This window comes from Felis catus, chromosome D1, assembly GCF_018350175.1.
Source record: "Felis catus isolate Fca126 chromosome D1, F.catus_Fca126_mat1.0, whole genome shotgun sequence".
Taxonomy (NCBI): domain Eukaryota; kingdom Metazoa; phylum Chordata; class Mammalia; order Carnivora; family Felidae; genus Felis; species Felis catus.
Window position 1 is genome coordinate 57566906 of NC_058377.1, and position 120084 is coordinate 57686989.

Genomic DNA, 120084 nt, shown 5'->3' on the forward strand with positions numbered 1-120084 from the left:
ACCACTGGGAATAGGGAGACTTCGTCTTCACTGTATGTACTGTGTATACATACTTACTAGATTGAAACATTTTTTTCACCATAATAAAAGTGTATGCTCAAGCAAGCCTGGAGGGAGGCAGGACAGGGATAATAAATAGTCTTTTGTTGTTGTTTTTAATCATGGTTTAAAAAATACATGAAATTTACTATTTTAACTATTTTTAAGTATACAGCTCAGTATCATTAACTGTATTCACATCGTTGTGCAACAGATCTCTAGAACTTTTTCATCTTGCAAAATTGAAACTCAACCCATTGAATAACTCCCGATGATAATCATTTCGACAGATGAGAAAACTAAAGCCAGAACATGGCAAGAAGCCCATTTCTTTCAAAGTGGGATCCTCCAGGCACTCCATCTATCTGTTATCTGCCTGTAAAACTGCCCAAGGCCCCTTCTTCCCTAAGCCATTCCCCACATACCTCTCACAAATCACATCTGTGAGATCTTAACTCCTGCCCCCACCTTGTCATCCCCATGGTCCCAGCTCAGGACTCAGTGTCTTCTGCCTGAACTATTTCAGGACCCTTGTCATTAGGCTCCCTGCCTCAATTCTTGCCTCCTCCAGTCCATATGGCAGCCCGACTGTCCTTTCAAAGCATAGATCTCATCACTGTATTCCCTTTTAAAATACTGTTCCATGGCTCTTCCCCAACTACAGGATAAAGTTCCAGCTCTGCAGCCTGGCACTCAAGGCTCTCCATGATCTACTTCAGAGAAGTCTCTCTCTATTCCACGGTCTACGTTGTTGTTTTTTTTTTTAATTTAAATTTTAATGTTTGTTTTTGAGAGAAAGAGACAGAAAACGAGCAGGGGAGGGGCAGAGAGAGAGGGAGACACAGAATCCAAAGCAGGCTCCAGGCTCTAAGCTGTCAGCACAGAGCTCAACGTGGGGCTTGAGCTCATGAACCATGAGACTGTGACCTGAGCTGGAGTCAGCTGCTTAACCGACCGAGCCACCCAGGTGCCCCTCTTCTAAACATTCTTGTTGTCATGCTTGTTTACCTCTTTGCTTTTCTTGCCTTCTCTACTTCCTAAAAGCCCTTCAAGGTCCAATTCAAATGCCTCCGTCACTGAATACTCTCTGAGCCTTGATCAGAATTCGTCCCTTCTTTCTCTAAGCCCCAGTAGCCCTTGGCTTGTTGCCTTCATAATATATCAGCTGGCAATGTCCCTAAGTTCAGGGACTGTGTTTCATCCTCCCCAAGCTCCCAGCATGAGGCCCTGACTGGCTGAATGATGAGTTGAGCCATTAATTTCATTGTGCTGCTCCTGCTTTCCATTGGTCCATACAAGGGAAGAAGAAGGCACAAATTTCTTACCTGACAATTGAGGTCGTAGATGAGAATCTCTGCCTTCTGGATCTTAACTCCACGAGCCCTTGTTCTCTTTCCCTCCTCCATCCAGACAAGGTAGTTCAAGTACTACTTACCAGGGAGCCCCAAAGGCCTTGCACGAAATGTAGGTCAGTCCTGGGTGATTGCTGTACTATTTAAATTCTTCCCCCTAACTTCTTCATTCATAGAGTTGTTCATGAATATTGATCATGATCATAACAGTCATCTTTTGTTTGGAAGAGACCATATGTAATATTCAAGTTTGTTAGTTTCAGTTAGGTTGACAGATCTACCTAGATAAAGGAGGGCTTTGGAACCAGTTAGTGAACTCTGAGTGATTGGCCTGTGGAAAAGTCCCTAAAATAGCCATTTTTACTGGAGACTATTGAAGGAAGAACAGCCAGCCAGTTACTAGGTAGAACCCTGGGGAAACACAACACCCAGCCAGTCTCAGGGTAATCCCCTAGACTTGAGGGAGAGATACAGTCCTGCTGACCAGGAGCATGTGGTCTGCTAATACCCTTATCAATAACAAGAGAATAGCCACACAGTGCCTTACATGTAAGTGCTGGTCAAAAGGGAGGGCTGCAACAATAAAGCTTGTGGAATATGGTTAAAGTATAGAGAGGACTCAATGAAGTCTTCCTGAAAGAAGTGAGTGTGGATGGAGCCTTGCTTAAAGAGAATGACATGATTTTTCAGAGATTAGGATACAAAGTTGTCTTTGGATGTTTTTCTATATTATGGACTAAGGATCTCTAAGAAGAAGGGGAAGGAACATTTATTATATACCAGGTACACAGTGACTTTGTGTCAGAAGGCAGGAGAGTTGAGGTGCCTGTCTCTTCCCTCTCTGGGGTAGGAAAACTCCAAACCAGACTGAGTGTTCCTTTCACACCCCTGCCCTCAGGTTCAACCCTGTCCTTCTTTTCCCTGGTGTCTGCAGTGGTTATCAGCCTCTCCCTGTTTCCCCCACCGCCTCTTTTCCAACAGAATTTCCCCTAAATAGCTAGCAATACCTAGAGCATTTGGGACATAATGTGCTTAAGAGATCAAATGACCCAGCCTCTGGCCTCCAGGTAGGGTGAAATTTAAGCCATCCCCAAACTTCTTGTAAATGCTGTCCATGGAATATAAAAAAAACTGTGCTGAAGGAGGGCTCTGGGTAATGTCTTCTGATGGTGCCACACAGTCCTGCCGAGAGCTGGCCCAGGAGCCAAAGGAGCTGTAAGCCGGCCATCACAGAGAGGGACTCTGTCTTGGCTCTACTTCCAATATTCTCTGTGATCATGGACAGGCCACTTAATTCTCTCTGGGCCTCAGCTTCCCTTTGTATAAAAATGGAAGGAATTAGAGTAAATAATCCCTAAAGCCCTTGTAGCCTAAAGCTCGGTGATTTATAGAATCAAAAAAAAAAAAAAAAGATTAATATGGGTTACAATGGTTGAGGAAGGCTTTATTTCACAAGTATTTATTGAGCACCTACTGGGTGCTGTCTTAAGTGCTTGCATATAGCAGTTAGTAAAACAGACATAGTCCCTGCCTTCATTGACCTGGCAGTCTAGTGGAGAAGACAGACAAGTAAACAAATAGGTAGAATAAACTGTGATGTTGGGATTTTCGCTGGGGTTTGAGGGAGTCGGGATGGAATTCAAGCTGCAGATGACAGAAGCTATCCCCTTTCTCTTTTCTGTCACCAACAGAGCGTCCTCCAGTTCTTTGCCCACTGCAATCCCTATTGCTATGGAGACCACCAACGGGACTGAGACTTGGTACAAAAGCCTGCACGCTGTGCTGAAGGCTCTAAATGCCACTATTCACAGCAACCTGCTCTGCCGGCCAGGGCCAGACAACCTGACAGAGAAGCGGCGGGCCAGCCTACCTGGCCGTGATGACAACTCCTACATGTACATTCTCTTTGTCATGTTTCTATTTGCTGTCACTGTGGGCAGCCTCATCCTGGGATATACCCGCTCCCGTAAAGTGGACAAGCGCAGTGACCCCTATCACGTGTACATCAAGAACCGTGTGTCTATGATCTGATGCTAGGGGGCCAGGAATGGCAGAATATCAAGACACCAGAACTCAGTGCTGAACCACATCAGGCCTCAGTGTCCCCATCTATAAGATCAACAAGAGAAAGGGCTAGAAGAAATCGTTAGGGTGGGAGGAGAGGGGCTGGGAGACCTGGGCCTTGCGGATAAAGATTTTTTTTTCCAGCAAAAGCAGACTTTTGGGAGCCCCATGAACAAATATATAGAAGTAGCAAAAGATAGTAACCACTACTGGTCCAGTGGCTGGAGTACTGGGAGCTAGGAGCTGGAGGCTGGAGGAAGGAGAAAAGGAAGTTGTAGCAGAAGCAAATAAAACGGGAAGATGCACGGAGGACATGTTTTTTGATGTGTTATCTTCAATGACCATGAAAAGCAGCAGTGATTACCATATCACAGATAAGAAATGAGTAACGTTACTTATTTATATTTGTTCACATTTTATATTTTTCCAGACATTTAACATTTGTGATTTTACCCCCTGTGAGGGAAGCAAATTAAGTACCATTCTGCCCATCTGGGCCAGAGTAGTGCCATAGCTGGAATGTAGGAGCTCTGGTTTCCTTGACTAGTGCTTTTTAAACACGGGACAGGATCCAGGCCTGAAACTTACACGATTCTGGGGGTCCCCTTAAGAAAAAGAATTCAAAATAATTTTGCTTTTGCAAATATTACAAAAACATATTGCCATGTCAATACATTACTAGGACCCCTCCCAAGACCCTAAGGAGCCATGCAAGTGCAGGGCCCTGAATGTTAAGGCTCTTTAGTTCCATGATTCGTGCACTTCTCCAGCCAGGTCACAGTGCCCTTCCGAGCCACATCTCCAGTCACTACCTCTAACACAGCCTCTTCTGATTTGATTAAACTCTGGGAAGAATTTTCTGACACCAAATTGAAATCTGCTTCTAGAAGGTTATTATCACACCTAGAAGATTACCATATTAAAAGAAGGAGAGCATGCAAGGCAGGTACCTGGTTCAGTGGAAGGATTCTGGTACATGAACTGAGTGGTCATGCCTTTCTCTGATCCTTTTCCCACCTCCTCACAATGAAACAGTTCAACTGGAAAGTCTCTAAGAGCTCTACTAATTCTGACATTCTGGTCTTCACATACATTAGATTAAAACCATAAAATTGTGTTTGTAGGTCAAAAGCAGCTGAATATCAGTAGTTTTCATATGGTTCAGCCTAATATGTGCAATGTGACGAGTGAATACCTTACAAGCTACAAATCCCCAGCTGGAACCTCGCACTGTTCTGTTTGATTACTGTTTAAGGGATGTACAAAGGGTCTCCAGAAAGCCCTACTGAAACATACATATTTGTATATAGCAAAAACCCGAAAGAATATTTTGATAGTAATTATCTCTGAAAAATAAGGATTGTGATTTTCCCTTTTTTACTTAAAAAAGTATGTAATATTTGATTTATCTGACCATAAGTATGCTACTTGTATAATCGGGGGGGGGGGGAGCTACTTCCACCTTGAAAAAATAAAAATAAATGCTTGTGTGTTTCTTGAATGGAAGATACAGAACACATTCATTCCCATGAGCAGTCAGTTGTGTTAACTCCCTGCAAATCTGTGCTGAGCCCCATATATGCTCAAGCCTTTCCTTAGTTTTTCTTTTTTTTTTTTTAATGTTTATTTATTTATTTTGAGAGAGTGAGCATGAGCAGGGGAGGGGCAGAGAGAGGGAGAGAAAATCCCAAGCAGGCTCCAAGCTGTCAGCGCAGAGCCCGACGTGGGACTCAGTCCCACACCCTGAGATCATACCTGAGCTGAAATCAAGAGTCAGATGCTTAACTGACTAAGCCACCCAGGCATAGCTTTCCTTAGCTCTTCTTGAAGGAGAAGGTAGAGACCTATTTAAGAAGATTTGACATATGGGAAGAAAACGATTCAGAAGTCTACAGTTGAATGAGACTTTAGAGAGCACCCAGTCCAAAGTCCCAAATAGGAAATGGAATCAAGAATAGGAATGAATGGTCAGGCTAGAAGGGTTTTAAGAAATGAGATTGGGTAGATTTTGAGGAGTCAGACAAAGGTAGAATTTGAACTGGGTTTTGAAAAGATAGGACTGATCTAAGTGGGCACAGCAAAAGAAGAAAACAAACCAAGGGAAGCTTGAGGGTAGAAATGTGGTGAAACCACACGCCTAAAGAGAGTGGTTGGCTGGGAAATTGGGCAGGAAGCAGACCCAGTGTGGCAACTCTGGGACTTCAGTGTCCCTAACCATGGTAGTGGCTCTCCTTCACAGAGTCCTTATGCTTACAGGATTAAATAATAGAATAATATGAATTCTTTTGCTTGCAAGTTGCAGAAACCCAGTGTATATTAGCATTAACAGGAAAGAGGATTTGTTGAAGGGAGCATGGAGCAGTCAGTCACAAGTTCAAAAGAAGAGCTACTCCTGAGTAGCACCAGGGCAACTCCTGAGCACCAGGGCAGCTCCTGAGCCTAGAACTACTTATTTGCCTGAATTCACAAAGTAAGGGCTCTATATACCTCGTTACTACCCTCCCCACCCTCCAGCTCTACCCCACCCCAAATGTTTGCGAGTTAAGTGGCAATACCCTCTCAGCACATAGGATTTTTTATCGGCACCGGTTCTGCCCTCTGCTGACCAGATCCCAGAACATCACCTTGAGCCCTCAAAGCAAAACTTCAACAATCCCTCATTCGCCAGACATTTACTGAGGGCCCACTACGTGCCAAGCACTCATCTAGGCACTCTTGGAATACATAAGTAAAAAAGATCAAAGAAACCCCTGTTCTAACACTTAAGAGCATTTATTATATGTCAGGTAGTGGTCTAAGCATTGTATATACATTAACTCATTCAGCTTGTAATACCCATATAACAACGCTTATTAGTAGGTGTTCCTTATAATTACTTCAGTAGAGCCCACTAGTTCTTCATCTGACTGCTGTACCACATTCAATCCAACTTTGGCACCATGGTACACCCAACCCAGGGTGTGGATCTGAATTGTCCCTTGAAATGAATGGGAAAGTGATCTGGGGAAATGGTAGCAGGGCACTGACACTGATAGGTTGAGGTTGGGTTCCCTAGAAGCAGAATTTGAGACAGGCATTTATTGATGGGGCACTTTTCAGGAAAAACCTTCAAGGGAGAGAAGGAAGTAGATAGGAAAGGGAAAGAACCAAAATGTGTTCTCATGTCCCTAGCATAATCCTCAGGGAACTGTTCTACATGGCAGGGGCACAAACCACACAGCAGGATTACACCCCCTTGAGGCAAGGGGGATGGCTCTTTATGCCCCTATATAGTCAGTCATTGGTTGTGGACCACCCTGGTTGGGAGGGGGGACAAGAGGAAGGTTGTAAGGAGGATCTCATCAACGGAGGGCAATTCTCTGGAGACAGGTGATGGCTGCTAGAGGGGGTACTTAATCTCGGAGGGGCACTTGACAAGAGCTTAGTAACATGACCACCACTGGCTCCAAGGCAAGTAGGCAAATGAGGTTCCTGCCTGGGCAGCGATGTCCTAACCAAATCTCTATTACTGTGGAAGGGAAGAATGGATTTCAGTGGACAGCTAGTGGTCTTCACCCTACCCTCCTCACTCTTTCCCCCAGGACTGGCCATGAAAGAAAAATGTACAGCCTTGTCAAGAAGAAAGAAGTGCTGTTACTCTGATTTGGTCTTGTTTTTGGGGGTGTGTGGGGGTTGGAACCTTGTAGGTATAACTAAGCCTGTCCTGGCAGTGTGACTTTTACTCATTTTTTTCCCCTGGTATTGGTGAATCTTGTCTCATCTCTCTTTGTAATGGCAATATCCGAGATGTTGGTTTAAGCATAAGGGAAATAGACAAAGCAAGGCTTTCAGCCTGTTTCAGGTGCCACTAAGAAACCAAGAATATGATCTGCCTAGATGAAATCAGAGGACCCATCCGTGGCAGTGGTTAAACACTGACAGAGAATGAGCTCCTGGGGAGCAGGAGAGTCAGAAATTAGTGACCAGGAAAAAGTGAAGAAAAACTAGTTTTTGATGTGCAGCCAATCTCTGCTAAGCACTGTGCTGAGAATTTGCATGTTACCTATTTCACCTTCCCAAAATCTCTTAACTTTTTTAAATCCTCATTTAATAGATGAGGAAACAGAAGCTCAGAGGTGAAATAGCTTCTTTAACATTCACTTAATGCGTGAGGCTGTCTAGATTTTAACACTGACTTGCCTGCATTCAAAGCCCATGTTGTCTCTGATGTGGGAAACAATGGCAGAAGAAAAAAAAAATTAAATTTCCTGACAACTTAACAGCCCATTGACAAGTCCTTGGGACAGGCAGAGTGACCTTCCTCTAGGAGCTCAGCTGCCTCGATGATGACACTTTGCTAAGGGCAAAGGCAATCAACATTATCCCAAGCTCCAGGATCCTGTAAGTCTACTTAAACAAATAAAAATTGCTTTGGAGGGGCACCTGAGTGGCTCAGTCGGTTAAGCGTCCAGCTTCAGCTCAGGTCATGAACTCATGGTTTTTGAGTTCGAGCCCCTCGTCAGACTCTGTGCTGACAGCTCAGAGCCTGGAGCCTGCTTTGGGTTCTGTGTCTGCCTCTCTCTCTGCCCCTCCCCCGCTCATGCTCTGTCTCTCTCTCTCTCTGTCTCAAAAATAAATAAACATTAAACATTTTTTATTAAAAATAAATAAATAAATAAAAATTGCTTTGGAAACTTCCTTTATCTCTACCCCGCAAGATATATGTTGACAATCATACTCCAAGCTTACAGCCCCCTGATATACATGTGAAGGGTCTCATGACTGAGTTTTTACTAAACAATAACAAATGATCTCTTCTTAACAGCAGCTAGCCCTTCAAGGTCCTGGAAACCTTGTTTCCAAAATTCCTTAGAGGCTTACTCTATCCCTAAAACCCTCTCCCAACTTGAAAGTATATAATCAGCCACCCATCACAACCCCAGTGCAGCTCTTTCTGCCCAGGGGTCCTGTCCCCATGCTTTAATAAAACCACCTTTTTGCACCAAAGATGTCTCAAGAATTCTTTCTTGGCCATTGGCTCTAACTCCAACACCTCAAACCACATCATCCCCACCATAGCTGGCTCCTTTGAGAGTCACATTAGATCCTTTCTTGAATGTAAACCCTTCTAATCTCCCAGCAGACTGTGGCCGGCCTCTCTGTTCCACCTTCAGGGATCAAAGAGAGCAATCACAATCTCATCCCTGCCCAGCTTCTTCCATCCTCAATCAAGATGCCTTAAAGAGAAGAGAGGACATTGTCATGATTCTATGGGAATAACAAGCCAATTGGGACGGCTCTCGAGTGAGGGTCCCTGAGTCCCCACAACATTGACTCCAGACACTGGGGACAAGGGGAACAGAGACACCAGCCACAGAATCCGCTGGGAGATTAGAAGGAGTTAATCTCAAGAAAGCATCTAATGTGAATCATTGCTGCATCTCCCTTAGTCAGAGACAGGATGGGATTATTTAAGTACATCTGAAAAGAGCTCTGTGGGACAAATGCAGGCTGACAGTTCTGCTTTTGGTTTATTATGTATTCATTCATTCAACAAATATTTATTAGGTACTTAGTTGTAGGTAAAGTGTTTGGGACTAAGAGAACAGCAACAAATAAGGTAGGCATGGTCCCTGCCTTCATGGGGGCAAAGATTAGCTCACCACTTCAGGTTTTCTACCTATAAAAACATTCTATTTCTATGAAGTTTTACTTTGAACCCATCTCTGCCCCTCCCTAACATAGACTGAGGCTACTTTCACCCATCTTACTGCCCGGTTTATGATTCTCTGATCATTTTTACCACGTTGTACTCTTTTGGCACGTCTTTTTCCCTCCAAGAAACAATGCAAAGGTGCAGACAGGGACCATGTCTAATGTATCTCTATGCCCCATCAACTAGGATAAAGCCTGGCACAAAGTAGATGCTTAATAAATATTAGAATGGATTAACATTATTATGAGTATTGTGCTACATAACCTCTCACATGTATATGTACTACCAATCTTTCAAACTATTTCTCTCTCCATTATCTCATTTGGTTTAGAGAATTTTGTTCAGTGGTTTCAATTGAAAGTGAATATGAGAGCACTTTGTAAAATGCTCTCATAAAGGGTGAAGCAGGGCATCTGGGTGACTCAGTCAGCTGAGTGTCTGACTCTTGATTTGGGCTCAGGGTATGGTCTTACGGTTCGTGGGTTCGAGCCCTGCATCAGGCTCTGACAGTGCAGAGCCTGCTTGGGATTCTCTCTCTGCCCCTCCCCCAACCCTCTCGCACGAGCACGCGGGCACGCTCTCTCAAAAATAAATAAACATTAAAAAAAAAACTTTAGCGGTGAAGCATTGTTGTTGAGCTCTCTTGCTAGCCCTTAGGCTGGGATAATTTAGGTGACGTACTTAAGGTCATGTAGGAGTGTATGCTAGAATCTGTCTCCTGATTTTCATTTCTGGACTTTTCCTTCCTGCATCAAGGGGAAACTGACAAAAAGAGAGGAACAAAGTACTCAGGAAGCCCATGAATGTGAATGCAAACTCCCACGAGTGGATTCAGGGTTCTGTGCCCAGATCTTTCACATCACCCAGCTGCTGGGAATGTGAGCTGCTCCCGGCTCCCAGCCGCATCTCTGTGTGTTGTCCTGGACCACAGATGACTATTTCACCACCCCTCCTGGAGGTGACTCACAACCAATGACAGACTGATGCAGGGATATATAAAGTTCTGGTTCCGTGGCATCAGTTTGGGACAATTCAGCTGCCACCTCAACTCCAGACCTCCTCGTTAGGATCAGATGAGGCTTCAGTTGCAACCACTGTGTGAGTTAGCTTCTCCCTCTGTCTACTCCTGTGTCCTCACTTACTGAGGTACCTGCCCCCCAAAACCTGCATGCCACTCTCTATCTCAGTCTGGTTCTAAGGGAATCTTTCCCTGGAGATAGAAATGACAGAGGAATGAGAGGACAGAATATAGATGGGGGCAGTTAGTGGTTCTAACAAAACCAAAAAGAAGATGGGACAGTGATCAGTTCTTTGAATAAGAACTAGAGAACTTGAGAAAAGAGCGTTATGGTCATTGAATAAGAACTAGCCACTAGAGGGCCCAGCACTACAGGTCTAGAGCTCTGCTGCTAAGTTAGAAGCAAAATTCTCATTTTGCCCTTCACTTGGCAGATGCCCACCATAATTATGTGCACTATGTGCACTAAGTGGCCGAACAGTTCCTGTCCTTTTACCTCGTCCATGAACATCAGTGCCCTAGCCTGTTCTAATACCGTTACCAAGCCCTCTGTTCCATTACATATAAACGTACTCCTATAAATCAAGGCTTCGAAAGCCTGTGTTTTTTCCACCCACTGCTCATTGGTTCTCAAGGGGTTCAGAAGATCTGAAATGTAGAATTCCAAATGGTTGGTTTGGAAAATTCTCACCCACAAATTGGGAGAATCAGCAACATATTCTCTCTAGTATTGTCCTTTCCCTACCTCCTCTGCTTCCCCAGTTTGGAGTAAAGATAAGACCTGCAAGGTTAGATGTGAAATATAGTGGCCAAGGGAGAAACAGGTTACAAGAGACTTCACAGAAGACGAAAAAGTTTGAGGCACCTGGGCGGCTCAGGAGGTCAAGCGTCCGATTCTTGATTTCGACTCAGGTCATGACATCACGATTCATGAGATGGAGCTCTGCATTGGGCTCTGCGCTGACAACATGGAGCCTACTTGGGATTCTCTCTCTCCCTTTCTCTCTGCCCCTCCCCTGCTTGTGCACGCATACTCTCTCTCTCCCAAAATAAATAGATAAAAAATTTTTAAAAAAAGAAAAAAGAAAAAGAGGGGCACCTGGGTGGCTCAGTTGGTTAAGAATCCCACTTCAGCTCAGGTCATGATCTCGTGGTTCGTGGGTTCAAGCTCTGTCTGGAGCCTGCTTCAGATTTTGTGTCTCCCTCTTTCTCTGCCCCTTCCCTGCTCATGCTCTGTCTCTCTCTCTCTCTCTCAAAAATAAACATTAAAAAAATGGTTTTTAACTTAAAAAAAAAGAAAAAGCTTGAGAATATGGTGTAATTGAATGAATTAAATCAATTAATTTTTTTTTTCTGCTTAGTAAAAAGACAGAACATTTTCATCTGTACCCTTTTTGGAAGGACAGTTAGTCCTTTGTAGGTTGGGAGGCTTTCTTTACCTCAGGGGAAAAACATTTAGAGGTCCTTTTCCAACATATATATTCTTGAAGGGAAAAAGCTGGATTATTTGGGAGGGTGACTCAAAGCCAAGAGGATGAAGGGGTGGTGGGGACCTGCACTTGGCTCTCTCCCAATATTTTTGGCAGTGGTAACTATAAGGATGCCATGGCTTTGGGAGTCATACAGGAACTCTTGGCGGCCAAGTTTAGATTAGAAAGAGTAGATGCCTTGACCAATTGGGCCAGATACATCAGACTACAACACACCTCCCTGAACAGTGAGCTACAACTATGATGGGCTAAAGACACTTCCCCGGGTTTTCTAGGTTGGGGAAGCCCTGAGATTTTGGCATCCCCATAAAAGCTCTGAAATTTTATGTCCCACTAACCTGGTAGGTGAGAGTGAAGCTAAATTTAATTAGATTTGAATTAGAGAAATTAAAATTTGACTTGATTTGATTTAGAAAAAAATAAAGAAATCTAATGTTCTTGCACTCATTATCGATAAATCAAATGAGTTCCAATAGTTGGTCCTCTGATATCACAATAGCAAATCTAGTGTGGTCAGGTTTAATAAAAGGATAGTAATAATCCTTTGAGAGATTACCATGTGTTAAGCAATGCATTATTTCATTTAATCTTCACAATGACCTATGAGGTAGACTGAGACAGAGGAGCACAGTGGGTCACCCTAGGTCACATGGCTAGTAAATGGCAGAACCAGGTTTGTTGGATTCCATGTCTGTCTGACTTCTACAGCCACTCATTCCCTGCCATCTAGCCATGTTTTCACTGACATCTAATCCATCACTCCCTAACTCTTTTAGCCAGATAGTCACTTAGACAACAAATGATATTAATGCAGTGCTTCTGTTACTGGAACAGTGAGATAGATCTACCAGCAGTTCGAAGAACAAAAGAATCTTAGAATTATAGAGTGTTTGCACTGGCAGCTGGTCTAGTGGGAAGAGCAAGAGCTTTAGAGCCCTGTGGGCTCGCTTGGAATCCTGGCTATTCACTCCCTATGTGACCTTGAGTAATTTATTTGACCTCTTTCATTCTCATCTTCTGTATTTGTATATCACATATAATAGTACACATATATTTTCACTAGACTGATGTGAGGATGAGAAATAATATTAGAGACAACCTTTCTCTTTCTGTCTCTAGATACACAAACACGCACAGGATCAGCTACATAATGTATGGGGCCCAGCGCAAAATGAAAATGCAGAGCTCCTTGTTTAAATATTACTAAGAATCAAGATGAGTCAAGAATCAAGATGGTGACAGCAGATGGTAGCCATTGATTAAGTCAAGCATGGGGCCCTTCTCAAGTCAGGACCCTGATGGCATGTCAGCGCATGACACAGAGTAAGTGTGCAATAAATGGTAGTCCTTTTTTCTCTCTAGATCATTGATTTCAAACCTCTCCTTTTGCAGATGAAGAAACTGAAGTCCAAAAATGATGAAAAAGGCAAATTAGTGGCAAAGATGTGACCACAACCCAGACCTCTTCTGTTCCCAGTCAGTAGTCTTTACCTCAGCATTTCCTAAGTGTGTTCTGTGTGGTAATAGATATTCCGTGAATAAAAGTTTCCATTTGTAAGCAAGTTTGAAAAACATTGGACTAAGGGTAAACAGATATCTTTTGCAGAGCTCTTCAGAGACTTTTCTATGAGCAACATGAATCTTCAAGACAAGGATATAATATGGAACATTCCCTCATAGTATCAATACGGAATCCTTTCTCAAGAGCATATTGGAACTCTTTGGGAAATGCTGTTCAACCAGTGCTGCAGAACAGTGGAAGTTTCCATGGATTTTGATCTGTGGGGTGTGGTTGTTCTTAGTCTAAATTAGGAACAAATATATTCCTTCCATTAGGCCTTTCTGTCGGCATCTCTGCCCTGGCTGATTTGTAAGCCTGAGGTTATAAAAATAATGAAAACCAGACTCCAGGAAGAGCATACTTGTTTAGAGTCACCCAGCTGCATTCGAAGGGACATCACATCCACTCTGCCCTTCCTCCAGGAGCAGGAATATACAGACAAAACATACACATGACCCCCAAATTCCTTCCATTATAAGTAATTTGCTCACAGCCACCACATTTTAAAAGTAACAGCTAAAGGCCCACGTGATGGTACCCAAGAAGCCGGGAAATCATGCTTCTTGTCTTAGCCCCTCCACTTATTATTAGCCATTTGACCTACATGGTTAATTCATCTTCTCATCCTCTTATTTTTATTGAAAACCTTCTTGCGTCAAATTAATTTCTCCTTTCTTTGAACTACCACACATTTGTATTTCGTCTGTGACACTCCTTCCTTCTCCCCAGGCCTTTGAGAATCTCTATGAAACACAGTTTGAGAATCAGCACACTAGATGATCTCTATAGTTCCTTTCAGCTCTGATACTCTGTTATTCACATTTTTATATAGTTTTGCAAGCTCTTGCCTCTACCTCTTAACAAAGGACACTAGCTCCTTGAGAAATATTCCTCTTAATTCCTGGGAGACCCAGAGAGTGATTCTCACAAGCTGTGTTGTTGGGATGCCAGGTGACACTGACCCTTCTGGGGTCCCCAGTGCCCAGAACCTATTATACGGATTGTGCAGTGGAGAGAACACCTTTCTCCCCGTATCATGTTATACTTTGTCACATGGGCTTCCAATAGGTATTATTTATGCCCTTTGACTCAGACTTTTATTAAAGCATCTCTTCTATATTTTGCTGATTCCTCCTCACCCCCATTCCCCTCCACAAATTACTAAGCATGTGCCAATGGTAGGGGTAAGGCTGCATCGAGGCTAGGAAACCAATCCGTGATAAACCTAATGTTGAACTTAGACTCCTCTTTGATTCTGAAGATTCTGTGACTGGATCCACATTGCCTATAATCCTCACTTTCCTTAGGATAAGTTCCCTCCCAGGAGACACCTAAAGCCCTCATGAAAAATAGACCTTTGGTGAGTTGGCCCAACTAGGTTGGAAGTGCTTGTTTGGGACCTCCAGGAAGCAGATGGCAAGACAGAGTAAGCAGTCCAAGAGGGGCGCCTGGGTGGCTCAGTCGGTTAAGCGTCCAACTCTTGACTTCCACTCAGGTCAGGATCTCACGGTTCATGAGATCAAGCCCCGCATCAAGCTGTGCACTGGCAGTGCAGAGCCTGCTTGGGATTCTCTCTCCCCCTCTCTCTCTCTCTGTCCTCCCCTTGCTCTCTCTCCCTCTCTCTCTCAAAATAAATAAACTTTAAAAATTAAAAAATAAATAAAATAAAAAAGTGCAATAGAGTTACTGAGAGAAACACCTTATAAAAGATAAAGGGGAAAGGAAAGAGGAAAGCCTCAGACTGCAATGCAGTTCTGACACCGGTGAATGGAGGAGGAAGGAAGCAAGATTGGCCGAGAGCATAATAATAATAATAAATAATGCAGCTCTGAGAAAGCTGCAGGGCAGACTGCCCATTAGAGGAACCCCACGTTGGGCAGGAAAGGCTTGGCTCTAGCACATCTGCAGTGCCCTGTCACTGACAGGGAGAAGGACAGGGAAAGCATGACTGGTGTATTAACACTGGTAGATCCCAAAGATGCTACAGCTAGAGGCTGTCAGCTAACTACACTCATCCCAGGAGGCTCTCTGTATGGGAAATCTGAGCAGTGCACTCCCTATGCCTGCCACACTGGACATGCACACACCTGTGTGAATTCAAAAATGGGCATAATTTAAGCTCAAACTGAGGCCTATTTTACATATTTATGACAAATATTTATTGGACCTATACAAGATATTGCACTCAACACTGTAATACCCCTGCCCTCTCCAGTGGAATGACTGAATCTGGGAAGATCTCAAATAATTGGGTGGGTTTTTATTACCTTTATTGTCAACAATAGGCATGTATTAATAGCCTCTATTATATATTAATACTGTGTCAAGCGTAGTGCAAAAGAGAACAATCCTTACAGAGCTCAAGGTAGGTTAGCAATCAAATATCCCTCACCCCTGGGGAGCTCAGAGGAGACTTTTGAAGACTTTCCTCGTGCTAATGACTGGATGCTCCAAGGACAAAGGATCCTTTTAGTAGAACTGGCCTTGGCGGTTACCAGAGAGACCTTGAAACTGATCTGGCAGCCTACCAGGTGGCACAAGGGCATGCTCCACCCTCAGGACCCTGCCAGCCAAGATTCAGGATTTGCTGAAAGGCAGGCCCAACACCTGTTGTGGCTCCTGGATTAGAGTCAAAATTTGAGAGACACAAGGTAGGGAAGAGGAAAGAACTGGGAAAGAGGAAATTATAGCTAGAAAGATAAGATGCGGGGGGGGGGGGGGGGGTGCTTTTCAGAACCATGCCAAAACTCATCCCAAACTAATCCCCTGGCAAAACAGATAGTGTCGGGGTGGAAAGAGTACTGGGCCTGACATCTAAGCTCAGTTTCTAACTCCCTGGCTGACCTTTGTCATTCAATGCTCCTCTGGGCCTGTGCTCCTTAGCTGTAATCTGCAGAACTAGGCCAGGCATTCTTTAATGTTCTTCCATTTGAACAGTCTAAGATTCCAACAGCTTCCCTAAATTAATCTTGGAAGAGTCTGCAGAAAGGCATGAAAGAGAAGGGGTACAGAGTGAAAAGAATTTCCAGCGAAGCCAAGAATAATATGATATGATATGATATGATATGGTATGATATGATATAATAATTATTATAACAACACAACATAACAAGCATTATGATAGGCAGTAGAGTGTAGGAAAGAGGACCAGTAACATCTCTAAAGTGGAGCTAAATTCATGATCGAGACATCCAGGGCATCGAAATGTGACTCTGTTCTATCTTTATATAGAGGTGCAGATGATCTGGGAAGGAAAATAGTTCTCCAGTCAGCTGGCTCTAAAAGATCTAATATTCCCGTACATTTCAACAATACACAAACCCCCAATGCTGCCAAAGCCAGGGAGATGGAACTGTCCCTGTCCTTTACTGAACCTTCGGTTTTCTCTTATAAAAACAAGCCATTCTACTCCCCTTGAAGTCTGCATTTGCTGTTTATTTCCACCTAGATAAGAATGCTGGGAGAGGAAAGCATAGTGTGGGATTTCTTTCAGGTCCGGTATTTTAGGATTCTAAGAGCAACAGGGTTCCAGGCGCCCTTCTCATTTATTTCTCCTACTGAGCTAAGTATCACAGTTTAAAATAAAAAACAAAAAATTGCAGGCAAGGGAATGGCATAATTAGCAGCCAATCAGGAGAAGGCTCCATAATCCGCAGGCCTTCAGATATAGTACCTTCCAGACTAGCTCCTCCCGGAGAGGATCGGGTTTTCTCTTGGGGTTTCTTCCTTTTTGAATTAAGCACCACTGAGGGCTACAGTCCAGAAACACAAACTCTTAACCTAGTCTCCAGCAAGATAAACAGGTCTAGGGAGATTGTATGACCTGCAGGGAGAGAGTGCTCTAGGTTCCCTGAGAGACCAGGCTAAAGTGAAGGGAAAGGGTATATTGTCCACGAGGATACAAGAGCAGCCACAGGAGGGCCGTGCAGCCTAAATAAATAATGGCCTGTTTGGCAGCAGACCCAATTCTAGGACATGCTGGGGCCTACAGGTAGGGAGTCTGCTAACTCACTTTTGCCCTTTAGATCTCAGCTTAAACATTATTTCTTCTGGGAAGCAGGGTGCCACACACAGTTGTGCAGGTTGCAAACTGCACATACTTAGGGTATGCCAATTACAGCATAGCTATTACAGATTTATATATTTTTATTACAATTTTCTGGCAGTTGGCAGCTAAGTATTTTGAGGAAAGGGCACCTTTTTTTTCTGATTCCCAAACAGGTAACCATATAAGCTGTCAGTGACCCCTCTGTGGAGCTTTTACTAACTCAGATCGGGTTTAATGCCACTCTTACCTGCTTCAGAAGGACCCTGTACTCCCTCTGTGTTCACATTTACCACACTTTATTCTAATTACCTGTTTACTGGTCTATCACACTGTTTTATCAGCTTCATGAGAGAAGAGACTATGTCTTGTTCAGCACTGTACCCTGGGCCTAAGAATGGTGCTTGGCTCTAGCACAGGCTCAGTGGTATTTGTTTGTCTTATATTTATTGATTCTGGGGAGAGTGCAAACAAGGGAGGGGCAAAGAGAGGGGGAAGAGGATCTGAAGCGGGCTCTGTGCTGACAGGTTGACAGCAGTAAGCCCAATATGGGGCTTGAACTCACGACCTGTAAGATCATGACCTGAGCTGAAGTTGGACACTCAACTGACTGAGCCACCCAGGTGCCTCTCAGTGGTATTTATTGAACTAATGAGCAACATATTCTGAGCCAGTCCGGTGCTCTTGCCCCAGTGGACAGAAAGTGTGGCATAACAGAAACCGTACTAGCCACATCCTGGATTCAAGACCTTGCTCTACCTCTTACACACCATGTGACTTTCAGCAGGTCACTGCACCCCGGTAGCCTTAATGCAAAACAGGGATAACCCTATCCTCTCCACCATGGAGGATTATTGTGAGAAGCAATTTGAAAGTACCACCTGGTAAATTGTAAAAATACTAAGCAGGAGAAGTAAGGGGCTGTTTCAGGAAAGCTGGATCTATGAGGGGCCCAGGACCAGGAGTAGCCATATCTCTGAACACAGTAAGGAGTCACCTTCAACAGAAAACAAGAGTTTCTGGGTCAAGCAATACTTTTTTGGTTGCTGGGGACAGAAACCCAAAAATGTCAAAAGGCAAATTTATTCCCTCATACAAGGGAAAAGTCGTAACTGGGTTTTCAGGACAAATGGAAACAGGTACAATAATGCCACAAAGTGCTCTGCATTCTCATTCTCCTCCCGCTTCTGCCCATCCTACCCTCCTACTCTCCCAGCCCTCTGCCTTCCTTTCTTGTCAGCCTTAGGGGTACAGCAAAGGACATGGCTACCACTAGCTCCTGACTCCATCTCACAGCTTTGCCATCTGAGAAGGATAAACCCCTCCTCTTCATCCCAATTTGCAAAATCTCCCTTTGCCCTGGCTTGAGGGACACATTGCCTCTGTGCCAAGGGTGAGGGGTACTATGATTTCCACACCCATGGGAACCACATGATTAGAGTGGGGGAATCAGTGTTCAAGCAGAAGGGAGGCTACCGTTCCAAGAAGAGAAGGTGGGTGCCAGCCAGACAAAACAATAGATGTCCACTGCAGTTTTCTAAAGATCATTCCCATCCTGAGACCCGAAATGTGACCATTTGCAATCACTTAGCTTCGGTTTGGGTTCTGCTCCTCTAGGCTTATTTTTTCATATACCTTCTCCAAGTTCCTTACAACAGAAGGAGACCAGAAGGGTGACAAGAGCAGGGAGACAGGCAACTAAGTGAAAAGTTAGAGTCCACTCTCCTCACAAACATTCAATAAATAATCAGAGGAGCAAGCTTAGTTCCCTTTATAGAACTGATCCTACTCAGTTCACCTGCTCAACATCAGATCCTAAAATCCTCTGTGCTTTGGTCAGGTTGGGGCTCAAATGACAATGTTACTGAAATGGAATACTATTCAGCCACACAGACCACTTTCACTTTCTGTTCTGTAGCATTCCTTTCTTGTTTCTTTTCAAATACAGTTGACCCTTGAACAACACAGGAGTTAGGGGCACTGACATTCTCTACACAAAGATCTGAGTATAACTTTGACTCCCCCCAAATCTCTAACTACTAAAAGCCTACTGTTGACCAGAAGCCTTACTGATAACATAAACAATTAATTAACACATTTTTTGTACATTATATGTATTATATACTCTATTCTTACAATAAGCTACAGAAAATATATATATATATATTTTTTTAATGTTTATTTTTGAGACAGAGGGAGACAGAGCACGAGTGGGGGAGGGGCAGAGAGAGAGGGAGACACAGAATCTGAAACAGGCTCCAGGCTCTGAGCTGTCAGCACAGAGCCCGATGTGGGGCTTGAACCCACGAACTGTGAGATCATGACCTGAGCTGAAGTCGGACGCTTAACCGACTGAGCCACCCAGGCGCCCCCAAAAATATATATTATTAAGAAAATTGGAAGGAAGAAAAATTACATTTGCAGTACTGTACTGTATTTACTGAAAAAAATCTGCACATAAGTTGTACCCTTGCTGTTCAAACCTGTGCTGTTCAAGTCAGCTGTAGTCTAACACACACAGGCTGGAGATGGAGAAATCATCTCAGAGAGGGGATATTTCTTACCAAACACCATATACCAAGGCAGTTAATGGCCAAACCAAGATCAGACTCCATGTCATCTGACACTTGCTTTTCACATAAAATATTTATTTAATTAATTAATTAATTTGAAAGAGAGAGAGAGAGAGCATACACAAGCCAGAAAGAGGGGCAGAGGGAGAGACAGAGAATCCCAAGCAGCCTCCACACTCAGCACGGAACCCAACACAGGGCTTGATCTCATGACTGCAAGATGATGACCTGAGCCAAAATCAAGAGTCAGAGACGTTCAACCGAATGAGCCACCCAGGAGCCTTTGTTTTTCCCAATATACCACCTTTTGTTTTTCTGAACATTTATGACTTGAAATCTGAGCTATCCCTTAATCTCACCCTTTTTCCATTCTTTTGTCTCTCTGGGTCACCTATTCAATGCTTTCTCTAGGTCAGTTTTACTATATTACTATTCAGTCACCTCTAGGTCCCAGTCAACTGCTGTTGTCTTATCCTTAACTGTCAGGAAGGAAATTCCAATAGCAGAGGGAACCCTTCACCCCCCTAATTATGCAGTATTCTCTACACTATTCCTCAATGTGAACCCACCATTTAAACAAACTAGTCTTGCCTTGTGGCAAATTTTCAGGCATCATCTTGGCAAACTCTTAGTTATCTCTCAGATATCCATTTAGATCACTTTGTTTCAGGAAGTGAAATATATCTTATTTGGTCTGTCTCCTCAGTCTGGATCAGAAGTACCTCCTATAAGCACCCATTGTATCCCAAACTTCCCTCAACAAAACATTCATCTCCCTGGACAGTAACTTCCTGCTTACTTTGTCTCTAATTCCCCACTCCATTGTAATTCTATGAGAACAGAAACCATTCTAGTTTCCCTATACTATTATTTTCCCCAGGACCCATCGAAGGGCCTAGCACATGAAAATGCTGCATAAATATTTACTGAATGAATGACTAGAACTCTGACTCCATGGTTCCTAATTATTTGCATAGTAGTGATCAAATGACAAAAAGATGTGAATACTTCATAGTTGAACACATTATGTGTATGTCAAGGACTTATGTTAAAAGAACCCTTTGTACCAGCTATCACTATAATAAAAATTTTCTGTTTATAACATGGAAATGAAAAAAAAAATCAGCAGTCCATGCACAAAACTTCCCAAGATTCTTAAAATGTTTGCTATTGCTACAGGCAAACATCATCACCAGAGTCAAAAACCACCTTTTTGACATTACCCTCACCTCAAGAGTAGTCAGGACTTCCTGCCTCTGGTGTCTTCCTTAGTCTACTTGGTGTCCACAAATGGAGTGCTTGCTAGGAGTCAGTCCCTGTTCTAACTTTTTACATGTATCATCTCATTTAATTCTTTTTTTTTTTAATTTTTTTTTTTCAACGTTTATTTATTTTTGGGACAGAGAGAGACAGAGCATGAACGGGGGAGGGGCAGAGAGAGAGGGAGACACAGAATCGGAAACAGGCTCCAGGCTCCGAGCCATCAGCCCAGAGCCCGACGCGGGGCTCGAACTCCCGGACCGCGAGATCGTGACCTGGCTGAAGTCGGACGGTTAACCGACTGCGCCACCCAGGCGCCCCATCTCATTTAATTCTTATAACAACCCTAGGAGGAAGGTTCTATTTTCATCACCTTTTAACAATGGGAATTTCAAGACACAGGAAGGTTCTGTGACTTGCCCAAAGCTATAAAGTGGTCTAAGATTCAAACCCAGCTTTTGCTCTTAATCACTATGCTATAAGATTTTCTTTGTACTGTTTACCCCCTTGACAACAACCTAATTTACACTGGCCTGTTCCTGTTATCCAAACACACATTGGACTTTCCAACTCCATGCATCTAGAAGATCCTTCTATTAAGAATTCAAGATAGATTATCTTATCAAATACTCCTATGTTATCAATAGCAAAGTCGTAGTATGTGTCATAGAAAGATTACCAGCATTGGAACAAGGAGGACCTAAAGCCAAAGCCTGGCTGTCTCAGTCATCTGTGGCTATATAATAAATCACTTCATAATAGCAATTTACTACTTCTCACAGTTATGTGAGTCAGCTGGGCAGTTCCTCTGCTGGGTGCACCTGAGCTCACTCATGGGCCTGCGTTCAGCAGGAGTGTCTGTGGGGTTAGAAGGCTTGTCATGATCTCACTTACATGTCTGGGTTTGCTTGGGCACCTTCCACATGGCCTCTCGCACTCCAGATGTATGGTGGTCTTGGTGACAGGAGCTGAAAATAATTTGTGGCCTTATTTAATTTACCTCACTTCCTAGTTGGTTGACCTTGGGCAATTTACTTTTTCTCTCCTGAGATCAATTTCCTTATCTGTGAAACTGTGAAAGTTAACCCCAGGTGTCTCAGGTTCTCCTAAGTATTAAATGAAATAATACATGTCAAGTACCTAACAAACTCCTTGCCATATAACAACTATTTATTCAATGTTAGTTTCCCTTGCTCTAAATCATTAGTTATTTGACATTTCTAGGGCATGGAGTGAACCCATGCCTTCCTCCCGTTCCCCATAATCTCTTTCCAGTCTGCTTAAATCCTATAGTTCAACCAAAATTAAATGCTACTCAAACTTTCTTTAGAAAAATTTATAAAATTAGTAGCCTTCAATAACTGTCTGTATTAGTAAATTCCGAAGTTCTGTGCATAAATTAACGGTTCTCAGCCTTTTTTTCATATCCCCATAGAAACAATAAAGTTATATGTGAAATGATTTATTGTTATGCACAATGTATCATTTCTGGCTAGCTGGATATAATTCTACCCTTTTTTCCCCAACTTAAGGAAGCATACCGAAATGTGATATCTTTATTGTCCTTATAATCTGCTCTAATTTATTTTATAAAGGCAAATAATTTATAAAATTTGCTTCATTATTAGAAACAAATTACTTGCAATGGTTCACTGGTCTAAATCACTCATTTGACCCTAAGCACATGACCCTTTGTTTTTAAATCTTTTAAAGGATATATCCTGTTTTCCTGACTAGATTTAAAACACTAATAAAACCAAAGACTTTGATTTATATACATTCACACACATAAATAGATGCATTTATACTTAATTTATCTTGTAGTTCTATCATAGTGCATTAAACATAATAGAAGGGCAATGCATATTTGTCATATACTCGCTGTTGAGGTTTGTGTCAACAATGAGCAGGAAGAGGCTTAGAACAGTGGGGAAAAAAACTGGATGTACAAGCACAGGTTCCAAAGTTTATGTGCCAGCTCTCGGGCTCTGGACCAAGAAGTTACTCCCTTATCCCTTGAACTTCTCTGGTATAATGGCAGAAAACACTGGATGAAGAGAGTGAGGGGCCCTTGGGTACTCAAAACTCATTATCTTAGGCCAGTGAGTCCTAAGTGTGTGTGGAGGTTACTTTTTATCAAACTGAACAGGCCTGATCCTTCTCTTCTCTTACTCACTGATATACCCTAGAATGGGAAGGCAAGAGAGAAAGATAAATTTGGACTACATTCTCTTGGTGAGAACTGCAACAGTACCAGACTTTGAGTTTATTCAGTGTAGTTAAATCTTAATAGCTTTGTGCAGTTGCAGGGAGACAGAGCCTTTCTCTATATCTCCACAATTATTCTGATTACCGAGAGCTATTTTTATTAAATTGAACCAAGTTACTGTTTTCACAAAGTAGATTTCTCATCTCCAGGGGACTGGAGAGGGAAATATAGACATTCATAGGGATTATAAGCTCTCTACAGTCTATTTGAAAAACCCACCTTGCCAAATTCCTAACCGTGTAATCATTTCCTTCAATGCTTTTCTTCCTTATCACCATCAACTCATAAAAGTCCTTACGATGATAGGAGTTTGCAGAATGCCTAGAAGATAGCAAAACGTTTGCTGCTTAACTAATCTCCAAGTGCATAAAGGACTGCTCTCTCTGTGATAATTCACACTAACAGTTTGTTATGGTTATATTTATATCTACCACAGTAGGAGACACCAGAAGGTGCTTAATAAGTGCTTTTGGATTGTCTAGAATGACCTGTACATCTTGGTTCTTTTCCGAAGCAGTGGAGAAAACCTGAGAATTTAATCCAACTGTGGCTCTTAGGTGCCCAGAGGGAAGTCTCTTATGAAAAAGAAAGAGGATTAAACCTTAGGGAAGTTGTTAGCAATTTAGCATTTCTGAGTCAGGTGGGAGCATCTAATTTGCTCAGTAAAGAGAGCAACTTCAGCTCCAGGGCGTGGCAACAACAAAGCTATACTAATACATAGCCCTCACATTTATTTAGCCCTTTATTGGTTACAAGATGTTTTCATATCTCTCGTCTCACTTGAGCCCCCGGCAACCTTATCAGGCAGATGTTATTTATCTTAATTTTACAGAAGCAGATGCTAGGGCATAGGTGGCTTATATGACACGCCCAAAGTCACACAGCTAGGAAATGGCACAGCTAGAACAGGTACCAAGATATTCCTAGTTGAATTAATCAGGGCCTTTTCAAGACAGGAAAGAAACTTGACATAAAACAGCTTAAGAAGGAAATAAACTTTTGTCTTATAATAGTTAGGAAGGCATAGAAGATATTTCGATGATCTCCCCCCAAGATCTGTTCCCTTTTCTCTCGGTATCTCCCCTATTTGTTTTCATTATCCATGCTCCCCCTCCATCCCTACTGTGGCACCCATGTGCTTTGGGGGAAACTGACCTACTCTTGATTGGAAGAGAAAATTTTATGCTCAGGTTTACACTCAGCACAATCCCACTTCCCGGCCATAGTTATTGGTTCAAGGATGGGCCTGTGATATTGTGTGGACCAATGAGAAGCAAGGAGAGGTTTGTTGAGAGTTTTCAGAAAAAGAATTTCCTGAATTTTCTAAGAAAGTATTTGGAAGCAAATGCCTCCCACCAGATGTGAGGGGAATGGATACAAGCCTTTTTACAACTATGTAGATATTCAGACCCTAGAATATGGATGGCACTGTGGGTGGCAAACAAGGTCTATGGTACATTGTTAAACTACTAGATCAACTGATTCCAGGGGCACCTGGGTGGCTCAGTTGGTTGAGTGTCTGACTTTAGCTCAGGTCATGATCTCACTGCTCGTGAGTTTGAGCCCTGCATCAGGCTCTGTGCTGGCAGCTCACAGCCTGGAGCCTGCTTCACATTCTCTGTCCTCCTTTCTCTCTGCCCCTTTCACACTCATGCTCTGTCTCTGTCTCCCTCAAAAATAGATAGTAAAACATTAAAAAAAAAAAACACTAATTCTGAAGCACAACCTATCTCTGGACTTTGCAGTTTCATAAGCCATGAGCTACCTTAGTATACTTCATGGCAAGTAACAGAAAACTCAACTCAAATTGGTCTAGACACGAATGGGCTTCCTGATACTTGCCTGTTTGCCATACAGTACATTAATGGAACTGAAGGAATGGAAGGAGGGGTTTGAGAAATGAGGGCTTTGGGGACTGGAATTGATATCTCCATGGCACCAGGACTTTTCCTTTTTCTCCTTCTCTCTCATTCTCCTCTACTGCAGACATGCCTCTTCCACTCTGTGGCAAGTAAATCTGTCACCTCAGCATATGAGTGTGTGTGCTGACAGGAAAGAGAGGCCTTTCAGATTGAATACTCTGAGCAGAGTCTATTGAAGAGATTATACACAAAGATATGGATAGAAATACCACAAAGGATAACGTAGGGCCCCAGAGTTAGAAATTGCTTGATGAGGAGATGTCACTTCTGCAAAACCTATAGGGATGAGGGGAGGTAGCAGTTTCTGGAATCAGAAACAAGAGGTGCCTGGGTGGCTTAGTCCGTTAAGCATCCGACTCTCGGTTTCAGCTCAGGTCATGATCCTATGTTTCGTGAGTTTAAGCCCCGCATTGGGCTTCAAGCTGACAGTGAGAAGCTTGCTTGGGATTCTCTCTCCTGCTCTCTCTGCCCCTCCCCCACACCCTCTCTCTGTCTTTCTCAAAATGAATAAACTTTTTTAAAAAATTAAAAAAAAAAAAAGAAATCAAAAGGGCTTGTGGAGAGAATCACCTGACATCAATTATATCAAAGGATAAGTCAGATTGCATTCCAATTTCAGTCTCCTCCTTCTTTCAGTTACCTGCTGGTGTTCCCCATTGGCCAACCAGACTAGAAGCAGAAGAAAAGAAGCCTGTGGAGGCACTCCATATAGGTCAGCCTCCTGAAGCACAGTGGGCTGTAGAAGGGTGGAAGGCAGACTTAGAGGGGCATATGGAAGACATCCGGTACAATAAAGTTAGCAACCTGTACAGAATGACAGCATTTTTAAAAATTAAGTAATCTCTATGCCGAATGTGGGGCTCAAATTCATGATCCCAAGTCCCATGCCCTACTAACTAAGCCAACCAGGTGTCCTCAGAGCAGTTATTTACGTTATCTAAATGTCAATACCAGTAAAAGGAGTCTGGCCCTACTTGGGAGAGTGGCTCCCTTCTTGAATTAATTGTGTAAACATATAAATAATTCCTTACCCCCAACAAACACTCTGTGGAAGAGTGTATCAGGGAGAGGTTTATTATAAAACATAAATATCACCATGAATGAGCAGAATATTCAGGTCTTACATGGTTTTCCACTGACCTTTTTAATTGATGCAAGTTAAATACAAGCCTAGGACTAACATAAGCATCTCGGATCAGTGTAGCAGTGTCATGGTGGGCAATCACATTATTATTGTTATTGCTATTATTATTATTAGGTTATGGCAGTATTTTTATTACTGCTAAAACAAAGTATTCTTATAATTGTTATTACTAACTGTAGCTTAATGGTTAGAAGAAGGACTTTTGGTCATAACAGTAAAAACTAAAAACAACTTAAATTTTCTTACATTCTCACAATGGAATATTAACCAGGAATGAAAATAGTGCCAACAAAATTTTGGTAACACAGAAAATCCCACAAGATAATATAGATATTAAAATCTGTTTATAAAAATAAAAAGTAAATAAAACCATATAAGTGATAAAACACCTCCTCCCCAAAAGCAAACATAAAAACAAAATTTGAGAGGGTGGGTGTCTTTGAGGGGGAGGCAAGGGGATGGGATAGGGATGGAGAACTTAGGAAATGTAAGTTATCTGTTTTTAATTTAGGTGGTAGGTTCATAATCTTCATTTTATTAGTACAGAAAAATAAATGAATACAACTAAGGTTCTTCACTGGACCAATGATGACAGTGTATCTATCATAAACTGATGATTATATTTAATCCAATACTCTCTACTTAGGAAAAACAACGTTCTTCACCAAGAATAATGTTCATAACATTATTAAAATTTTTCATTTGTAAAAGCAAAAAACTGAAAATAATGCAAATGTCTAACCCCAAAACACCAACTGAAGTTGGGGAATGATTAAACAAAATTGGCACATCAATATAGTGGAATACTAGTCAGCAATGAAAAGAAACAAACTCACATTAAGCACAATAATCTGGAGCACCTGGGTGGCTCAGTCAGTTAAGTGTCCGACTCTTGATTTTGGCTCAGGTCATGATCTATCTCAGGATTCATGGGCTTGAGCCCCATGTGGGACTCTGAACTGACAGCACAGAGGCTGCTCAAGATTCTCTCTCTCTGCCCCTCCCCTCCTCGTGTGCATGTGCTCTCTCTCTCTCAAAATAAATAAATAAACAAAACAAAAATCCCACAATAATCTGGATGAATATCAAGGACATTTTGCTTAGTGAAAAAAAGCTAATTTTAAAAGGCTACTCACTGCATGACTCCATTTAATAATATTCTCAAGATGACAAAACTATAAGATGTGGATGCCAAAAGGGTAGCAGGTGGGCACAGAAATATAAAGGAGTAACATTAGGGAGTTCCTTTGTGGTTATGGAACAGTTTTGTATGTTGAATGTGGTGGTGGTTACACAAATATACACATAAAACTGCATAGAACTACACACACACACACACACACACACACACCCCAAAAAACCCAGCATATTATAAAGATACAGTATTCTAAGCATGTTGGCACAGACACACGAATGGACAAAAAGATCAATGAAATGGAAATATATACAGAAATTAAGTATCTGATAAAATGACATTTCAAGTAGTAACAAAAAGATGGTTTATTTAATAAAAATTATTTGACCTAAATAGATCAAAGATACTACAAATAAAAAAAAAAAAAAAAAAAGCAAAATGGTTAAAGTGCTAGGAGAAAACATGAGATAACTCTTCTTAAATAACCAAGGAGAAACTCAGAAAAACATAAAATATTTATGTAGATGACCACATAAATATTAAAATAACACACATGAAATCATACAATAAACAATGTAAAAAGCTAAATGACAAGCTTGAAAAAAAATGTTTGCAAGACATACAACAGACAAAAAAACTGATTTCCTTTAGCTATAATGACCTTTGATAAGAGACAACCAATATACAAATGGGAAAAGACACAAAGGAAAGTTAGTAATAATAACAAACTAAAACACAGCTGCAAAATATATGAAATTTCATTCACAGAGAAAAATTTCTTAAGGTTTATTTATTTTTGAAAGATAGAGAGAGACAGAGCACATGCAGGGGAGGGGCAGACAGTGAAAGAGTCACAGAATCTGAAGCAGGCTCCAGGCTCTGAGCTGTCAGGACAGAGCCTGACGTGGGGCTTGAACTCACAAACCGTGAGTTCATGACCCGAGCCGAAGTTGGACTCTCAACTGACTGAGCCACTCAGGCACCCCTCATTCACAATTTTAAATATATAAATTTAAAAACTTTTTTAAAAGCTTTATAATAAATTGGAGCACCTGGTGGCTCAGTCGGTTAAGTGTCCAACTTTAGCTTGGGTCATGATCTCCTGCTTCGTGAGTTCGAGCCCCACATCGGGCTCTCTGCTGTCTACACAGAGCCTGCTTCTGATCCTCTATCTCCCTCTCTCTCTGCCCCTCCCCCCTCTCTCTCAAAAATAAAATAAACATTTTAAAAAAAAATTTAAAAAGCTTTATAATAAATTGTATTGGCCAAGGTTTATGGAGAAAAAAAGGAACTAATTAACATCTTAGAAGGCCAGAGATCCTAAACCTTACAGGTAATTATCATTTCATTCCTATGTTTATTCATTTAAAAACTCAATACTTAGCATCTGTACGTGCCAGGCATTATTGGTGCTGAACATGCAGCAGTGAACAAAACAGATAAAAAAAAAAAAAAAAAAAAACCCGTGCTCATGAAGCTCACATTCATTCAGGTAAGGAATAGAGAGGCATGCTGAGAGCTAGCTTTGGATGAAGACAGGAGTAAGATAAGAGACAAAGGTAAAATTTACCTATTTCACAGCTTTACATACGAATCTCTTCCCTCTCAACTGCCTGGCAATATCCTGTCCATCTACTTCTGAGCTCATTTCTAATGAATCCTACCTCCTCCCTGACTTCATCCTACCCACCCTACATCATAAAAAATATTTTTACAAATTATAAAACAGTATATAATATAGTGTTATATTTCCATTTCCTGTAATGTGCACAATTGTGCCATGAACATTTTAGATGCTCGGTAAATGAATAAAAGAATTTTTGTCAAAGGCAGCATGTGGAATATGTAAGCAGTAGAGCTGTTATAAGAGAAAGCAGATGGCTTACAGGGAGGGGGCAGGAGAACAGATGACCACGTTGCTGTTCCAAGATGCAAAATATACCTCTTATTAACTGTGCAATAAATGTGAATCATCAGTACTGTGTCAGCAAATACGAAATCATTTTCAATAGGCCAGAATGTAGCTAAAAGAAATAATGAAATACAGTAAAGGCAGTTCAACATGCATATCCATCTTTGTTTGACTATTTGAAAAAAAAAGTATTAATAGGTAAGGCTGTAAGTACAATGGAAATATATTCAATTAATACTAAATAAAAATACTGTATGGTCTAAGGATTGCTTTTTAAGCTTTTTACCACCTTAACTTTAATTAACTAAAGCTCTTTTGAAGTAGAACTTACTTAGTCTTTTTGAAATAAAGTATTTTCCCCAATGCTATTATTATAAAGCTTGAACACAACATCCTTGCCTTGGCATGTCATAAAAGCCACTTCTTTGTGTATGCTTGTAATTCAAGCATGCAGTAAAGAGAGACTGCAGAACATTCGGGAATAAAAACTGAGAACAAGAGGAAAAGAAACATAATAAAAAGCCAGGGTTATAATGTTCAAATACATGTTGCTGACAGCCTTAATGAATGTACTTTTCAAAGGTTACATATCACTAAAATCCCTTTTCACCAACAGGAGGCCAGGAAAACAGAGGAAGTAACACAAAAGGCAGATTTAGAATAAAGATGTGGCATTAATTCAAGTCAGCGATAAGTTAGAAAATAGTTCTTGAGCGTTAAATGACTCATAATCAATTTTAGGTGGTAAAATTTTCCAATTCTTATTTTGGGGAACACGTATCGCTCTACCCCTACTTGGAATCACTATTGCAACAGATAAAAAGTCACAAATAAAAATATAAAAATGAAATTTTAAAATAAAAAAATGTTTTAAAAATTGTTTTCAATTTAAAAAAATGGAGTGGTTCTGCATCTGTGATGGGTAAAAACAGAATAAATTCTGAAACTGTCCCTGTGACAGCCAGAATCCAAGAGATGGCTGTGCCAGGGTGTAATTGGACACAATGAACTGCCAAGAAAGGCATCCTGGGCGAGAACCATTCTTTAACAGTGTGTACCTGTACCAAATTAGGTTAGTTCCGCATTAGGCAAAGTCCAACTTGGGCACAACAGAACCTCTTCTAAGTTAGTCTCAGCTTGCCAGTCACCAGGGTCACCTTAGGAGACAATGTTCCTCAACATCCCTTGGCTGTTCCATGAGTTGGGGAAGTGATAGCTTCTGCTCTGTGGAGAGGTCCTGCCAAAGAAAGCTGCGACTCTGTCACCAAATCCCTTCCCCTGAGGTCACCTCAGCAGGACAGGATCAAGATGGCTGTGTTCTTCTACTCAAGACACCCTGAGAAGGGACAGGGGACATTGTGGCTACATAAAACTTTTCTGCCCCACTGGCCTTTAAGTTCTCCATGTCTTCCTCTGGTACTCTGCATTGTCATAGTCCTCAGCATTACGCTTGTCTTCCTTACAAAATAACATAAAATGCTCAGCACGTACACATCCACCTAGCTCCCAGCTCTCATTGTTTCCTGACCTGAATCTATTTTCTACACCTATCCCCACTCTTCCTCCTAATCTCAGTCCAGCAGTCAAAACAATCTTTCCTCCCGTGAGCTCTTTGGTTGTCATGGTAACCAAAAGACAAGTGCAAAGAAAGCATCATATAACAAGGCTGGATACAAAATTTGAGCTATCCCCAGGGGACTTGCTGAGACTACCTCATTCCTTTTCATCTTGAATGCACATAATAAATAAACTGCAATCTGTGTGGCTAGTTTTAACCATTTAACCTGATTAATTAAAGAAAGGTGTTGGGGTGGGGGACTGGCTCAACCTGTTTTAAAGAGGCTTATTGCCAACCTTTAAGACAACTTGCTTTAATTGCCACAGGTTTTTTAACACATCATGAAAAAACTTCAAAATGACTCAAAAAGGAATGTAATCAAATCCCACTCACTTCAAACAAAAAATATCCCATTTCTTGATGATAAAGAATGCTTTAAGTAAAAGGTTGTCTGTAGAGCTCCATCTTTGCTTATTTTGCCTTGCTTGAGATCAAGCATAGAAACAGGGGTGCCTGGGTAGCTCGGTTGGTTAAGCTCTTGACTCTTGGTTTCAGCTCAGGTCATGATCTCAGGGTTCCTGGTTTTGAGCCCCTGTCAGGCTCTACATTGGCAGCTCAGAGCCTGCTTAGGATTCTCTATCTTTATGCCCCTCCCCTACTCATGTCTGTGCTTTCTCTCTCTCTCTCTCCCTCTTTCTGTCTCTCTCCTTCCCAAAATAAATAAATAAACTTATATATATATATATATATATAAGAAAAACTTTTCCAAGGAATAAATTCTGGCCTTCCTTACTTATCAGTATGTCCATGAGCACATATTACAGGGAAAGCAGACTGCTCTTGGGATAGACTTTATACCAAATACTTGAAAAAGTACTTTATGAGACCAATTACTATTTCCTCTGATATAAAAGTCCATTCTTTCAAAAATAAGAAGTGAGCAACTAAGGTGCCTGGGTGGCTCGACTGGTTGAACATCCAATGGATCAAGTCATGATCTCATGGTTCATGGGTTCAGCCCCAAATTGGGCTCAGGCTCTGCACTGGCTGCTGGGGATTCTCTCTGTCTCTGCCCCTCCCCAACTTGTGCCCACATGCACGCACATGCACACACACGCACCCTCTCCCTCTCTCTCAAAATAAATAAACATTAAAAACAATTGAGCAACTACTAATTGTCGTATTAACTCATCTCTTTCAACATTGATATGTAATGTTTTGATGCTCTCCCCCCGGAAATTTTGATGCCACAGTGCAGCATTCAAGAGCCTAAGATAGTATGGCCTCTCTGTCTCTTGCACTCTCCTTTGGTGTATAACACACACACATTCTCTCCCTTTCTCTGTCTCTCTCTCTCTCTCTTTTTTTCCATCACTCCCTGTCTTTAGCAGATATTGTTGTAGCGTCTCCATATGCCAATTCTTCCTATTCTCATGCTGGCAGAGCTCCACTTTTGATTAGATCCCATCTTCCTGCCCAACGCTCTCTAGCTCCAGCTCACCGCAGGAAGGAATTAGGACTGATCTAAGGCACTCGTGTGGTCTCATTCTCCTTGCCCGGGATTGGTTAGGTATGTATCTCATTTGGACAATTAGTTATGAGCAGAAAGCTGCCCAAAACCTCTGTGTTTTTAACTTCAAATTCCATTTATTCATTGCAGGTATATAGGAAAATGATTGAGTTTTGTATAGTAGCCTTATATCCTGGAGCCTTGCTATAATTGCTTATTCATTGTAGGAGGTTTTTTTCTCAATTCTCTTGGATTTTCTACATAGACATTCATGTCATCTGCAATCAAAGACAGTTTTATTTCTTCCTAACTTATCAGTATGTCTTTTATTTTATTTTCTTATGTTATTGCATTAGCTATGATTTCCAGTATGATGTTGAAAAAGAGTTGTGAAAAGAGACATCCTTGCCTTGTTCCTCATGTTAGGTGGTAAGATTCAAGTTTCTCACCATTAAGTATGATGTTAGCTATAGGTTTCTGTAGATATTACCAAACTGAGAAGTTCACTCCTATTGCTAGTTTACTGAGTTTTTATTATAAATTGGTGTTGGGTTTTGTGCAATGTTCTTCCTTCATCTATTGATATAATCATGTGATCTTTCTTCTTTTTCCTGTTTGATGAGATGGATTACATTAAATGAACTTTGAACCAGCTTTGCATACCTGGGATAAATCTCATTTGGTTATGGTGGCATGATATGTAATTTTTTTACACATTGTTAGATGTGATTTGCTAATATTTTGTTGAAGATTTTCATATCTATGTTCATGAGAGATATTGGTCTACAGTTTTCTTCTCTTAATGTCTTTGTCTGGTTTTGGTAATAGGGTAATGCTGGCCTCACAGAATGAGTTAGGAAATAGTCCCACTTCTATCTTCTGAAAGAGATTGTAGAGAATTGGTATAATTTCTTCCTCAAATGTCTGAGAGAACTCACCAGTGAACCCATTTGGGCCTGGTGCTTTCTGTATTAGAAAGTTATATATTTTTAGGGGCGCCTGGGTGGCTCAGTCAGTTAAACGTCCAAATTCAGCTCAGGTCACGATCTCACAGTTTGTGAGTTTGAGCCCTGCATCAGGCCCTGTGCTGATAGCTCAGAGCCTGGAGGCTGCTTCAGATTCTGTGTCTCCCTCTCTCTCTGCCCCTCCTCTGCTCGTGCTCTGTCTCTGTCTCTCTCTCTCAAAAATAAACATTAAAAAAAATTTTTAAGTTAATTTTTTAACTATTTATTTATTTATTTATTTATTTATTTATTTATTTATTTATTATTTTAGAGAGAGAGAGAGAGAGCACACAGGGGAGAGGGGTAGAGGGAGAGAGAGAGAATCTTAGGCAGGCTCCATGGTCAGCATGGAGCCCAACGTGGGGGCTCGATCCCACAACCCTGGGATCATCTGAGCCAAAATCAAGAGTCAGATGCTCAACTGACAGCTACCCAGGCACCCCTATTTTAGAAAGTTATTAATTACTGTTGTAATTTTAATTTCCTTAACAGACACAGATTGTGTATACCTTCTTGTGTGAATTTCAGCAGATCTTATCTTTCAAGGAATTGGTCCATTTCATCTAAGTTATCAAATTTATGGGCTTAGAATTGTTCATAGTACTATTATCCTTTAAATTTTTTTAATGTTTTTATTTATTTTTGAGAGAGAGAGAGACAAAGTGCAAGCAGGGAGGAGCAGAGAGAGAGGGAGACACAGAATCTGAAGCAGACTGCAGGCTCTGAGCTGTCAGCACAGAGTCCAACAGGGGCTCAAACTCGTGAACCGCAAGATCATGACCTGAGCTGAAGTCGGATACTCAACCGACTGAGCCACCCAGGCGTGCCACCCTGTTATCCTTGTTTTAAAAAGTAAACTCTACCCCCAATGTAGGGCTTAAACTCATGACCCCAAGATTAAGAGTCACGTGTTCTACTGACTGAGCCAGTCAGGTACCCCTATTTATTATCCTTTTAATGTCCATAGAATCTATAGTGATATCCTCTCTTTCATTTCTGATATTAGCAATTTCTGTCCTGTCTCTCTCTCCCTTCTTCTTACTTAGCCTGGCTAGCAGTTTTTAAATTCTATTGATCTTTTCAAAGAGCCAGCTTTTGGATTTGTTGATTTTTCTCTGTTGATTTCCTGTTTTAAATATTCTTGATTCCTGTTCTAATTTTTTAATTTATTTTCTTCTGTTTACTTTAGATTTAATTTGCTCTTCTTTTTCTAGTTTCCTAAAATTAAAGTTTAGATTACTGATTTTAGATTTTGTTCTTTTCTAATATATGCATTCAATCCTATAAAATTCTTTCTAAGGGCTGCTTTCACTGTATCCCACAAATTTTGATAACTTGTATTTTCATTTAGTTCAAAACATTTAAAAAAATTTTTAATGTTTATTTATTTTTGAAAGAGAGAGACAGAGCACAAGCAGGAAAGGAGCAGAGAGAAAGGAAGACACAGAATTGGAAGCAGGCTCCAGGCTCTGAGCTGCCAGCACAGAGCCTGATTCAGGGCTCGAACTCACAAGCTGTGAGATCATGACCTGAGCTGAAGTCAGGGGCTTAACTGACTGAGCCACCCAGACACCCCACGGTTCAAGACATTTTTACACTTACCTTGAGATTTCTTCTTTGACCCATGTGCTATAAGGAAGAATGTTGTTTAATCTCCAAATATTTGGGGGTTTTCCAATTGTCTTTCTGTTGTTGATATCTAGTTTAATTCCATTATGGTCTGAGAGCAGACATTCCTTCAAATGTGTTAAAGTGTGTTTCATGGCCAGAATGTGGTCTATCTTGGTGAATGTTCCATATGTGCTTGAGAAGAATGTGTATTCTGCTGTTGGATGAAGAAGTCTGTGAGAGTCCATTATATCCAGTTGACTGATGGTACTGTTGAGTTCAATTATGTCTTTACTGATTTTCTGCCCACTGAATATATCCAGTTCTGATAGAAGGGCGCTGAAATCTCCAAATATAATAGTGAATTCATTGATTTTTCCTTGCAGTTCTATCAGTTTTTGCCTTACATATTTTGGCAGTCCGTTGTTAGATGTATACACATTAAGAATTGTTATGTCTTTTTGAAGAATTAATCCCTTGATCATTATGTAATGTACTTCTTCAATCTGATAACTTTCCTTGTTCTGAAGTCTGTTCTGTCTGAAAGTAATATCGTTATTCCTTTCTTTTAATTAGGGTTAGCATGGTATAGCTTTCTCCATCCATTTACTCACTTACTTTTAATCTACATGTGTCTTTATATTTAAAGTGGGCTTCTTGTAAATATCATATAGTTGGGTATTGTTTTTTGATCCACTCTGAAAATCTCAATCGTTTAAGTGTTGTATTGGACCATTGACATTTAAAGTCATTATATTTATCGTTGGATTAATTTCTAACATATTTGTTACTGTTTTCTATTTGTTGCCCTTGTTCTTGTCCACTCTTTTTCTGCCTTCTGTCATTTTAATTGAGCATATTACACAATTCCATTTTCTCTGTCTCATCATGTCATTCATATATATATATATATATATATATACACATACGTATGTATATGTATATATACATACGTATGTGTATATATATACATACGTACGTATATATACGTATATACGTACGTATGTATATATATACACATACGTATGTATATATACGTATATACGTATATACGTATGTATATACGTATATACGTATGTGTGTATATATATATATATATATATATATATATATATATATACAGGTTTTTTTTTACTTTTTCTAGTATTTGCCCTATAATTTTCAATTAACCTAAGTCCACTTTCAAATAATCCTCCACTGCTTCACGGGTAGTGTGAATACCTTATAACAAAATAATTCCTCCCTCCCTTTCATTGTATCATTGCTATTATTTATTTCATTTATATACATAAATATATATAGTCAAATACTTTGCTGCTGTTACTGTTTTGAACAAACTGTTTTCTGTTAGATCAATTAATATGAAAATTAGGGGTGTCTGGATAGCTCAGTTGGTTAAGTGTCGGACTTTGACTCAGGTCATGATCTCACGGCTTGTGAGTTCAAGCCCCAAGTTGGGCTTTGTGCTAACAGCTCAGAGCCTGAAGCCTGCTTTGGATTCTGTGTCTCCCTCTCTCTCTCTATCCCCGCCCCCCCCCACACCTGTGCTCTGTTTCTCTTTCTCTCAAAAATAAATAAACACTTAAAAATATATATGAAAATTAAACCTTTTTTTGAAAAGTAAATGTTTTCATTTTACTTTCACTTTTACTTTCACCAATGCTTTTTTTTTTCTTTTTTGTACGACTTTCTGACCTGTATCATTTTCCTTCTCTCTAAAGAACGTTTAACATTTCCTGCAAGGCAGGTCTACTGGCAACAATTCCTTTAGTTTTTGCTTGTCTGAGAAAGTCTTTATTTCTTCTTCACTTTTTAAAGATTAGCCTGCAAAGAACATAATTCTAGGGGTTTTTTTCCTGTCAACACTTTAAATATTTTACTCCACTCTCTTCTTCTGCATGGTTTTTTGAGAAGAAGCTGATGTTATTTGTATCTGTGCTCATATATAGGTAAGCTGTTTTTATAATTCTGGGTTCCTTCAGGATTTTTTCTTCATCTTATATTTTCAACAATCTGAATATGATGTCCCTAAATATAGTGTTTTTTGGACATTCATCCTGCTTGGTGTTCTCTGAGCTTCCTGGATCTGTGATTTGGTGTCTCACATTAATTTGGGGGAATTCTCCTTCTTTATCGCTTTAAATATTTCTCCTGTTTCTTTCTCTTTCTTCTCTTTCTAATATTCCCATTATGAATAGTATGTCATACCTTTTGTAGTTGCCCCATAGTTCTTGGATATTCTGTTTTTGTCAGCCTCTTTTCTCTTTGCTTTTCATTTTGGGGAGTTTCTATTGAGATATCCTCAAGCTCAGAAATTCTTTCCTCCGCTGTGTCCAGTTGAGGAAAGAAGTCCATCAAAGGCACTCTTCATTTCTGCTACATGTTTTTGATCTCTAGCATTTTTCTGATTTTTTCTTACAATTACCACCTCTATGCTTATATTACCCATCTGTTCTTGCATGCTGTCTCCTTTATTCATTAGAGCCCTTAGCATATTAACAACAGTTGTTTTAAATGTCTCATCTGATGATTCCAATAGCCCTGCTGCATCTGAGTCTGGTTCTGATGATTTCTCTCTCTAAGCTGTTTTTTGCCACTTAATATGTCTAATAATTTTTACTGATATCTGCATATGATGTACTGGGTAAAAAAACTGCTTATAAATGGGTCTTTTGTAACATGGTAAGGTGAAGGGAGAGTAGAAGTATTCTGTAGTCCGATGATTAGTATCAGTCTCTTAAGGAGCCTGTGACTGGGTTGTAAACTTCACAAGTACCTTTCGGTCTTCCCCCAACCCTTAGGGGACAGGATAGTTCGAGTGCGCTTGGGCTGGGTATTTCCCTCCCCCCAGGTCAGTTAAGCTCTGATAAAAATCCAGCAGGCTAGCCTCTGGTTAAACAGTTTCTCCTGAGGCAGGTCTTGTTAAGAGCAGATTCTCTGGTGTATTCAAAATGGTTTCTTCCTCTCTTGGCCTGCCAGAAGTATGAGGGATTTTTCTCCAATATTCACTATGAAAACCTGGTCAACCTCCTGGAGGTAAAACTGACAAAAGTATATACCCCCATATGACTGGTCTCCTTGGAGTTTTTGATTCTCAGACTTGGCCACATTGAGCCTCCCGTAATTCATCAATTGTAGTTTAGGTTTTCCAACCCTTGCACTGGTTCCTGAGGTTTCTGCTTGGGGATTTCCATTACAGTAAATTGTGATTCTTCATATAGGCCTGTGTCTCCAGTTTGGGGGCAGCAGCTTGCACTGTGACATCACTTCTCTGATGGATCCAGGAAAGCTATTGATTTTTCAGTTTGTTCAGCTGTTTACTTATGGTTAGGATGCAATGGCATCTTCCAAATTCCTTACATGCCTGACTAGAAACCAGAAGTCAGTAGTCATCTTTTGACTGTGAGGCTGAGCACCACACATTTAGGATGACAGAGCAGGAAGATAAAAAGGAGACTGGTCATTAATAATGTCTTCGACTTGCTGCACTTGGATTGCCTTCCTTGGGACTTCTTGTTATTTGGAAAACAAAAATACCTCTCTTTGGTTAAGTCACTCTAGTTTGGTTTTCAATACATGTAGCTGAATGCAATCATAACTGATACATACTTTTAGCCATTTCACTCTTCACTGATATCCCTAACTAAAGGGTGGGCAGGAAAACATGAGTGTGTGTATGTATTACTTGTTCCAGCTTGTGATTTATATAGACTTTTTTAAACAATGAAATCCACAAAAATAATACCTTTTAGTCCTCCCTTTGCCACATAGTATGGGGTTATGTTTTCCTGTTGCTTTGAGTCTGGAATGTTTAATTTTCTTCAATTCCTAGAAATTTCCAGGATATATCAGGCTGAGGACATCACACCATCATAAAATCATAATTTCTCTCCTGGAGCCCAGAGCTAACCTCAATAGATTCAATACCCCTTCATCCATAATATACTATACTATCTGCATATTATAATAGAAGATGGATCTTGTATTTCATCAGGAAATGAAACACTGTTAGAAAACTGACTACAGTCTACCAGTTCTTTCACTAAATAAAGAGAAGATCTCTATAGAGAACAGGAAACCATAAAAAGTGCTATAGCACTTTTGTAAAATTTGTAAAAGAATCTAAAAGAATTTAATACATATATAAAATATAATAACTGAAATCAAAACTTCAAAGATGGAACTTCTGGGTTGGTGAACACATCCAGATACTAGGAGGGTGGCATGACCTGAGGACATGAAAACTCCATGCCACCCCATGCCCCCACACTTCGCCCTATGCATCTGTTCATGTCCTGTTCTTTTTTTAATTTTTTTTTAATGTTTATCTTTATTTTTGAGACATTAAGAGACAGAGCATGAGCGGGGGAGAGGGAGAGAGAGAGGGAGACACAGAATCCAAAACAGGCTCTAGGCTCTGAGCTCTCAGCACAGAGCCTGACACAGGGCTCAAACTCACAGACTGCAAGATCATGACCTGAGCCCAAGTTGGATGCTCAACCAACTCAGCCACCCAGGAGCCCCTCATTTGCTGTTCTTGAGTTGGAGGAGGAGAGGCCGTGTGAAGACAGAGGCAGAGATTGGAGTTATGTAGCCACAAACTAAGGAACAATTACAGCCATCAGAAGCTGAAAGTGGCAAGGAAGGATTCTCCATTAGAGCCTTCAGAGGGAGCAAGGCCCTACTGACACTTCAGCTTGGTCTTTTGGCCTCAAACTCTGAGATATTAAATTTCTGTTGTTTTAAGCCAAGAACAAACAAACAAAAAACCCAAGGTCAAATCACTGCTCTGAAAAGAGGGCTCTCAGCCTTGGCTGCACATGGGAAACACCTGAGAAAGCTTAAAAAACAAACAAGCAAAGAAAAAAACACCCTATGCTCCAATCCAGATCAGTTGAGTCATAATCTCAAGGAGTGAGGTCCAGGAATCAGTTCCATAAAATGGTATGCATCCAAGGTTGGGAACCATTACTCTAGATCATGGATGGGCAAACTGTGGCCCACAGGTCAAACATGGCCTGCCACCTGCTTTTGTAAAATAAAGTTTTATTGGAATACATGAACACACAAAAAACCTAAGGCTCAGTTTAGTAAATTAGATTCTGATAAAAAGAAAATTAGGAAACCGGAAGAAGAGAAATAATATAGATTAGAGTGCAAATTAATAAAATAAAGAATAGAAAAGCAATAGAGAAAATCAATGACCCTAAAAGTTAGTTCTTTGAAAAGAGAAACTAAAATTGACCTATAGCTAGACTAACCACCCCCCCCCAAGAGTCAAATTACTAGAATCAAATAAAGGAGGAGACATTATTACTGACCTTATGGGGAAAAAAAGGATTAAAAAGAAATACCATAAACAACTGTATGCCAACAAATTAGAAAACCTCGATGAAAGGGACAAATTCCTACAAAGAAACAGACTAATGAAACTCAAGAAGAAAGACGAGTGAATAGACCTACAAAATGTGAAGAGATTGCATTAATAATCAGAAAACTACCCAAAACTACCCAAAAGCCAAGACCCAAATGATTTTACCACTGAATTCTCTATTAAAAATTAAAGGAAATTTTATGCCAATTCTATACAAACTTTTCCAAAAGTTAGAAGGGAGCACTCATTTTATGAGGCCAGTATTACTCTGATACTAAAACCAGAAAAATATATCACAAGAAAAATACAGACTGTATCTATTATGAATATGGACAGATTAATCCTCAGCAAAATACTAGCAAAACAAATGCAGCAACATATAAAGACAATGATATACCATGAACAAGTAGAAGGCAAGTTTGGTCTAACTTCTAAAAAATCAATTAATGTAACAATTGTAATAATGTAATCAACATAATAAAAAACACAATTTTCATGTACATCTTAATAGATACAGAAAAGCATTTGGGGGCACCTGGGTGGCTCAGTCAGTTAAGCATCTTACTCTTGATTTTGGCTCAGGTCATGATCTCAAGGTTCATGAGTTCGAGCCCTGTGTTGGGCTCTGCGCGCTGACAGTGCAGAGCCTTCTTGGGATTCTCTCTCTCCCTCTTTCTCTGCCCTTCCCCCACTTGCTCTAAATAAATAAATAAATAGACAAACTTTTTTTTTAAGAAAAGCAAGTGACAAAATTCAACCCTCTCTCATGATAAAAACACTCAACAAACTAGAAACAGAAGAGAATTTCACCAACATGATTAAAAGCATCTACTAAAAACCCACAGATAACAATACACGTAGTAGTGAAAGACTAAATGCTTTCCTCTAAGGTCAGGAACGAGACAAGGATGCCCACTCTTGCCACTTCAATTCAACATTGTACTGGAGGGTCTAGCCAGGGCAAACAGGCAAGGAAAAGAAACAAAAGGCATCCAGATTATAAAGGAAAAAGTAAAACTATTCACAGATGACATGATCTTGCATACAGAAAATTCTAAGAAATTGCATAAAAAACTATCAGAACTAATAAATGAATTCAATGATGTTTCAGGATGTAATCAATGTACAAAAACCAATTGTATTTATATATACTTGCAATGAACTATCCAAAAATGAAATTAAGAAAACAATTCCATTTACAATGACATCAAAAAGAATAAAATACTTAGGAATAAATTTAACAAAAAAGTGCAAAACTTACATTCTGTAAACCATAAAATATTGTTGAAAGACATTAAAGAAGATCTACAATAGAAAACATCCCATGTTCATGGATTGGAAGACTTAACATTGTTAAGACAGTGATACTCCCCAATCTGCTCTATAGATTCAATGTAACCAATCAGAATCCCCAGCTGAATTCTTTGTAGAAACTAACAAGCTGACTGTAATATTTACTTAGAATTGTGAGGGAGTTAGAATAGTAAAAACAACCTTGAAAAAGAAGAACAAAGTAGGACTCACACTTCCTGATTTCAAAACTTACTACAAAGTAACAGTAATGTAGACATTGTGGTACTAGCACAAGGATAGACATATAGACCAATGGAATATATTGAGAGTCAAGAAATAAATCCATATGTCCATAGTCAACTAATCTTCTACAAGAATGCCAAGGCCATCCAGTAGGCAAAGAGTAGTCTTTTCAACAAATGGAGCTCAGATGGCCACTTACAGATAAGTTTAGATCCCTTCCTCACACCATATAAAAAAGCAATTCAAAATAGATCAAGAATCTAACATAAGAGCTAGAAACATAAAAGTCTTAGTAGACAACAAAGGGTAAGTCTCCATGACTTTAGAATTTGCAAAGAATTCTTAGATATAAACAACAGAAAAAAAAAAAAGATAAATCAGACTTCCTCAAAACTAAAAACTTTTGTGCTTCAGATAACACCATCAAGATTGTGAAAAGACAGAGGATGGGAGGGATGGGTGAAATAGGCAAAGGGGGATTAAGAGGTTCAAACTTTCAGTTATAAAATAAGTTATAAAGACAAAAATCACAGCATAGGGAATACTGTCAATAATATTGTATGGTGACAGGTGGTGACTACATTTGTTGTGGTGAGCACTGAGTAATGTATAAAACTGTCAAATCACTATGTTGTACACTTGAAACTAACATAACACTGTATGTCATCCATACTTCAGTAATATAAAAGAATGTGAAAAGACAACCCACAGAATGAAAGGAAATATTTGCAAATCATTTATCTGATTTGTATCAGGAACTTATATCCAGAAATATAAATAAATCTTACAACTCAATAAAAAAAAAACAATTTAAAAAAAGGGCAAAAGATGTGAATAAATAATTCTCCAAGGACGATATACAAATGGCCTTAAGCATATGAAAAGATGTTCAACATCACTAGTCATCAGGGAAATACAAATAAAAACCACAATGAAATACAACTTCGGTCACTAAAATGGCTAGAATCAAAAAGTGGGATAATAAGAAGTGTTGGAAAAATCTGTGGTAAAACCCTCATACACTGCTGTTGGGAATGTAAATGGTGTAGCCGCTTTGGAAAACAGCCTGGCTGTTCCTCAAATGATTAAACATAAGTTACCACATGATCCAGCCAATCCACTCATAGGTATATACCAAAGAGAAATGAAAACATAGTCTACACATAACTGTACATGAATTTTGTAGCAGCATTACTCATAACAGCCAAAAGACAGAAACAACCCAAATGTCATCAATGGACAAATAGGTCAACAAAATGTAGTATACCCATACACTGGAATACTATTCAACTGTAAAAAGAAATTAAATACTCATACATGTTGCAACATGTATGAACTTTCAAAACATTATGCTAAGTGAAAAAAGTCAGTCACAAAGACCACACATTATATGATTCCTTTTGCATGAAATGTTCAGGACAGGGAAATCTACAAATATATAAAGCAGATTAGTGGTTGCTTAGGCCTGGAGTGGGAGATTAGGCAATAGCAGGCTGATAGCTAAAGGGCATGAGGTTTCTTTCCGAGATAATGAGAATGTTCTAAAATTGACTGTGGTAATGTTTGTGCATATCAGTGAACATAACAAAAAACATGTAATTGTACACTTTAGATGAATTATATCTCAATATATGAATTATATCTCAATAAAGCTGTTTAAAAAAATATACTAAGGCACTCACTCTCGGGCACCAATCCTGCACTTCCACAAACCTGAAAAAGGAGCACCTCCTTAGATTTTGCCCCCCAGGTTCTTTGCCTTGCTTAAACCGAATCTCAGGCGTGCTCTGCATCCTTCCCCTCACACAAAGATAATCACTTTTTGTTAGTATTGTATTCCCTTGGAGTTTTATGCAACAGGGCTAAAAGTTGAAAATTGCTTGACTTTTTTTTTTTAATACAGATTTCAGTAGAGTTTATATCAACTATCTTTGTGAGCAGCAATACTTCTCTTTTCAGAGAAATCACACAGCAGAATGATAGATTTCCTCAAGATTTAAAGTCTTAAGATAAGAGAGTGAGGCGAGAGAGTCCCTGAGGTCTAAGGAACTGGCAAGATTTTAGAGGTGATGGCTATATGGTATACCTAGATAGAGGCTTTTGGGTTCATAGTCTTAACCAAGTTTCCTGGCCACAGCTTATGAATGCTTTGCAAGGAGAAAGCTGTCAGACTTCCAGAAGACCATTAAGACCCTGGGCAATACAGACTGATGTCATGGCGCTTCGGGGAAAGAAGCTGGTGTTTTTTTGGGCCCTGGTTCTGAAGACACCGTCCGGGGGACCGTGGCCCCTTTCTACCCACCCCTCCTTCTGCTTTTTTTCCTTCCCTACTCTGGCAGGATGAGGCGTGCAGGCCTGGGTGAAGGAGTACCTCCAGGCAAATATGGGAACTATGGCTATGCTAACAGTGGGTATAGTGCCTGTGAAGAAAATGAGAGACTCACTGAAAGTCTGAGAAGCAAAGTAACTGCTATAAAGTCTCTTTCCATCGAAATAGGCCATGAGGTTAAACATCAAAATAAATTATTAGCTGAAATGGATTCACAGTTTGATTCTATAACTGGATTTCTAGGTAAAACTATGGGAAAACTGAAGATTTTATCTAGAGGGAGCCAAACAAGCTGCTGTGCTATATGATGTTGTTTTCATTGTTTGTCTTGTCATTTATTGGATTATTAAACTGAGGTGATGCAAGTAAGTGTGAGTTTGGAATTTGTTCCAACTTAACTGTTTGGAGTACCATTTTGGTAAAAAATCAGCATCAAAACATTCCTAATTTTCAAATATTATGACTTTTTCCATTGACAATTACTGAATTGTGCTTGTTTTATAAATCACATTAGGTAATACGGTACTCTTTGAATACTGTTTCTTAATGATTCATTTTTTGCCCCTATTTTCAGGGGTATTGAGATGGCCTGAAGTCAGTCTGGCCCTAACAATTTTTTTTTCCTATTGTTTGCCATCAGATTAAATACCGTATAATACTCTGTTGTTAGCATAAATGTACGTTTATGTTCACGTGAAGAAACCCAGCGGGAGAATAACAGAATGCCTGGAGAGCCTGATGCTGAGCTCTTGAGGTAGTGAACAAGTTTGTGATGGAATGCTATATGTCTTTTCCCAAGTTGTCATCAACCCTGATAATGTACTCCCCTTTCTCCCTTCATTTGGTTAAAACTATAGGCTGGTTTCCTTTTACCTAACTTTTCCTCAAAATTTTTGATGATATGACTTCCCCTTCTCCTCTGCCCAAGGACCTCATCTTTTACTAAAGCTTGTTATTTTGGCATATTTCTTGTAGGACCCAAAACAAATGTATACTAGTCTAGTTGTTGTTTCACGTTAACTTTATACATACCATTGACTTGGCTTATAATAATTTTATGATTTTAGCTGCTTTGGTAGGCCATTTGGTTATAATTTGTGATACAATAATGTGAAACTAAAGTAATTGCTGAGCTCCGAATGGAAATAAAATCAACTGCCTCTGCTTTATTATGTGTTCACAATAGATATTGAAAGTACTCAGGCATTGAACTTGGGGTTAAGAGTATTGTTGAGTTAATCCAGTATGTTTGTTTGTGGAAAGGAAAACAAAGATGGATAGAAAGAAGTATTAAAATGTTCTTAAATACTCTGTATTGCTACTGTTTGGGATTTTTCCATTGATGGGCTCTAAAAATAAAATTTTTAATGAAATTAAAAAAAAAAAAAAGACCTGGACAATACAGATGTTAGCAAAAACTTTGATGAACTAGAGCTATTGACTCTGTTTCCCCAGTACCATACAATAAAGCCTGAGTGAGAGGAGGGGCCCCTGAAACTGATGAAAACTTAATTTCTTGCTACCCTGACAGAATGAGAGATTTGAATCTCTTAATTAGAATTTTAAAAACAATAAATAAATGGCTATTTCTTATACACTTGAGGTTTCTCTTTTTTTTTTTTTTAATTTTTTTAATGTTTATTTATTTTTGAGAGAGAGAGACAGAGTGCAAGCCGGGGAGGGGCACAGAGAGAGGAAAACAAAGAATCTGAAGCAGGCTCCAGGCTCTGAGCTGTCAGCACAGAGCCCGACGCAGGACTTGAACTCATGAGCCACAAGATCATGACCTGAGTTGAAGTTGGGTGCTTAACCAACTAAGCCACCCAGGTGCCCTGAGGTTTTTCTTCTAAATTTTTTAATTTAGAAATAATTTCAAATGAAGCTGCAAAAATTAAAATAGTACAAAGATTATCCATCTATCCTTTACCCAAATTCACCCGTTGTTAAAATGTCCCCCCATTTGATCTATTATTTGGTATTTATCTAACTATATGTTTACATGTATATTTATATAATACATATGTGTGTGTATATACAACATATATTTGTGTGTGTATATACACACACACACAGTATTTTTTTCTGAACCACTTGAGGGTAAGTTATATACATCATGACCTTAAAATATTAGGTCATATATATATTAGGACCAAGAGAGATATGCTCTTTCATGACCACAGTTGGTGTTGCCAGATTTAGCAAATAAAAATACAGAACCCTGGGCAAATTCCCATAAAAAAGAACAAAATGTTGCCATTTGTAACAACATGGATGGAGCTGCAGAGTATTATGCTAAGCAAAGTAAGTCAGTCAGAGAAAGACAAATACCATATGATTTCACTCATACCTGGGATTTAAGAAACCAAACGAGCAAGGGGGGAAAAAAGAGAGAGAGAGAGAGAAAGAGATTCTTAATTATAAAGAATAAACCCATGGTTACCAGAAGGGAAGTGGGTGCAGGGGTGGGTTAAATGTGACAGGGATTAAGGAGTGCACTTGTGATGAGCCCTGGGTGATGTATGGAAGTGTTGAATCACTATGTTGTATACCTGAAACTAATATTACACTGTACATTAGCTGAAATTTAAATAAGGACTTGAAAAAAAAAAAGAACCCTGGGCAAATTCCAACAGAAATTAAAGCTTCTGAACTTTCTCTGACTAGGAAAACTGTTATACTCCCTCTTCTGGACACACTTACACTATTCTTTGATTTGATAAGTTGCAGGTCTCTTTGGGTACCCCTCAATTCCTAAGCAATAAGCCAAAGATGCTGGGCAAGGTTTCTGGTAACCAGCGTATGTCATAATCTTGCTGATAAAATTGAGGGCTGGTTGATTCTGGTGTTGAATTAAAACTTGTATTTCTCCAGTCTTTTATACTTGTGTTATAGAATTCCATCTCTTAGAAGGTCTGTTTATTTAGTAGTGTTTCTCAGAATTGAATTAAATTTAAGAACTGTCTTATAAAAACCACTGCTTATCAAATTTAATATGCATATAAATCATCATTGGCTCCTGTTAAAATACAGATTTTGATTCAGCACAATTGGGATGGGGCCTGAAATTTTGTATTTCTTAATGAGATTCCAGAGAACACCAATTCACTGGTCCTCCTATCAAACTCTGTAGTCAGATCATGGCCACCTATGTCACAATCAATAGATATTTGTTAAATATGTGGGCACTTAGGCCCTATTCCAAAGCACTGAATCAGAATCTCTAGGGCAGTGACCAGGAATACACTTTTTTTTTTTTTTTTTTTTAAGAGAGAGAGAGCATTAGGGGGAGAGGGGAAGAAGGAGAGAGGAAGAGTAGGAGAGAGAGGAGAGAGAGAGAGAGGGAGGGAGGGAGTGGGAGAGAATCCAAGTTCAGCATGGAGACTGACAACATAGAGCCTGACACGGGGCTCAATCCCACGATTCTGGGATCATGATCTGAGCCACAATCAAGACATGGATGTCCAGGGGCGCCTGGGTGGCGCAGTCGGTTAAGCGTCCGACTTCAGCCAGGTCACGATCTCGCGGTCCGGGAGTTCGAGCCCCGCGTCAGGCTCTGGGCTGATGGCTCAGAGCCTGGAGCCTGTTTCCGATTCTGTGTCTCCCTCTCTCTCTGCCCCTCCCCCGTTCATGCTCGGTCTCTCTCTGTCCCCCAAAAAAATAAATGGGGCGCCTGGGTGGCGCAGTCGGTTAAGCGTCCGACTTCAGCCAGGTCACGATCTCGCGGTCCCTGAGTTCGAGCCCCGCGTCGGGCTCTGGGCTGATGGCTCAGAGCCTGGAGCCTGTTTCAGATTCTGTGTCTCCCTCTCTCTGCCCCTCCCCCGTTCATGCTCTGTCTCTCTCTGTCCCAAAAATAAATAAACGTTGAAAAAAAAATTAAAAAAAAAAAAAAAAGACATGGATGTCCAACCAACTGAGCCACCCAGGTGCCCCAGAAATACACATTTTAAGTGAATTCCTAGGGAGATTTGAGAACCAGTGATGTATGGGTTTGAAATGCCCTCTACCTTTTTCTCTACTTCTTAATTTTTTGACCTTTAAAGCCCAGTGCTTCTCCCTCCTGCTGCTTGTTGCTTTTATTGACTACCTCAGACTCTGAATTCTTTAACAGTTGTCTGAAGGAAGCATTTTCTCACATACATCTGTCTTCCCAGACACATTTTATTTTTTGAAATAAAGTTTTGTTATATACTTTCTTGTGGCCTCAGCTCCTAGCATAATGCTTAGCATAAATACTTAACATTTGTCATGGACAATAATGGTGACGATAGTGAACTATTAATTTCTTTTCAGGACACGTGGTTGTTTCCCAGGCCTTGTGTGATTAAAAGAACCTGCTAATTCCATAAAAGAAACACCCAACTGCTTAGCAAAGACTGTAAATCCCAACCACGGCACGTTATTTTTCAGGAATTGGCACTATGCTCTTTCTGTACCTTGGTAGCTTGGATTTTATTATGGTAAATGGCTTGTTAAAGGGAAGAAAGGAGTATTTTGAATTTATTAGGTCTTTTATCTGTGAACCTTCAAGCACTCTAAAGCTATTTATTAAGTTACTGTAGAGCCAGTAACTGTAAAATATTATTACACCCTCCTTACAAAAAAGCTGACTAGGGAAAGAGCTGTAAGATACTCAGCCAAAATCATAGAGCCATTGTAAGAAGGTCAAACCAAGAAACTGAGCGTCTGACAGGTAAGCCCTGCTCAGCATCTCTCAGTTCTCAAGTTGTGTGACTCTGCAAGGTGAGCGTTCCATAGCAGAGAGGCAAAATAAAAAAATTGAAGATTATTTCAAAAATCTCATTTCCTCCTCCGTATGCCTATCGTCATTGCTCTTTACCTCTCTTTTGACACCTGGACATCGTTGCTTGTGTTATGGTTAAATGCTGACCCATCCTCCCTCCTTAACTTCTTTGTCTATTTTTTCAGTCATCTTGTTCTCCCTCCTACCCCACTGCAGCAACAGAACTACCAGCTGAAATGTGAGGTTGGCACCCTGGTTCCATCACGAATTTTGCCTTTGAGAAACTCCCTTCACAGGCACAGGCAGTTTCCTCTTTGTTTGTAAATTAGGGCTAGATCACGCCCACCTACCTCACAAGATGGTTGAAGCGATAGAACATGACTGATAAACTGTAAAGCATTAAATGGATAACAGTGGTCCCCTTACTGCATTAGTCCTGACTTAAAATAACTTAATTCTAAGGCCACAATGCGCAGCAGGGTAAGGGCAAGGCGCGTCCGTAAGGAATAGCTTCGAGGCGGATCTTTTTCCTTTGAGGAAAGGGAGAGCGCGCAGCCGCTGGGAGTTGTAGTCTTTGCGGCGGTCTCTACAGATCTCCGGGGAAGAAGAGTACTACAACTCCCATGAGGTCGTGCGGAAACAGGCCCGTGCATCCTCCCGCCAAGCGCGTACCCCAAGCTGAAGCTGGAGGGAGCAGGGGTCCTGCACGCGCGCCCGGGTCCCCGGAGCGAGCTCTGAAGCAGCGTGCTGGTAGCGGCCTTGGCAGCTGAGCGAGAAAAGGAGACGCGTGGGAGTGTGTGAGGACTGTTAACAAGGATAAGACGCGTGGCAAGAAGCAAATTAAAAAAAAAAAAAAAAAAAGCCGCGCCACAACCCATCACACCCCAGCGGATCCTAACTTATGTTACTGCGAAGGCACCGGGATCGTACTCTCCCGCTGGTGCCTCACGCCCCAGGGACTTAAATCAGCTGGGGCGGGAAAGGGTGGGGCCAGTGGCGCGGGAGGCGGGGCGTACAGCGGCGAGGGCGGCGGCGGCGGCCGAGACCCAGACATCTGGGACTGTTGTTGTTCTCTCGCCGCCGGACCGCCACAGTCCGTTCGCCCAGAAAGAGACCCGGAGCTAGTCTAGTGGGGAGCGGGTGGCCGAATCCCCCGTCTTTCCTGCTTCCGCAAAGCTGCGGCAGGAGCTGGTTCAGACACCTTGCGGTTGGTCTCCGATGCCCTTCAGTGAGGAGGGGGCGTCAGAACCCTGGTGAGCGCATCTCAGCCCCCACCCCCAACTCAGTGTCTTCGCCGGCCCCCAGGCCGTCACACCCCAGTCTGGCTGCCATGGCTGAAAACGCGGAGGGAGACCTGAACTCCAACCTGCTCCACGCCCCCTACCATACCGGTGATCCTCAGCTAGACACGGCCATCGGGCAGTGGCTCCGTTGGGATAAGGTGGGTACCTGTTCAGCCTTGCATCCTCCTGTCCTCCCGCACGCCCGCCCGCCCATGCACAGTCCGCCCTTTCCCGTCCGCACCCGGTGGTCAGCAGGCTGCTGAGAAGATGGTTCAGGCCACGGGGTGGGGGACAGTGGAGCCGGGCGTTGCCACCCACGTATGCCTGGGCCGCCTCCCCGGGACCATCTGAGCGGGGATACCTGTGGTCACTTCCTTTTGCAGTGCGCGGAATTGCAGCCTCCCTTTCTCACCCACAGCCCCGCCCTTCAAGTGCATGTCGTCTCTTTAAAAAAAATTATTATTATCGATTATTTATTATTACTTTATCATCATCATGTCGTAAGTTCTACCCTTCGTAGAACTATTTTCTTTCCTCTTTCTTCTCCTTTGACTTCCTTCTCTGCAAACCTGAAAGTGGTTTTCGGTACCCTTTTTAGGTGTCTCTAACCGCTCTCTGCTTTACTTCTGGTCTGGTGTGTTTCCACTTTCCGTCGCTAGGTAGTCGCTGGTGGTTTTCTCTATCACCTTTAGCTCTTGAAAAGGTAAGAGTTCTCTTACCTCTTTATTCCCCTTGCCGGGAGTTATTTTCTGGAGTATCCTGTTCAAAGAATCATGTTTTCCAGGTTTCATATGATGCTCCTGATACGCAATTGTTTCTGCTTTACCCATTCCTTTTCCTCCTCTACTCCCCCCACCCCCTCCAAGTTGTTGGGGTGATTTCATCTTGTGCAGACATATGGGATGGATCTGTGAGAGCCAGAGTTAAAATGCAGCTCTCTCACTTGTAAAAGACGCCACTGGTGACTCCAGCAGAGGAAGATGATCCAAGCTTTTGCTTTGTCAAATGCATTAAATGCATTTGTTGAAGTAGCGAAGGCAGTGTATTTAAAATGGAATTCATAATACTGAATTAAGGAATTAGTATGGTAGTACATGAAATTGTGTTGTACAAAAGAATTTCCTAAAGGATTCACTTTATGAAAAAGTTTTATTTTTACTTTGCTCAGTCATTCATGCATTTAGCAAAAATATGTATTGTGTATTGGGTAATGTTTTCAGAGCCTGTTGGGGCCAGGGAATGAATACTAGTGGTGAGGAAATAGAAAAGGTTCTGCCCTCAACACGACTTCATTTAGCAGAAAAGACCAACAAATAAGCAATTACAATGAGTTAGTAACTGTTTCTTGGTCATGTGCATCTTAGACATTCTGTTCTTCCTATAGAGTCTAAACCAGTGCTTCTCAAACCTTAAAGTGCTTACAGATCACCTGGGAATCTAAAATGCAAATTTCCGTTTGGTAGGCCTGGGGTAGGGTCTGAGATTCGGCCTCAAGAATGAGCTTCCAGGTGATACCATTGCTGCTAGTCTGTGGACCATACTTGGAGCGGGAAGAATCTCTAGTGTTCTGATTCAAATATCAAATTAAAGAAATAAGTCCCTTATTACAGAATTTGACCATAAAGATATATTTTTTAAATCAAGTGTGCAGAATTTGTGACATCCCATTAATTACCGTAAGGATGTGTAAAATGCAAATAACTTTAAAGCATAGCATAAGAGCTAAGGAATAGCATACAATAAAATCAAATGTACTACAAACCAACTATATAATGTCTTCAGCAGGGAAACCTACCCAAATTACAAATGAATGATAACTGTATATGTTTAATATAGTTAATTGTTTTTGTTTAAAGCCATCTGCTTTCATTGGTATTTTCAGGAAATGAATGTGGTTGGGCACTTATGTGTCCCTAAAGAGAAAGGAAGACTCATGAAATTTGAAAACACTTGTAGAATTACAACACAATTTAATTTACTAGTAACTACTAAGTATGTCAAGGTTGTTTGACTCCAACAATAGGAATTTGTTTTTCATTGCCATGGATGAGATCTTTTGTTCTCTTTAGGTGCCAGTTTTGACTATACTTTTCCTAATGAGTCTCTTGATTGATTTCTTTTTAAAGATTGGCTGAATGAATCAATATGTATTAATTGTCTATGCCTGGATATTATTGGAATATACTGAAATATAAAAAGACTATAAAATGCATATACACCAAAAAAAGATAACATTAGGGTTGTATTGCTGGCAATTAAATGTTTTATAGGCAGTCCTTATTGGAACAAAAGTAAGAGTGACCTGTGGACTGGGATGATCAAAGGAGACTTTATAAAACCAGGATAAATATAAAAAGACTGAGGTGAGCCTTCACTGAAAATGGAAGAGAGGTTCTTAAATTATATTTAAAATGCCCTCTCTATGTAAGATACTAGCTAAAAACTTGTGGGAGATACAAACATGAAATAGATGTGGATCATATCTTCAAGCAACATAGAAGGGAAAATAAAACTAAAGCTCGCAAAGGGAACAAGTAGTAAGTGCCTTTAACTGAGGAATAGATCCAAATAATTTAAATAATTATTTAATAAAAATAATAATTACTTAACTGACTCCCCCCATAATGGGAAAGAATGCTTATAATTGGTAAACAAATGTGTATTTACTATAGACTGTGGGTAACCTAGGCTATATCCCAGGGCACTGAAATTTAGAGTGCAGAAATGTAAAATAATAGATCAAACTTATAGTTTTTATTACATTACACACTGACAGCATAAAGTCTTTTAGAAGAGAAACTGAGTTTCATACCTGATTAATACCTGTTTAGTGAAAAAAAAGGAACCTATCAAATATGGCTGATTCTCAATGACTCTGCTTGCCTAGATCAACAAAATTGCTAGTTTTATCTTCATGAAAAAAAGTGTTATTTGTGCTGAACTTTCAGAATTAGTTAGAATTTAGATTTCCCAACATAGGAAGACTATTCCAAGCAGAGACAGAAACTTTGTGTATGTAGAACATTTGTTTCAGCTGTAGTTTAGGGTACATAGAAATTATCAGAAAGGTATGTAGGGGTCATAGAAAAGCTTCAGTATGTGTTTATTGGCCTTGAATAAGAGTGTGGGTAAGTGTTAAAAGGAAAATAATTCCACAAGACAGGGTTTTTACTGGAGCAGTTTGGGGTACTATGGGATGGCATTCTGTTGGTAAATTTACCATAGTCCAGGATCTGACCCTCAGTTTCTATGCTGTCAGACTAATTTGTTAGGCTGTGTTGTCTTAGGATGGATTCGCTATACTCGAAACTGAACCTGATGTCTGAATTCAGAATGAAGTTGTATTAATTTATGGTACAGATGTAAAATAAGTAGATTTGTCTGTAGTCAAGGTATTTTCTAGATGCACCATAAGGAAGTCAAAGATCATGAAATAAAATCATAAGGATTCAGATATATGCCTAAATGTTTAACAGCATTGGCCTGTAGTAAGTAAATGCATCCGTTTCTATGATGGGACTATCTTACCACTGGAACCCAAGTCCATGGATCAAGGTGTTCCTCTTCCAAGTAGTGCCCAGATGACTCTTCTATAGTGCTCACTCCCTTCTATGTGCTAGGGGTAACCAAAGCTCCCACTTTCTTCCTACTTCTTTTGGTGTTTTTTTACATCCTATCAAATTACACACAAGTCTTGGCTGGCCTAGAAGCCAGGTTCTCTTAAACATGACAACTATCACCTGTTTCTAATTTACTTCAAACTTTAACTTTTTGAAAGTAGATATAGCCAAAGTATTGAGTACTGCTCAAGTTTGGGTGTTTTAATGTGTGGGTGGGGAGTGGAACAGGACACAGGGCAGTGCTATTCAGCCAGTTGGAGCAGCAACGGTTGTATATTGACAAAATGTGCAGGCACAGCTTGGCCAAGGCATTTTGAGAAATAGTGAGTAGAGTACTCTGGTCTCAAAATGTAGGTCTGTGTTGAGAAAGAATAGAATGTAAAGATGGGTTAGGTTAGGTTAGGTTAGGTTAGGGTTATGAAATGCCTGAAAATAGAAATAAAAGACTTCAGTCTAAGCCAGTGATTTTCGGATACCTAGCAGTGAAACATTTGCAAGCAAAATATAGCCCAGTACAGTGGAGGTGAACGAATTCCCTTTTAATCATCATTGTGTGATGGAAAAGACACCCAAGAAGCACCTCTACAAAGGTGGTCTAGTCTAATTTCATGGTATAGAGATCTAAAGAAGTTGTGGAAGTTATCCAGTTTGGGTAGAGCCTGGACCAGAGGTTGGATCTGCCACTTAGTTCAATCCAGTTTTTATAGTAGTAGTTTAGGTTACTTTTTTTGGTTCACATTTTCCTAATACTTAATTTGGTCCTTAAGCAATGAAGAGTACAGAATACATGTGGCTTTATTAATTTTGGGAAATATTAACACTACTACTTGAATTTATTTGTAATGTTTCAAACGTTGTAAAATGATCTAAATCTCATTTGATACAGCAACCTTGCATGGCAGGCAAGCTAGATAGTAGTTTTTCCCATTTTTACAAGTAAAGAAAGTTTCAGAAAAGGTAAATGACTTACTCAAGGATGTATGGCTTTTAAGCAGTGGAGTTGAGACTAGAATTTAGATCATTTGACTTTTACTCTAATTTTCTTATCACTGCACTAGATTCTATAACCTGAATATTTAGTAAATGTTAGTGACATCATACACCAGGTTTCAAGGACTTCATTAAAACCGTTTTATTGGCCTTTGTAAAACCTGAGTAGGATGTAATTGCAGAATAAATGTCATGGAATTTTTTTAAAGAGCTGAATTTGCGGCTCAACAGTTGCTTTGGTCTCCTTGGCAACAACATTCTCCCTCCGTCTGAGAAATTTAGTACAGATAAATGAAGGTTTGAATTTATTTTCCTTCTTAGAAATGAAATTCATTTTTTCTTTTTCTTTTCAAATTTCTTACATTTTCCTCTCAGTTTCTACCATTTCATATTCACTTCATTTGTATTTATTTCAAAGAAATACATGCTTATGATAAAAAAAAAATACAAAAGGGAATATAATAAAAAACAATGTTCCTAACTGCTTCTTCTCATTTTCAATTTGCTCCTTAGAAACCATTTTTAGCTACTTGTTTTTATTCTCGTGGTTACCATCAAACGACTAAATAATATACTAGTATCACTAGTCCTTGGTTTATTTTATATGTTACTTGGCAAATATATGCTGTAAAAAATCAGAGCTAACTTACATTATTCTCTACCTCTCCTAAATTTCAATAATTATGTTGTAGTTATTCTTGTAAGTTTAAATAATGTAATTAGTGCTAACAGTCTGCAGAACAATAAGCCCAACTCACAAATCCAGAGCTCCTAATTGCCCATTTTATTTAAGAGGAGATTGGTAGGGGTGCCTGAGTGGCTCAGTCCATTAAGCTTCTGACTTCGGCTCAGTGCTCAGGTCATGATCTCACCCTGGGTTTGAGCTCCTGAGATCCAGCCGAGCGTTGGGCTCTCTGCTGTCAGTGCAGAGCCCACTTCAGATCTTCTGTCTCCCTCTCTCTCTGCCCCACCCTTTCAAAAATAAATAAACGACAACAACAAGGGAGACTGGCAGATAACATACAGTTACAAAAATGGAGAAAACCCATACCATTTTCACAGAATAATTTATGGATATCAATGAGTGACCAAGGATCAAGTTACATAAAACAAGCAGCATTAAAAGCAAGAAAAACAAAGCAGTGGCTCCAGAGGGGGGAAAAAAACGAGGTTAATGAGGTACATAGAATTTTAAATTTTTTTAAGTTAAATTTAAAAAGAGAATTCCATCAAATGAGGAAAGCTGCTATGAGAAAGGCATCGAAAATAGGAACGAGCTCTTAGAAGTTAAGAGAAAAATAAATGACTATCCCTCTACCTTTTGCCAAATGCAATAGAAAATATAAAAGCTTAAGTTGAGGAAACCTACAGCAAAAGGAAGTAGGAAATATAAGGGAAGTTGACATGGAGGAACTACCCCAACGTAAAGAAATCTCAGATGACCGTAGTGCCCTAGATCCACATTGGGCTTCAAGAAATGTGTCTTTAAAAAGAGTGCAACATCTATGCATAAATAGTAAAAATCTGAAGATATTAATGATATGGTGAAGATGATATGTTTTTCTGACAACATTTTAAAAAATTGTTTTTAATGTTTATTTATTATTGAGAGACAGAGACGGAGCAAGAGCAGGGGAGGCCGAGAGACGGGGACACACAAAATCTGAAGCAGGCTTCAGGCTCCGAGCTGTTAGCACAGAGCCCATTGTAGGGCTTGAACTCACGTGCCATGAGATCATGACCTGAGCCAAAGTCAGATGCGCTTAACTGGCTGAGCCACCCAGGCACCACCACCCTGGCAACAACATTTAAAAAAGAAAAGCAATTATCCAGGGTTTGGTAGAGAGGAAGGGAGGGGAGGAGGAAGGAAGGAAGACCTGAGTAAGCAAGTTATGGTTTCAACAGGAAGCCAAAACAGGGCATGATTTTGAACAACTAATTGATAGAGCTTAAGAAAAAAAATCGTTTTGATCTCAATACCTTCAGGAGGTATAGGTAGGTCTGAACAGAAGCAAATTTTATCCACACCCACTACATAGATCCACAATGAACAATATTTAGATGATCTTAACCTTGTGCTTACATATTTTCAATTTTGAGGATCAACAAGACGAAACACAAGATTTAATTATTTATTGTGAAAAAGTACATAACATAAAATTTACAGTCTTACGCATTTTTAAGTGTACAGTTCAGTAGTGTTAATTATATTCACATCGTTGTGAAATGGATCTCTAGAACTTTTTCATCTTGCAAATGTGAAACTGCACCATTACATAAGTCCTCTTTGACTCTCCTCCCAGCCCCTGCTAATAACTAGTGTTCTATCCTGTTTCTATGAATTTGACTACTTTGGATGTCTCATATAAAGAGAATCATACAGTATTTGTCTTTTTATGGCTGGTTTATTTCACTTAGCATAATATCTTTAAGGTTCATCATGTTGTAGCACGTGACAGGATTTCCTTCTTTAAGGCTGAGTAATATGATACACCACATTTTGTTTATCCATTCATCCATCCATGGACATTTGGGTTGCATCCACCCTTGGCTGTTGTGAATAGTGCTGCTGTGAGCACGGATATGCAAATATCTCATCAAGACCCTGCTTTCAATTCTTTTGTCCTCATACCCAAAAGTGGGATTGCTGGAACAAAATGTAGATGTTATCAGCGTAAATAGGGTTTTGGCTTATTGTATTTCATTTCATGCTTCTTTCTGTCTTTCAGAAATATGTTGAAATCTCATCTACTCCTCAGTACCCATTGACCCCTTCTCCAGTTCTTTTTGCATTATGGATTTAGTTATTTTATACCTTTATTGTCATGTAAAAAATTCTCAGGAGGAAGAAGAGACAAGTGCTTGAGGCTTCCATCTTCAACTAAAACTCTCTTTTATTTTTTCAAATTAAAAATGTACTTAAAACTGGAAGCAACCCAGATGTCTTCGGTAGGTGATGAGTAAACAAATTTTGGTATATCCAATTTATTTATTTATTTTGGGAGAGAGAGTGCTCGTGTGTGCATACACATGCATGTGGGGAAAGGGCAGAGAGAGAGAGAAAGAGAGAGATAGAGAGAGAGAGAGAGAGAGAGAGAGAGAGAGAGAGAGAATCCCAAGCAGGCTCCACGTGTTAGTGTAGAGCCTGATTCAGGGCTCAACTTCATGAACTATGAGATTATGAGCTGAGCTGAAATCAAGAGTGGGATGCTTAACCGACTGAGCCACCCAGGCACTCCAATTAATCGATGTTTTAAAAATGAGTTATCAAGCCACAAAAGAAATGAGCCATCAAGAGACAAAAACACAGTTAAGAAACTTTAAATACATACTACCCAGTGAAAGAAGCCATTCTGAAAAAGTTACATACTGTCTGATGCCCACTATATGTCATTTTGAAAACAGGTAATTTTTGAAAAATGACTGGTTATCAAGGGAAAGGAAGGAGTATATGGAGCACAAGGGATTTTTAGATCAGTGAAGCTATTCTATATGATACTATAATGGTGGATATATGGCATTATGTATTTGTCAAAAGCCGTATGTAAACTGTGGGCTTTAGTTCATAATATTGGATCAAGGGCACCTGGCTGGCTCAGTCAGTGGAGCATGGAACTCTTGATCTTGGGGTTGTGAGCTCGAGCCCTATGTTAGGTGTAGAGATTACTTAAAAATATTAAAAATTCTTTGAAAAAAAAATGGATCAGTATTGGATCAACTACAGCAAATGTACTGCACTAATACAAGATGTTAACAGCATGGAAAACTGGGCTAGGGCATTTATGGGAACTCCCTGTACTATCTGCTCAATTTTCTGTAAACCTTAAACTGTTCTAAAAAGTAAAGTCTAGGGGCACCTGGCTGGCTCAGTGAGTAGCATGTGACTCTTGATCTCAGGATCATAAGTTCGAGCCCCATGTTGAGAGTAGAGTTTAAATAATTTTTAAGTTGAAAAAAAAGTAAAGTCTATGCATTAAAAAAAATATATATATATTGGGGCACCTGGGTGGCGCAGTCGGTGAAGCGTCCGACTTCAGCCAGGTCATGATCTCTCGGTCCGGGAGTTCGAGCCCCGCGTCAGGCTCTGGGCTGATGGCTCGGAGCCTGGAGCCTGTTTCCGATTCTGTGTCTCCCTCTCTCTCTGCCCCTCCCCCGTTCATGCTCTGTCTCTCTCTGTCTCTCTCTGTCCCAAAAATAAATAAATGTTGAAAAAAAAATTAAAAAAAAAATATATATGTATATATTTGAAAGAAAGGATTTATATTTGAAAGCACCTCCTTCTTTCCCATCTGAAAATTTTAAAATAGGCAGACTGGCTTTTTCTGCCTTTTATTTGGGGGTCTTCTTTGCCCTATTTTTTCTTTCATAAAGGATTTTTGTTTAGTTCCTTCAAGTTTTCCACAAGGCCATTAGAAAGCCTATGTGGATATATCTTTGATCTAGAATTATTTCCTTATCTCTTTCTTTCCTCCTATTTGAAAAATCTGAGAGAGCCTGGAGAACCTAATGAAAAGGAATTTGTCTTCATTTGGTTCTTCCAGATTTTACTTGTAAGATACACTGAACTAGCCAAAGAATGTAAGTATTATATTTCATCATCTTAGATTTTCATGGTTACTCCCTGGATTATCTAAATCAGGGTTCTTTCATCCTCTTAGACAGCTTATTTAATTGTTTTTACATATTTTATATGTCCTGTTTTTTAGAAATATTTTCCCCCAAAACAAAAGGTTTAGTAATTTAGTGCAGATTTTACTAAAATATTTTTTCATGAGTCACTTTATCTATACGTGACTGCTAATTAGCACTAAGGCTACTGCCCTCTGGTGTTGGGAGTGAATGGAGAAAATAATGCTGGTGGAAAATAGACAGGTAGGTACTATATCTAATCCTGCATGAGATATTTTATACCAGATAATTTAATGAGCACTGAACCTTACCCAAAAAAACTATGGCATAGCCCTATCAAATGCCCAAAAGAATATGAAAATTGAAAAAAAATAATATTAAAATTATAATATAAATGAAAAATCCTCTGCTTCTCAGATACATAGACCTTTTAGCTTTCAACTCATTAGAAAATCTCTTTAATGTAAATAGTGACTTTATTTTGTGGTTTCTGCTTCAGAATTTTTCTCATCTTATTTGCCCTCTGAAATACTTCATTATTTATACAGGTAAATATTAGAAAAAACCTAAATGCACACCAAAGGGGAAAGGGTAAACAAATTGGAACACTGCAACAGCTGAATAGAATAGGTCTGGGATGAATGGATAAAAAAGTTATGGTTTATATTCACCATGGAATATTATTCAGCCATAAAAAACAAGAAAATCGTACTATTTGTGATAAAATGAATGGAACTCGAAGACATTATGCTAAGGGAAATAAGTTGGACAAGAAAGGCAGACACTATGTTCTCACTTACATGTTGAATTTAAAAAGACCCAAAAAACCAAAAGACACACGAAACTCACAGATCAGATTTGTGGTTACCTTATTGGGGGGAGGGTATAGAATTGGAGGAAGGTGGTCAAAGGGTACAAATTTCTGGTTATAAGGTAAGTAAGTACAGAGATGCAATGGACGATTTTATTATAGTTCACACTGCTGTATGATATATAGGAAAAGTTGTTAAGAAAGTAGATCCTAGGAGTTTTCATCACAGAGAAATTTTTCCTTTTATTGTATCTATATAAGATGATGGATGTTAACTAAACCTATCATGTAATGTTTTCACAATACCTTCAACCACATGAAGGTTTGGGGCACCAACACGCCATGTAGTCAAAAATCTGCATATAACTTTTGATTCCCCAAAAACGTCATAACCTACTGTTAACAGAAGCCTTACTGATAACATAGTCAATTAACACAGATTTGTATGTTATATGTGTTATAGACTGTATCCATACAATAAAGTAAGCTAGACATTTTCTTTTGAAAATGTTAAAATCATAAGAAAGAGAAAATACATTTACATTATTGTACTGACTTTATCAAAAAAATCTGCATCTAAGTAGACCTGCTCACTTCAAACTCGTGTTCTTACAGGGTCAATTGTATGTGTAAATTAAACCATCATGCTATACACCTTAAACTTAGTGATGTCAATTATTTCTCAGTAAAAGAGGAACAAAACAAAACAAAAGTAGATCTGTGTGTATTGAAAGATACATTAAGTGAGATAAGCAAGTTATAGAACATCATATGCAATTTGATACCATCTATATAAAATAAAGAGAGAAAGCTAAACTACATTTCTGTGCATATATAGATGCCAGTAAAGGTCTAGAAGGATACATAACAATAGTACTTGCTCCCCCACAGGAGTGGTCTGGGACTAAAGGTAATAGTCAAAATGTCTGTAGCTTTATCTGTATTATTATTATTTTAAACTAGGAAAATATATAGTTACAATTAATAATATTTAAAATACAAATAAAGAACAATTAATGGTCAACTTCTGGGGCTGCTTTTTTTTTTTTTTTAATTTTTTTTTCAATGTTTTTATTTATTTTTGGGACAGAGAGAGACAGAGCATGAATGGGGGAGGGGCAGAGAGAGAGGGAGACACAGAATCGGAAACAGGCTCCAGGCTCCGAACCATCAGCCCAGAGCCCGACGCGGGGCTCGAACTCACAGACCGCGAGATCGTGACCTGGCTGAAGTCGGACGCTTAACCGACTGCGCCACCCAGGCGCCCCTGGGGCTGCTTTTTAAGAGCGATAGGAATTCAAAGTCAGGAAGACTATGTAAGAAGTAGAATTTGACCTGGGCCTGAAAGGAAAAATAGGATAGGAATAGATGATGAATAGGGGGGCAGAAAATTTAAGGTGGGAGAAATAGAAGAATAAAATGGAAAATGAAACTGATCAGGAAAGTGAAACTGCACAGCGTCCAAGAACAATGAAGATTCTTTTTTTTTAAACTCAAGTATAGTGTATGTGTTAGACTGCTGTGGCAATTTAGGCTACACAAAGGAAAAAGGATATCTAGTGTTTATTGAATGATCATGTGCCAGCTGTGTTAATTAATAGATGCTTTCATGTAAAAAAAAATCTCTTTTAATCCTTCAAGGATTGTTTGAGGTAGTTGTTATTCTCATTTTTAACTTATATACAAACTTGGGCTCAGAGAAATGAAGAGAGTATTTGAATCCAAAAAGGTTTTGAATTCCTCTGCCCTTTGGGATCTGATTCCCACCCTTCCTGACCTTTATTTATATTTGAGGTAATTGGAATTGGACTCTATTGTTGGTTCTTGGGTGATTAATCTGGCAGTATGTAATTAGGATCAGATGGGTTGGAGATGGAGACTCTGAGAATTATGGATAACAAAGTTTTACATTTGGATGATTACAGAGCCTTCCAAGAAAACTAAAGAAGTAATGAGCCCTTTTAACAATTGTCCTATCCTTTTTAAAAACACAGAGACTGAGAGGCGCCTGGGTGGCTCAGTTGGTTAAGCATCCAACTTCAGCTCAGGTCATGATCTCATGGTTTGTGGGTTTGAGCCCTGTGTCGGGCTCTGTGCTGACAGCTCAGAGCCTGGAGCCTGCTTCAGATTCTGTGTCTCCCTCTCTCTCTGCCCCTCCCCTGATCATGCTCTGTCTCTCTCTGTCTCAAAAATAAATAAAACACTAAAAAAATTTTTTTAACACAGAAAATGATAAACAGCTTCTATTTGGTTACAATATTTTGCCAAGTTTGAATCAGAACTCCTTTTTAAAAAATTAAGTTACAGGTTCAGTTTAAATTCCCATATCTACTTTACATTCTCCTCCATCCTTTCCTCCAAGTAACCAAGGCATATCTAGGAATACTAGAGTTTTGTCTAAATTTCCTGTTTGTTTGAAAAATAGTTTTGTTTTTCATTTAGTCAAGTAAAGATAACCCTGAAAGTTAAACAACTCCTTTAAAAAAAAATCACATAGTGAAAAATATTTCAATGTCTGAAAACACTCGAATCAAAATTGAAGTATTATATTTTTTATAATATATACTTAATATATAACTTTTGAAAATGTGGACCCTGTTAACTTATCCCTAAATAGTAGCAGAAGCTATAGGGCAAGTCAACAATAAAATAACATCAAATACAGCCTAAGATGTTCTTTCTCTAAGTAGAAATGTCATATTTTACAAAGATAGTAAGTTTCATGTGTGGTTTCTGTAAAGTTAGATTCGTAACAACATAGAATTAGTGACTTAAATGTTCTCCCCAACATCAAGGAACTTTTACATAGTTATCAGGAAAAACTTAACAGTAAGAGAGCTGATATTATGCAACACTACAATTCACACCCATGAATTTGTTTTTGTAATTTGTATGTCTTAAAAAAAAAAAAACTCTGCTTCATAAAGAGAATTCAAGTATCTTTCAAGTGTAATTTTTTTAACATTAAACTATATTTCTCAAATGTTTTATAAAGGGAATTGAAAAAAGCACCTAATATTGTTATTAATTCATGCATTATAAGGTAAAACCCTGTGTGCATCTGGATTTATGCGTATTTCTTCTACTTTAGTCTCAGCTTTAGAGTTTTTCTATATGGTTTGTTTTTTAGGTGTAATTTACATTTACAAAATTGACAGTAAATTTAATTCTTTTAAGTGTTCCACTTAATGAATTTTGAAAAGTGTATACAGTTGGAAAACCAGCATCACAATCAAAGAGCATTTTGATCACTGCAGAAAGTTCCCTTGTGCCCTTTTGTAGTGAATCCCCTTGCTCCAGCCCCTGTCAACCACTCATCTAATTTGTCCTGTAGTTGTTGTTAATTGAGATATAATTCACATAATGTGAAATAACATTCACCATTTTAGAATGCATATAATTCAGTGGGTTTTAGTATGTTCAAAAGATTGTGCAGTTGTCACCAGTATCTATTTTTTTTAAATGTTTATTTATTTTTGAGAGAGAGAGTGGGGCAGGGGGAGGAGCGAGGAGCAGAGGGAGAGGGAGACACAGAATCCAAAGCAAGCTCCAGGCTCCGAGCTGTCAGCACGGAACCCAATGCGAGGCTCAAGCCCACAAACCATGAGATCATGACCTGAGCTGAAGTTGAATGCTTAACTGTCTGAGCCACCCAGGTGCCCCACCACTATCTAATTCCCAAACATTTTAATTATCCCAGAAAGAAACCCCGTATCCATTAGTGGTCATTGCCCATTCCCCAGCTCCTGACAACCATTCATCTGTCTAGATTTTCCTATTCTGGACCTTTCATATAAATGGAACCATACTATTGTTTGTGGCCTTTTTTGTCTGCCTTCTTTTACTTAGCACATTTCAGATTTCATCCATGTTGTATCATGAATCAATTGGCTATTTATATATTTTCTTTAGTGAATCCTTTGTCCCTCTTTAAATTGGGTTGTCTTTTTGTTGACTTGTAATAGTTCTTTATTGTTCCTGTAGTTTGCTTTTATAAAAATCATACAATACGTAGGCTTTTTGTGTCTAGCTTCCTTCAGTTAACATAATACTTGTGAGATTTATCCATTTTGTTTTCTATACCAGCAGTTTGTTCCTTTTTATTGCTGAATATTATTCTATTTTATGGATGTACAATAATTTGTTTATTCATTCACCTGTTGATGGACAACAGGCTTTAACTCTTCAGAGTAAATCTACCTTTGAAATTCATTTATAGGTCTTTGTGTGAACATGTTTCATTTCTCTTGGGTAGATTCCTAGTGGAATTACTATTCAGCATTTACTGAGAAATTTTAAAATAGCTATTGGGTGTTGAGTTTTTTCAAATGCTTCCTTTGCATCTACCAAGATGATATTTTTTCTGTTTTTTTTTAAACTGAGACTTTATTTTTTAAGATCAGTTTCAGTCAAGAAAAGTATGTGTCAGAATACCTAGAGAAAAATAGCAAACATTTGAAATGTTTTATTTTGACTGTCTTTATGAGAAATATTTTTTGTTTAAAGCATAACAGAGACTTAAGTATGACTATATTATTGAACACATGTGTGTGTTTTGTTAGAAAAACAATCCAAAAGTTAAAAAAAAGACTATATATATATATATATATATATATATATATAAAACTATATATATATATATAAAACACTATGTATATAAAACTATATATATATATATACATGTTTTGAAATGAATTAATCAACATTTTTATCTTTCACACGAATTTTGGCATGTTTAGTATTATACTTAAATGATAATATGTTATATTTAATGTCTTATTTTCTGCTTTTTGAGTAGTTAGAATCTTTATTTCCTGGATATGATTTTTATATTCATTAAATGGTCTCAAGCTTTATTAAGCCAATTACTATTAATGAAATCTCATTTTATATGACAAGAATAGTCATTCAAATTTGTTATCTAAGCCAACTTATGCTAATTTCTACAATGTTTTTAAAGATGGAGAAATTATTTTACTTATATGTGGAATCTGAAAGATAAAACAAATGAACAAACGAAACTCAGGAATAGACTTATAAATACAGAGAACAAACCAGATGGTTGCCAGAGGGTAGAGAGGTGGGAACATGTACAAAACAGGTAAAAGGGATTAAGAAATACAAACTTCCAGTTATAAAATACATAAGTCACAGAGATGAAGAGTACAACATAGGGAATATAGTCAATAATATTGTATTAACATTGTATAGTGACAGATGGTATAACTACACTTATTGTGGTGAGTGAGCATTGTGTAATCTATAGAATTATCAAATCACTATGTTTTAAAACAAATACAACTTTATATGTCAACTATACTTAAATACAAAAAAAAATTTAAGATGGAGAAATTAAATTTAGAATTACACAAAGACTCTTAGATGGGAAAAAATTATTGGTTAGCAAGAGTATATTTTGGACTCTGAGGAAGCATCTGGTTTGGAAAACATGTTCTGCTTCAGGTCTCTAGATTTGGATCTTCAAGCTGGTTGACCCTTAGAAGTAAATGTCAGTTACATTTACCCTTCAGGTTTTCAGATGGCAGTTTCCTATTTTAACTTCTGTTGAGAAATAAACTTAAATATTTTTTTTCTGTAGTTCTATAAAACTGGTATTTGTTGTTTAGGCACTAGCTTCTGTCAGTAACATTTTAAAATGTTATTTACAAGCTTTGCAATTTTAGATATATTTGAGCCACTAAGAAGTCAATTTTGTATGTTACCGCACCTTTAGATATATAACAATATTAGGATTTTGATTGCAAAATATATATATATAATATATATATATTAATAGAGTAGATTCAAGTTGTATAAAAATTATACAATTATTAGGTTTATAAAAGAAGGAGGAAAGAAGATTTATAGGTGAATTCTTCATTGACAAACTTGATTTGTTTTATATGATGATTAATCAGTTTTTTATGTACTTTTATATACATTTATATTTATTACACATAGATAATACAGAAGCCCCCTAATTATGAACAGAATAGGTTCAGAAAAGCTTGGGTGAATCCAGAGTAATCCTTCATAAATGAATACTAATACTTTCGTTTCATGGCAGGTAGAGTTGGAATGATTTTGGTCTGGTATATACCTTTATTCACATCTATGAAAGTTTGTAAGAGGTTTGTTAAAGGAGGTACTTCTCTTTATATATATAAAGTGCTGCTTTTTTTTTTTTTTAAATCAGTTCTTTCATGTTTTCTTTGAATTTGGGCCTTAAGGACCTACGCTATGGAAAAAACACAACTCCACAGAGTATTATGTAAGAAGACACTTTCTTTTCTTCATTTCAGCCATATAAAGTTGCAGCACTCCATAGGATTAGAACCTAAAGGAAAATTTTGGGTAAACAGGTAACCTTTGAAAATAATGCATGGCTTTAATTCTGTATTCTTTAGCTTACTGATTTCCTACTAAACAATCAGCTTCCTTCCTGATGAAGTATAGAAAATGCTAGTAGTCACTAAAATCTTTTTGGATTTTCTGCAGGATTACTTTTTTGGGGCACTAAAATTATTAGGATTCTAAAATACACTAGTTAAAAGCAACTTTAGTTCAGACTGAATGCATTTACTTTCCAAAAGGAATGTACATTTCCAGAAGGTATGTAAATCAAATAACTTTTCTGCAGACTTACAGTATAATTTTTAGAGCTTTCTTTACCGTTGGCATCACTTGAACCACTTTTTTCTTTCTTTGCTGATTAGCCTGCTCCTATCCTCAAGTAATGAATGCATTGTAAATAAGAGAGCACATTTAGAAAGCAAACAATAATTTGTATTTGAGAAAGCTCCAACATTTGTTTTATTAATAACCTTCTGTGAGTGACAAAAAAACAATTTGTGAGGTAACAAGTATCCGTGTAGACCCACAATAGTAGTTTTTCTCAGCCATCAGAGAGAGAGATTTATTTAGTTTTTACCATAAAATAAGTAAAATATAAAATATCCAAACAGTACTAAGGCTGTACAATAAAGTCGCTTTTCTGCCTCAGACCTTATGCCTGGTTTCCCCATCAGAGATAATCACTAGTTTTAGTGTCTTATATTAGCATGGAGTATTTCTGGAATGATGTAAGTATACATATACTTCTTTTTATACAAATTAAAACACATTATGTATGCTTCTGCTTTTCATTTAATGTATCTGAGTTCTATGTGGAAAGAGTTTTAAAAATAATTTGTAGTTCTTTAGAATCTTCATAATATGATAGCTTATAAAAATCATAGTTGTTTGAATATTTTAACAACAAAATAGAAATGTAATTTCATCCTCATGGAAAATGTATGATAATCATGGCTACATAGATTGCCCTTTAGGTGTATTTTTAAACATTTTAACATCAACATGTAATTTAATGTAGTTATGAAATAGTGGAGAAATCTGCATTTAAAGTAGATTTCATTTGCCTGTCACCATAATCACTTAGCACTTTTTACCATAAAAATATACATCTGTCCAATGCATCGTGATTATCCATTTTTATTTTTCTCTAATTTACAGTCTTTTTCAGAAACAGGAATTAGGTTAGGACTGGTTGTAATGTTTATAACAGAATGAAATTTTTAGGCCCTACTCTAGTAGCTGTGCAGTTAAACATTAGGAAGTACTCAGTAACCTAATAATATTCATGTCTGGTGGGTCATTTTTGTATCTTATGTAGCTATAATTAAAAGGAATCATATTTGGCTTTATAGTTGGAGTTCATTATTATTAGGAACATTATTAACCTGCTCTGCATAATTATTTTGTTGTTGTGAGGTGGTATAGGATTTAGAACCAGACCAACCTGGATTCAAATCCTGTCTAGACCTCCAATGTTAGCTCCATGTTAATAGGCTCTCTAAATCTTATTTTCTTTATTAATACAGTGGTAATAATAGGCTCCCTAAATCTTAATTTCTTTATTAACACAGAGGTAATAATACTACCAGTAAGATGCTGCAATTGACATTCTTGTATGAATAAATCTTATTTGAGTAAAGACATTGCTATGGACAGAGATATTTATGGGCCAAAAGGCATATGCAGTTTAAATTTTGGTAGTTGCTGTGATATCATTCTAAAAGGACAATCCTAATTTCTTTTTAAAAGAATTTTAAATCCTAATTTATTTTTTTTTAATAAATAAACATTTATTTTTAGTAATCTCTACACCAAACGTGGGGCTCAAACTCATGACCCCAAGGTCAAGAGTCACATGCTCTTCCGACTGAGCCAGCCAGGTGCCCTAGGACTATCTCAATTTCTATGGCACTAACTGTATGACACTGCCATATACCCTCTACAGAACTGAAACTTTTTAGTCTTCAATTTGCCATTCTTATACCTATTTTTAAATGTTAGCCATCTTCAAGTCTCTTTGACCTTTGTATCAAATCTGGTAACATCTTAAACATTGGGAGAATATAGAGTAGCCCAGTTAGTCTTATTGTTTAGATTCTCCTCTTAATAGCTATTCATAGTTTTATGTAGGCTGTGTATTTGTTAGTGTGTGCCATTTATAAAATGGAGATTTCGTGAGCTAAGGTCATTATATGTGTATATACATACATACGCACATATATATACATAAATTTATATCCATTTTTAGCTGATTATAATTTCAGTTAATCAGAATTTCCATGGCTTCTCATTGGTTTGTGGCATGTACTCTATTTACTTTAATTCCACTATAACCAGAAAAGCTTTTTGTTTAATTTTTTTTTTTAATGTTTATTTATTTTTGAGAGAGACAGAGACAGAATGCGAGTGGGTTAGGGGCAGAGAGAGAGAGAGAGACACAGAATCCAAAGCACGCTTCAGGCTCCGAGCTGTCAGCACAGAGCCCAATGCAGGTCTCGAACTCATGAGCTATGAGATCATGACCTGAGCTGAAGTCGGACGCTCAACCAACTGAGCCACCCAGGTGCCCCCAGAAAACCTTTTTGTTTAAATTACATATTAATATGTTTTTATTTCTTTGCAAGTACAAATCTGTTCTAATATTTAGCACCTTATAGGTGCCTTGGTTTATCATTCTGAATATTCGTTATCATTGTATAGGCCATAGACATAGAAGATCTAAGCTGTTAGTATGGACTAAATCCATACTATATATAGTATGGAAGGGAGAAGTTGTGGTTCACCTTATTTTCACAATATTTGACTCTTTCTCTTATAAGGAAAATACTAGAAAATTCCATTCAAATTTTATTCTTATTATAATTGCACTTCCATTTGAAACTTGCTTGTAAAGTAATATTTCAGTCAAGAGTATCCATGAGCTTTATGAAAATAAGTTAATGGATGTGATAATGAAATACATAATCCTAAAGTATAGATGTTGGCATGTCCTGCCTCACAAGCCAAGCTTGGACTGAATTTTCATTCTTATTCTTAACCAAGTCCACATTTAACATCTAAGACCTTTTTATGATCACCTTTACTGTAGATACATTGAATGGTTTTCTGTGACTTTAAAGAGCAGAAGGCTTACCTGGTCATTTTGAATCACAGAGGTTTAGGAAGTAATTGGTAGGCATGTGTTGATGGCTTTTATCCAATAGGTTCCTTATTTCTTTTAAAACTTAAGACAGACTCTAACTTACTTAATGTTGTTTTTGACTAGGAGGTTTATTTGGGTTCCATAGCTCTTAAGTTTATCAATTTGTTAAAAAATTCTTGAGCAGTATTACCAAAAATGCTATGACAATTAGAGATATGTGCATTACCTTCGGTAACGGTCTGGTTCTTTGGGGGGCTCCGTAGATGACAGGTATTGTTTTATTATACATACTAATATTGATAAGTGGAACTTATATTTAGCACTGTGGAACTTATATTTAGAACCTTGTGAAATATGCATAATATTTACTGGCTCCTCAGAAGGGCTTCATATCAGGACTCTGCTTGTGATCCTGATTAAGTCTTAATACTTTTTTATAGAATCCCAAAACAAAAGAGCAAATTGAAAATCTGTTACGGAATGGGATGAACAAGGAGCTACGAGATCGTCTTTGTTGCCGGATGACTTTTGGGACAGCGGGACTTCGTTCTGCTATGGGGGCAGGATTTTGCTATATTAATGACCTTACAGTAATACAGTCAACACAGGTAGGTATTATAAAGTATTATGTATACTTTTTATCACTCTATTTTTTTGCTTTATAAATTAGGTAGGCTTTCTAAAACAAAAACAAACTTTATGTCTAGGAAGGTACCTTCTTGTAAGTTAAAAAACCTTGGAACAAATGCTAACCTTTGCTCTTGCACAGAATTTATCTTATAAGTCATTTGTGTATCTTCAAGGTCACAAACTAACTTTCTGATTAAGAGTTCTTATGATTACCGTTGTCAACTTCTTGACATTTACTTTGCATTTGAAATCTTGACAGTTACTTTGCATTTGAAATCAGGACACAGATATTGAGATTTCCAATTAACATAAAGAAACAAATTTAGGAAAAAGATAATTACTCATTTTGGCATATGGCCATTGATAAAGGTTAACCAGAATATTTGGAAAATTTATTTGAAAATATTTCCCTTAAACATGGTTTTCTATATCCATTTGAGAGTTCTTTAAGACAGTGTATGATGTGATACAATTTATGTCTCCCCATTTTATACAACTTACCCTAGAAACAAATTGCTTCTTTTTCTAGTGAAACATTCTCACTGCTTCAAGGAACTATACTTTTGAAGCCAAAATGCATTTAGAATATACTAAAAATAGTTCTGGACTAGAGAATTGCTCAGTAGGCATAATTCTAATCAATACTGTCAAACAGTAAATCATCCTTAGCTTTGTTCTGAGGGAATTCTCCAAAGGCAAAGGCTAGTGCAGAGGATGGAGTAGAAGGGATGATAAGATGACTAGACTACATGGGTAGGATATGTGCCACTTCCCCCATCCCAGACCCCTTTCTTCTCCTCACCCCAAAATTCATCAGTTCACTCTTTTTAATATATTGGTTTCCTCATAAGCTTTCATTTTAAATGAAGATTCCTTGACTTTATAAAAAGGGGTGGAGGAGGTGTTTGAAAATAAATTTCTATGGAAGTGTAAATTTTTACTGGAGTTGAGATTCCATTGTGTGAAAGGGAAGAGCCAAATGGAATCTAATACTTAAGCCCTAGCCCTTTTCAGAGTCTAGATAAAGGGGGATAAGACAGATATTTATACAAGAGAATAATAGGATGTTCTCTGAGGTTTTAGGATAGCATCGTTATTATATATAAATTGGGGAAACTAGTCAACGTGGGCTATATTAAGCATGCACATGTGTGCACTTACACACACACACACACACACACACACACACACATTCATAGGGAATGTAACCCGTGGACGGGGGGCAAGAGCACCTGGCTCTTGGGGTCCCAAACAAACCAGATTTGACCACTTGCCAATGAGAAAATCCAAAGAGAGTGGGGTGGTGGTGAAACAAGACAGGAATTTATATCAGTGATACCAACACCAGGAAGACAGCAGACTAGCATCTCAAAGACTGCCTCCAAAGTGCTGAAAATAATTCCAGGTTTGTATAAGGAAAATGTGGGACAAAGGTAGGGAGGTACTTGCAGGTGGGCAGTGAAGGTCAAGTCTTGTAGTCAATCATGTGGGTCTTGCTGGCTCAGGGTAGTCACAGTTACAGTTTCCATAAGGAGATGCTTTGCCAGCATCTTTGCTGAGTTAAGAGATTAGCTGGGAAAAAGAACTTAATCAATTAGGAAATTAGAGCCTAAGGTCAAAATGGAGGTAATTGAAATCCTCTTTGAGGAGCAGGTTGAAAAGAATAATTACACTTGAAAGAGCCATGAAAAAAGGGTCCAGAGGTCCCTGGGGCTTCATTTGGTGCTGCCACATAGTTACTTAGCAGTGCCTGCCATCCAGTACTTCAATAAATTAGTATAACTTAGTTTTAGTTGAATAAATCGCCTTGGGCAATTCATTAAATGGAGCTTCAGTCTTACTCTGTCACCTCTTTTTTTGAAGAGATATTGAAAGACAAAAATAGAAAAGGTATCTGCATTCTTTCTTTTTGGGGTCATGAGGATTAAATGTGGCAACACTTTTGATAATGGTTTTAAAGGACTATAAAATATGAAGTGTTATTTTCAGAGATGAAAGCATTTATTGAAGTTATCAAACCATAAGTTAGTTAAATGGTTTTAGTTTATCGTTGTGATATTTTCAGTATTCAGTGCTTCGCTTCTTTTTTTGTCACCAGTGACTGCATATTTTCCTACTTGATGAGATTTTCTTTCCGTGAGATTTTAAAACTAAGGAATTAAGAACGGGATCAGCCATCTTAAGAAATGTTCTGATGAAGGTTTATGTTGCTGATTTAAAATGTTTGTGTCATAAATAGGTCAAATATTTTGGTTGGCTTCAGTCTTATGATTTAGCAAGGCCAAATATGGTCAAAATTCTATTCTCTAGAGCCTTAAGACAAGAAACAATTTCTTTTGGGTCTTCTGACAGTATTTTTTTCTTAGCATACTGACTCTCTTGTCCCCTCGTTTTCCCCTAATGTTTTATGTATCATATTGGATTTAATAGTTACCTAATTGATATTTCTGTGGTATTAAATGAGTCTGAAATTCCAGGAAATAAATGTTTGTCATCTCACATTTGAGGCTTGAACAGTATTGTTCCCAAATCGGTAAACATGAGTATGAAGGCGGAAGCCGGTTCCCTATGAGCCGATAAACTGACCACTACACATAAAAATAATAGATTTTAAGTTGTGAAAAATGCAGGTATTAATCAGGAACTAATCTTTTGTGTTTATCTGCTCCAGGGAATGTACAAATACCTTGAGAGATGCTTCTCAGACTTCAAGCAGAGAGGTTTTGTCGTCGGGTATGACACCCGGGGTCAAGTAACTAGCAGCTGCAGCAGCCAGAGGTACAGCGTTAATTGTTTCAGAGATTAAGTTGGATTGCGATAGCCTTAAAAAAAAAATTAACAGTAGGATTTCTGAAACAGGAAACTGTCAAATAGAAATGTGATCACATGCTGATGTTTATTTTAGAGATGAAATAGAAGCATTTTAAAAAGAACCCTTAGGTTTTACAGGCAGGATTAAAATTTTTAAATATTTAGTTAGTATTTAGAATGGTATCATAGTTTATGTTATGATTTTAATACTTTGGCAAAAGCACCAGGTAGGAGTGATTAAATAAATTGTATTCTCTCATTATAATCCCATTTAATTAGTTTTAGGTGATTTTCACACATAGTCATGAGATAGTGATACTTTTTTTCAGGGGTTACTTATGCAATTGTGTTTATCAGAGTCTCTTATTTCACTTTCCTGCATTCTTTTTGCCCTTTTCAGGTTTTATTTCTTAGTAAAGGAGCCATCAAAAGATGATTAAGGAAAAAGGAGGAAATTAAAAGATCAGTTCTGTTTCTTATTAACTTCCTTTTTAAAAAACCTTATTTGTTTAACATTTTTAAGGTGGAGCATGAAGTTTAACTGCTGATTATAAGAATTGGTTATATTAGGCTACTATATGTTCAGAATAATTCCAATATGAAACATTTATCTTGTAGAAGGTTAGGTTTTAAAATCTATGATAAGCTAAGGACTGAGTGAAATCTCCCTCAATTTTTTTTTAGACTTGCTAAACTCACTGCTGCAGTCTTATTGGCCAAAGATGTTCCTGTGTACCTTTTTTCAAGATATGTTCCTACGCCTTTTGTAGTAAGTGTTTTATATTATTGATTGTACAGTTTGTTGCCGCAAATTAAAAAAATTTCTTAAATCAACCAGGATTCAAATATTTGTCATGCTTACAGTTCTATATTAAGTGACATGAAAAACCAAAGGAAGGGAAACAAAGTTTACACTGAGTTTATTTTCATTCAACAAGCATGTGTTGAACCACCAAAGAATTTGATCTATAACAAGATAACAAGTTTTAGCCTATTTCTGTCTTAATGTCTTCTCCTGTTACTCAAAGTTATTCCTATGTCAAATGTGTAAGTAGGTGGAAAGCAAAATGGAATTATGGTGTGACTGTTTTTTCAGCCATATGCGGTCCAGGAGCTCAAAGCAGTTGCAGGTGTGATGATTACTGCTTCTCACAACCGCAAAGAAGACAACGGGTACAAGGTAAACTTTGGACTCTTGATCTTTGCTTATTGTATAGTTCTTATTTTATTTAAATAATATGTGCTGAGTTATACTTTCGCCACTGAGGACCAGGGTTAGATGTTGGGGACAGGAATATAAAAACATGAGGGCCAGCCCTTGAAGGATGTGTTTTCCTAATGGCCCTATTACTTCTCAACGTGTACTACTACAAAAATCTCTTCAGTGGTCTTTTTACTTCTAGTATTCTACTGCCTTTGATTTCCCCATCCTATCTCAAACCCACCCTGTCTACATTTTAGAAACAAAGTCATACTGAGAACTGAGAACTTAAAGAATGAATGGGACCTTGCAGGAGGAAAGCCAGAGGAACAGTACCTTTATCTCACTCTCCTTTTCCTCCAACCTTCTACTGGGACTCCCCGTTGGCTGTAGGATCCATTTGATGTGTCAGCCTCCATGGCAGAAAGCAGGGCAGAGAGGGGTGAAGAGCAGCAAACAGTATTGAGCCAGTGTTCGGGGCTCCTGGATGATGAATGCATGATCTTATATTTGTTTTTCTTCTTGTATGGGAGGTCTTCAGGTACACTGAACTCTGTTTTATTAGGGAAAAGAAGATTTAGTACTGATCTATGATTTTGGCCCTGGCCAGCTAAATGGGTAGTGTTACTATGCACAGAGGCAGAGAAGAAGCATGATTAATTCAGTTTGGGACATATTAAGTTTGAGGTCTTTGTGGGCCAACCAGGTAGCAACATCCGGTAGGTGACTGGATATATATAGATCTTCTCTGGGGAGAAATCTAAGATTAAAGTTACAGATTTGGGGGTTATCATACATATTAGAACATGTAAGAATATTTGGAAGTCTTTTAGTTGGGTGAGTGGCCCAGAGACAGTATATAGTAAAAAATAGGTACAAAAGGGATCCCCAGGGAACATCAACTTTAAGGAAGGCAGAAAGAAGAAGAGCTGGAGATAGAGGATAGACCAGGGGAGATTAGTGCCATAAAAACCAAAGGGATAAGAAGAGAGTTGCAAGGAAGGAGAAGTCAACTGTCAAAGAGAGCTGAGAACCCAGATCTCTCCTCTGAGCATCAGATCAGATTTCTAAATCCAGCTATGTACCTGATATCCATTGGGATGTCTAATAGACATTTCAGAATTAGTGTCTCTCAAATAGAGGTCTTAATTCCCCCACAACCTGTCACATGCACACCCAAATTTGTTCCTCCCTGAATCTTCCCCACCTCTGTAAATTGACATTATCACCCACCCAAACAAAGACCAAAAATTATTTATTTATTTATTTATTTATTTATTTATTTATTTATTTACTGAGAGAGAGAGAGTGCATGCCATGTGCTCATGAGCAGGAGAAGGGCTGAGAGAGAAGGAGGGAATCCCAACCAGGCTCCACACTTAGCATGGAGCTGATCCTACCCCCCACCCAGGTGCCCAACCAGCACCCCCCAAAATTATTCTTGATTATTCCTTTTCCTTCACTCCTAACATTTAACCCACTAAAAGATTCTACAGATTCTACATTTAAAATGTATGTTGAGGGGTGCCTGGGTGGCTCAGTTGGTTGAGCGTCCGACTCTTGGTTTTGGCTCAGGTTGTGATCTCACAGTCAGGAAAGGGTCTGCTCTGAGCTGAGCATGGAGCCTGCTTGGGATTCTCTCTCTCCCTATCTCTCTACCCGTCCGCCACTCTCTCTAAATAAGTAAAAAATAAACACACTTTAAAAAATTATAATAAAATAAAATGTATGTTGAATATATTTGCTCTGCTCACTTCTACCTCCACCGTCGTCAAGCACTTTTATCTTATGTCAGAACTATGGCATCCTATCTGGTCTCGTTCTGGTCGCGTTGTTCTCCCTGAAATCCATTTTCCACCAAACAAGCAGATGATTTTTTTTAAATATGAAAAGGTCATGTTACTTTCCTTCTTAAAATTCTCCAGTGGCTTCTCACTCTTCAAATAAAATCCACACTCCTTACCTTGGGGTTTCCAGGACTCTGTCTCCTGCCTACCTCTTCAACCTCATTTCATTCATTCCTCTCCTGTGTTCACTACATTCCACTCACACTACTGTTTCTTTCTGTTTCTTTGGTCCTCCAGTATACCAAAGCCTTTCCCACCTCTGAGCCTTTGTAATTATTTTTTCCTCTGCTTGGATTGCTCTTCCTTAATCTTGCAGATTTGCTTATTTTCATCCTTCAGATTCCTGCCCACATGTTATTTCCTTGAAGAGACCTTCCCAAGCCATCTTATCTGAAGTGACTTCCCTCAGTGACTTTCTCATCATCTTGTTTATTTCCTTTACAGAACTTATCACTGTCTCTGATTATCTGCTTTCTTTAGGATGAATTGCTTCTTTATTGACTTGTTTGACCTTCCCCAACCCTCTTCCCCAATATAAGCTTATAAGCTCAGGGGTGGAAGGACTTCACCTGTTATGGTAGTCATTCCTGGTGAACGTATTTGTCACATAGTAGAGCCTCAAAGATTTTTTTCCTTAAAATATAAGCACGATATAAAAAGGATAAAAGTTAAACAGTGTAAAAAGTTAAACAGCCAAAAGTACCTCTCCCATTTCTTTCCCCCAGTACCTCTATTCAGAAGCAAATATTGTTTCTGGTTTTGTTTCCTCCCAGAGATTGTCTATGCGTGTATAATTATATATGTATTTGTCACTCCCATGTTTTTTTCCATAAATGGGAGAGTGTCACTCCCACATTTTTTTCCATAAATGGGAGAGTACTATATAGTGTTCTACACCTTGCTGTTTTTCACACAACAGCATGAAACAGTCTTAGAGATCATTCTCTCAGTTGATCAATTGATAGGTAGATAGGTCTGCCTCATTCCTCTTTAAAAATCTGTATAAACGAATCCTGGTTTATTTGACCAGTCCTCTGTTAAGGAACATTTCATTTGTTTCTGATCTTCTGCTACTCATAAACAGTGCTACAAAGAATGTTCTACATATGTCTTTGTTCATATGTTTAAGTAGATTTGCATAGTCAGTATAGAATAGTTGGTTTTTTTTAATACGAAATTTATTGTCAAATTGGTTTCCATACAACACCCAGTGCTCATCCCAACAGGTGCCCTCCTCAATGCCCATCACCCACTTTTCCTCCCTCCCACCCCCCATCAACCCTCAGTTTGTTCTCAGTTTTTAAGAGTCTCTTATGGTTTGCCTCCCTCCCTCTCTAACTTTTTTTTTTCCTTCCCCTCCCCCATGGTCTTCTGTTAAGTTTCTCAGGAAGAGTGAAAACATATGGTATCTGTCTTGCTCTGTATGACTTATTTCACTTAGCATAACACTCTCCAGTTCCATCCACATTGCTACAAAAGGCCATATTTCATTCTTTCTCATTGCCAAGTAGTATTCCATTGTGTATATAAACCACAATTTCTTTATCCGTTCATCAGTTGATTAACATTTAGACTCTTTCCATAATTTGGCTATTGTTGAAAGTGCTGCTATAAACATTGGGGTACAAGTGCCCCTGTGCATCAGCACTCCTGTATCCCTTGGGAAAATTCCTAGCAGTGCTATTGCTGGGTCATAGGGTAGATCTATTTAGAATAGGGGTTAAGACTATGGGTTGGGTTTAAAACCTGCCTCTGCCACTCAGAAGCTTTGTGACCCCAGGCAAGTTCTCTTCTCTGTGCTTTAGTTTCCCCATCTGCAAACTAGGGGGAATAATAGAACCAATGTCATAGGGTAAGAGTGATGATTAAAGGAGATACTGCATGCAAAATGCCTAGTATAGTGTCTGGCTCCAATAAATGCTCAATAAATGTTAGCTGTTGCATCTATTCTTTTTTTTTTTTAATTTTTAATGTTTATGTATTAGAGAGAGAGAGAGAGCATGAACGGGGGTGAACAGAGAGAGAGGGAGACAGAGAACCCCAAGCAGGCTCCACACTGTTAGTGCAGAGCCCAATGCAGAGATCAAACCCATGAACCATGAGATCATGCCCTGAGCCAAAATTGGGCCCTCAACCGACTGAGCCACCCCAATGCCCCAATTGCTTTTATTCTTATCATCTTACAGCTGCATTGTCCAATATTGTAGCCACTAGCCACCTATGGCTTTTGAACATTTAAAATACGACTAGTATGAACTAAGATACACTGAAAGTGTAAAATACACACCGGATTTCAAAGGCATAGTAGGAAAAAAGAATGTGAGATGTTTAATTAATTTTATAGATTACATGTTGAAATGATAATATTTTGGATATATTGGGTTATATAAAGCATATTACAGTTAATTTTACCTCTTCCTTTTTCTCTTTTTTAATGTGGTTACTAGAAAATTTAAAATTACATAAGTGGGCTTGCATTTGTGGCTGACTTTATATTTCTATGACACTTATCTATAGGATAAATTCTGGAAGTGAAATTTTTGAGTCAAAGGGATATGAAAGAAAATTTGTCATTCTCTACTCAAGGTGGTTGTACCAATTGATACTCTCACTAACAATGTATACCTTTCATATTATCAAACTTTTTGGTCTTTACCAATCAGGTGAAAATGTTAGGTTTAATCTGCACCTGTTCTGTGAGTGAGGTTGAGCATCTTTTCACTTATTTACATGATATTTGTGTTCCATTTCCGGAGAAGTCTGTTAAAGGTTTTGTCCATTTTTCTCTTGAGTAATTGCTCTTCTTCTTAGTGATTTTTGGGAACTCTTTTTATGTGAAAAATAGCTCTTGGTCATCTGTTTTGCAGGTATTTTCCCCCATATCATCATTTGCCTTTTGACTTTATATTTTCCATGCGTGGTATTATATTTTTTCCACTTGGGAAAAAATTATTTTGACATTTTTATTGGTATCATATTTCATTTGTAGATTAATTTAGGCAGCTTCAATGTTTTTACAATTTTTATTGAGTCTCTTTATTCATGAACAGGATGTATCTTTCTGTTCTCTCAAGACTTCTATTATATACTCTAGTAACATTTTAAATATTTTTTTAAATTTGTCTATTTATTTTGAGAGAGACAGGGCAAGTGGGAGAGGGGCTGAAAGGGAGGAAGGGAGAGAGTCCCAAGCAGATTCCATGCTGTCAGCACAGAGCCCGGTGTGAGGCTTGAACCCACAAAACTGTGAGATCATGACCTGAGCTGAAACCAAGAGTCAGACACTTAACTGACTCAGGCACCCCTTAAATATTTTTGATAGATTTTTCATATTTCTTTTGAAGTTTGTTCCTGGGTATACTTTGTTGCATGGATTCTTCTGTTATTGAATCAAATACGGATACTTTCTGCTATAGATTCAGAAAACCCACAAAAATGGTTTAAGCTGATAGGAGTTTATTTTTCACACATAAAGTCCAAAGGTAGGTGGCTACTGGCAGGATTCTGTAGCTCAGTGTTGTTGGGCCTGGCATCTCTGCAGTTTTTTGGCCTTTCTCGCCAGTGTGGACATCATATAATGGTTGTAACTCTAGGCATCACATCCATATACAAAGGCAAGAAGAAATGGGCAAGGAGAAAGGCCAGGAGCTTTTTGTCATGTTTTATAAATTTTTATGGTGAGTTTCTGAAAGCTATGGATATAGGCTATGGATACAATCTTTTTTATGGCTTGGACTGTGGGAGGATCACTCAGATTAGTTTTTTGGTATTGTTTTTTTAATTTCTTTAGAATCCTCGGGAGTTTCGCTGATGGGGAGCAATTTCTGTGTTAATTTCGACCTCAGATTTGAAAGTGTTTTCATACCCAGAAGAATAGACATGCTTCCTCATCACCTTTCTAGAATAGTGGGCAGAGCCTCTATACTGTAATTCTACTGATCACAAGGGGTGGGAGGGGAGTCTCAGGTCTCAAATTTCCTGCCTTCCACATGGGTGTTACAACTCAAGAACCAGGGAAATAGTTCCCAAACCCCAGGCAGTCACAGCATTAGCTCACAGCCTCATCACTCTGGTGTTCAATTCTTTCCTTTTTTCCCATTGCCTGGAGTTTTCCTTTTTCTTCTTATGAACTAAGCTATACATTTTAGATAATGTTTTCCCAACTTTAGCTAACATTTTAAGGTGTTTATATTGTGAGAATTTTCATCTAGCCTACCATATTGTTTGGCACAGAGCTTACTACATAGTTTATATTCAAATGTATTCTTCTTTTCATCATTCAGGATGCAAAAGAGGGTAGTCTTATATATGGTAGAAGTCAGTATAGATATTTTCTAAGCAGAGTCCCTTCTAACTTTGAGATCCTATGAATTATAGAAATACATTTTCTTGCTTTTTTGTTAACTGTTCCTAATTTGTTGATCAAGCCACTTGACAAACTGACAGCTTAATGAAATGTATTTTGATTAATACTGAAAACACATATACTGAAATGTATATGCAGTAATTAACATGTTAGTTATCTTTCCTGATCTAGACTTTATCTGGTGTGACATAAATTCTACTTTAATTTATAGCTGATAATTTCTTCTTTATCACAGAACTACTTTATAATGCTAAAATTTTATAGTGTCAAAGTTTATGGATATCCCATAATTTCTTAGATTATTTGTAGTATATAGTTATAGATCTAAGAGTATGATTGAATACTATGGTATATGTATGCATTAATATGTTGTCATAATGGTGCCCTGATTATATTTTACTTGTATTGTTATTAAAGTATACTTCTAAAAGAGAAAATAATACATGATCATTTTATTAACGAGTCCCTGAGGAATCTTTATCATCAACATCCTTTCATATTACTTTAGTCCCGTGTTGACAGTTTCTACTTGATTAATTTGGTATGGTTCTTTATAAAGCCAAAGATCTCTACTGTAGCAAAAAATATCTGGCCTACATTTCAAGTAATTATAGCTGTATTTACCTATCAACTAGGTTTATTGGGAAACTGGTGCCCAGATCACATCTCCTCATGACAAAGAAATTCTGAAATGTATAGAAGAATGTGTGGAACCTTGGAATGGTTCCTGGAATGATAATTTAGTGGATACCAGCCCACTGAAGAGAGATCCTCTGCAGGACATTTGCAGAAGATACATGGAAGATCTTAAAAAGATCTGTTTTCACAGGTATCTACGGGGGGAATGTAGGATAGTATTACCATACAATAAGATAAATAAAGGAAAGAAATAGGGATAAAAATGTGTTGGCTATGGATTATATGAAGAATATAGCTAAATAGCACTATTCATCATAGTTAAAAGGTGAAAATAACCCAAATATCCATCAACTAATGAATGGATAAATAAACTATGGTATATCCATACAACAAAATATCATTCAGCTGTAAAAAGAAATATTGATGCATACCACAACATGGATAAACTTTGAAAGCATGCAAAGTGAAAGAAGCCAGTCACAAAGGACCACATACTGTATGATTCCATTTATAGGAAATGTCCAGAGAAGGCAAATCTGTAGAGACAGAAACAGAAAGTATATTAGTGATTGCCTATGGCTGGGAGGAATGGGAGCGTTAGGGGGTGGTGGCTCTGGGGTACACAATTTCTTTCTGGGGTAATGAGAATGTCCTAAAATTGATTATGGTAATGTTTGAATAACTGAATGTAGTAAAAGCCATTAAATTGTACATTTTAATGGAAGAATTGTATAGTATATTAATTGCTTCCTCATAAAGCCATTAAAAATTATAGCTAAATATATGTATTCTCTGTATGAGATCAGGAAATTTCTTCTAAAATTTGATTTTGCCTTACTTCCATATTTTCTTACTATTCCATAAATAGCTAACACTACTGCTAGAAAGCATCCTGGCTTGCTGAGTTTATTTGCTTTATCCTAAAAAATAGATTTTAGCTTTTTCTCTAACTTATTTTAATTATACCACAAGTACCAAGTTTTGTGATATTGACTGAATAATTCTTTTCCTTTACAGGGAATTAAATTCAAAGACCACCTTGAAATTTGTACATACATCTTTTCATGGGGTCGGACATGACTATGTGCAGCTGGCTTTTCAGGTGTTTGGTTTTAAGCCTCCTATTCCAGTACCAGAACAAAAAGATCCTGATCCAGACTTTTCTACTGTTAAATGCCCAAATCCTGAAGAAGGAGAATCTGTGCTGGTATTTTTTTTCTTTATTTAAATTATTATGAGTGTGTTAAACTTCATCAAATAGATAGAACTCATTTGACAATGATTACTTACAAAAGTAGATACCATCTTACTTTACATAATTTAAATTATATTGGAGCCATATATTCTGTTTTATTTGAAATCTCTATAGTGGATATTTCTACTTCTCGGCTTTTTTTTTTTTTAAGTTTATTTTTTTATTTTGAGAGAGAGAGGGAGGCGCAGAGTGAGAATCCGAAGCAGCCTCTATACCATCTGCACAGAGCCTGATGCAGGGCTCAGTCTCACAAACCAGGAGATCACGACCTGAGCCAAGATCAAGAGTCAGACACTTAACCGACTGAGCCGCCCAGGAGCCCCTAGGCTTATCTTAAATTTAGCCAAACTTATATTCCTTCTAAAATTTATATCAACTAACATCATCCCTCCATTTAGAAATTAAATGAATTTAACATCTTCAATAAAATCCAATGAATTGGCTGTTGCAGGAACTTTCTTTGAGACTGGCAGAGAGAGAAAATGCCCGGGTAGTGCTAGCCACAGATCCTGATGCAGACCGACTGGCAGTGGCAGAACTTCAGGAGAAGTAAGTAAAGCCTGTTATTTAATTAAAAGCTTAAAACTTTGAAAAACAGTTTTTGATTTTAAGTCTTACAGGCTCATCAGAAATAATAACAATAAGAAAATAAATCTCCCAGAAGCCCACTATCCAAAGATAACCCTTAGGCTGATATTTTGCCATTTCCTTTCTATATTTTTTTCTACTCAGATATGAGTAGAAATGAGATATGCTATAATTGTTTCTATAAAATTGTTATTATACTATATATATTTTAATATTTTCATTGTCTTCCACTTAATATTGAACTATGAACACTCTTCAGTCCTTAAATATTGCTTAAAATATTCTTTTCTTTAAATTTTTTAATGTTTATTTTTATTTTTGAGAGAGAGAGAGAGAGAGAGAGAGAGGGAGAGAACAAGTGGGGGAGGGGCAAAGAGAGAGGGAAACAGAATCTGGAGCAAGCTCCAGGCTCTGAGCTGTCAGCACAGAGCCCGATGCAGGACCTCAAGCCACGAACCATAAGATCATGACCTGAGCCAAAGTCAGACGCTTAACCAACTGAGCCACCCAGGAACCCCTTAAAATATTAATTCTTAAAATGGAATAATACCCCAACAGATTGCTTTATGAATACAATCATTTTCTAATCTTGGTCCTTTGGGTTGCTGTGGATTTTTATCATTATAATGTTGTGACAAATGTCCTTACACAGATAGGATATCATATTCTAAATTTTTCTCTCATTAAGTAAGAGAATAAAAGTTACAATGTAATAATTTTTCAGCAGACATTGCTGCCATTTCTACCCAAAGTTCACCCCTGGTGAGGTAGAAATGGTACTGTTTTCTCAAAAATCTCATATAATAGTTCTTGGATTTTCCTATGTGAAGGATGGTAATTTGTTTGTATGTCTTAGGGTCAAGAAATTTTAATAAGAAGTTATAAAAGTGTTGAACTGAATTTTCATTCTCTCTCCAGTGGTCATTGGAAAGTTTTCACAGGGAATGAGTTGGCAGCTTTGTTTGGGTGGTGGATGTTTGATTGCTGGAAGAAAAATAAATCAAGAAATGCTGATGTGAAGAACGTTTATATGTTAGCCACCACAGTCTCTTCCAAAATTTTGAAGGCAATTGCACTTGAAGAAGGATTTCATTTTGAAGTAAGAAAAGATAATATCTGTGTGCTACTTTTCTAAATCAATTTCTTTTTTAAAATTACATGAGCTATTACTTAAATCCATTAATCTGACAATTTTTTCAAGTTTATTTATTTTGAGATAGAGAGCATGAGCTGGGGGAGGGGCAGAGAGAGAGAGGGAGAGAGAGAATCCGAAGCAGGCTCTGAGCGATCAGCACAGAGCCTAATGCAGAGCTCAAACTCACAAACTATGAAATCATGACCTGACCTGAAATCAAGGGTCGGATGCTTAACCAACTGAGCCACCCAGGTGCCCCTCTAAATCAATTTCTATACATTAAATTCACCTCCCCACTAAAACTGACTTTTATTGATTTGATTTATAATCCCCCCTTTTTTCTAATTCTGTTAAAATTTGCTCATCTTTTGACAATTCAGACACCTTGAGCCAAGTTCATCCAGTATGTGAATTTCTGGAACTAAGATAAGATGTTCTTTAAAAATTGAATTAATGCTTATTATTTCATACAACAATACTTGGTTTTCATCCTGAGAAAATCTTGCTAGTGACCTCATCAGTAGCATAAACTCCATTCCAAAAAATTGTAGGTATCATCGACCACTGTTTAGGCTCTTCAGGTTCAGTCTTAAGAAAATTAAAGCAGTCTTCTAAATTGTAAATGAAGACCCAATGATTCTCCATCCAAAAAAACAAATAATGACTCACTCTCAGCACAGATCTGTAACCTCTGTGAGTCTCAGGCAGTTAAGCTGACAGTTTTTAGAGCTTCTGAGACTGATGCCAATTAAATTGCTTTTCCTCTGCCATCTTTGCCAAACTGTCAGTGTAAATGTCACCTCTGGGCCTTTTTTTTTTTTTTTTTTTTTTTTTTTTTTAGCCACAGCCAAGCTACATGTCTTAACATTAATTGGCTGAATAAAATAAAATTATACCTGTTTTAATGAAATGGAACTTTCATTCTCAGGCTTTTAAAGAAATACAAACAGCAAAAGAGCAGAAATTGAAAATTTATTCAAGCTTGAGATTCTGAATTATATTAATGTTAACATTATATATATATTAATGTTAACATTCTCCTTGTTAATATCTCTGGCAAAAACAACATACAATGAGCACAAAAGAGAAAAAAGAACCTGATTCTGGAGACCAATATTATAAATTTGCTTCCTTGTGGTGTTGTATGTAAGGAGGTAGCAGAGGTTTTTGGCTTTTATTTTTTCCCACTGAGGAAGTAGAGAGGTGAATTGGGAATCATAAGCTAGTAATGGTCAGCTCTAGAATCAGTGTCTATCACATGCTCTTTCTGTTGACTCTAAAACAGTTCACATCTTCATTTTTTTTTTTAATCTTTATTTATTTTTGAGAGAGAGCAACAGAGTGCAAGCAAGGAAATAACAGACAGAGAGGGAGACACAGAATCTGAAGCAGGCTCCATGCTCTGAGCTGTCAGCACAGAGCCTGATGCAGGGCTCAAACTCACCAACCGCGAGTTCATGACCAGAGCTGAAGTTGGATGCTTAACCCACTGAGCCACCCAGGCACCCCATAAAACAGTTCATGTCTTTATTTTTTTTTTAATGTTTTATTTATTTTTGAGAGAGAGAGAGAGAGAGACAGAGCATGCATGGGGGAGGGGCAGAGAGAGAGGGAGACATAGAATCTGAAACAGACTCCAGGTTCTGAGCCACCAGCACAAAGCCCGATGTGGGGCTTGAACTCGGGAACAACAAGATCATGACTTGAGCTGAAGTTGATCGCTCAACTGACTGAGCCACCCAGGCACCTCAAACAGTTCATGTCTTTAAAGTGAACAGTAGCTCATCAGATGAAAAGTCCTTGAATCAAATTACCAAAGAAGGGCTCAGTAACTCTCTTGGGTTTATTTAGGCCATGGTATTATAGTAAGGAACACTTGGTTCAAGCATATGCTGTGATAACGTTGTAAGTGCATCATTAAAAAGCTTTATGGCCTTCAATTATTCAAGGGGACTAAATCACACCCTTCGTAGGGTGCTCTTATATTAGTACTTATAATACAGCCTAAAAGACAGTTTCTGAGAAGCAGTGTAATTGAATCCTGGCTCTATCTCATATACGGCATAATCTTGGGCAAATTTACTGAGCCTCTATTTCAGCAACAGAGTTTTTGTAAGCATTTAAAAAGACAGTGATATAGAGCACCCGCTAACAGTGCTTGATAAATAGTGGATGATCATAATAGATGTGTGTATTTATGTTACTTTGTGACTATCTGTATCACCACTTTTAACTGCTGGACTGTATTTGGTGCAAATCACCTATTTGTGTGCTCAATGAATAGTAGTTTATCAGTCGTGGCAATGTGAATCCAAGCATTTCCTGGCTGTATGCTTACCACTTTATAAATCTGTGTGGACCAAACACCGTAACAGAAGATCACTATGAGAGTGTTATGTGCATTTAGCAATAGGCTTTACTATATTTTTATGAGGAGTCACTTAACTAGAGTGGCCTTCTGTGCATTTCAGGAAACATTACCAGGTTTTAAATGGATTGGATGTAGGATAAAAGACCTCCTGGAAAATGGGAAAGAAGTCCTTTTTGCATTTGAGGAGTCAATTGGTATGTAGTAAATATTAAAATCTTTGAAATTTGAATGAGGGCATCTTTTTAAATATAGTAATTCTATGGAGAGGAGTTTTGTCTTCTGGTTTTGCATTTTGTGTTGTAAAAACCATAGAGAACTCAGAAATATGTGGCTGCATTTTTCATTGTGGGAAAAAAAGACCCTTAAAAATTCCCTAAATACCTTCAGTATCAAGGGGTATCATCTATTACTAGGCTCTTAAATTCATTTGTTCTTCTGAAGAAATAAAACTATTGAAATTAGTATTTTTAATTTTTTTTAATGTTTATTTTTGAGAGAGAGTGAGACAGAGCATGAGCAGGGAAGGGGTAGAGAGAGGGAGACACAGAATCCAAAGCAGGCTTCAGGCTCTGAGCTGTCAGCACAAAGCCTGACACGGGGCTCGAACTCATGGACTGTGAGATCATGACCTGAGCCAAAGTCGGACGCTCAACCAACTGAGCCACCCAGGCGCCCCTGGAAATTATTTTTTTCAAGTTTATTTATTTATTTTGAAAGAGGGACAGCATGAGTGCAGAGGGGAAGAGAGGGAGAATCCCAAGCAGGCTCCATACCATCAGCGTGGAGCCAGATGTGTGGGGCTTGAACCCATGAAACCGTGAGATCATGACTTGAGCCGAAACCAAGAGTTGGATGCTTAACCACTGAGCCACCCAGGCACCACTAAAACTATTGAAATTATTATAGGCTTAAGTTTTCTCCTTTTTTCAAAAATGTGTTTTAATTCTCAGGTTTTCTGTGTGGAACTTCAGTTTTGGACAAAGATGGGGTGAGTGCAGCCGTTGTTGTTGCTGAGATGGCAGCTTACCTGGAAACCCTGAACATAACATTGAAACAACAACTGACTAAGGTTTATGAAAAGTAAGTTATGTTATTATGAATTTCTAGTTTCAATTGCTAAATTTCTCAATTTTTTGGTTCTCCTTTTAGATTTCTAAATTTGGTTTTGAAAATAGCCAATCCTTTTTAAAAAGTTCTAAAACTGAACTAAAGACTTCCACTTTCTACATAATACAATAATAGGCTTATCTTTAATATGTACTTTCCTGAAGAGTTATCTGACATCTGATTTTAACACTTTAAATTTTTGTGCAGATATGGTTATCACATTTCAAAAACGTCCTATTTCTTGTGTTATGATCCGATTACCATCAAAAGTATATTTGAAAGGATTCGTAATTTTGATTCTCCAAAAGAATATCCAAAATTTTGTGGGACATTTGCTATATTGCACATACGGGATGTTACCACTGGATATGACAGCAGCCAGCCTAATAAGAAATCAGTAAGTACCCATATATATTTTTTTAAGTTTTTTAACAATTTGTAGTACTTCATACTATAGTGAAATGGTGGAAGTTCAAGCCTGTGAGTGTCTTGAAACTAGGGGATTCATTGTTTTTCTTCAGAGCAGTTTTTTTTTCAATTTTTTTTTGTTTTTTTAATGTTTGTTTATTTTTGAGAGAGACAGAGTGTGAGCCAAGAAGGGGCAGAGAGAGAGAGAGAGACACAGAATCCAAAGCAGACTCCAGGCTCTGAGCTGTCAGCACAGAGCCTGACGCGGAGCTCAAACCCATGAACCATGAGGTCATGACCTGAGCCGAAGTCTGACGCTTAACCGACTGAGCCACCGAGGTGCCCCATCTTCAGAGCAGTTGTAGTCCCAGAGCCTCCCTGCCTCTGATCCTGTCCTCCTCTTTCTCCATATGGGGAGATGGGAAAGAGAATTAGACAAAAAGAGAAAGGGAAGGAGAGAGGGAGAATGTGTGATGATGCTGTATAATGCTGAAAATAAAGTCTAAAAGCCTGTTGTTTCAAAGTTCACAATTAACCCCCTTCTATTTGTAACTTCCCTTTTCGACCTTATTCCCTATACCTGTAGCCAAATAGAACAACTTAATAATTTCTTACATGCATACATTTTTATTAAAAATTTCTCTCTTCTTGCTCAAGCTATTTCCTCAGTCTTTGTTTCCTTCCTATTGCTGCAGGTCCACACCTTAGCCATTATTTAAGACTTCAGACAAATATCACCTCCTCCACATACCCTCCAGGTCCCCAAATTAGATATCTTCCTCCTGAGGTTTCATTATATATGGTGCCTTCCTCTTGTCACTTATCACTTTCTATTTTATCATTGTGTTGTTGTACATGGCAGATCCATTTCTGATACACCTCTGTGCCTCTCAAGGCTCCTGCCTACGTGGTAGGTGCTCAACAAATATTTAAATGCTATAGATTGCTGATCATATGTATTTGGTTATTGTTATGGTTATTAGCCTAAATTTCCATTTATAATGTCCTGATGTCTCAAGTTGCTAGGGGCATAATATATTTTGGGAAATCTGCAACTTCTTGTGTATAATATAGCTCATAATCCTTTTATGTGTGTATATTCATCTGGTCAGCAAATATTGGTTCCCAGTTGTTGGTATTCTGTATATGTGCAAGGATGTGTGTATCTATTTTTCTGTCTTTGTAAACTACTTGAAGAGAAGAACCAAATTTTTTGCTTTTTTTTATTTCACTACTGTTGCTGTGCTCAGAGTAGTTCTTGCTGTGATGCTTTTTTCCTATTAACCCCCTTTAAGCTTTATGATATTCATTATTCAAAGTACTTTTCTGTGTGTTCTCTGCAGATGCTTACAACAATTTTATAAGGCAGGTGCTATAGATGTTGTTAATCCCCTAAGGTCACTTAGTAAGTGTCAAAGACTTTGTTAGGTTTTTCTTCACATTTCAGATTGATATTCATGTGTATGTTCAATAGGCATTTATCAGAATCCTTTGGTGCTACAGGTACAGACACACTGGAGATAGGGCAATGACAAAGGCGCTGTTTCTACACTCAAGAGTCTAGTGGGGAAATGGAAGGAAACTGATTACAACATGACAAATGCAACCAGGGGGTGCATAAGGTGCCATGGAAGAGCATAGGAAGGACCCCTGCTCGGACTTGGGAGGCTTATGGAATACATTCTAGAGGACTTTTGGGAGCTGAGTAAGAGTGGGAGTTATCCAGATGTAGGAGGAACAGTGGGTGTTCAGGCAAACGGAGCAGCAGGTGCTAGATCTGGAGGTGAGAAGGTATGTTCTCCTTCATAGAACCACAAGGAGTTCTCTACAACTGTAGTGGTAGTGTGGAGTTTGAGGCAGAATGGCCTGTGCAGCGTGTGGGTTAGAGAGAGACAAACTCCCAGGCGGGAAGATCAGTTCATATGCTGTTTCAGTAATCAAGCTGAGAGATGATGGGAGCCTGAATTTTTTTTATGTTTATTATTTTTGAGAGAGAGATTGAGAGTGGGGTAGGGGCAGAGAGAGGAGGGGGGCAGAGGATCTGAAGCGGCTCCATGCTGACAGCAGAAGAGTCTGATGCTGGGCTCGAACTCACGAACCATGAGATCGTGACCTAAACCAAAGTTGGATGCCTAACTGACTGAGCCACCCAGGTGCCCCTAAATTTAATATAGTAGCAGTGGAGATAGAAAGTTGGGCGAAGTAGAATACACAGGACTTGCTAATTGATGGTCTGTGAGTGAAAAAGAGGAGAAGAAGGTGCCTGTTTTTTTTTTAAATTTTTTGTAATGTTTATTTACTTTTGAGAGAGAGAGAGAGAGACAGAGTGTGAGCAGGGGAGGGGCAGAGAGAGAGGGAGACACAGAATCTGAAGCAGGCTCTAGGCTCTGAGCTGTCAGCACAGAGCCCATTGTGGTTCTCAAACTCATGAACTGCAAGATCATGACCTGAGCCAAAGCTGGACATTTAACCGACTGAGCCACCCAGGAACCCCAGAAGGTGACTCTTTTAAGCAACCGGTGTATGGTAATACCACTGAGGGAGGGGTTTCACGGAGAGGACCAGGCTCAGGACACCTGGTGAAAGGCACCACTGTCAAACCCATGTCACAGTACAACCCCCACAGTTCCCCCAAGATACCTTCATAGACAGATCTGTGGTCCAGGAAGAGTACAAGTGTTAATCCATATGTTCAATGTCAAAAGTAAAGCTTTATTTCTTTTTTTAACTTTTACATAAAAAGTATACAATTTTTTTGTACCCCAGTAGGTTATTTGCCCTGTCCTCTAGGATATGGGCACTCTGCTTTGGAAGCTATTGATAAACTGTGAAAGTGCTTTGAAATTGTAAAGCACTTTGCAAATGTAGAGGCAGTTTGGACTTTGGTACATATAGGCCTGGCCTCAGCTTCTTGCTCTGCCACTTTAGCTGATTACCTCGACTGGGTTGTTTACTCTTTTTGAAACTTGTCGGTAAATTGGAAGTAATACTTACTTTGGAAGATTATTCTTGAGGCCTAGAGACCATGTATATAACCCAATGCCTGTACTATTATAAATGTTAAGTACATGGTATATTTATAAATTATTATGTATGTACTCTCCTTTTGTATTTTATGATTCTTTTAAAAATATTTTCAGCTGTAAAAAACACATAACATAATAGGTACCACCATAACTGTTTAAGCATGCAGGCCCAGCAATGTTAACTATATCTGCATTATTTTGCAACATATCTCCAGAACTTTTTCATCTTGCTAAACTGAAACCCCATACCATTAAACAACTGCCCCCGCCCCCCACCAGCCCTTGCCAACAGCCTTCTACTTTCTGTTTCTATGAATTTGACTCCTTTAGATACCTCATATAAGTAGCGTATGTTTTACAACTCTTGAAAATGAAAAAGGTACTGAGTGTAACTAAGCTGTTGTTAAAATTGTGCATAGGTGCTGCCTGTGAGTAAAAACAGCCAAATGATTACATTTACTTTTCAAAATGGCTGTGTGGCTACTCTTCGGACAAGCGGGACAGAACCCAAGATAAAGTATTACGCAGAGATGTGTGCATCACCAGAGCAGAGGTGAGAATTGATTTTTTGAATATATATACACACACACACACACACACACACACACACACACATATGCACATATATAAAGTTTATTGAGATACAATTCACATACTGTACAGTTTACCCAAAGTGTACAATTCAGTGGTTTTTAGTATATTGTGAAATCATTACAATCAATTTTTTTCTCCATGTATTCTTTTTTTTTTTATTCTCAAATTAGCTAACATAACAGTGTAGTCTTGGCTTCAGTAGATTCCAATGATTCATCATGTATAACACCCAGTTCTCATCCCAACAAGTGCCCTCCTTAATACCCATCATCTGTTTTCCCCACCCTCATCAACTCTCAATTTGTCCTCTGTATTTAAGAGTCTCTTATGGTTTGCCACAATCATTTTTTTTTTTTTACTAACAATTTTAGAACATTTTCATCACCTCAAAAAGAAACACCATCCCCATTAGCAGTCACTTGCTATCCCCCACCCTCTTCACCCTAGGCGGCCACCAATCTACTGTCATTATAGACTAGTTTATTGTGGACATTTCATATAATGGAATCATACAATATCTAGCCCTTTGTGACTGGCATCTTTTACTTAACATAATATTTTCAAGTTTCATCCATGTTGCATGAATCAGCACTTTATTCCTTTTTTAAAAAAAAATTGTTTTCATGGCCTAATGATATTCTATTGTATGGGTTATAAAACTTTTTTATCCATTTTTCAGGCAGTGGACATTTGGGTTATTTCCACATTTTAACTATTAATGAATAGCAGTGCTACAAATATTTGTGCAAAAATTTTTGTGTGGACATGTTTTCATTTCACTTGGGTATATAGGTGGTGTAAAATTGCTAGGTCACATGGTAGTTCTATGTTTAACCTTCAGAGAAACTGTCAGACTATTTTCCAAACCAGCTGCATCATTTAGAAATTGAATTTTTAAATTATAGTGAATTTTTATTACTGGAAGGTTCTGTGAGCTTTAACTGTTATATGTTGAACATAAAGAAATGATGAACAAATAATTTATTTTCAGACAATATTCATTTTTTTAATTTTTTTTTAAATGTTATTTTGAGAGAGAGAGGGGGAGGGAGAGAATGAGCAGTGGAAGGGCAGGGAGAGAGCGAGAGGGAGAGAAAATCCCAAGCAGGCTCTGTGCACAGAGCCCCATGTGGGGCTCAATCCCACAAACTGAGATCATGACCTGAGCCAAAATCAGGAGATGGATGCTCAACCAACTGAGCCACCCAGGCACCCTGAGAATACTCATTTTTTACATCAAATATGATTTGACTTAATCTGCCTAATTTATTGCCTTTTAAGAGTAAGAATTGTGACTAAATTGACTTTAATAAACATCTTAAATGCTATTTAAACTTACTAAAAGAAGTACCTTGTCACTGATTAATATACTTTTGGGAAGGAGATTTTTTGGAATTGCCTTCAGAGTCCGAGGTACATTATTTTGTATGTTCCTAAGTCTTTGCATTTAAGAGTAGATTTTATTTCCTTTGGGGGCAAAAAGACATCCTGAAGTCATTCAGAGTAGAGTTTAAAGGAAACCAAACTGGGTAATGCTGTATTTGGCTAAAACTAAAGGATGATTAGTAAAGTAATAAAAAATGATTGTGAAGTCAGTTGAGAAGAGGCTTTCCTGGAAATCTTTTGGGCAACAGCAGTGATGACTTTGAAGCATATATACCTGTAAGTGTATATTTATTTTTTAAACATCTCATTTTTCTAGTCACATCTCCCTCTGTAGCTGAATCATGCCATGTCATCCCATAATATCTACTGGGTATCCTTCAAAGTTTTCAGGAAGCCATTTTAGCATAACACCTAGTATTGGTGTTCTAGGCCATTAAATTGCCTAACTCAGGAGAAATCTGTAACTCATCCATGTACTGTGTACCAAGGAACTCCCTTTCGTGAACTTCAACTTCAGTTGGTGATAATTGTGTTTTGTGTGTGTGTGTGATCATTTCCCCTTTAGTCTTGTTTTGTTTTAACTGAGTGAACTTCCGTTTTGTTAACAAACTGTTTGATCATCCTCTCCGGAATACGTCATCTTAAAATTATAACAATTTAAATGAATTTTAAGGTGATGAAAATGAAGAATTTCAAAACCCTTAATCTTTCTCTTCAGTGACACTGCCTTACTAGAAGAGGAATTGAAGAAACTCATTGAAGCTCTGATTGAGAATTTTCTTGAGCCCAGTAAAAATGGACTGATCTGGCGTTCTGTTTAGTGCACACCAGTACATCATTTCTTTGCACTGGCACATGGAACAGAACAGCAAAGAACTCCATGTGTTGACGTCATATTATCATTCTCTCCCTGTCTCCTCTGGCCAAGTATCCTTTTACTTTTATTTTCTTTCTTTTGGTTGGCTGACTAAACAAACTATCAATTTGAAATGCAATGGTCTGGAGAGAAATGATTCAGATTTTTTCATAATCTTGAACAAAAGTCATTGCATTAAAAGTATTATAGTGACACGTTGTTCTTCCTTTAACAGAAAAAAAAAACAATACATAAGTGAGTTTTCTTATTTAAGTGTGATTAAGCTTAGTTCCATATTATAATTGTGTAGAGCACGGTTTAAAAAAAAAAAAGGCAGATAAATGCTATATAATTGTAGAGTTAGTTAAGGAAATTAATCTATAAAATTGACAAGAAAATGGCATTGCTCCCATAATACTGTGGGAAAGTGTCATTGTTATGTCACAGGTATTAACTTACCAAGTAGAGTATTTGAAATAGGGTATTTGCATTTTTAGCTTAGAACCGATGTTACAATATGTGGTTTCAGCTTCTCTTTTTTCAGGTGCTCTTAATGTAGTGTGAACTTATTGTACGTATTTAAAATTCTGACGTTTACTGAACGTAAAACAATAGTGGCAATGCTCCTAGTGGTTTCGTTCTTGTCAGATTTCTCAGTGCCTTCTCAGGGTATGGTATGAATTAAAACAGTGTTCCTGCATTGAATATAATTTAATCAGCCAATTTTCAGACAGTTGAGGAAATCTTCCAAACTATGTAGGTGCTTCCCCTCTATAGCAAATAAATTTGCCCTTTAAAAAAATCTTATGAATGTAAATAAAAATGTTAATAAAAGCAAACTCAGTGTAACTATACTGAAGGATCTTCATGTTAGAATTCAGGCTCAGTAATCACAGCCTTCAAGTAAAGAAAAAAATCTGAACTGAGAAAGGAGCTCTAAATTTATTTAAATGTCTAACTTTGGAATTACATTTTTATAAGTAGATTTATTCCTTTATCAGATGAAGTAATGCTAATTTTACTAAGAAATAAAATATCCAGATTTTAGGTGTTAGAAAACACTAAAACTACATGTTTTAAAACTAAATTCCAGTTTGTTCTAACATCTTGCTGGCCACTGTAGAATTTCTGATCTCAAGAGTACTCTTTACCAATATGGAAAAAAATTTTGGAAGGTCACTGTTGGTTGATTCCCCAGACTTCTAAAAAAGTCTTAATAGAGAAATACCGTTTAATCTCCTTAAAGTGTATCCTGTCCTATATAACTCACAGAATAATTAAACCCAAGTGCTGTAGTTAAGAGGTAACAATCACAAGGCCTTGTGTGTAATTATACTGAACAAATAGCTAGTGGGATATAACTGGTATTAGAGAATTTATTTCCTAAAAAATAATAATAACATAAAATTTAAAAATTTATTAAATAATAGTTTGGTTTATTGCAGCTATCAGCTAACATTTGGTTGAACCCATATAGTCCAAGTATAATTTTCAAATTATTGTATTGCCACTATTGTTAATTTGTTCCTTCCTTTCTTATAGCTAGATCTTGTATGACTGTAGGTAATAGCTAGCTAAGGGTAGAGCACCATACTTCTGAATGACATTGTTTTCAAAGGCTTTGCACTAGGGAAAATGTGTATACTTTTTTGCTTTATTGGCTTTAAGGAATGTAGAATGTAACTTAGGAGATAGCCTATATTCTGCCAAGTATTATAAACAATGCTATATATATCAAAAATATGTGTATTTGGCTTTAGTGTCTGTGTTTCCATGACTGAAGAACAAAGTGAAGCTAAAATGATATGATAGCCCATTCATAATCACTAAAGCCATGTCATGATTGTCATTCTATTATAAAGAGAACAGTTTGAGTGCTTTAATATAATACAATGTTTAAGTCATCTTAATCAAGGTGAAAAGTTATGAAAGCTTAGGTTATCTCAAAAATTTAAAAATCCAAAGTTAAAATTAACAAAATTTTACAAATGTTCCTGAAATGTATAGATTGAGGGAATTACTAGATTCTAGCCAAGCTCTCAAGTCTATGTAAGCATGGTATTTTAACATGAACTTGACATAGTGGGTATAAAGTGGCCTAATAGAATAAATCAGTAATCCAAGTCAACCAGGAAGGGCAGAGGTGCTGGCCCATGAGTCTCAGCCTTGGGCTCTACATTGTTTAGCTTTTTCTTTATGAATTATATCACAAAAATGAATGCATTCTCCTTGAGTATATAGATCAAAACTGGGCTTCTCTAGAGTTTTGGGGAAAAGGAACAAACTAGTGGGGCAAGGTCAAAGAATACATTGAAAATAAGCAGTAGAAATAAACAAACAATAGAAAAGTCAATAAGATGGCACAGGAACAACTTCTTGTGAAGGGCAAACTAACCTCTCAAAAAGTAGGGAATAAACTGGCTGTGGGCAAGTTATTTAGCTGTGTTTGTTATTATGATGAACAAATAGCGAACCTTTTGCTTTCTTTCCTTTATTAGCAACCACTAAGAAGAAGCCAAGTTTTAGGAGGTGAGAAAAAGTACCCCTCTTACTGATTCAATTCCTGCTAGGATGTTGTGTCTTAGGATCATATGGGAACTGGGGAGGAGAGGACATAGCAGAAATAAAAAGGAATATAATACAAATTGGAAAATAAGACTTGTGAGAAAGAGTTCAAAGAATTAAGATCATTTAACTCTGGAGGGGAGAAAGCTGTTGAGATAGTTTAATAAGTCTTCTTAAGTTATTAGTTGAATCTTTTATTGAAAGGCCTAAAGTAAGAAGGAATATATCAAACTATTCTCTATCTTCAATGAGGACAGACTAAAAAAGAATAAGGATCTTTTTTAAAAAATTAAATAACAAATTTATATATTAAGGAATGTACTAAATGAATTTTAAAGGTTCCTTCCAATACTTTTTTTTAAAACTCAGGTTGGGACAATGATGATATCATAGCACTGAAAGTTACATTTGAGTTTTTGCTCCTTATCTAGAAGAATTTAGCTCACAAGAGAGTTTTTGTATATGTTGAGTAGTAGACGCATGAGTACAGTCTTTATTCACTGCATAAAGACCTGCTCGGGTATTATTTTTAATTTAACCTGGCAAGTAAGTGAGACTTGAACACCATTTTATTCATCTTGAAGACTATATAGCATTATAGGATATTTGAGGGTTTTGTTTTAACTGTATTGTTATTTGGGTGTCCTAACTTCAGCAGAGAGGAAGACTCTGTATACTCTGGGCATAATAGTGTGGATCCAGTGGAAAAAGACTGGATACTCTGGGCATAACTTTATATAGGAAATAGACCTCCTATTTCTTAAGGAGGTTGCTTCTGGAATTGATCGAACAAAGGTATTAGCTGGAGTTTAATGGAGAAATTGTTCTATGAACTATGAATTGCTGCTATTGGTATTTCTTTCAGATGTTTTCCACTGATATTTGTGTTGCTTGAAAAATCCAAATTTTGATTGGATAAATTTATTTTATGCCTTTTTCTCTCTACCTCCCTTTTTCCCTAGGTCCCCTCCCACATTTTGTTACTGTGAAAAGCTATTGCCCTATTACCTCACTGATAAGAAATCTTAATTGTATTCATTCAGAATGCTTTAAACGTGTTCATAAACTATGTCTGTTTTTTGGACTTTTGGTTATTTTGTTATTATTGTGAGAATATTTAAGACATTGTAAGAAGTAATTTTAAATCTATTTCATAACCTTTTTGGTCTGTCTGGATACTACTATATGTTAATTTATTATAGCCTTTTACAATTCACTTGTTTTTCTGAGATTGCTCTAGAAACTGATGAGGAAAGAGTCATACTAATCAATCGAATGGTCAATTGATCTCACATATTATTTCAGGTTTCCTTGTACTTGGGGTATCCAAAGCACAAAATTTGAGGAAATCGTTTTTCACATTTGTCCCCAAAGCATCTTACCATAAGCCGTAAGAAGTCCCAGGTGGAACGAAGAGGATCTTTCTTTGCAGGACTTAACACAGCACGATTTTCTTTAGTTCCAGGTGGAAACAAAGTTAAAGTTTTCCATTGGTTACTTTAAAAAATTAACCATACTATTACATTCATTAAATGATCTTTTCTCTTTGTTCATTCAAGACTGTGTACTTGAAAAAGAGGACATATAAGAATGAGTAACGTGTCCAAGGTAAGGGCAAATGACATATCTAAAGTTTGCTTCTCAAATTTTTCCACCCTAAAGCAGAAGAGTATAAATACGTGGGGGGAAGGGGCCCAAGCACAAAATCTGAAGTAGTCTACCACTCGTGAAATTTCGTGTTCTGTCTTAAAAACGTAAGTTGAATTTTGCATTCTCCATAATAAAACTGTTTCGACATAAAGATGATTCCTTCAGTCTTCACGGAAACCAGTGCTGCCGGCAAGGAGCACCACATTTAGCACACGGCCTCTCAGTTTTCCCCCTCTACCCTCCTCAATTGCCGCGTCCGCCTGGTGGTACACACACTGACTTTGGGAAATATAGACATAGGACATACCTAGGATATTCCCTGCCTTTTAAAAGCTGAACTTTGAAAGTATTAATGCCAAATTAAACTGAACTGAAACAGCTCCGTTACCACTGAGCCTTATATAATATTGTCAGAGGTGTTGGCCCATTTGTTTTCATTAACTCATTGGCATTTCTTGACCGAGAAGGAGCACCCAACTATCAGCTCCCTGAGAGCAGAGATCATGTTTTATTAGTTTTTCATACCCACACCCTCCCCCTGCCCCCCAGATACAGTACCTGTTATAGAGTGCCTAGTTGGTGACAGTAGGAATTAGGGGGTTGTATTTTAAAGAAACTAATAGTTTAAGTAAGAAACAATCAAAAATGTTAATTTTCTGATTCAGTTTTTTTAAGCATTTCTCATTGCTGGAATTTATGATAAATCTTCATTAAGCATGCACACCCTTAAATACTGTTTCTTTTGAGAGAGCAGAGCATATTCCTATTTGCAAATTATATATAATGCCTAGTATTTTACACTCAAAGCAAGATGTTGGCCAAGTAGGCGAAGAAGGTATCTATGTAGACTTAATATCACGGGTTATAAGTGCCATTTTGAGCCTAATAGTGCTACCTTCCAAGTGAGTCACAACTAATTTGAAACTATTTGGTATATTTTTGTCCACTGTTATGATTCATCATATATCTTAAAAGAGGCACTCAAACAAGAGTCTGCATCTGTATATATGGTGAGGCCTTTTTGTTTTAGGCTAAAATAAACTCTTTGTATTATGTCATTGAATATGCCAGATAAAATATATACAGTTAAGAATGAATTATTTTTCTGACTTGTGCAGCAGTTGCTCAAAATTGTGCCCTTGTTTTAACAGTTTCTGTCAACATTTTCTCATTTTTTTTCCCGATGAAAACACCAGGATGTATCATAAGTACTGCCTGTGAGAATTTGCACTTGAAGTGTTTGTGAGTGGATTTCTTGTGGTTTTAGCAAATGAAGTGTTATCGGTAATAAACAGGCCTCTTTATAAGCATGAGTCTCTGTGTAATTTTTATTATCTTAATTACTGTGTGGTTCATAAAGTTTGCTATCCAAATGGAACATATTTTTGAAATATATGCATGGCATACCTAGAACCTACTTTCAGCCTAAATGAATATTCTAGCTTATTATTCACTAAACATGTTCATAAACTGGTTCATCAGAAGTCCCAGAAGAAAGAGCTAATATTCAAGTTTTTTCCATCTTATTTTTCTCTTTCTTTCATTTGACCTAATTTGTCTATTCACCTTAGCATCAGTTAACATAATAAAAAGTTAAATATATATTATAATATATTTGTTATTCCTGGTCCTTCCTTCCTGTCTTCCCTAAACTTGCACTTCCTCATTTCTGTTAGTGATAGGACCATTCTCCTATCTTTATTTTCCTCTCTTTAATTCTGATTCTAATCATTAAATGGTCTCATCTTGCATGCAGCTTGCTTTAAATTATTTTATCCTTCTGCTTCATTATTTTTTTTTTAATTTTTTTAATGTTTGTGTATTTTTGAGACAGAGGGAAACAGAGCATGAGCCGGGGAGGGGCAGAGAGAGAGAGGGAGACACAGAATCTGAAGCAGGGTCCAGGCTCTGAGCTGTCAGCACAGAGCCCGACGTGGGGCTTGAACTCACATACTGTGAGATCGTGACCTGAAGTCAGACTCTTAACCAACAGAGTCACCCAGGCACCCCATGCTTCATTATTTCATTCTATAAATATTTATGAAGTTGGAAATATGTAGGTACCAAGGGCCCTCCAGAAGACTACAAAGTAGGAAAAAAGACACAGCAGCCATTTTATTGTTGGAACAGCCTGTTCAGGACACTGTTCCCACGACCCCCAATCCACCAGATCACCTTTATCTATTCCTTATGTCTTTGGATTCAAAGCACTAGAAAGAAGGCCCAGTTGGCTTCTGTGATACTTTGGTGACATGCCTTCCTCCTAGCTGAAACCAAAAACTGATAAGAGAAGAATTTGACCCCCCAGCTTCCTTCTGAATGGTAGTAGGAGGCAAGCCACTGCATTTATACCTTTCCATCAAGACACAATGGGAGAGAGTTAATTGACCGATTGGAAATTATGGGGAAGGCAAAGAGGGAGGACGCATCAAGCACAGATCAGCTTGAGTGTGCAGAGAACTGTAAAGTGGTTTGCTATTGGCATGTTGAGTAGAGGGGTGTGAGTGGAGAGAGCCCTGTGTGCTATGCTATGGAGCTTGGACTTCTGTCAGCAGGTGAGAGTATAGAAAGGCATAAGCAGGTCTCTGAGATGGTGGTGTGGGTGGGGAGGTGGTATGAGAGACCCCATCCCTGATAAGAACCTTAAAGTTCATCTTATCCAACCCTCATCAATTCCCACTATCTGCAGATTTATATTTGAACCTCTCCTGTGACAACTTGCCAAGACAAGTTGTACTCTTTTAAAGAAAGGCCAGTATAGGGGCTTCTGGGTGGCTCAGTTGGTTAGGTGTCTGACTTCGGCGCAGGTCACGATCTTAAGGCTTGTGGGTTCGAGTCCCACGTCAGACTCTGTGCTGACAGCTCGGACCCTGGAGCCTGCTTCAGGTTCTGTGTCTCCCTTTCTCTCTGCCCTTCCCCTACTCACACTCTGTCTCTCAAAAATAAATAAACGAAAAAAAATTTTTTTAATTTATAAAAAAAAATACTAAAGGCCAGTAGAGAGTTCTTTCTTGTGTTCAGCTGAAATATGCCTCCCGAAGCTTCTGCCCTCCAATTGTATTTGAAAGATCAATGTGATTCCAAACTGCATCTCCTTTTCACTCCAAATTCCTTTTCCCTCAGTCTAAATATGCACAGTGCAGCTACTGTTCCTTGTATGACCATCCAATTGCCTTCCTGATCACCACGTGGACAGTTCTCAAAAAACTGGATCCAGAGTTAATATGCTACACCAGAAATGGTAGTACCAGCCCAGAGTAGTAAAAGGTGGGATTTAGTCCTGATATGGGAGGGGGCTCTGCCTGGGGCACACAGCTTGACACTTCACTTTGCAAATAACTCCTTTAACCCTCAATTCAAGCATCATGCCTTCCAAAAAGCCTTCACTGCCCGGTTGCCACCTCCCACCCCACCAGCCAAGCTGGACAGGGGCCCTGCTCTATATGGCCATATCTATATGGCCATAGCTCCCTTTGCCAGCCTCTGTTACAGCACATCCCACACCAGGAAGAAACGATCTGCTTGTGTATTGGACTCTCCCAGCTCTCCGAAAGCTGGAATTGGCTGACTCAATGCAGTACCCCCAGGGCCCCGAACTGAGCCAAGCTGATGATGGGCCTTCAAAAAAAAAAAAAAAAAAATGTTCAGCTGAAGTGAACTGAATTGGAATATTGGAATTTGAGCTGAGCTTTTAAAGGGGAAGAGACACACATGTTATATGAGTACATTCAACTCAAAGCAAAGAAATATGTGAATGAAGACTTGGGAAGTAGGACTACTTGAGATTTGCTAGAGGGCTTCCAGACAGACATAAACTGAAGCGGGAAAAAAAGTCATAAACTGAGGGGAGAGAAATCAACCTGAGGCTAAATAAGGCATGGGGGAAGGGTAGAAGAGATTTGTTCCCATGTGGGGAGGGAACAAGGGCAGAAAAAAACCAGCAACTCGGTCAGTTTCTTCCAGTCGCTATTCCATTCCCACATATGCATACCCCCGCCCCCCCCCCCCCCCCCCCCCCGTGGACAGGGATCCACGACCCACAAAAGAAACAGTCCCTGCGCAAAGCAAGGAACCCAAATTCAGTGCAAGCATCTCTCTTGACAATTAGGGAAGCCTGAGGGTCGGATCAGGGACGCACTTGAGTCCACGGAGTGGATTTCTACAGGACCCAAGTTGTCTTACTCCCAAACTGCTGTTTCCCTGCCACTACGCGCTGCCCCCCTCCACTCCCATGACCTGAGGACGGCTAGTTAAAATTCTTTCAATAAATCTTAGTCTTTAGTCAGAAAGGGCCCTTCCTATTTCTATTCCGTTGAAAACTAAGGTCCAGAGAGAAGTGATACTCTGAGTCACAGAGCTGGTCAGAGACAAAACTGGGCTAATAGGTCTCCTGACTGGTAGTCCCTTCTCCTTCCGGTATAAATATTTACTAACCTGCTGGAAGCAGGACCGTGAATAAGAGGTTGGTAAGATGTCATCCATCTTTACGAAGACAAGAACAGTGACAGTGCAATAGAAGTGCTATAATAGTGGGGCGCCTGGGTGGCTCAGTCAGTTAAGCGGAGGACTTCAGCCCAGGTTGTGATGTCGTGATCTTGTGATCTCACAGTTCGTGAGTTTGAGCCCCGAGTCAGGCTCTGTGCTGACAGTTCTGAGCCTGAGCCTGCTTCAGATTCTGTGCCTCCCTCTCTCTGCCCCTCCCCCACACATGCTCTGTCTCTGCCTCTCTCAAAAACAAATAAACAAAAGAAATGTTGTAAAAGGTGAACACAGAAATGGTGTAGGAGGAGAGAGGGGCAACTGTGTGGGGTCCAGGAGGGGGTCCAAACAATTGCTTGGGACTAGAGTGGAGCCTTGAAGAGAGAACAGGTGTCTGTTGGGCAGAGAAACAAGGAAAGGCCTTGCAGACCCAGGAGACAGCAAGAAAAAAGCAGGAAGAAGCATCCTGGGAAGGCTGAATAATAGGTTTCTGATCTCAGCCATTGGCACTTCTGATTTTATACACTCTTTCTGGGTGAAATGCCCATAGTTCCCACTATTGCTCTGAGAGTATACAGTGAGACAGAGGCAGGATAAGCTCAACAGACATTTCTATTCAAGAAGGAGAAGCATGAAAGGGGCATAGTCATCCTTAAACAGAGCAATTCTGACTCCAGCTAGATAAACACCAGATGGGGCTCCAGCCTGGGAGAAGGGATATTCTAATATTCCTTGCTCTGGCCTGCGTTCTGCTCCCTGGGAGTGGCTCCCTAGTCCACTGATCTCTGTGCTTCTTGGCTCCACCCTCTGGACCCTCCCTCCTTGCCCATCTCTCTCCTCAGCTACTTCTGAAGCAGTAGCACATGTGGGGAGCTGGGTAGCAATGGGAATTATTTCTCAGTTCCTTTTAGTTCAAGCTGTTGGTACTTTGGCATGTACAACTCATTTAAAATTTTTGTGGGTTTTCTATGTATCTGATTATGGTCGACTCTATACAAACAACTGTTTTAGAGACATCTCCCTCAATTTTATCACTGCTATTTTGGAATTGGGCTTCTGTGGATATTGCTGTTAGGAAGGATTCCAAGAAGTCTTTTTGTCTAGGAATCTATTAGATACCACTAATTCTTTCAAAGTCTTTACAAAGTGTGTTACAGGTACATCTTTGATATGATCTACATCTCCAGAATGTATTTTCCTGTAATAACCCTATGCTGGCTAGAGAGCCTCAAGATGAAAAAAAATTTATTATTTATTTATTTTTTTAAATTTTGTTTTAGAAAGAGAATGCTCATGAGCAGGAGAGAGGCAGAGAAAGAAAGAGGGAGAGAGAGAGAGAGAAAGAGAGAGAGAGAGAGAGAGAGAGAGAGAGAATCTTAATCCATGCTAAGCATGGAGTCTGACATGGGGCTCAATCCCACAACCCTGGGATCATGATCTGAGCCAAAATCAGACGCTCAACCGACTGAGCCACCCAGGTGTCCCCCAAAAAGTTTTATTTTTTAACCAAGTCCTGTCCCTCTCTGTTCTCTCTAAATTCTTTTTGCCGGTTCTTTCTTTAGCTGGTACCTCTCTTCCTGTTACAAGGTTACACAGCTAGGAACACCCAACTGACACTTTCAACACTCTGCCTAGAGATCTCCTTAGCTAACCAAACACTTTCTGAGTATTTTCCCCCAGCTTCCAAGTTGCCATAGGCAACACTTTGGCCAATTGTTTTGCTATTATAAAACACAGATCACCATTTTTTCCAGCCTCCAAACAATTTCCTCACCATTTTTTCCAGACTTCACTGTTTGCTTGCCATTTTTCCAATCTCCACCCATCCCTGATCCCAAAGCCAATGCCATGAATTTGGGGTTTTGTTAAAGGTAAGCATTTCACTTTCAGACACCAGTTTCTGTAATGGTCAACTTTTGCTGTAAAACAAACTACCCCAAAACTATTTATATGTCTCACAGCTTGGCAATTTGGACTGAGATCATCTGTCTGGTTCTTCTGGTCCAATTATCAGATGGGGGTCAGCTGCCAAGTTGATTGGGTGCTGGTTAGTTTAGGATGGACTTAGCTGGGTTGGCTGAGTTCTGCCTCATGTGGCTCCCATATTTCAGCAGGCTAGCCCAGGCTTGTTCACATGGGTGCCTGGGCAGGGATCCAAAAGGGAAGGTGACAGCATGTAAGGCCTCTTGAGGCCTAGGCTCAGAACTGGTACACGTCACTTCTATTGCATTTTATTGGCTAAATAAAGTAATAAGGCCTTCCCAGATTCAAGGGGAGGAGGAATGCAAGGGGGAATGAAAAGAAATGCAAAATCACATAGTAACGGGTGTGGATACAGGGCAGGATAGGACCATGGCTATTTTTACAGCCCACCACACCTCCTCAGAAGCAGCCTCATCATGAATTTGGTATGCATCCTTCCCTTCCAGTCTTTATAATTATGTGAACACAAAAATATTTTTTCCCATCACTGTTATATGTTTTTAAATGAATGACTTCATATATACCAAAGAATTTGTATAATGTAAATGTAAGATACAAAGAATAAAATGCTTTTGTAAGAGAGAAACAGAATTTTGGCAATACATTTTACCCTCCCTGTGTATCCTTCCCACCAAACATTCATTTCTCACCTGGACTATGCAATGGCTTCCTAGCTGACTTTTTCTGCCTCCGGTCTTGCCTCATCCAATCAATCAGGTCAACCCACTGTAGTCACAATGATCTCTCAAAACAAAAATCGAATCCTATTGCTCCTCTCTTTAAAACTGTTCACTTGTTTCCCATTGGCCTTAGCATAAAACCAAACTTATTAATAGAGTAGGCCCTTCATCATCTAGCTCCTATTCACACTTTCTGCCTCATATTTGCCATCCATCCCCAAATATGCCATGCTTTTTCTCTAAACTGATCAATGGGTATTGACCAAAGAAAGTGGCTTCCATAGTTCCCTGTACCTTCTCCTACATGGCATATATCACTGTTGTTGTTGGCCACCAGGCTCCTCTGCTTAATCCTGGGTGCTAAGCACAGCACCTAGAACTATAGATGCTCACTAATGGTTAAATGAATGCATGAAGAATGAATGGTAGGTTCTGGGGACAAAGAGAACTTCCACCAAAAGTTCCCAGTGTAGGTGGAAAACAGATTTAGATAGACACATAGACAGACAGACAGACAGACACATAGATAGATAGATAGATCCATCTCTCTGCTAAACAAACAGCAAATAAATGCCTGACAAGGATGGTAAATTTAAGTTAGCTTCTAAGTTCCACCAGGGGGCACTATGGGAATGCCTCAGGTTTCTCCGGAAAAATCAATGTTATTTCCTTGGAAAGACCCTACCTACTTTGGAGGAAATGTAATTTTCAAAGGTGATGCTTGTTTGTTTGTTTTTTGTTTTGTTTTTGTTTTTTAATAAACTCCCTAGTCAGTCCACTTGAAAGAGCTGTATCTCAGCCATCTGTGAGTTTGAAGGACCGAAGTAACTCCTTTTGGTGTCCACTTTATTATCTGTAATGGTTCTTCAACTTGGAGTCATCACAAGAGCTTTCAAAAACATGACTTAATTTATCTTCCACATCAACTGTTGGCAGCCAGAATAGGGTTTGTTGTTATTATTTCCATCTTAAAGATGGTAACTCTAAGGGTCAAGAGGTACCTTAGCAAAGACTTAAATCTGTCTTCCAAATTCAAATGTATTTAACTAAAAGTATATTTAGTTCCAGGCTATGTAAAAGATGATAGAAATACAAAGGCATTCCCTCCAAATGTCTTAGAAGTAAAGACTGTCAAAACTAGAGGGAATTTTGGAAATCACCTAATGAAGTGTCCTCAACTCAAACATGCATAAAAATCTCCCCAAGAGCCTGCTAAAAATAGATTCCTTGACTTTCTCCTCCCCCCACCTCCACCCCCACCCCAAACACACACATTTTTATGTAACAAGTCTTGGTGGGAATCTTGAAATGGAATTTTTCATAAGAACGTCCATTTGTCCCCCCTCCATGGTTCTGATGCAGATGAACTGTGGACTACACTTTTAGAAACATCAATCCACTGGTTTAATCCTTTCATAACAGAAGAGAAAACTCATGAGAAGTGAGTGGAAGTGAGTCCCACAGAAACTCTCCTTGGGAGAGTAAGGGAGGCTGGCCCCGGAACTGATAATGAGCACCTGAAGAAATGATACAAGGAAAGAATGCCCAACCGAGAACTGGAGATTCTGGGTTCAGTTTCAGGCTTTACCATTTTGCTAATGAATCACTTAACCTCACTGAACTATGATTTTCTCAACTGTAAAATGCAGAACAACAATACATGTTCCATAGACTTACTGTGAGGAAAAAAGGAGATAAATAGCATAAAGGGTTTGGCAGGGGACTGGCACATAGAGGACCCTTGATAAAAGAGATTGGTTGATGGGTTTATTTTGAATGCTCTTTCTACTCCATTTATTCTATTTCTTTCTTTTTTTATTTATTTATTTTGAGAGAGAGAGAGAATATGCATGGGGGCGGAGCAGAGAGAGAGGGAGAAAGAATTCCAAGCAGGCTCCACGCTGTCAGCACAGAACCCCACGTGGGTCCGGAACCCATGAACTGTGAGATCATGACCTGAGCCACTATCAAGAGTCGGACGCCTAACCAAATGAGCCACCCAAGCGCCCCTAACTCTAGTTCCTTAAATGAGTAATGACTGTTGCCAGGTATTCCGCTAGGCAGTCCTGCCTACACGAAGCTTGTGATCTAGTGGAGCCGATGGTCATCAATTATAGAAATAAGAAATTACTATTGTAATAAATACTACCAAAGGAAAATATAAACTGTGTTTTAAATAATGTGGGGATTCAAACCTAATCTTCAGACAAATAAAACGTCCTGAGGAAATGACTCAAAGGATGAGTAGGAATTAGTCAGAAATTATACACGGATCAGGAAAGAGCTTGACAGGAGTGGGAGATGAAAAGGCCAGAGTGGCTGGTGTGGAGTGAGCAGGAGAGAGGGGCATGAAACTAAGGATGATTACTATTTCTGGAAAACTTTCCTTTTATCCTGCCTTGATATTTATGCGAAAATTTTTATCTTTTCCTTCACCCTTTTTTCCATTTCAATTTTTTTCCCACTTTTACACTATAAAGCCTAATAATACTGGTAACATTTCCTCAAAGCTAACAGAGTAGTCTCACCATATCTGCAAGGGATACGTTCCAAGACCCCCAGGAAATGCCTAAAACTGCGGGTAGTACTGAACCCCAAATATACTATGTTTTTCCTATACTAATTTATAAATTAGGCACAGTAAGAGATTAAGAACAGTAACTAATAATAAAGTAGAACAAATATAACAATATACTATAAGAAAAGTTACGTGAATGTGGTCTCTCTCTCAAATTGTCTTTTTGTACTGTACTAACCCTGCTTGTGATGATGTGAGATGATAAAATGCCTACATGCTGAGGTGAAGTGAGGTGGAGACATAGGCATAGTGACGGAGCATTAGGCTACTATTGACTTGACAGAGCATCAGAAGGAGGATCGTCTGCTTCTGGACCCTGGTTGGCCTCAGATAAATGAAACCACGGAAAGTGAAACTGTGAATAAAGGGGACTACTCTGCACATTTTTCAGTTTCTGATGTTCAGAAATAGGCATTGTCTACTAAGACAAGTTTATAATCAAAAAAACACCTTGCTAAATATCAAACAGGAGCATAAATTGAGCTCTTACAATCAGCTGTGCTTAGAAAGTATCTATTCATTGTCACATAGTTATTTGTACTGGTAGTATAATTCAGTTACATTTTAGTTCAGTTTTAGTTAAACTTAGAACGCTGTGCTACTCAGAGTGACTTTAAAACTCCTCTCTGGTGCAGAATTAAATTAAATATTATAATGGGGGACGTTCTAGTTACGGGAAGATGAAATGGACACATTCTACTGTGTCTCCCCAATGACTGCAGCTATGAAACCTGGACAGAACGCATGGAAATGGCATTTGAGGACTCTGAAAAGTAAATGACAGCAGGTAGATTTGGAAAGAAGACCAGAATTTGAAGCATCACTGAGCTGGCATTAAATTTCCACTTTTCAATCCTCAATGGCCCTAAACCCAGAATTGGGACCCAAGGTGAGGACTGGGAGAGCTACAGGAGAAACCCACTAGCTCTGGCTCAAGCAAAGAGGACTAGAACTCCCCCACTCAGAGGGGCGAGATCTCACGTTTTCCTTTGTTCTCTCTTTCTCCGTACCCCACACATCTCCCAGGGGCAATCTCACAGTGGTGGCCCCAATGACAAAGGTGGTAGTGAGGTTCCTGTGGCTGTCTAAAACATTGAGTTATCTTATGTATTACATCTACCTACACTGAAACCATCTTAAATAATGCTGTAATTTTTGTTTCAGCAATCCTAAACAGGGTGGGGAAACCCCCACTGATTTTTTTTCTCTCTGCATCCTCCTGCCACTTGGTCCCAGACATATGTAATAATGAGAAGCATACAGCAGAATAGAGTTATTTGAAGCCCAGGTCTTTGGCCAGAGAACCAAAAAGGGAAGTAGCAGCAGGCTGTAAACTATCAGAGAGATTGTAGAGAGGGCGAAGCTCGAGAGATCAACCCCATAATTCCTGGACTCACCCCTTAGCTCTGCAGGCATGGATCTGATGCTCAAGTACATACCATAGACCTAAGAACTGAGGTATGGGATAGACCACTGTCTGGGTCCAAATGTGGCCCACAAATGGGACAAATCTGAATAGTATTGCAAAAACTGAAAACTGAACTGACATTGAACTCATGGCCGCAGAAGGCAGATCAGAACTTGTGGCTTGAATCCAACTGAGTTAATTACAAGCTACACAAAAATATTAATATTTTCTATATCATTTAAATAAGATCTAGGGAGGAGCCAAGATGGCGGAACAGCATGGAAGCTTTTTGTGTGTCTCGCGTCCATGAAATACTGCCAGACCAACACTAAACCATCCTAACACACCTAGAAAACTGATAGGAAAATTAACACAACAATCTGCACAACCTGAACCACAGAATTCAGCAGGTACGCGACACAAAGAGCTGAACTTGGGGAGCAAGAAGTCCTGAAAGGTAGGGAACCCCTATTGTGGGCAGAGAGAGGATGGAGACTGGGGAGGGGGGGAACATACAGGAAAAACACCCCTCCCCAAAAGCAGCTGGAGAGAAAGTGGAAAATTGGAAACAGCCGCAGGGACTAAACTAAAAAGGGAGAAAGGAGAAAGGAGAGGGTTTAAATTCCATTAACACTGTAAACAAGGGGAGCACAAAGGCTGCAACTCAGCAGTTCCATACCTGGCGGTGCTCTGGTGGGAAAGATGAATCCCCAGCAACAGAGTGGGATCCAGGAGGTTCTAGGGCCACACGGAAAAAGCGGTTCCACTGCTGGAAGGACATTTGGTAGAGACTGTTGAAGCCACCTGGTCCCGGCAGACCCTGGAAGGCAGCCACATTCGCTGGTGCTGGGGCAAGGTTGTTGAAGGTGAAGCCTGGTGCCAGATGTGTGTTGCAATTTTCCATGGACCCTGAAACGCTGCGGCTACACTGTCTCACAATCTTTTTCTGGGGCGGGCTGGCACCTGACCGCAGTCTCGGGGCACCAGCAGCACCCGGGTCTAGCAAGCGTTCCTGGGTGCAGCCGACATTAGGCCATTGCTCCGTGAGACCCTCCCGCAGAGGGGCAGAGCAGGTCAAAGCCGCAGTCCTTCGGAAGTAAGGGGCCGGGGAAAAACAGCTGCATCTGAGACAAAACTTGGGAGAGAGATACTGCCTGGGGCCTGGTCACCGAGAGTGAAAAGCGGGGAGTGGATGAGAGCTGAAGATGGAGGACCAGTGCGCGATTGCTGATCCGGGAGAACAGACTGGGTGGCCGGGTGGCGCCATTTTTCACCACTCCCGCGCATGCTCATGCGCACCGACAAGCACCGCAACAATCCACCCCAGTAGGCTAGCAGCGCCATCTAGTGGAGAGTGGAGCTGTTACAGCGGGCCCAGCCCAGTTGGGCCAACTTTGCTATTCAAGAGCACAAACCTCACCACTGGCTTAATTTATGGACTATAAAGAGCTACATGGACTGACCTCTAGGGGAAAACGAAGCAACTTCAGTCCTACTTCAATCTGTTAGCAGGTTCATCTATTCAATTTTTTTTTCTCTTTTTCCTTTTTCTCTTTTACAATTCTTTTCTTTTTCTTGAATATAGAAAGAAAAAACTCATTTTATTTTTAATTTTTATTAAAAATATGTCTTTAATTTTTATTACTATACTTGTTACTTTTGTGTGAATTTTTTCAAATTCTACTTTACTTCCATCATTTTATTTTAGTCTACTTCAGTGTACTCACCTTTTCAAATTTTCAATTTCCTTTTTTTCTTTCTTTTTCTTTTTTTCTTTTTCATTTCTTTTCTTTTTCTTGAATGCAGAAAGAGAAAAACTTCATTTTTACTTTCATTTTTTTCAAATATTTTTATTTAATTTTTATTACTATATTTTTTGCTTTTATGGAATTTTTTTTCGAATTCTATCTTACTCCCATTATTTTATTTCAGTCTACTACAGTGTATTCAATTTTTCAAATTTTCAAACGATTTCTTTTTTTTTGTCTTTTCTTTTTTCTTTTTTAAATCTTTTTTTCTATTTTTCATTTCTTTTCTTTTTTCTTAAATACGGAAAATGAAAAAATTCGTATTTCTTTTTAATTTTTATTAAAAATATTTTTCTAGGGGCGCCTGGGTGGCGCAGTCGGTTAAGCGTCCGACTTCAACCAGGTCACGATCTTGCGGTCCGTGAGTTCGAGCCCCGCGTCAGGCTCTGGGCTGATGGCTCAGAGCCTGGAGCCTGTTTCCGATTCTGTGTCTCCCTCTCTCTCTGCCCCTCCCCCGTTCATGCTCTGTCTCTCTCTGTCCCAAAAATAAATAAACGTTGAAAAAAAATTAAAAATATTTTTCTATAATTTTTTTCTACTATATTCTCTACTTTTGTGTATTTTAGTCTACTTTAGTGTATTCATTTTTTTCAAATTCTCTAACGATTTCCTTTTTTTCTCTCCCCCCTCTTTTTTTGTTTTTTTGTTTCTCTAATCTGTCAAACCGCTTTCTACACCCAGACCAAAACACACCTAGAATCTAGCATCATCTATTCGATTTTTGTGTGTGTTTTTTTTTAATTTTTAATTTTAATATTTTTTAATTTTAATTTTTTTAACTTCAATTTTTCTACCTCATTAATTCCTTTTCTCCCTTCAAAATGAGAAAGCGAAGGAATTCACCCCAAAAGAAAGAGCACGAAGAAACGACAGCCAGGGATTTAACCAACACAGACACAAGCAAGATGTCTGAACCAGAATTTAGAATCACGATAATAAGAATACTAGCTGGAGTCGAAAATATATTAGAATCCTTTTCTGCAGAGATAAAAGAAGTAAAAAATAGCCAGAATGAAATTAAAAATGCTATAACTGAGCTGCGATCACGGATGGATGCAGCAGTAGCAAGGATGGACGAGGCAGAACAGAGAATCAGCGATATAGAGGACAAACGTATAGAGAATAACGAAGCAGAAAAAAAGAGGAAGATTAAGGCAAAAGAGCACAATTTAAAAATTAGAGAAATCAGTGACTCATCAAAAAGGAACAACATCAGAATCATAGGGGTCCCAGAGGAGGAAGAGAGAGAAATAGAAGTAGAAGGGTTTTGTGAGCAAATCATAGCAGAAAAGTTTCCTAACCTGGGGAAAGACACAGACATCAAAATCCAGGAAGCACAGAGGACTCCCAATAGATTCAACAAAAACCAACCATCAACAAGGCATATCATAGTCAAATTCACAAAATACTCAGGCAAGGGGAGAATCATGAAAGCAGCAAGGGGAAAAAAAGTCCCTAGCCTACAAGGGAAGACAGACCAGGTTTGCAGCAGACCTATCCACAGAAACTTGGCAGGCTAGAAAGGAGTGGCAGGATATATTCAGTGTGCTGAATCAGAAAAATATGCAGCCAAGAATTCTTTATCCAGCAAGGCTGTCATTCAAAATAGAAGGAGAGATAAAAAGTTTCCCAGACAAACAAAAATTAAAGGAGTTTGTGACCACTAAACCAGCCCTGCAAGAAATTTTAAGGGGGACTCTCTGAGGGGAGGAAAGATGAAAAAATATACATATAAATAAATACTAAAAGCAGCAAAAGATTGGAAAGGACCAGAGAACACCACCAGAAACTCCAACTCTACAAGCATCATAATGGCAATAAATTCATATCTTTCAGTACTCACTCTAAACATCAGTGGACTCAATGCTCCAATCAAAAGACATAGGGTAACAGAATGGATAAGAAAACAAAATCCATCTATATGCTGTTTACAAGAGACCCACTTTAGACCTAAAGACACCTTCAGATTGAAAATAAGGGGATGGAGAACTATCTATCAAGCTAATGGTCAACAAAGGAAAGCGGAGTAGCCATACTTATATCAGACAATCTAGACTTTAAAATAAAGACTGTATCAAGAGATGCAGAAGAGCATTATATCATAATCAAGGGGTCTATCCACCAAGAAGACCTAACAATTGTAAACATTTATGCGCCAAATGTGAAAGCACCCAAATATATAAATCAATTAATCACAAACATAAAGAAACTCATTGATAGTAATACCATAATAGTAGGAGACTTCAACACCCCATTCACAGCAATGGACAGATCATCTCATCAAAAAATCAACAAGGAAACAATGGCTTTGAATGACACACTAGACCAGATGGACTTAACAGATATATTCAGAACATTTCATTTTAAAGCAGCAGAATATACATTCTTCTCCAGTGCACATGGAACATTCTCCAGAATAGACCATATTGGGACACAAATCAGCCCTAAGTAAGTACAAAAAGATCAAGATCATACCATGCATATTTTCAGACCACAATGCTATGAAACTTGAAATCAACCACAAGAAAAAATTTGGAAAGATAAATACTTGGAGACTAAAGAACATCCTACTAAAGAATGAATGCACTAACCAAGCAATTAAAGAAGAAATTAAAGAGTATATGGAAGTCAGTGAAAATGATAGCACCACAACCCAAAACCTCTGGGACGCAGCAAAGGTGGTCATAAGAGGAAAGTATATAGCAATCCAGGCCTTCCTAAAGAAGCAAGAAAGATCTCAGATACACAATCTAACCTTATGCCTTAAGGAGCTGGAAAAAGAACAGCAAATAAAACCCCAAACCAGCAGAAGACAGGAAATAATAAAGATTAGAGCAGAAATTAATGCTATCAAAACCAAAAAAAAACTGTAGAACAGATCAATGAAACCAATGAAACTGATTCTTTGAAAGAATTAACAAAATTGATAAACCACTAGCCAGTTTGATCAAGAAGAAAAAGGAAAGGACCCAAATAAATAAAATCAAGAATGAAAGAGGAGAAATCACAACCAATACAATGGAAATAAAAACAATAAAAAGAGAATATTGTGAGCAATTATATGCCAATAAAATGGGCAATCTGGGAGAAATGGACAAATTCCTGGAAATATATACACTACAAAAACTGAAACAGGAAGAAACAGAAAATTTGAACGGACCCATAACCAGTAAGGAAATTGAATTAGTAATAAAAAATCTGCCAAAAAACAAGAGTCCAGGGCCAGATGGCTTTCCAGGGGAATTCTACCAAACATTTAAGGAAGAGTTAACACCTATTCTTTTGAAACTTCCAAAAAATAGAAATGGAAGGAAAACTTCCAAACTCTTTCTATGAAGTCCACATTATCCTGATTCCAAAACCAGAGACCCCACTAAAAAGGAGAACTATAGACCAATTTCCCTGATGAACATGGATGCAAAAATTCTTAAAAGATATTAGCCAACCGGATCCAACAATATATTTAAAAAAGTATTCACCACGACCAAGTGGGATTTATACCTGGGATGCAGGGCTGGTTCAATATCCGCAAAACAATTAACGTGATTCATCACATCAATAAAAGAAAGGAAAAGAACCATATGATCCTCCCAATAGATGCAGAGAAAGCATTTGACAAAATACAGCATCCTTTCTTGATAAAATCCTCAAGAAAGTAGGGATTGAAGGAGCATACCTCGAGATCATAAAAGCCATATATGAATGACCCAATGCTAATATCATCCTCAATGGGGAAAAACTGAGAGCTTTCCCCTAAGGTCAAGAACAAGACAGGGATGTCCACCCTCACCATTGTTATTCAACATAGTATTGCAAGTCTTAGCCTCTGCAATCAGACAACACAAAGAAATAAAAGGCATCCAAATCGGCCAGGAGGAGGTCAAACTTTCACTCTTCGCAGATGACATGATACTCGATATGGAAAACCCAAAAGATTCCACCAAAAAACTGCTAGAATTGATTCATGAATTCAGCAAAGTTGCAGGATATAAAATCAATGCACAGAAATCGGTTGCATTCCTATATACCAACAATGAAGTAACAACAGAAAGAGAAATCAAAGAATCGATCCCATTTACAGTTGCACCAAAAACCATAAAGTACCTAGGAATAAAACTAACCAAAGAGGTGAAAAATCTGTACACTGAAAACTATAGAAAGCTTATGAAAGAAATTGAGGAAGACACAAAGAAATGGAAAGAGATTCCATGCTCCTGGATAGGAAGAACAAATATTGTTAAAATGTCGATACTACCCAAAGCAATCTACATATTCAACACAATCCCTATCAAAGTAACACCGGCATTCTTCACAGAGCTAGAACAAAGAATCCTGAATTTTGTATGGAACCAGAAAAGACCCCGAATAGCCAGAGCAATCTTGAAAAAGAAAACCAAAGCAGGAGGCATCTCAATCCCAGACTTCAAGCTATACTACAAAGCTGTAATCATCAAGACAGTATGGTACTGGTACAAAAACAGACACTCAGATCAATGGAATGTACCCACAAACGTATGGGCAACTAATCTTTGACAAAGCAAGAAAGAATATCCAGTGGAATAAAGACAGTCTCTTCTGCAAGTGGTGCTGGGAAAACTGGACAGCGACATGCAGAAGAATGAACCTGGACCACTTTCTTACACCATACACAAAAATAAACTCAAAGTGGATCAAAGACCTCAATGTAAGACAAGAAGCCATCAAAATCCTCGAGGAGAAAGTCAGGCAAAAACCTCTTTGACCTTGGCCGCAGCAGCTTCTTACTCAACACATCTCCGGAGGCAAGGGAAACAAAAGCAAAAATGAACTACTGGGACCTCACCAAAATAAAAAGCTTCTTCACAGTGAAGGAAACAATCTGCAAAACTAAAAGGCAACCGACACAATGGGAGAAGATATTTGCAAATGACATATCAGATATAGAGTTAGTATCCAAAATCTACAAAGAACTTATCAAACTCAATATCCAAAAAACAAAGAATTCAGTGAAGAAATGGGCAAAAGACATGAATAGACACTTCTCCAAAGAAGACATCCAGATGGCCAACCAACACATGAAAAAAATGCTCAACATCCCTCAGCATCAGGGATACAAATCAAAACCACAAGGAGATACCACCTCACACCTGTCAGAATGGCTAACATTAACAAGTCAGGCAACAACAGATGTTGGCAAGGATGTGGAGAAAGAGGATCTCTTTTGCACTGCTTGTGGGAATGCAAGCTGGTGCAGCCACTCTGGAAAACAGTATGGAGGTTCCTCAAAAAACTAAAAATAGGGGCGCCTGGGTGGCTCAGTTGGTTGGGCGTCCGACTTTGGCTCAGGTCACGATCTCACGGTCCATGAGTTCGAGCCCCGCATCGGGCTCTGTGCTGACAGCTCAGAGCCTGGAGCCTGTTTCAGATTCTGTGTCTCCCTCTCTCTCTGCCCCTCCCCTGTTCATGCTCTGTCTCTGTCTCAAAAATAAATAAACGTTAAAAAAAAAAAAAACTAAAAATAGAACTACTCTACGATCCAGCAATTGCACTACTAGACATTTATCCAAGGGATTCAGGTGTGCTGTTTCGAAGGGACACATGCACCCCATGTTTATAGTAGCACTATCAACAATAGCCAAAGTATGGAAAGAGCCCAAATGTCCATTGTGGATGAATGGATAAAGAAGATGTGGTATATATACTCAATGGAGTATTACTCGGCAATCAAAAAGAATGAAATCTTGCCTTTTGCAACTATGTGGATGGAACTGGAGGGTATTATGCTAAGTGAAATTAGTCAGTCAGAGAAAGACAAAAATCATATGACTTCACTCATATGAGGACTTTAAGAGACAAAAGAGATGAACATAAGGGAAGGGAAACAAAAATAATATAAAAACAGGGAGAGGGACAAAACAAAAGAGACTCCTAAATATGGAGAACAAACTGAGGGTTGCTGGAGGGGTTGTGGGAGGAGGGATGGGCTAAATGGATAAGGGGCATTTAGGAATCTACTCCTGAAAGCATTGCTTCACTATATACTAACTAATTTGGATGTAAATTTAAAAAAATAAAAAATAAAGTTAAATTACAAATAAATAAATAAATAAATAAGATCTAGACACATATATTCAAAATATATAGCATTTAATCCAAAATTACTCTGCATATGAAGAACTAGGAAAATCTCAAGTGTGAGAGAAGGCAACCAACAGACATCTAGAAAGAGATTAACACAAATGTTGAAAATTGTCAAAGACACAGGGTGCCTGGGTGGCTAAGTAGGCTAAATGTCCAACCCTTGGTTTTAGTCAGGTCATGATCTTACAGTTCATGAGAACTGCCCTTTCTTTGAAGGTCTGCTAGGCATGCCCTTAAATCTTCCTAAAGTCTCAACAAAGAGTCTTTAAAACCATACTTTTGAAAGCTTTTCCTTGAGGTCATGTTTTACTTGTAGTGCCCCGGGCTTGTTCTTTACCCTGCATCGCTTCTTTGTTTGAGAAATTTTAGATCCTTGGATAGACGGTTAGACCTTCTATATTTCCTCTAAATTTGGCTTAGAAACTGAGCCATTCCTTGTGTGTTTTTTGTATTTTATTGTAGTCTGCCAGAAGAAGCCAGTTGGCACTTTCATCATTCTGCCTGGAGACTTCATTAGCCAGATTCACAATGTAGTTATTAGAATGTCTTCTGTTTTCACATCGCCTGCAGGACAAGCTTCATTAACTGTTCTTCCAGTACAGAACAGCACTCAAGTGCCCTTTTCTCCAGGCTGTTTTCCTTCCTGTCCTTCGATCCCTCATCAACAGTCTCCTGGAGGCCCTTCCAGATTTTGCTAACAGTCTTTATGAGGGCCTTCAAGACTTTGCTAAAGCCAATGACACATGGTTTAAGTTAAGCTCCATCTTTATTCCCTCACTCAGAGACTGGATGCAGGCTTCCCAAGGAAGTTTGGAAATGGCTTGAGGTAAGGTTGCTCTCTGCTGCAGGACAGACCCCAAGGAGCTGACTACTAGAGACTCTTCTGACTACACTCTCTGGAGCTGTGCATCAAATCCTCCCTTGAAAAGGGATCTGTGGGGCGCCTGGGTGGCGCAGTTGGTTAAGCGTCCGACTTCAGCCAGGTCACGATCTCGCGGTCCGGGAGTTCGAGCCCCGCGTCAGGCTCTGGGCTGATGGCTCAGAGCCTGGAGCCTGTTTCCGATTCTGTGTCTCCCTTTCTCTCTGCCCCTCCCCCGTTCATACTGTGTTTCTCTCTGTCTCAAAAATAAATAAACGTTAAAAAAAATTTTAAAAAAATAAAAAATAAATAAATAAATAAAAAAAGAAAAGGGATCTGGATGATGCATCTCTGTGTCTTCCGTGAGCAGTGCTATGCTGGAGCTGGCTCATACCTCCTCATGGGAGCCAGTTGTTAACTCTTTACTGTGTTCAGTGACATCATCTCAGTGCCTTGAAAGTGGCCATTGTGGGAGTTTCCACCACAGAAGTTAGCAAATGTCACACATCGGGACTTTTATTGTCCTGGGGAGCCGGTTTACCAGCACACCTCTGAACTAGTCTATACATAATTAACATTGGGTAAGTTATTTGTCCTCTCTGTGCCTCAATCTTCTTATTTGTAAAATGGGACTAATAATCCTCCCTATGCCATAGAGTCAGTATGAGAATTAAATGAGCTAAGACATGCAAAATGCTTGGACAGTGCCTAGCACACAGGAAGCACTCAGTAAGTATTAACTATTATTTTTACTCTTGCTGTTGTTATTGCTGTTATTGCCACCTTAAAACTTCCAGTAGATTTTCATAAAGGATAGGCTAACTTTCTTAGTATGTCATGCAATGCAATATAACCTGACAGTTCCAACCACAAGGAACTTTTCATCATTTCTGGAACTCAGACTATGTTTCCATCTCCAAACGTTGGTACATTTAGGTACCTTCTGCAAGGAAAGCCCATCCGTCACTTGCCTGTCATCTTCCAGACAATTTCTTTTCATCCTTTTGGACCTGCACACATTGCCTCCTCTGGGAAGCCCTCACCACCACCTATGCATGGCAGGGACTCCCTCCTCAGTGTTGCTCTTGCTCATTGCACAGCCCTCCATTATCCTGATAGCGCTTTATTGTGGTTACTTGTTTATGTCTGTTTCCCCTTGTGAGTCCAGGGTTGGATGTGCTGTTTCTCTGTGTCCTCAGCACAGTAATAGAGGTGCTGAATATTTGTTGAATGAATGAATGAATGAATGAATGAATGAACATTGCCTGGAAAGGTGAGGAAAAGAGTAAGTAGCCTAGTAGGATATAATAATATTTTTGTTTGCTTAAGTAGCCATAGGTATATGGTATGGAGCAATAACCCAGGACCCCAGCGTTTTAGGTGTGATGGGTCCTAGATTTGTCACACCCTGACCCTGATCACCTTCACCCTCTTTACCAGAGTTCTGCCTGTCTTTCATGATGGCTCAGATTGTCAAGTCTTCCGTGAAGTGTTTCTTCCTTCCCTCTGCTCTCCCACAGCTCTCCACCCACATCGTCATTACCAACCACATCATTCACTCTCCTGGATTTCCCCTTAAGAGTCCAGTGGTGTTTCTGCATTTCCACCCTCCATCCAGAGGGGTGAATACCCGGGGGATGGCGTTGTTCAGCCATAGACCGGTGAATTCATCTCCCACACCCCCTGCCTCTGTTTCCCCTGAGTGTGAACGGGCCACAGAGGAAGCCCTTCCCGGGGCCGCGTCTTAGCGCGCGCACACGGAGGGC

At 38.8% G+C, this 120084-nt stretch overlaps 2 protein-coding genes and 1 pseudogene across 5 annotated transcripts in view; all 3 read left to right on the forward strand.

Moving 5' to 3' along the window:
* The window catches only part of KCNE3 (potassium voltage-gated channel subfamily E regulatory subunit 3), an 11578-nt gene extending 6622 nt beyond the window's left edge, over window positions 1-4956 (forward strand). For 3 of the 4 annotated variants that reach the window (XM_003992729.6, XM_006936940.5, XM_006936941.5), the window contains one exon: window positions 3083-4956. In XM_003992729.6, the coding sequence (XP_003992778.1) occupies window positions 3123-3422 (300 nt within the window). In that variant the 5' untranslated portion in view covers window positions 3083-3122 and the 3' untranslated portion in view covers window positions 3423-4956. Of the gene's footprint in view, window positions 1-703; window positions 878-3082 lie in introns of those variants that run through there. The other variant, XR_890806.3, reaches the window with a different exon arrangement.
* Window positions 4957-44173: 39217 nt separating this feature from the next.
* LOC102902098 lies at window positions 44174-44758 on the forward strand (annotated as a pseudogene).
* Window positions 44759-49801: 5043 nt separating this feature from the next.
* PGM2L1 (phosphoglucomutase 2 like 1) lies at window positions 49802-99716 on the forward strand. Its single transcript, XM_003992730.6, has 14 exons — window positions 49802-50580; window positions 70409-70576; window positions 73270-73376; window positions 74094-74178; window positions 74506-74589; window positions 81459-81652; window positions 82480-82669; window positions 83169-83266; window positions 84224-84404; window positions 86912-87005; window positions 87762-87891; window positions 88126-88315; window positions 91772-91905; window positions 94051-99716. Exons 1-14 carry the CDS (start codon window positions 50470-50472, stop codon window positions 94151-94153), a joined length of 1869 nt encoding a protein of 622 aa, XP_003992779.4. The 5' UTR covers window positions 49802-50469; the 3' UTR covers window positions 94154-99716.
* The last annotated feature ends 20368 nt before the right edge of the window (window positions 99717-120084 follow it).

Coding starts and splice junctions, on each gene's coding strand:
- PGM2L1 (XM_003992730.6), top strand. CDS start 50,470: ATGGCTGAAAACGCGGAGGGAGACCTGAACTCCAACCTGCTCCACGCC. Junction 50,581..70,408: donor AGTGGCTCCGTTGGGATAAG/GTGGGTACCTGT, acceptor ACTTTTTTATAG/AATCCCAAAACAAAAGAGCA. Junction 82,670..83,168: donor AAGAAGGAGAATCTGTGCTG/GTATTTTTTTTC, acceptor TGGCTGTTGCAG/GAACTTTCTTTGAGACTGGC.